Source organism: Poecile atricapillus, chromosome 17 (assembly GCF_030490865.1).
Source record: "Poecile atricapillus isolate bPoeAtr1 chromosome 17, bPoeAtr1.hap1, whole genome shotgun sequence".
In the NCBI taxonomy this organism is placed as follows: Eukaryota; Metazoa; Chordata; class Aves; order Passeriformes; family Paridae; genus Poecile; species Poecile atricapillus.
In genome coordinates, this window is record NC_081265.1 from 6,614,557 (window position 1) to 6,755,078 (window position 140,522).

Consider the following 140,522-nt stretch of genomic DNA (forward strand, 5'->3'; position numbering starts at 1 on the left):
ACAAACAGGCTGTTCTGACTTTTATAGACCAGGAGACAGGAAAACTCAAAACTAGCAGAGAAAAGGTCCAAACCAAAACTACCCATGAGTCTCACACTCAAGCAGATTCCTTTCCATACCGCCTGTGTTTCTGTGGTCACAAAGAAGAAATGACAAGATTTATAAAACTGACTTTGTAGGAAAGGCTATTCTACCTGGGACTTGTAATAACTGTCACTGACATTAAGAAATTAAACAATAAAATCAGTTGGCTGGGGTCACCCAGAGCTGCTTAAGCTCTGAAAGAGATCTGTAAAAGAGAACCAGATCCAACTATAGTGTGCCATCCCCCTTTCTTTAGTACAAAAGGACTTCTGCTTTCTTCCTACTCCCAATCCAGTCATCTGTCATTTTCAGCACAGCCTGGAATTGTCAGTTCCATTACTTCTCATTTTGGAGAAAAACAAAGCAGATGCTGCTTATTATGAAAAGGCAGAATCTCTCTCTTTTGAGAAATATCTCACTTATTTTTTATAGACACTGATTTACGTGCAAATCTCCTATTTATTAAGCAATACACAGGAGCTGGGAAGTAATGTAATTCAGCTAAAACAAAATACTATCTTCCCATCAGCTTTGGTAAAGGTGGTGGTCAACTCAACTACTCCTTTTAATTTTTAAGGCTGAGACAAGTTTTGTATCAATCTTCCCCTTTCAATTCCTTTTTCCACTACACACATTACAATTCTAGCAATTTCTTAGCATCTGTAATGAAATATGCAAAGGGGCGGGAGAATCAGACCAACAGCAACTGCCTGTTCTCAACAATGCAAAATTTTCTCACTGATTTAATGGTATTTAAATTATTTTGCACTGCTGTTCAGAAATTCTACTTGTCAAATACTGATTAAAATGCAACTTTGTCAGAGAGCTTAGCTAAAAAAAATAACAAAGAAAGGTTTGGGGTTGTTTTTTTTTGCATACAATACCTGCTTTAAAGTGGTCCTACTGAAATTCTCATGTCTGCTCTACCCGCAGCAGCCACCCTGGTCAGGACTGACTGAAAGGCACACGCAGGGAGGTCAAATAGTTCCTGTGGATCTGCCGGGCTCCACAAGCTCCTCCAGGCAGAAGCTCACAGCAGACTGAGCCCTGGCTCTGCCCATATGTTGTGGCCCCAGGAGGAGCCAGCAGATCCCTGTGCTGAGACTGAAGCACAGGAGCATGAAATGAAGCTTTTGCAGACTATCACATAGGTTTGGATTGTTTCTGTAAGCTCACTTCCCACCAAAATTATATAAGAGGCCTTTACATGGTGTAACAACTCCAAGAAATATAAGGATGCAGAGGAAAAAAAAGCACTCAAGGAATAGTTTTGATAACTATTTAGAAGCAAGTATGCAAATTGATCTGAATTTGCAAGCAAAACTGACTTATTTGTGGTTTCTCCATACCAAAATATTACACTGCTATAAACATCCAGAACTAACATTACCTTGTTTACCATTCACACACAATTCTGCAATATTAAAAAATAGAGAGGTTGATGACTTGAGCACTGTCCTGTAGATCAGGTCCAAAAATTACACCTGCTTAGTGCCTCTTGAGTTCTTCAGAGCATTTGCATCAAGTTTCCCTTGGTCACCCCCTCCTAAAATACATGGGAAAAGTCCTCTCTGGATACCTGTCCTATTTCTGAATCTGTAGCAACACTGGCCAATTCAAGGGTGTTTCTGGTCCTCCAATCTCCCCTGTAATAATGCATTTTAATGTTTTTCATTTATTCTCAGGGCTCTGCAAGCACGAGGTCCCTGAGGTGAGCAGCTAGATCAGATTTACCAAGGAGGAAGTAAAGGCACCAACAGGCTGTGCCAGCCCCTGTAAGTGCACATTTCATTGACAGAAATTCTATATACAGTGTACTTGTGAGTGAAAACAGGGTATATTAGGGGCTTGTTTAAGATCCACAGGGAATCCATGTCAGAGGCAGAATAACCCAGATTCCAGATCTCTGTTCAAGATACATCTTTACTCTGACCTTTTATTTAAAACCTTCAACTAATTAAGTAGCTTTTATTGGGGTAGAACAATCTAAAGAGGAACTAATGAGATGCTTGTGCAGCACTAAGCACAACTCAGGATTTTGTGTTACTGCAATTGAAGTAGGACATTTCTCTGCTTTCCTTGTACCATCTCTAAATTACACCATCAATTCCCCAGATCTGCCATTTTGTTTCCTTCAAGTCACCAAAACCACTTTCAGCATCAATCAGGTGTTGTGGGGGCTTTTGTTAACTGATTCTGGGGAACTCTTTTGAGTAACAAGCTCAGAAAATGCAGGAATTCTGTGGCTTTGATTCTCCGCTAAAATTTAAATTGTATTTAAAAGAGCTGAAATCACACCTGTAGAATCCTGCACTGTGTGTATCAAGACACTGTCAAAGTAAACTATCTCAAAGGAGTATGGAGAATCCTCCCAAAATGCTACATTCTCATAGTAAGCTGCATCTACAGGGAAAACAATGCAGAGCTTAAGCTCTTTGTACAAAATTGCAAACACCTGCACCAGGCTTTGGCATTTGTAGTTTAGCAAGCCAGTCAAGATGAGTTTTGTAACAAAACATCGCACATGGTAACTGTCACATCGGAACTCGGGATAATACAAGCTCTGCAATGAATTACAGGAGTAGGAAAGGGATTAAAATTGATGGACATACATATTTTCAATTTACCCAATTTACAACGAATTTTTAAGTCAAGCCCCAATGCCTGCAGGCAGAGGCACAGCAGTGAGGCATCGCTGTCTCACACCTCTGACTTCCTTTCCAGATTCTGCAGAGGCTTAGATTTCATGTTAAGATTACAGGCTATGTAGGTTCGTGTGTTCATCCCTACCACGGTTTCCTGTGCACCTGGCACCCTGCGTCTGCCTTCACCTCATGGCTCCCGGGACTGTCAGTCTGCCGGTTCTCTACTGCAACAGCAGCTTTTCAGAGGGAGATCTGCAGGTGTCACCCTCCCCTTGCAGCTGTCACCTCCTCCTATGGCACCGTAAAAGGGACTCACCTTGTCTCTCCCTTCCCTGGGGCACCCACCACGGCCTGCCATTAACGAGGGCATGGAGCCTCGGGCCACGAACCGCTCTCGGGCCCTCTCCATGCCCTCTCGCGTTCCCTTCACCCCAGAGTCACTTCATTGTCCCTCACCACCGTCCCCAGGACGTCTCCCCAGCTGCCTTGGGATGACCCTCGCCCTAGGTCTCCGCTCCATCTGCCGCCCCCTCAGCGCCGCCGCCCTTTCTCCCCGGCCTCCCCTCACAGCTGGCCCTGACCTGCCGCCAGGGCGGGCGCCCGGCTTCGCGCGCCACCCCTGCCCAGCCAATCAGTGCGCGTCATGCGGGCGGCCGGGCGGGCTCGCACCAACCAGACAGCGGCTTCTTGCGGCGGCCCCGAAGCGCCCCCGTGGGCCCCTGGTGCCGGGGCGTCCCGCCTGCCAGCGACCGAGATGGCGGCCCAGGCGGCGCGGCGGGCGAGGGGCCCCGCCGGCAGCGCCCGGCGCGGCGGGTGAGTACGGGCCGGGCGGCGGGGCAGGGCCGGGCTGTGACCCGCCGGGAAGCGCGGCCGGGGGTCCCCACCTCGGCTGGGGACTGCCCGCCACGAGGAGGGAGGCCCGAGGCAGAGCCCGCGGCGGTCCTGCAGCCCTGCGGCCCCATTGCCCGCAGCTCCCCGGAGCGTTACCCAGCGGCTTAGGGGAGAGAGAGGAAATTAGAAAAGGACGCACAAAAGGCAGTCCATACACGTCTTGGCAGCTCGGCGCCCCGGCGGGGCTTCCCCCGCAGCTGCCGGACCGGCTCCAGCTTGAAGCGCCACGGAGCATCCCCGGGCAGCGGGCTCGGAGCATCCCCGGGGCTCTGCGCTTGGAGCCGGGCCAGGGGGTGCCCATCAGCCGTGGCTGTGCTTGGGGGAGCTGCAGTTTCATACTCCGCATAAAGGTTTAGTGTCTGGCCCCAGATTCTGGCCTTTAGGAGGTTTTCCAGTCTCCTTCCAGCTGGGATAGCAGCCTTCCCTCAGCCAGTTCTTTCATATTGCTTCACGCCTGTGCCTACTTCATCGCAATGTTCTGATCAGAAGTTCGTGGCACACTTCGTTTTGTCTCAGACGTCCACGTGTTCTATTTTCAAAAGCTGTGATCCATACAGTTCTTTCTATTCGTCCGTGTGGGAGCTTTCCCCTGTCAGGATAACAGAAGCTGTTATTGATAAGGAAAAGCTTAACAAATCCCCTTTAAAAATGCCATTACATAAAGCACCAGAAGTTTGTCTTAGATTATATTATCTACCCAGAAGATAGAGAGGAAGGGAAAACCCATAGACAGGAGCAGAGAGTGTTTTAGTTACACATTTAACACTGAGTTTTCACAGGAAATCTTGTGCCATGGAAGACTTTCCTTAAGTTAGGCTTACCAGTCTTAAAAGTTGCCATGATAGTAGCGGAGACTATGAGCGCCCATCTATCTTCCTGAGGCAGCTACCAAGGTATAGATACTTTCGTGTTTTCTCGGGAAAGGAAGCTACTGAGGACTACTTCTTTAAAATCTTATCATTTCCTTCAGTAATTATAAAATAAACTTCCTAGCTGAACAGACAGCTCACACACAATGGGACACAATGGAATAGTAGCACATGATCTCTATGAAACACTTTAAGTTACTTAGAAATGCAGGTTTCTATGTAAACAAACTGTTACTCAACAGCTGCTGTAGTGCATTAATCTACAGGGCTTGCTCAGATATAGTAAAATTTGAATACCCTAGCAAGAGAACTAAATTTATTTTCCAAGATGCTTGCCTAATATAGGCATACATAGAAATAGCTCCATTATGCTGGTTTTATGCAAGATATGTTTTGTTCTTTAGAGAATTGGTTTATATTTTCTATCTTTTACTCAAGCTTATTGAAAAATATTTACATAATATTCTTCTTAACCATGACCTTTTAAACAAACACCTTGCCAACATTTTTTGTCTGATGAGAGGATTAAGATATTAGTGCTTCTAGCCTTGGTCACCAAACAAATCAATATTGGTGCTGCAGGTAGAAACAAGAAAACAAACCTTTGTCCTTTAATCTTAACATTACAGCTCTGTTTACATCTTGATCTGTTAGAACCCTACCCAAATTAGGTGCTGGAAACCACTGCAAACACTCAGGCCAACTTGGTCCAGGCAGAGACAACCATGAGAAGGTGTGGGTTGGGAGGGTTTATATCCATCCCCCTGTGGCTGGCTGGGACTGGCCAGGAGCAGAGCCAGCAGCCACGGCAGGTTGGCCAAAAGGCAAGTTCTCAGGATGGGTTGGCCAAAGAGAGTGACATGCTTGGGCAGCATTGTCCTGCACTTAGACCCATGGATTGGTTGGGTTCACATCTGTGATAAAGTATGTGTTTGAACACTAAATAGTTCACTTTGGATTTCTGGAATGCTCTGGAGGGAAGACTGGGGAGAGATTCTTCAGGGGCTGCAAAGAGCTGTTTTTCTTTCACAGTAGAGTGAGGCAGCTCACTGCCTTATTTGTAGACATGGCTCATCCTACATGTGTTCATCATAAAACTTTCATGGGGTTTGTGAGAATAGTAAAATACACAATCTGTGAGCTGCCTTTCCTAGGTAAGGGCTGTTCTGTGCTTGGGATGGGTGTTTGAGCTTGGTATGAATGGCCTTCAGGTGCTGAGTCTGCTCTGGGGAACTCCCAGAGAATACCTTCCCTTTGGCACAGTGTTTATCAAATATCTCCACATGGCAAACACTAGTGTAAGATTTATTTTTTTTTTTACCTTGATTTACTATAAACTATGAATACAACACCTTTATTTATAATCTAGAATTAAGAGGAAAAGCTGCTCTTTTGTTTCTGAGTCAGTGTATATCAGCAAAAATTGATATGTTAAAAGGTCCTATAAAAGCACAAGCTTTTTAAATTTTATTTTGGGCCATTTTCTTTCTGTGGTTTTCTAACATTTCAGTATTATTTCTTTTTAAATGGAGGTACTTATACAATCCTGGTTACCATAATAATTGATAGCATGATGATGAATGACAGCTGCCACTTCTGCAGTGAATTCTTCCATAGATGTGCTGTAAAAATTTCTGTTCAAGACATTATGCCACAATGTCTCATGTCTCTAAAGAAGCTGGAGGGGCCCTTCCACCTTTCAGAATTGTGCCTTTTGTTGCATTTTTTACTTTGACCCACTGTCTTTCTGTGGCAGGCACTACCTGAAGCAGAAAAAGTGAAGCAACCTTTTCATTCCCAAATTTTTAACCAAGTAAGGAAAAATGAACACAGCAAATACTTTTCAGATTTACAATACCTTAATTTGAAACCATATTAGCCCCTGTGGAAACCATAAGGTAGAGTATACTAGCTTTGTAATTCTTTAGATCATATTTTTTTTGATAATTGCTTCTCAGCTCACCAAAATGAAATTAAAAACAAAAATAAAGGTGTTTTTTCACTTGTGGAACATCTTGTTTTATCAATCTTAATCTCTTAAGTAAGCCAAAGGTCTTACTTTACAAGTGTGCCAAAGCAATTCCCTACTCCCCTTCTCCCTCTTTGTTGCTCAGGTTTCATTTTGAGCAATGACTCTCTTTTGAAACAGTCCAATGTTCAGGTCCTGAATGTGCTGGAGAAAGTAGGAAAGAGATTTTTTACTGGAAAACTCTCAGCAAGTAAGGTTTAAACAAAAAGTAATTTCACCTCCAAGAGGTACAGTTGTCAATGGATGACAATCTCTAAGTTCATTTCAAGTTCTCTTTGTGATTCAGTGCAGAATAGACCTCTCTCTGGTTCCTGTTATTTAGGAAGGGAAGCAGAGACTGTGTGAGATCAGCTCCTGATTCTTCACAGCCAGGCTCAAATGAGGTATTTGACCACTACTGAGTTGATAATACTTAGCACATATGCAACACTATTTCAGAGGAGCTCACTTTACAGATACTAATAAATTTACTTCACAGTCTCCCTCTGAAGCAGATATGCATATTCCTATCTACAATCTGGGGTTATTGAGGCAGAGAATATTTAGCTGGCCCAACTTCTGACAAATCTTTTTTCACAGGCAGATACTGAAGCCAAGAAGTGTGGCTGCCAGCTCCCTTGCTGTAATTATTCCATGATCTCAGTGGGTCTCAAAGCAATTGACAGTATCACTTGATGCACCTTTGGAAGGCCATATATCAGCAAATGTGCCCGTGTGGCAAATTACCAGGCAGACATCAGCTCCTCATGAGTAGGAAGACCATATGGTTCTGCTGATATCAAAACAATCAGCTCAAATCAAAGCCATTTTCTCTAAGGCAGATGCTTTTTTTGGTTATTATCTGTGCCCCCGTGTTTCTATTCTCAGTGACAGATCAGGCTTCTGTTCTTGAGGAATTCACTTTTGGCAGCAAGAAATGTTCACACTCCCCATCATTTTTCATAGACTAATCTGTGTTGGGAATTTTCAGTAAATAACATGGAAGCATCAGTGATTGAACACTTTAGGGAAAATAGTATCATTAGGTTGATTTATTTTTCTCCCTAAAGACAGCAGCTTCTGAAACACATTTTTTCTTTCCAGCTGTCTATAGGTTCTATAATTACCTGACCTTTCTTTTTGCTAGTTGTTTTATAAGTTTTGTAGGTAATATATCATTCTGTGTAGTTTTTTATTAAAATTCAACACTGCAATCTCATACTGATGGTTAAGTGATCTGAAATCCTTGGATTTCAAAGGAAAATCTGAGTCACAGTATTTTTACCTATATAAATACACTGGCTGCATGAGACATTGTTATTCAAGAGATGATCTGGTGAAGAAAAGGGTGAATGGACCCTTGCAAAGTTCTGCTACCCAGAGGGATGTTTCAAACACTTGTTGATACTCTGAGTTTACAAGACTTGCTCTTTGCTCAGGGCACGTCCAAACTGAAACAAGTTTTGGAGGGGGCATGTGGATATATTTTCCGACTTGAAAAGTGTATCAGAAACACATGGAAACCCAGGCACAGAACTCAGTCAGTCATGTAAAATAGAGATATTCTAGGGTGGGTTGCAGGCCTGTCCCCACAGCTGTGGGATAACCATTGGCTGGGTTTGGTATACAGGACTCCAGGCAGTTGGCTTGCTGTTAGCATTGGATGATTTGGTGAACCCTATCCCGGTTTTCACTCTTGCCCAACAATTTGGAAATATTTTTCAGGCTGAATGCAACATGATGACACTTGAACACTACATCTGGCCATTCCCAAGTTTCACAAACTGCATTAGGCTGGAAAATCCTGAGGAGAATGGAGTGTGCCGGGGAAGTGGAAGGGGTAAACTGGCTGTACTGGGAGCATGTGGTGTCTGATTAGAGCAGCCACAGCTTCAGGCATCTCTGATTGTCTGCAGCTGAGTATTTGACACCCTCCAACATGTCCCAGCAAAGCAGTCCCACTTCATTTCTGCCCTGCAGAGTGTAACATGTCGACGTGACTAATTGCCTGGGCAGACAGAAGAGAGATAAGAATGGGGAGGACAGAAAGAAGCAGATATTCCAGTGTGGAATAGCAGTGCACAAAACTAGGATGGGTCCAGGGTGTGGAGGGTCCCTGCATCAGAGTACAGATGAAGGTGGGAATTGCAGGAGTCCCTGAAACAGGAGTGTGGGAGGGGAGCACACAAGGACCTTGCAGGGTCAGGAGTGAGTGGATGCACAACTCTGCAGATTTGCAGGCTGCCTCCAGAATTTATTAAATTGCTGCAGCCTCAGTGTGTGAAGCTATTTCCTGAGTGTTTGCAACACCTCTGCAATGCATGTGAGGTGTTTTAGTTGGAATGATAAAATTCTTGCAGTTTTATTTCGATAGATTCTGTATTCAAAAGGAAGTGCACATATCATATCTTCTATGGCTCTGGTGCCAGTCCAGGTGCAGAAATTGAGGAAGGTTGGTTTCTCATCCTGGTCTGTCTTTGCTATTAGCTTCAGTTACCCCAGTACTAAGATAGCCTAACCTGTCTGGGGTTAGCTGTGTTTGGAATTTTTGGTTCTAAATGAAAACCCTTTTTAAACATTGGAAAATTAAACATTCTCCTTCTTCTTTGTATCTAGGTTGGCACAGGAAAGACTTGCCTTCTTGCTTTCTCTCAGTGAAATGTCTACAGTCTACCACTGCTGGTACCTTAAATTAGGGATGTGAGAAAAACTAAACTGCTGAGCTGGTCAGTGTGTTCAAATTTTAGAGAAGCCCTGAACATGTGCAATGATGAATCAGTGCTTTGTGCACCTCTGATTGTTTTTACAAACTCTTCTAATGTTGTCCATTATATCAGCTTTTGAATTTCTTTAAACAGAGAATATTCACTCTTTCCAACCAGTCCTTTGTATTTTTAACACCCTTGGTGTGTTTCCTGCTTCCTAGCACTGAAGGACTCCAGGGTGGTGTTCCTAAGCATGCAGATAATGTGCTTTGGACTTTAGGGAATGGCGTGTTTTGCATTCAGGATCACATTTCAGTTTGCTGCCAGAATCAGAATGTCACTGAGGGCAGTGCAGAAATCCTGCCTCCTGCTCAGCTCAGCACCCTGCCCTCCAGCCATAACACCCAGACGTGCTGGATCCTTTTGAAATCCAGATCCAGAGAGAAATTCAGGCATTTAGTTTTGTTTGAACAAGTGAGAGCATGGTACATAAGTCTTTCACTAGATCAACTAATAAATCTTATCTTGAGGGGACTAAAGAGAAGGATCATGGATTTATTTTAGTTCTTTTTTTGTTAGTGGCCAGTTTCTCCTTAAAATCATCTTGTCTTGCCTTCTCTTATGAAGTCATTCTCAAATTAAAGGCAAGATACTAAAGCTCTGAACTGCTGTGTGCAAACACACAAAACTACTTTTTCCTTCTTCCTAATGAAGCCATAAAATAGATAGCCTTCGAGAAATAATGGGTTAAAACATAGAATATGAAGGGAACATCTGGAAGTAATAAACACAACGACAGGAGGGAAAGAGAAGGATAAAAAAATCACCGGACTAAGCGTAATTTAAGCCGAAGCTAAAGCATGCCTAATGTCAATATGATAAGTTGGCCCTAGGAGGTTGGGAACTCGGCCAACTACACCGGGAAAGGACCAAATTTGGAAAGAAGTTCAAAAGTTTAAGGAGGAAGACTCCTCGGAGACCCTCGCCCACGATGAAGGCCGACCGGAACGACCCCCGAAAAGATCCTCAAAATAGAAGTTTCCGCCCACGCCCCGCCTACGGCACGCCCCATATGAATATGCATTGATATGATGTAATTCCAAACCTAAACTGTATAAAAGGCATGCTTTTGTTGTAAGACTTTGGAAAACTCCCTTTAGAGATTTCCCCAACGTGCACGTTGCTAATAAAATACCTCCTGTCTATCTGACTTAAACTGCGTCTCTTAGACAGTTATTCATCGCCTTTTGGGGCAAAATTCGGCATCAGTTCTGGCGACCCAGATGGGACGAAACAGGAGACTCAGACTTTGAGGGGTTCCCTCCGAAGAGCCGGTCCGGGGCCGGGACCCTCTGGGGCCCCTGACGGATTTTTGTCAGAAGAGACTCCCCTCCCGGACCAGCGCTCTTCGGCAGAGGAAGGATTCCCTGCATCTCCTGCTCCAATTAAGAGGTATTTTTAATTGTTTATTGGTTTTGGTTTAAAGCGCTTTATTGGGACACGGGGGTCAGACGTGACCACCGAAGGGTAAACCAGGGGACGCCCTGGTAAAAATCCCTAATTGGTACCATTTGTGTTCGATATCTCGGACATCATAGGTTTTGGTACTATTGGTGTTTGTCCCTAATTGGTACCATTTGTGTTCGATATCTCGGACATCATAGGTTTTGGTACCATTGGTGTTTGTATGTGTTTTGTGTGTTCGTTTTATGTGTTTGTTGCAAAGTTTTATAGGAGACATCTTGTCACTCTTTATGTAATAGATTGAAACGCGCATTGTGCTGTCTACGTGCCTTGAATTTGGGAAGCCGGTACTTCACAGTTTGAGGGCGACTTTTTTTATGACCAAACCTGGTAAAACAATTTTATTTTATAAGTGTGTGTTGTATGTGAGGGTGAGTGAGACGCAGCGTAGCTGCGAAGCGAGAGGGAGTCCTGCTCCGCATTTCCTGTTCTTCGCGAGAAGCCAGGTCGGAAACGGACGAAGCGATTGAGATTGTGTGCATGAAGTGTTAAAATATATCAGCATATCGTGGTTGCGAGAGAGGGACTGTTTCGGTTAACAGAAAACGCAGATACAGGGGATAGTCATGGGAGGTCAACAGAGTAAGGACGTAAATATGAAAACCCCCTTAGGGTGCATCCTAAAGCATTGGAAGGACCTGGGAGGGAGTCCGGGGTTGGAAGGAGGGCAGCCCATTAAAATCAGAGATTGACGGGAGAAAAAAACAGCCCTCAGGGACTAGATAGTCCACAGGGGTCAGGGAGCTACATGAATGCTGACAGCCCACCCACACTGGAGGTTGAGGGGGAGGAAGGCAGTGGGTCAGAAGCAGAGAGCCGAAGGGAGACACGTAGCATACCCGAGCTCAGTCCATATGGAGATAGCAACACCTCCAGAAATGGAGGCGTCTGTAGAATGGAAACCAGTACACCAAGGACTGGGGATAAAAGCAATTCACCGGGAGGCGACGTCCCTAAATTGAGATACAGCAAGAAGAATGATAATGAGGCATGCGAAAGGGAGGCAGAGAGTAACTCACAGAAACTGAACATAGTAATTCAGATAGAGGATAAGAGAAGTGGAGGGGGAGCAGAGGATGAGAGGAACCGCAGCCCGGGACAGGATAAGAGCTGGCAGATACAAAAGAGGCGACAGACGCAGGATGAGAATCGGATGGATTGTGTGATAGAGATAGGAGAGGAAAATGAAGAGCAAGAAGGGGGAAAGAAGAAAGAGAAGAGAAAGAATAGGGAAAGCATTGAGGCACAGGAAGAAAATCCCGGGGAGGGGACCAGTCACTCGTATTACACCAGATCTGTGGCACGGGGGGAAGCAAAGCAAGGGGAGAAAGGGAATCGCACGATAGCTCCTCTCCGACAAGTTATGCCAATAGTAGGGGAAAAGACTAGAGTAAAGGTGCCATTCTCGACGAGTGATTTGAACAATTGGAGGGATGAGGCAAGGAACTTCAGGAGGAATCCAGAGGGAGTAGCAAAGAGGTTTGAACTAATGGCAAAGAACTTAGATATTGATTGGGAGGATATAGAAGTGATGTTGTCAGAGTTGACAGATACGGAAAGGGAACTCGTATTGGAAACGGGGAGGCGACATGCCCAACTATTATCGGGGAGACTAGAAGATAATTTTCCCAGCAGTAAACCAGAGTGGGACCCGGGCAACGCGGAACACTATCAACGGCTAGTGCAGTATAGAGCTAGGGGAGGGTAAAAAGGAATTAGACTTTTTGATTGATACGGGAGCAACCTTTTCGGTTTTAAATCAAGAATTTGTACCTAAAAGTGATGAATTTGTGCAAGTTGTGGGAGCAACAGGCCAACCAGAAAAGGCTTACTTTTGAAACCCATTAAATACAAAATTGAGAAGCAAATGGGAATTCATCAGTTCCTGTATTTACCAAATTCACCAAAACCCCTACTAGGGAGAGACTTATTGGAGAACTTGGGGGCCGTAATAAAGTTTAACAAAGACCAATTGGAGTTTCAAGTAAATGAAGAACAACTGATTACAGCTCTAAGCCTAACGATCAGTTGTGTGGAGCCTAAACCTGAAAGCCACAATTTCGAGCAAATCCTGAGCAAGATGTACCCATTGGTGTGGGCTACTGATATACCTGGAAAATCAAAACAAGCAGCACCGATTGTCGTTGAACTTAAAGCTGGGACAAAACCGGTGAGAAAGAAACAATACCCTCTGAGGATAGAAGATAGGAAAGGGATTGAGCCCACAATCAGAAGGTTTATGGAACTGGGGTTATTGGTAGAATGCGAATCAGATTTTAATACACCAATCCTGCCAGTCAAGAAACCTAATGGAACCTATAGGTTAGTCCAGGATCTGAGAGCAGTAAATGAAATAACTAAGGCATTGCATCCGGTAGTTGCTAACCCATACACGCTTTTGACCAGACTGAAGGAGAATTTGGCCTGGTTCACCGTATTAGATTTAAAAGACGCGTTCTTTTGCCTCCCCTTAGCTCTCGAGAGTCAAAAGATTTTTGCCTTTGAGTGGGAATCTGTAGATAGTGGAAGAAAGACCCAACTCACCTGGACAGTGTTGCCCCAAGGGTGGTGCAATTCCCCTACGATTTTTGGGAATCAGTTAGCCAAGGAACTAGAACAGTGGGAAAGGCCGCTGGGAGATGGCACCCTTCTGCAGTACGTAGACGACCTCCTAATAGCAACAGCGACAGAGGAAGAATGCATTGAATGGACCATTTCCTTGCTGAATTTCCTGGGTTTAAATGGATATCGAGTCTCTCGACAGAAAGCACAGCTGGTACAGACACAAGTGGTGTACCTGGGATACGAAGTCTCCAGAGGACAGCGATCCCTGGGAGCAGCTAGGAAAGAGGCCATCTGCCAGATGCCCAAACCAGAGACGGTGAGAGATCTGCGCGCCTTTTTGGGGATGACAGGTTGGTGTCGGTTATGGATCTACCAGTACGGGATACTTGCTAAACCACTGTATGATTTGTTGAAGGAGGCTAAGAGCATCCTAGTTTGGACTCCCGAGGCAGAAGAAGCCTTCAAGAAGCTGAAGATGGAACTAATGAGAGCACCAGCCTTAGGTCTCCCAGATGTATCAAAACCATTCTGGCTGTTCTCCCACGAACGACAAGGGATGGCCTTAGGAGTCCTAGCACAGCAGCTGGGACCACACAAGAGAGCTGTGGCCTACTTCTCTAAGCGATTGGATGAAGTAAGCAAAGGATGGCCAGGCTGTCTGAGGGCAGTGGCCGCAGTGATAATTAACATAGAAGAGGCCAGGAAGCTCACGCTAGGCCAAAAGGTGACTGTACTAGTATCCCACACCGTGTCAGCTGTGCTGGAACAGAAAGGCAACCATTGGTTGTCGCCTTCCAGATTCCTAAAATACCAGGCCGTTCTGGCTGAATCAGATGACGTAACCATTCAGGTAACTAACATTGTGAACCCAGCTTCATTTCTAGAAGGAAGAGCCCCGGCAGAACCCATCGAACACGACTACCTGGAGACAATTGAAGCTGTCTATTCCAGTCGCCCGGACCTCAAAGAAGAGCCGTTCGAAGATGCGGACAACTGGTTCTCGGATGGCAGCAGCTTCGTGAAGCAAGGAGTAAGAATGGCTGGTTATGCGGTCACTACTACAGAAAGGGTAATTGAGTCGAACCCCTTACCCACAGGAACTTCAGCCCAGAAGGCAGAACTGATAGCTCTGACTCGAGCTCTGGAATTGGCAGAGAATATGCAAATCAATATATGGACAGACTCTAAATATGCCTTTTCTGTTGTACATGCTCATGGGGCCATCTGGAAAGAAAGAGGACTGTTGACTACACAAGGAAAAACAGTCAAACATGCAGAAGAGGTTCTGCGATTGCTAGAGGCGGTCCAACTCCCAGCTCAAGTGGCCATAATGCATTGTAAGGGACATCTGAAAGGCAATACTATTCCAGAAATAGGAAATAGAAAGGCAGATACAGAGGCCAAATTGGCTGCCACAAAGTCTAGGGAAGTGGGAATAATGGCCCTAATACCAGGAGACCTGGATATCAGTATCAAGCCAGATTACCAGGAATCAGACCATAAATGGATTCAAAGAAATAAGGGCAAAATATTAGAAAATGGTTAGGGTCAATTGGAAACAGGACAGTTAGTAGTACCAGGAAATGTGATGTGGCAGTTTGTAAAAGCAGAACATGAGAAGGCCCATTGGGGTTTGGATCCGCTTTACCAATATTTGCAAACCAGGATAGCAGGACCGAAATTATTTACTACTATAAAGCACGTAACATCCCAGTGCGAACGGTGCCTGAGAAATAACCCGAATACGAGAACCAAGATACACCAAGGAGCCATAAGTCGAGGTAAATTCCCAGGTGAAGTATGGCAAATTGATTTTTCTGAGCTCCCAAGAAAAGGGGGGCTTCGATATTTGTTGGTATTGACTGATACATTTTCTGGGTGGCCTGAAGCATTCCCTTGCAGGACAAACAAGGAAAGAGAAGTGACCGAAATACTGTTGAATGAAATCATTCCGCGGTTTGGGGTACCGAAGAGTATTTCCTCGGATAGGGGTACACACTTCTGTGCGAAAGTGGTGAGAGCAATAAGCAAAGCATTATGGTATCAAGCCTTGCCTATTGCTCTGCTGAGGCTGAGAGTCAAACCAAGGTCAAAAGAGAAGCTAAGCCCATTCGAAATCCTGTATGGTAGACCTTATGCTATGCAAGTTGTAAACGGGGATGCCATAGGCCAAATCGGTAACCAGTACATTTATGATTATGTAATTACAGTGGGGAAACAATTGGATAAGAATGCTACCGTGGTAATAGAGCACCAACCTAAACAACCTGATTGTAAATTGCATCCGTTTAACCCCGGTGATTGGGTGTATGTTAAGAATCTTTTAGGAAAACCCCTACAAGAGAAGTGGGAAGGACCTTTCCAAGTGCTGCTGACTACCTTCACCGCGGTCCGGATCAAGGAGCGACCTACGTGGATTCATTACTCGCGGGTCAAGAAAGCTCCAGAGAGTAAACAAGAGGAACGGACATCATGACCTTGACTTCACCTCAAGCCCTTTCAACCCGGATCATTGGACTCTCGATAAGTATAGTTCTTCCCCGAGACTCTGACCCGATAGATCCATGGTCTCACGCACACCAGTGTATCCACCCGGAATGGGGAGCGAAGGGACCCTATTTCGAGGTATATGCCCTACGTAACAATCAGCCATACGCAAGTAAATTATGGCATCAATCTTCCATGGTAGCATACAAGGGAGACCAAATCCAAATTGGGTGTCGAGAGCTTGACTCAGTGGAAGGAAGAACAAAGCAGCTAGTATTGACAATTCGATCCTTGGGGAAGTCAGCATCCGAACATAACTTAATTACCTTTAGTCCGGTAAAAATGGGTAAGCCCACTATTTGGAGGCAGCAAAAGGGCCCAATTTCATGTCGGTGGAGTGATTTCCGGGAAGATCCAACCGGATCACAGCCCCAAAGACTTGCCCCAAGAAACCACTCCACCAGCGGAATGCAAACAATGTTTGGGCCAGTTATGATTATATCAAAAATAAGTGGCAATCGGTTAGCACAGAAGCATGTATTCCTAGAGGACAGCTAGGTTATGTTTGCGAAAACGCTGTAGTAGAGGCAGAAGATTTATGCTTAGATGCTGAGAATAGAGTGTGCACCTTTGAAGTGCTTTTGCGTAATCGAACACAGTCACAAGTTTACTATATAGGGAATGGGTGTGCTTGCGTACGGACAGCCTGTGACAATGTCACTATAGATAATTGCCAAGAGGAAACTAACAATACTAACTTTTGTGTATGCAACTTTACCAAAATAGTGGGTTGCGATTTTCATTATACTGTCCCAATAACTACTCAACAGCTAATTAACACAGATTTTAACCTGTATCGAGAAATACCAGAATTGCAAATAGGGATGGATGTCAAAATTCTCAAAGCAATGCTCGCACACCCTAAAGTAAAGGAATTGGTGCAAAGAGTGAATCAAACAACTACACGGATGGTATGGCAGGTAGAACATGATTCAGAAAGAATAAAGAATGTCCTCACCGAAGTAGAACAAGTAGGCCAGCATCATTGGTGGGATATCTTCACAGGATTTTCCCCAACAGCCACACAGGTTTTCAATTACCTGGTGCCCCCAATGATATTGGTAGTTGGAGCCTTGTTGGTTTTAACTTTTACAAATATTTTTATGTGGTGGAAGCTAAGGATCATAATGAAAAGGACCCAAATGGTTTGGGCTATGGTACGAGCGCATCAGCGCTCTTAGGATTAGACATCAGCACTCTTAGGATCAGACCTTGACGAAAGAATTCGTAAGTCATAAGAAAAGGGGGGAATGAAGCCATAAAATAGATAGCCTTCGAGAAATAATGGGTTAAAACATAGAATATGAAGGGAACATCTGGAAGTAATAAACACAACGACAGGAGGGAAAGAGAAGGATAAAAAAATCACCGGACTAAGCGTAATTTAAGCCGAAGCTAAAGCATGCCTAATGTCAATATGATAAGTTGGCCCTAGGAGGTTGGGAACTCGGCCAACTACACCGGGAAAGGACCAAATTTGGAAAGAAGTTCAAAAGTTTAAGGAGGAAGACTCCTCGGAGACCCTCGCCCACGATGAAGGCCGACCGGAACGACCCCCGAAAAGATCCTCAAAATAGAAGTTTCCGCCCACGCCCCGCCTACGGCACGCCCCATATGAATATGCATTGATATGATGTAATTCCAAACCTAAACTGTATAAAAGGCATGCTTTTGTTGTAAGACTTTGGAAAACTCCCTTTAGAGATTTCCCCAACGTGCACGTTGCTAATAAAATACCTCCTGTCTATCTGACTTAAACTGCGTCTCTTAGACAGTTATTCATCGCCTTTTGGGGCAAAATTCGGCATCACTACTCCCTGCCCTCTGCTGGGTGCTGTTTGTCAGCTTCTCTCCAGTAATTTTGTCTGATCTTCTTTTTGCAGTTGCTAATTGGCCTGGCAGGGATTTGAAGTCACTGAAAATAACTTTATTCCCTCATTGTGTGCACATTGAAAGGGTCACAGGACAGAAAAGTAGGGCAGAGTCCAGACTGATGGCTCATGCCAACCAGCCTGGCAGCCAAAAATGGCACTTGCAGGTGCTGGTTGTGGTTTTGCAGGCAGGTGTTTGATAACCAGCACTCTGAATATTGAATGCCTGCTCCTTCCCCCCGGAATGCAGGTGCAGGATTACCTGCAGGAGAGGAAATGCTGAAATCTAACTCTGCAGAGTGGGACAGAGTGGGTTTCTGAGTAATCTTTTGGATGCCTTTTGTTTTCCTTTTATTTATGCAGCATTGTCAGAGATGTGCTGTAGGTGACTGCTACAAGGATGGGATCTCCAGACTCCTTCTTTGAAGAAGGCAGTGTTGTATAAACCAGGGTAGTAAATCCCAGCTGGCAAGGGCTGGTCCTGTTCTATCTAGGAGGTGTGTGGGTGGTTGGGGTTGATTTGCATATCTAGCTGCTTCCTTGTTTATTTGGATTTAGGAGAAGAATATGTCCAAGCCCTGTGCTTCTGTGTTATATTAAAAGGTAGAACCAGGAATTATTAACCAACAGAAAGACTTTCCCAAGAAAATCATAATCTTATAGTATCATGTTGTGCTTATATGTGAGAGAGTCCTCTGGAACAATGTACACAGATCCTTTCTTTTGACCAGAAAAGACATTTTGTGGAAGGAGAACAAATTTGTGCCATGGGAAGTAGAGGAGGGTGAGCTAGAGGAGGGGTGTGAGCTCCAGAGCTGCTTCCCCTCAATTCTGTTAGAGCCCCACTTTTGCTGAAAAGAGAAAAGGCCTGGATCCATGGTCATCTGGAAATGTTTTCAGGAGTTCTGGCCTACCTACTGGTCATCAGATCCATGCTCAGCCCAGCAGCACAGCCTTATCAAAGGTTGGATGTGATGTTCAGCAAATGGAGGAATCATTATTGCTGGCTCCATTAGAGATTAGCTGGACAAAGCTCCTGGTAGATAAGAGTAACAAGACAAATAGCCGTGGATGACAGCTTGCTCCAACACCTGGTGGAATCCAGGCTTTGTCAGCTATTTTTGGAGGTTTGCCCAAAAGCCTGTCAAGACTACAGTCATACTCTTAACTCTGTACTTCAGGGAATTTAATTCATCTGTGGATGCCAGATTTTGGGGAGAATTAAGCTAGCTTCTGAGTTACAGGGTGGGTTGATGCACTGTTAGAAGGACTTTCATCTCCCTAGTTCTTTTAAAGACCAATCCTGTAATTTGAATTTTGTGAATTTCATCACTTTCTTATCCTAAAGGAAGCAATGTGGGAGACTTGATTGCTTCCCCTTCTGTTTCTACAGATGGTGATGTGGTAAATGTAGCCAAGCTCTTCTCTACCTAGGAGACATTCTCCCCTGAGGAGCAGTCCCCTTTTGCTGGACATGCTTACAGAACTGCACAGCCATGGACCTCAAGGAGAAGTGTCAGGTAGGTTTGCTGATAACAGTCACGCCTAACTTAAGTGCTGAGTCCTTTAAAATGTCTTTATTATTTTGGGTCAAGATTCACCAGGTAACATTATAACATAGTGGTATAATACATGGTTAGTGTATCAAAGTTGAGAGTTCTGTCATCTTCACATCCCTGTGTTAGCAGGGAAATCCTTTGCAGGGTGGGACTGAGGCACCACAGTGGAACAGCACAGGTGGAGTATCCTCTGTCACACCTGCAGTGTGTCTCTTTTGAGCTCTAAGCTGAGGCTCCATTCCCATGGACACTCAGCTTGGCTTTACTTGAGAGGCTGAATTCACTGAAAATTTTTTTTAAATAAACCCGGGCAATGAAATAATCTGTGTCCAGTTTTGTTGATGGTAACTTGGGGTCTCAGCCAGTTCTGGTGAGAGAACACTCTTGACTTTTCTCTCTGGTGTCCCTTTCCCCACCACACCATGAGCTTTAATCTGCTGGCTGTCTCTGTCTTCTCTGTGCATCCCTTCCTTGCTGTTTTGTTTGCAGCAGCAAGAAATGGTTTTGTTCATTAGTGCAAAGCAAAGCACTAGACTGAAAGATACTACAGCAGTGTAAGTGACTTTTAAAGGTCAGTTTTTCACATCAGCTGTGGCACTGGCCAACTCAGCTGCTTCTTTGCTGGGTTTCTGCTCTGAGCTGTGCTAGACTAGGAAGGCCTGGGCTCACTGCTGCCTGAACCTCTTGGCTCTGGAATGCTCAGAGGAAGTGTTTGACCTATGTTGTTTTATATCAAATTGCTTTATTACTATAGAGTTAACATTCTGATGAGGACAATTATCTACTTGTTCTCTTGTTAATGACATCATGGGCTAATCTGGTATTGATCATTTTAAGAGATGATGCAATTACCACTGTGTGCAGGGGTGTGTTCTGTGTAGGATCTGAGAGCACCAAAGAGAGCAGGGCATAGCAGAGACACTTTCACTGTAAGTCACTATCTTTGGCTCACCTTTCTCGTTTGACATTCTCCACTGTGCAGTGCAGGAAGATCATATCAAATTGCTGGACAGGCAGCAGCATGGACAGTATTGTAATAGACCTTTAAAAGGCCTATTAGGCCTCCTGACAAGGAGGTTACAGGGGGAATCATGGTTTTCTCAAGAACCAACCTCCTCTCCTGACTTCCTGAAATTTTTTCTCCCTCCTTTCTGAATGGGAATTAGAAATGAAGGCAAGAGATGACCACAATCTTTTAAATAGGAATTTAATAACCCCACAGATACATAAAGCTGCATTTTACAACTTTGTTTGGATTCTGAGGAAAGACCATGATTTTATTTTTGTTAGCAATCCCAAGCAGGGGGCCTGGAACTAGATGATCTTTAAGGTCTCTTTCAATCCAAACCATTCTGTAATTATTGTTTGGTGCTAAGGAGTTTGCTCCTTTTTTTTTTTTCTTTTTTTAATCTACAGATCCTCCTTCCACCCCATTTAAGGTGGAATCCGTCTTCATTCCCAAAGTGAAGAACTTGGACACATATACACTGATAAGGGAACAAATTAACCTGCTTTGTAACCTCAGCAGTAAATTTAATGTGCTAGGTTTATTTTAAAATGCTAAAAATAAAATGAACCCACGTGAAAACATCAGTCCCAAATCTGGTTGAAAGCAATCTCTTCAAAATACGTGTGTGGTGGAAAGTTAGCACTCCTGGGCCAGGAGACGTGCTCAGAGCACTGCTGAAGCATGGACATCTGTCACTCAGATGAGAGACTTGTCCTCTGGCTCCAGTTGGCTAATAAGTTCCCTTGTCAGGAATGGCTGAGGATCAGAGTTTGTCAGGTGTAATGCAGGCTGCCTTCCAGTTTTTGCCAGAAGCCAGACACCACAGAGAAAGGCAGAGAGTATTTTAGGAGCAGAGCCAAAACCTTCTTAAATTAAATGTGCTGGTACCTTGTTCTTTCTCCTCCTCCTCTGACTTTTAAATTATCTTTGTATTTCTGAAGTGAATTTAATACTTGTGAAAGGTGCCTGAATCTCTGCTCCAAGACCACTCAGCACATACTGAGAGAGCAGCACTGATTGCCACAGGACAGTGGGAGGCTCCTGAGTGCGTTGCATTAGATGGAGGCTGGATTTGCAGCCACGCTAACAAAAATTATTGACATCATCCCTTCCACAGTTACCCATAACAACTGAGCTGTATTGTCCCAGTGTAATTGCTGCAGCCTGGATACAGCACCGTGCCTCCTGGCCAGAGCCTGGAAACGTGTTCAGGGAGCCTGTGCTGTGCTCCACATCGCTCCAGCTCCAGCACTGTTGGGCCTTGTTCCAGGTTGCCTAACAAGAGCTACAGTCCTACCTTTGAGCTGAAAAGTAGCCCAAGTCCTTTGCCACTTCTCATCCTGCCAGTGACTGTGTCTCTGTTTTTATTCCTGTTCTCTAAAAGCTGAGCTCTTCTTCCAAGGGCTTTTTCACCAACTGATCCTTTTTCCACAGGCGTCTCTCATTTATGCTGCAGATTTTGTGTGGGTCAGTCCCTGCCTTTATACTCAGCCCTCTGTTTCAGGTCCCAGTTTTATCTTCAAATCCCAAGTTTTTGTCTTCTGCTCTTTAATTCTATTATTTAATGCACAAATGCATATCCAGATGCAATTTCTGATACCAGTTGATATTAGAAGGAAGCTACATAGTACAAATTACTGCCCTACACAAAACACTTTAGAGCAAGGTCTCTCAGCAGTGGGGTAAACAAGAAGAAGCAATTCGATCCAATTCCATTTGTGTCCATGACCAAAGCTGGAGGTTTTGAGGTTGGGACCTCTTAACTGCATGAAGCACAAGGATTGTTCCTGGTATTGCACAAGCAAGTTATTTTATTCACTTTCATTCAAGTTTCCAAAAGGTACAGAGCTATGGGAAACAGATCAGCAACCACTGTGATAAAGAAGGGGTCTTACAGGTATGTTATGTGAGGGTTTATCCACTCTTACCCAGTCTTGTTGATCTTTTCTTTTTTCTCTCCTTTTTTCTTTGTGTTTAAAGGAGTAGATGAGTAGTTCCTTAGCAGGCAGGAAAGAAAAATTGTTCCATTAGGACATTTTCTTGTTTTCTGCAGTTTAAAATTGTTGTCTAGGAAACAAAATGCCCTGCAGAAGGATAAAGGATGTTTTGCCTCTTTCTCTCTTCTGCTTTCTCCTGAAGTTACATTAAATAAATACAAATTGTCTGCTACCCTTCAGCTTTGGCTCTGGGAGCTTTATGAGATTACACACCGATGTGTACGTCAGTGCCAACACACAGGTGATAACCAGACCCTGTGTTGGGTTTATTGTGAATATTGAGGCCACTTAATCTCTGCCCTTCTGGTTTAAAACACAGAGTATGGGCTAATGCCTAATGAAGCATTTGAACCTCAGAAAAGGAAAAGAAGTGAACAGCTTGTCCAGGCAGGGTAGGTGAGTCCTGACACCTGTACATGGTCTTCAGAGCTGCACAATATGCTGAGACTGGAAGCCTTGGCAGTGCCTGTCCTGCTTGGTACCAGCCAGCTGTAACCCTTGGCAAGCTATTGAGGTGGTGCCTGGCTGGGCCAGTTCTTTACCCCTTTCTGTGTGGAATGAAAGCAGTTGTTTTAGTGATTGCTCTGCAGAACTAGGAAGCCCCAGACAGAATTAGGACAGCGCTGAAGTAGGAGCTAAATAAGTACTCACTTATAAAGGTGCATCCCTCCAACAGTGAGAAAGAAAAATTCCAGCAAAAGATGAGAATGAGAGAGAAGGCTCATTCCTTCTTCACCTTTTTATCCCCCTGTTGTTGTTCTACCCAATCCTTCCCTGTCTACACTCATCCTTTGCCTCCTGTGTGTCATGCCCAGGTTAATGTGGAGCCCCAGGCATGGCTATGGTGAATTTATGTGCACCTTTTAGTTCAGATTGTGTGGCTCAGGATGAATAAGGGATGCTGTGAGGGGGTTTTGCTGCATTCTTTATCAACAAGAGCAGAGGGAGGGAACACTTCAGATGGGGCCTGTAACCATCTCAACTTGTTTAAATAGCAAACATTTATATTTTTTAATTGAACTTGAATCCAAAGCTGTGGAGTCATCTGTGAGGTAGTTAGTATTCCAGGGGCTCTTGGTCTCAATTTAGTCCTTTTCCATGTCTACTCAGGTGTTTCTTCCCCTGTAGTATGTTTTATAGCACTTTGTCCTACCTAATTTGCCATCTGCTTTTGCACAGACCCCTGTCTGTCAGCATCATTCCTTCCTGTGCATGCATATGCAGCTCTGCAGGCAGTGAGCCCAGGGATCTTCACTATGTCGGCTCCATCTGATGAATGAACCATTCTCACAGACATCTGGTGCTATCCTGGGCAAACTTTCTTCCCTCTCTGCTTTTTTCTCCCCCTCTTTCCATCCCTCATCCTCCCTCATCCCCCACCCCCATCCGCCGCCTCCTTGCTGGATCTGCAGCGTGACTGGAAACAGGCTGAATTAATCAGCAGACTGGTGCTTCACTCTGCTGCTTCTGTCTCATTCTCTGCGGCGCTGGGCTCTGCACGGTCTTGCTCTCTCTGCCTCTTTGCTCTCTCATTTTTGGAGAGCAGCAGCAGTGCAAGTTGCTGGGGAAGTGGTGCAGGAATGCTCTTCAAACAGGCTGATCTCTGGATCCCCCACCAAGGCAAATGTCGCAAAGTAAGTTCCTCTCCCTTAACATTTAATTTCAAAATGGCTTTCCTTGTCTCCCTCCCCAGTCTGCATCCTGCCTGATGTGATGGGGCATGAAGAGCTTTGATGTTTTGGGGGAAGGAGGGGCAGGACATGAAACACAGAGTGATGATTTTAGCTAGGGAATAGCATGTTTTTGGTGGTGACAGGAAAAGAAACTGTTTTAAACTTCAATTTTAATCCCAGGACCAATAGGAAGATCCACACAGGATTTTAGCTGCTGACTCCTGCTTTGCTGCCCCTCTGCCTCATGGCTTAAATTTGTCTGTTGCTTCTATAGGCTTTGCTCTGTAACTGTTGAACCTCCTTATCCCTGTGGGATCCAGCTGGCAGTGCACCTGCCAGGCTGGATCATCGTTTTAGTCCCCAAAGTCTTCAGCAGAAGAAGCAGGGATGGGAAGGAAACTCTCAAGGGGATGAAAGATGTACTGAAGTTTTGTGGATTTCTGAGCATTGCTGGCCTCTGGGAGGGGATTAGCATTCCCTGGAGGGAGCTCTGCACTGGCATAAAGCACTGCGTGTTGAAGCTAGGATAAATACAGACCCCTAACTCCTCTGTACTTGGAGGAGTAATGGCAGCTGGCTAAATTACAGTAATTAAAGCTTCATAATTGTGTAGTGCTTCAAAGCACTGCATAAACCCTGTCTCATCCTGCCAGCAGCCTGATGGGACAGGTAACTATGGTTGGGGATTTGCTGCTCCAAACAGGATCGAAGGGATGGACTGAGGAATGTACAATTCCAAATTGGGCTGTTTCCTGGGGAGCAGCTGCCTCTTTCTTTGCTGCTGTGCTGCTGCTGGGGAGAAGCAAAGTGCTGGGCTTTGCATTACCTGTATAGAAAGGTTGATTGTGCCTGTTGGCATCTTTACTCCATGCTTTATGGAGAGCATAAAATGTGGATGTTGTTGCATGGATTAAAATGGACCCTGTGCACAGCAAAGTGCAGCAGTGATTCAGGCTGGCGAGTGCTGCTTTGGCCACATCTCGGAGCTTGGTGCTCCTGCAGCTCTGTCTTTTTGCAGGGGGAATCTGCAGGCCCTGTTAGTGAGCCTCAAAAAGCATCCACACTGGAGCCCCTGCAGGCACCCAGTTACCCAACTGTGGGTTCTTTTGTCCAAAGGTAGTGGGAGGTCTGGGCTGCCTTTCATCCTGGGCTGCATGGAGTGTGGGAGTAGACAGTTGCTGCCTATTGCTCCGTCCATTAACTTGGGGACTGCTGTGCTGAAGACTCCGCTTGTTTCACTTGATTTGAGACAACCAACAGCTAAGCTGAGGCTGCCAAGCTCACATCAGGTGCATTCAAACCAAGTTTAATAGCTGTGTTCCTCCTGCTTTTCCCAGCATGTCCATGTTTAAAGGCAGTGTTTCCCACAGAGCCGTGGTCTGCTTGGTGAAGTTGCCTGAATTGTGCAGATACCAAGATACATTTCTTTTTCCTGAGCTTTCCAGTAGTTTTCAGGTGGGCTGGTGAATGTTATAATCTTCACAATTACAAAAGTTGGTGGGAAGTTGGTAACCCCATCAATAGAATGAGAAACTAAGGCACAGAGGAGTATACAATTTTCCCGTCATGCAGAAACCCATGGCAGAAGAAATTAGAGAATCCAGCTGTCCTGACAGTCCAGAGTCTAAATCAAAAGTTCATCCCATGGAGTAGGAATGTGTCAGGGGGATGATTGATGTGGCCTGGGTCACTAGAGAAACATTCTTGCCTGGACTTGGGGATCTGATCTCTTAGGAAAAGTAGCCAGGAGAGCACCAAGGTAGGCAGAAAGCAAGACTCAGACCAAGGATGGGGTAATAAAAAGAAGTCTGTGTCCAGACTGGCTGATACATTGGCCCTGCTGGTTCCATCTGTGTCACTCTGTAGCAGGGATGAGCCATTTCAGGCAGTCTGAGCACTAAATCAGCAGCTGCAGGTGTACAGGAGCTGTAGCATCCTGGTGGGTGATTTGCTTTAGAACAAGAATAAATCCTTCTCTAGCACTAGGCTGCTGTATGAAATGCTACCCCAATAAATTGTATGCTGTCACGTATTTGATGTCTGTCATCCTCTCTGATCAAAAAACCCAAACCCCCCACTTTATGCCATATTGTGACTTATCCTAAACAAGAATCCGACTTACAGTAATAAATGCAAATATATTTGGTGGAGTAACTCCTTATTGTGTGTTTTTGAACCTGTGAATAATGCTTACATTTCAGGAGGTGTAATCCCTGAAGTAGATTAATCCCCTGCAAAGTGTCATTGTTAAATTAAAAACTGCCTTCTTTTTCTGCTAAGGAATGCAAAATAGCTCTTAGGAAAAGGAAGAACATTCTGCTGCCCAGTTTCCCACCTCCAACTGTTCAGATCTGAAGAGCAATTGAGTAGAGGTGTTATAAAAGGAGCCTAGTGAATACAGCCTAGAAAGAGTGGAACAGTCTGACAACTGCCTTGCAGGGGTTTTCCACCACTCTGAATCAGAGGGGTGGATCTGCAGTCTGTGAGAATTGAAACTTGTAGCAAATATTTTGTATTCTGCTCATTTATTTGTTTAAACAGTCTTTGTAAAGGCAGTTACAATCAAAGTGTACAGCAGTCTTGGTGAGAACCCCTTATTCTGCAAGAGAATGAATCCACAGAGGATGGAGGATGATTCAACCCACTTTGCTCTGGAAAGTATGGAATATATTTGTGTTCCTGTTTTGTTAAAAAAATATTTGGCACATATTATATCAACATTTACTGGTACAACAAATAAATATGCTACTATGGATGTGTAATGGCTGTGAGAAAATAAGACAACTTAAATACACTAATATTTTATGTCCATTTCCCTGTACGCATTCTGGGCTCTACTTCTTTGTTCCTCTGGAAGGAAGTTTTAAGACCTCTGTCTTTCATCAGGTAGCAGAGGGTGTGAGATAGCTGATAAACTTCTAAGGTAATTTTAAACAGTTCAATGTGTAAAAGAACAAGATGTGAATTTTAGGAAGAGAGCTCAGTGGTGAATTTGTGTGAGGATGAAGGTGGGCTGCAGGAAGCAGACATGGGTAGGTGGTGTTGCTCGGGAACAACTTCACGTTGTGGGAGGAAAAAATCAGAAAATAACCACACTTTTCCTACCTATCAGCCTGAAAATGCTCCTGCAACCCCTGAGAAAGGCAAAGGGAACCTATTTGCCATAAGCCAGGCAAGGCTATGGATTTGAACAAGCTCCTGGGTATTTGACAGCTTATTTACCCCTGTCAAACTGTGGAGGGTCAACTGAAAGGACAAGGCAAAGAAAAGTCTATAGATTCTGTGACTCCTCATCTACTGCCTCTGAGCTGCTTCTTGTTTCCCTCCTGAGGAGCCAAACCAGCTCCTAACCCAGGGCATTTGCAGGATCTATCTCAGGTTTCCTTTCCCTAATGTTTTCTTGCAAGCTAAGTGGTAATTTAACATGTAGAATATTTACTATGAGTGGAGGAATTCACACATCTTTTCATGTTCCAATCCAGTCCACACCTCAGCACATTCATTGCCTCTAGAAAATAAAATCACATGCACAAAGGAAATGTCCTGCACAGTTTTCCCCCTAACAGCCATCCCAAAGATCCCAACTCCTGAGAGCCCTGATACCATCCCAAAGCAGAAGGATACAATCATCCCCTTTTTACCTGGCTCCAGCTGTGCCTCTCACACTGAGGCTGGGACCGCCAGGGCAGGGGGCAGCTCCAGAGGAGCCCTAAGTGCACTTAGAGGCTCCTGTGCTCTGCAGGGCAAAGGAGGAAGCAACTGCTCATTTTGTCCTTACGACGTTTTGCCTTTAGGCACAGGCGAAAGGAAAGTACAGCCTTTTAAATCACCTCCTGATACCCATTTGCTTTCACTATAACCTGGAATTTACTGTCTTCTCTTTCTTTTTTGTTCATCAGAGGAAGCCCTGTGCTAAGGCAGCAGGGTGAGAAGGTGTCCTGCTGTTTCTGTTTGCATTGGAAAATTGGCGGCTTTCTCTTTGAATGTAACTTTCCAAAGCAAAGATGTGAATGTTGAGGTTTTTTATTAATGAACTGACACCTCCTGTGAATGGCTTCTTCACCCTGGGGTGCTCAGTTCCTGGTTTGTGGCAGGAAGAGCACTTGCAGCTGATGAAAAGCTGGAAAGGTCCCTCTGGGACAGCTTCAAGAGCGCCTGGGTTTGCCAAAGGTTTACTTAAGGGCATTTGAAAAATGCCTCATTAGCAGTGGATGACTTAGCAGGGTGGCTTTTGTTGCAAAAACCTGGAGCTGCCCCTTGCCAGGAGCTCAGGGTGGCTCTTCTTGCCTGTCCCTTTCATTTGGGTCCCAGGCTCTTTCCCTTGATGCTCACCCCCAGCAGCCCTCACAGTATTAACAGTGTTTACCAGACTGGCTCTGCCTCCTTTCCCAAATACTCCATGATCTAAGTGTTAGGATGGGTGTTTAACAATCCCTGCCCTTCCTGCCCTTCACCTTCTCCAGCCCTGCCACACTGCACTTGTCCTTTGTCACCTGCTACAGCCACGTTCTTTTGTGGCTGCCCTTATCTTGACTGACACTATGCCAAACTGGTAACTCCTGTGTAAAGTCTGGAGCAGGTGTGCAAGTGTTTCAGGAACCCTTTTTGATTACCTCTGGATTTTGTGCTCACTGCCTGCTGTGCTGTGGCAGTTTCTCTTTCCAGGCACTGTTACTGTAGTAGATGTTGGCATCAAGTGCAGCTTTCCTCTCATTTCTTCTGTAGCTCCTGATGTGTCCATTGGAACCAGCTTGGTGTCTAAGCAGGCTTTGCTTTTCAGTTCAACTCCCTATTATTTTTGCTCTTTCATTCTGTAAAATTTCATTTTATTTATCTGTCTGCTTTCCCCATGTTGGAGAGGATTTATATTTCTGTGGGTGCCTTGCTCTGTCCCAGACAGGCAGCAGTCAGACAAGAGAGAGAAGCCTGATTTTCCCTTGCTTGGTGTTGTTCTCAGACACTCCTGTTTGCAGCACTCTGTGGTGCAGCAGCACGGCTGGTGCCAGCTCCACTGCCATCTGGGAGTCTTTGAGACACTCCTATGTTTAGTCCTGTGCTGATGTTACCTGGGCTGCTTCCAAAAACAACACAGAACTGCTTCCTCTATTCCTAAAACTGACACAGAGAATGAAAACTGCAGCAGGATTATTTTTAGTTGTGTAAAAGTGCAGCTAAAGCAGCATTGCTGGACTCTGCCTGGACAGAATTTGCTGTTTCAGGTTGTCCCTGATAGAGGGGAGAGTGTGTGTGTGTATGGTAGATGGTATTTGAAAGAGAATTTATGTTCTATTCCTCAACACTGCATTACAGTTTTGGATTGGACCATCCATGCAAGTGAGTCTAAAGTCCAAGATTAGTTTCCAGTAAATGTTCATCATGAAACTATGCATTTAAGGAACAGGAAGAACACATCAGAGCCAAGCTGCACTTGCAGAGCTGGGTGTGTGCAAGCAGCTCCTGAGGAGCAGAACTGCTGCAGTTTGAGGCCAAACGGTGGGTTTGGCAGGGCTGGAAAGAGCTACAAGAGCAGGAAGAGCTGCAGCTCCTGCCTGAGCTCTGGGCTGTGTCACACTGGTGGGGACAGGAGGGACAAACTTCCTGCCTGCTGGTGTTCAGTAGTTCTGTACTCTGGGCACAGTATGACACACGTGAACATTTCCAATATGCAGGATATCCTGTGTGCTGTACATGCTCAGTGTGTTTGTATTAAAACATGAAATGCCCATGAGAACTTTTATTTAGCAGTTCGCTGCTGAAGCCCTCTCATGGACACCTGCCTGCTCATCCTTGTTGATTTGCTGTCAGTGATCTGGTGCCCACAGTACCTCACTGCAGTCTGTGATTTGAAAGAAAGGAAAGTGCTCATGCTCCTGGCCCAGAAATGCAAGTGTTTATCCCCCTTTGTTGCTACCAGCATCTTACAGCAGTGTTTTCCATATGGCACACTCCTAAGATGTGTCCTTTGGGACTGCTGCCTCTTTGCTGAGCATTGAGGGAAGAGTGCTGTGAACTCTGTGCTTCCTGCAAGTCCAAGTGTCTCCCTTGCAGTTCAACACTTAAAACCCCAATGTTTGCTCTTGTAAAAGGAGAAGTTGATGGTGGGGTCACGTGTGGTCCTGAACTGATCCGTGGCCTAGCATTTAAATCTGGGAGCTTCTGCATCAAAGTAGCCACAGAGGCAGGACTTAAACAAAAATCTGTAGCAAGCAGTTGTGGAAGTTGGACTGCTGTTTTGAATTGCAGATATTCTACTACTTAGTTTTTACTGTTAGCAAAATTCATCCTGTATAATTAAAATTTTACCCTAACTGTGTTCTGCTGTCTCTACAAGCTGATACCAGTTCAAGCCTGCATAACCTCTGTTTGTATTGTCCTCAGCCTCTACTGAATAGATCTTGTTTCACAGAAACGACTTGGTATTGTGCTTTGATAAAGTATTTATCAGCACAGTCAGGACTGGTTTGTTTACCTGATACTATCTAATTGCTCTGATTCCAGCCAGCAGTCTAAAGTTCACAGGAGGGAAGATGATTTCAGGAAAATGAAGAATCAGGCTGGTGATGATGAGTGCAGGGCATTCACGGTCACATGTTTTGTCAGCCGCCAGGAAAAAGTCTAAAAGGAAAATTGGGAAGCACTAACCAGTGTATTTTTCTGGCACCTCAGGATGAGATGACCTCAAGTTTGGGCCTTACCACAAAGAAAGCCCTCATGATCCTGAGAGACCAATTGTCAGCACTGCTAGAGGGGCATCAGAAGGAACGGAAAAAAGGGACTTCATGGAAGGTGAGGCACCAAGCAGCACAGGTTGGGCACTTGGTCTCCTCTTCTCAAAGCAAAGATGAGGGCTAAACAGAAACTGGCTGCATTCCCCACCAAGAGTGTCCAGGTGTAGAATTGCTGAAGTCATTGCAAACAAAGCAAGAAATCTACCTGAGGGTGAGTTTCTGTCAGTACTTCTCTCCTGGATGCCAAAGCTCTGTGGGAAGATGCCTCTTGCCCTGTGAAAGATCTCTGTACTTCAAGAGCCACTAAGGGCAGTGAGCTGAGGGGCCATCTCAGGTGGAGATAAAGAGCTGTGAAGCTCAACAGTCTCCCCTTGTCCACTGTGTTTGCCTGGCATGTGTGTCAAATACAAAATACAGTGCTTAAAAGTGTTCCTTGGTTGGTCAATGACAGTGGGACAACCTAGCACAGAAGCCTTTTCATTCTTCCAGTCAGGAGAAAAGCAGAGTGTTCACCCAGACTCACCAGCTGAATATCCATTGTTGCTGAAGGATTCACACAATGGATCTGGGATGCTCTGTGTCATGTTCAGGGGTTTTGCAAAGTTCTCTTCTCCCTGGAGCACCAGCTGCTGTCTTCACCCTTTCTCAGTCTGCATTTCCAAACGTCTGGCTCTGTATTCCATGAGTGCTGACTGTCTGCTGCTCTCCCCTTGCAGGAGGTGTGGAGGAGCAGTTTCCTGTACCATGGTAACCGCTGCTCCTGCTTCCACTGGCCTGGTGCGTCTCTGATGCTGCTGGCAGTGCTGTTGCTGCTATGCTGCTATGGGAGCCAGCCACAGGGGAGGTGAGCAAAGCTTCCTGAGCTACTTAACTGAAGCAAGGTGGTGTTTTTATATCATCTTAGTACTGTGTGTGATTGACATAAGTGTTGTCCCTCATTCTGTCTAGATATCTAAATATCAGCATACTCACACTGGTAATTTCCTATCGATCCCTTTCACAGAACTTCAGCCAACTTAATTCTACTTCTAATAGACCCAGAGAGTGTCCTATGGAGAGACTGAGGAGTTTTTTTCCTACGGCATTCCTAGATCTTTAAAACTCCTAAGGCATTATCATAATTAGGAAGTATTTTGAAACTGGAGAAATTAGTGGTTCATGGGAGAAGTTAGTGTGCTATACATGCCTTGACCATATTTGTAAAGTATTTTTAATTGAGATGGGTCCTTTCAGACCTCTCTGGTGCCATTATCCTAAAGGAGAAGTGTAACCATGCATTTCTTTTTGAGCCATAAACCTGTGAGATGTGGGAATAAACAACCAGGCAGTTGTGTGTTTATCTCAGTGGGTGTCTGGCAGTGTATTCTGCTCGTTTACTCAAATGTCATCTGCATTCTGCTTCCTCCTGTTTTCTGTGTGAAGCCAAGGTGCTGAGATAGTCAATGCACTGGCACTCTTCCTCCTGCTCCTCTTGGATCTCCTCATGATTGGGCGTCAAGAGAGGCTGAAGTGCAGAGAGGTGGAGAGGAGGCTTCAGACCATTGTTGATAAGATAAACGGTGAGATCTCCTTCATCTGTCCCATTTGCACTTGTGTTTTCCTCCCATTGAATCTTTCCCCAAACCTGATCACATGAATTCCTAATAAAGCTTGCTAACCTTCCTCTGTGTTGCACAGAAACAGGCTGTGGGAAGTGTGTTCTCCTCATGCCTGTCCTGTAAAAATATTTAAAGTTATTTTGAGTTGTCATGTGGCCTTGTGCTTCTAAGCTGTGTGTTACCAGGTGGGCGTCTGTTATGGCTGTGCTTTGGAGTAATTCAGATCCTCATATCCTTATAAAAATATCTGCCTTGCAGCAGATGATGAGGGGAGAACACATGGGGTTGTACCACAACATGGAGCAGAAGGAAATAAATTGCTGTGCATGAGCATCGTCTCAATGGGGGCTTTGGGACCTTAGGGGGCAGTTTTAAGGGCAGCTTTTAGCTTTTCTGTTGTACAGCTTTTTAAATTACTGCTTGGTTGTTAATACTAGGTGGAGAGAGAAGGGAAAAGCCATCAAGGAGGAAGAGAGAGATGATAAAATATCTTGGGAATGGGCTGAGCTTAACATTGGAGGTCTTATAACCACTACAGGATGTAAATCCAGAATTGCTACCACTTCATTCTTTTGCACTTTGTGCTTTCAGATACACTTGGCAAAGAGGTGAAATGGCCAGACTCCATGTACCCTGACCTTCACATGCCTTATGCCCCATCCTGGTCCCTTCACTGGGCCTACAGGGATGGGCATCTTGTCAATCTGCCTGTGAGCCTCTTGGTAGAAGGAGATGTTGTTGCTCTGAGGCCAGGCCAGGAGTCATTTGCTTCTCTGAGAGGGATTAAGGTAACTTGCTTGTTTAATTTCCCTGGCCTGTAACAATATATTTCCCAGGTTTTTCTTGCTAATACTGATTCCCAGAGTACATAAAATTGTAGTGTTTGGTTTCTTTTGGCCTTGAAAATAGCTTGAAATTCCAGTTCAGTCAAGGATGGTGCACAGTTAGCCAAGCTGCATCTTCTCCAAGAACTCCCAAACCCACTAGGTACTAATGTTATATGAAATCACCATATTTCCTTCTCTCTCAGGTCAAGCAGAAAATGTAATGTGCTGCTAAATATAAGTGGAGTGAATCTATCCAGTAGGATAACATGACATACAAACCTCGTCCTTTATCCTGATTTTTATGTGCAGAAATAAAGTTTGTCTGCTTTGACCTTCTCTTTACTACTGATTTATTATAAAATAAGGTAATATAAAATACCTGGTGTAGAAGTAAATTAACTACTCACAAGTTCTCTGCAAAGATTTTACTGCTTGAAGAAGGTTGGAAAAAGTTTAAAGCTTGAAATTTACCTTTGGTGGTTTTAATTGCAACTTTCACTCCAAATGCCAATTTTCATGAAATAACCAGATACGCTTGAACACAAGCCCTTGGGCTCTCTGACCTTTCTTCTAGGATGATGAGCACATAGTTCTGGAGCCTGGAGATCTGTTTCCACCCTTCTCACCCCCACCCTCCCCAAGGGGAGAAGTGAAGAAGGGCCCTCAGAATCCTCAGCTCTATCGTCTCTTCCGTGTGTTGAAGACCCCAATAATTGATAATGTCAGGTGGGTTAAATGCAGGGCAGAGTGCTTACCCAGCTGACTGTGTCCTTGTTGCTGCCTTCCTGCTAAGCAGGTGAGGATACCTGAGCAGTTTGCTTGGCAACACTGCAAATTTACCCTGGCAAGTGCTGCACTCTTATTGTAGATGTTGGCTTCTCTTTTGGCAGCCCTTCTTCATAGCATAGGCTGAGCACAGTGTTCTAATCAGGTCTGCTAAAAGATTTATATTCAAGGAAGCTGAAGGGTTAGGGTCTTGGTTGCTGAAATTTCAAGCTGTTTTGTGTTTTTTAGGTGGTGCCTGGAAATGGCTCTGTCACGGCCTGTGACAGCCCTGGATAATGAGAGGTTCACTGTACAGTCAGTGATGCTGAAATACGCTGTCCCTATTGTGCTGGTAGGTCTCATTCCAAGCCTTTGTCATCCTTCACAATAGCCATGTTTTGTCAATAAATCTGAAGAATTTGCAGCCATCAACTGGAAGTTGTGGCCGTGCTTACTCATGCAGCTAACTCTGTGTGTAACTTGGGCAGTTCAGAGATGCTGAGCCACATAACCATGAGAGTGGAGGGAGGAACTGCACCAGCAGCAGATCAAAAATTTATTATTCATACTTCCCCCAGGGCTGAGAATGTTACAAGGCACTGGAAACACCTTCCCTGCAAGTGCCAGTAGTTAGGTGACAGTGTCATCTCTGAATTGCAGGCTGGATTCCTGATCACCAACGCCGTGCGTTTCATTTTCCAAGCTCCTGGAATTGCTTCCTGGCAGTACACTCTTCTTCAGCTGCAGGTAAAGGAGAGCTCTGAGCTTCACTACACCTCCTCCCCAGAGTACCATCAAGATGGATTCCCTCCCTCAGTGACTTTATTCATCCTATGACAGCCTCCTGTGCTTCCTGGATCTGGAAGCATGCTAGATCCAGGAACATTCAGTGGAGGAGGACACCAGAACTTCCCTGACCGTTCTGTACAGACTTACCTTTAAATATTTTGCTCTCTCATTTGCCATGTATGTGTTTATCTATATCTATTTATCTGTATTTATCTATATGGTATGCTTTGTGTTTAAACACCTTGGAGTTTCCTCCAAATTCAGCAGGAAAAACAGCTGCAAGTTGGTGTGATTGATTCATGGCCTCCTTCATTAAACCCCCATAATGTGTGCAGTGTTTGGCACTGCTTCCAGTCCCCTTCTTGTTCTGGCCTTTTGTCCTTATCCTCTCACTGTGGTGGAAAAGATGTTGTGTGAGAGGTTCTGACTTCTTGTTGCCTCTGTGCTTGTTGGTGATCACGGGTTGTTCTTTTCAGGTGAATGGTGTCTTACCCATCCTTCCATTGCTCTTTCCTGTCCTGTGGATTCTTGCTACAGCTTTTGGAGAAGCCAGAGTGTTGGCCCAGATGAGCAAAGCCTCATCCACCTCACTGGTAGGTTTCTCTCCACATCAAACCATTGCAGAAACAAGGGCAAGAGACAAAAATGCTCTGTGAAGTGAGCATACTGAATTCAGCAGAGGTATCCACATAATTGTAAAAACTTGTTGGATCTTTGTTTGTCCCAGCTGTGCCCTCTCCTTGGAGTACAATGTTCTTGAACAGATGCTTGAATTTTTCCAACCTCTCTGCAGGTACCCCGAGGTGATAGGAAGATACATACTATGTCAGATACATACTATTTGTCAGAGGGGTCAACATGGAGATAAATGCCCTGTGGTGGCTGTAACTAGGCAATGTGTAGCCACTGAGAAGAATGAGATACATCATATCCTCTGCAATGCCATGTGGGCTGAGCAAGTCCTTTCCTGAGGCTCTGGGGCTTTGTTTGCAGGCACGGCCTTTGAGTAGGTCAGGGAGTAGGAGCAGTTTCTGGTGGTTGTGTTGGTTTGGGGAGTGGAGTTTGTTGGTCTGATGGGATGTGATCCTGAGCTCCATGTGCTGTTGCACGTCCCTTCTTCTGTCCTGGTGGTAGTGCTGGTGAGATGCACTGAGCTATGTTTGTCTTCTGTGCTGATTTCTGTTACTTGGATAGAGTTTCTCTCTCCTTCATGTCCTTCCTTGGCCTCTGGCCCTGGGTCTGTATTTTCTATTATTTTCTTTCTAGTTAAACATATTTAAGCTGCCAGTGTCCTGGGAGGAAGGACACATTACATCCCTTAATAGCATTTGCACCTTTAGAATCTCTTCTCAGTGTTTTCACCATCTTACCTCTTGTACCTATTCTCAGCATCACTTGGTTTGTACTTTTGAAACCTCCCTCTTTCCCTTCACAATTTGTAATTCAGCTGGGAAATGCCAGAGCTCCTTGGCTTCCTGGCTTCACCATTCTCAACATTCCCATTTGCCATGTCACTCATACTTGCACCTTCCTTTTTTTTCCTTTCCTGTCTTCTTTTTCTTGTCCAGGCAGCTCTGTCTGTCCAGCCAGCTCTTTCTGTGGCATCTCAGACATGAGCCTCCATCCTTGCTGCTGTAGAACAGCTGCTGTGGTGTGCCTTGGTCACTCACCCCCTGAAAAGGGCAGTCACTTGGCCTCCCTATTTCCCTCCTTCCTTCTCTCTTCTCTGTTCAAAATGTAGCAGGTAAGACCCTTCTCCTCTCCAATCGCTTGGCCTACCTGGAGGCAACTTGGCCACTTCTCTGCCTTCTTCCCCTTCCTATCATGTTTAATTCCCGATTTTTCAAGGCCAGAGGTGACTCTTGTGACTGGTTGAAAGGACACAAACCAGTGCCCCCCTAAACAAGCACCTGTCTCAAGTTTCATTACTACAGTTGGACTACAGCAGCATTCCTTTTAGAAAGGAATTTGCTGTTGGTTTGAAAACATTTGTACTGCCTTCCATAGGTTGTCTCAGTAATTATTTACCTTCACTGCTAAAAATGGACATTCTGTGTTAGTGGAAATTTCTTCAGTATCTGATTTCCAGCCCTTGGAAAGCTTACATCTTTTGTCTTCTAGATTTAAGAGCAAAGAGCACGTCAATCAAAATTCTGGTCTTTTGTAGCTACTCACATTCCTTTTTATCATCTCTGGTTAAGTAAACAGTTCAAGCACCTTGAGGCACTATTAGCATATTTTCCAAACCTCTAATCTTTCTCTTGGCATTCCTCTTAGCTTTCTCCACTATTTCAGAATCACTGTAGGGTTGTGAATCTCAAACCCCACAAAATATTCCAGTAATAGTTGTGCTTTTGATAAACTTCAGAGTAATCTGGACTTTCTGCTCTGTGTTCCCTTGTTTCTACAACAAGTGATCCCATTAGATCTTTCAGCCACTGCTTTAAAAGGCCAGGCTTTGTTCAGCTGCAGTTACTGCTTTCTGAGAATCCTCATCCTGTAAGTCCAACCTTCCTTTTTGCACCTAAATATGCTCCTTTAGCTTTGTGCCTGTTGAGATACACGTTTTTGCACATTGCCCAAGCAGTCCATATTGTTCTGTGATAGTGGTCTCTCCTCTTGACATTGCACCCTGCCCTAAACTTTGTATCCTTTACAGTTTCTATCAGTAATGTGTTGTTTTTAGTTTTCTCTCAGGCTAACAAAATACCCAGGTTTGTCCCTGTTTGAGCTAGTAACACATTATTGCAAATAATTTCTGTTTCTGTTCCATTTAGAGATAGTCTATTTCTAATATATTTAACATGAGCCCTATTACTTTGGTATTTTCATTAGAAAACTAGTCAAGCATTTAGAATCAAGTCAAATTACCAAATGGTGTATATCAAAAGCAGTACTTTTATCAGTCAAATTTGTAATTTTGTCAAAAAAGATATTGCAATAGTTTGAAATAGTTTGAAAAAATAGATTTGCTGCTGATATAGTTGTGGTGTTTGGCACTGATTGTATTATTCCACTTTTAATTGAGTCTCATATTAGCTGCTCTTTTATTCTGTCTGGAATCAAAGTCTGTCTGGGGTCCTGTGGTAACTTGGATGGCTCTCCTTCCCTTTTTGGGCATTGGCACCACTTCCATTGAACTGGGACTTAATCCATAGTTCAAGCCTTCTACAAAATCAACAGTAACAGTCATTGTCCAGACCTGCTAATTTAAACATATTTACTTTCAGTAGCTGATGTTGGAATGGAAAATATTTCATAGTTATCATATGGTATGATTGTATCACTGAATAAGGAATAGCAATATTTGTTTAACACGTCTGCCTTGCCTACAATGTCATTTGCAATTTGACTGTCTTTAAAAGCAATTGTCTGGTTTTAATTACCTACTAGTATACTTTTCCTTATTTTTTATGTTAATTCTAACTTCTGTGTTCACTTTCATTCAAAACTGGTTTCTTATTTTCACTGTGGGATTGTTGCTTTTTAAAATTGTAACAAAATATTCTTAACCAGTTCCCAATTATCCTTCACAGTTGTCAGATTTCTCTTGGCTTTTTTTGGTTTTGTTAAACTGATCCTTTTTCAAGTGCCAGATATATGCATTATTATTTGGGCTATCATTTTATTTACATGTAAATATAATTGCCATATTCACTTATGAATAGACTTAAATTTAAACTTTTTCAAAATTATGTCTAGTGTGGAATATCTTTGTGCTGGATACAAAAATTCTGAGTTAGTGAATTTCTCAGTGTAATTCCAAGAGTGCTGTCGTGGTGCCCTGCTGTAATTTCTTTTCATTTCCTATCTGCATCCCATTCATATCACCTCATTCCTCTGTGTCCATTGTGTTCCAGGCACCTGCTTTTCCAGCCCCTCTTCCAGCTCCCTTCCTGTAACTGACCCATATAAGTTAAAATCAGATCACTCAATCCTAGCTTTTTCTGGCTAAAAATAACCACCCAGAAAGAGCCTCCTCTAGGTCTAATTGCTATTATTTTCTCTGTAGACTTTTAGGTAATGACTGTGTGTTCCTCTGTGATGTACAGCACCAAGCACTTTGCCTGTGCTTCACAAGTAGATAAAAAACAGAGCCCATTAAAGACTTAATTGCTTTGATGAGTTATCAATCTGCCTTGGTACAGCGATTCCCACAGAGCAGGACTCCTGCTTTCTCCTCCTTGAAGGCACATCCTGAGGGAAGGATGTTCCTCATGGCACATTTCTGAGCACAATTATAGTAACTGGTCTCTTCTCTTGCTGCAGCTTGCTAAGTTTTCAGAGGACACTCTCAGCAGCTACACAGAGATGGTATCTTCTCAGGTACTATTATTATGAATTGTTTTCCTCCATCTTCACTGCGGAACTTCATGATATCCTTTCCCTTCCTCTCTGATCTCCTGCTTGTTGCTAGATCCTTTTTACTTGTGTCAGTTGTCCATTGTCATTCATTTGTTACTTTAATTTGCTGTGCATGCAGGTTGCATGTCTTCCCCTTCCACCTCCCCATGTAAATACTGCTGTGCTGACCAGAGATTGAGGTGACCTCGATACTGAGTCCAGTTGTGCTTTTCTGAATATTGCAAATTATTTGAAATCAGTGTTTTCTGTCCTGGAGACAGTACCTCTTTCAAGTCCTGTTCCAGAAGTAAAACAAACTTTGTATGGTGTGTGTTTGAAAGAAGGGAAGTATTTTGCTTGTACCAGAAAAACCTTGTTCAGGTGAAAACTAACACCCAGAGGGAATGGTGGTGAGCACCCAGACCAAATTGCAGAGAGGACTGCAGAATGTTCAGGCTTTTTAAAAGTCTGATCCTGCTCCATAGGCTTCTTATCAGGCTTAAGCACATTACCAGTGCTTCCAAAGCTGGGGCAATTAAACATTCAGGAGCCCTTTTTCTGGGGAAGAAACTGCTCTGGCCTCTCTATAAATTGCATCATCCAGATTAAACAGGTGGGTAGAGGAAAGATACTTCTCTGTCTAATCTGATGCTTTTAAGATTCCTCTTTCTGTAAGGAGGCAGCTGGACTCCAGGAGTGATTAAAAATCCCTAGATGTAAGATATTCCTGTCTCTTTGCTCCAGTCACTCAGAGGAATGCACATGGATGCACATACGTTTTCTTTGCTAAATATTTTGTTGCCTTTCTGTGCCAGTTCATCATTTAGCTGAGGTGTTTTTCAGATATTAAATGGAAGTGATTTTAGATGACCTGCCTTATTCCAAAGATCTGTTTCTTTCCTTTTGTAAAATTTTTGCTTAGAAGAATCTGGTTTAAGTAAGAACTTTTTTTTTTTTTCTTGATGATAGCTCCAGATTGTTTTGCATTTGAGTTTACTGCTGTACTAGCCATTAGGATCCAGGGAACATGATTTGAGGAGCTTTGGGGGGAGTGCTCTGCAGTCAGAGTATTCCAGAATAACAGCTAAAAAGCAGTAAAATAACAACAGTAATTCAATCCTGGTTTTGCTGGCTTTAGGATTGCCAGAGGAAAACACACAGCTCTAGTGCTTGGATTGATTGCTGCCATCCAAACTCCCTCTGAAACATGTTGGTGTGGAAAACAAAGGGTGCCAACTGGACATTTTAATTTAGCAAATATCCCCTTCTTTCTGTTCCATTACAATTCCTCTGTAATGATGGAGTCGTCAGGACACCTTGGCTTTGTTTCCAATGTTGTCAGTGCCTCAGTAAGTAACCTTGGGCCAGTCACCTCACCACAGGGAGCCCATCCTTCACCCAATTTGCAGCACACTGGTGGGAAACCAAAGGCCTCAAACCCCACAGTCCAAGGGGTTGAGTTACTTCAGGATAAAAACACCAAGAGGTGACAACAGACTCACTCAAAATGAACTCACTCCAGAATTAATTTCTATGTTTTTGAGTGGACAAGAGGTAGTTTCAGTGAATTCTCAATTCAGCAGTCAGACTGACTGTTAGCAATCAGTGGAAAGGGGAAGAAATGCTTTTCCCTGGAGAACACCAGCACTGTATCGGGTAACAGGTTCCCACAGAGACTGATGTCTATCTTACAGTGTATCCCTGTGTTGAAAGTGAAAGAAGGTAATGTCATACTCCTGTTTTCCCTTCTCCCTTCTTCCACTGAAAGAGTCTCTAACTGGCTGATGTCCTCTGCTTCCCTCCTCAGGAAATGATACGTTGTATCTGGAGCCACTTCCTCTGTGTTTTAAAAGGCAAATCCCCTACTCTGAGCTTCACTTCCAGCTTGCTCCACAGTCTGGGATCTGTCACTGTGAGTATTGCTGGGTTGTCAGAAAGAGGAGCTCTGTGAGGATGTTTCATTTGCATCATTGATGTTATCCTTCCCTGAGCACAGACTGTTTGCAATCAGTTCACTGTGCTGGAATTAGAAACCCTTCAGGCACCTGTCTTTGTAGAAGAGTTTATAACTGTCTTGTCATATCCAAGCACATTCACATGCTAAAACAATGGTTTGAGATACTCTGTGACATCTGACAAGATGTCTGTATTTTCCAGCTCTGGTTCTGGTCAAATTACCCTCTTGATTCCTGTGCAAGAGCCAGCTGGTTTGGGTCCTGGGAAGGTACTAGCTGCTGAAATAGGTTGAATAGTTGCTTCCTTCCCTTGGTCTTCATGCCTAGTTTTGCAATATGCTGAAGTAAAATTAGTGTTAAACAACCCATAAATCTTGTTAAAGCAAGGAATTCTTGGATTTCTTGGAGTGTTATTAGGTGCAGTTTCTTAAGAGAGAAAGTTGGTGAAGGAGAGACTTGTCTGTCGTGCCATGTGTTTAATAAAGTCATGATATTTACAACTGCACTGAGATGTTTTCACTAAGATTTTTCTTTCTTGGGGGTGTTGTGGGATGTTCTAGGTGCTCTGCTGTGTAGACAAGCAGGGGATTCTTTCCTGGCCAAACCCCAGCCCAGAGACTGTTCTGTTCTTCAGTGGGAAGGTGGAACCACCTCATGACAGCCACGAAGACCTGACTGATGAGCTCTCCACACGGTCCTTCTGCCATCCTGAGATGGAAGATGAGGTGAGTGATCCTTAGTCAATAACGTAATGTGTTGGCTTCAATCATAGTTTGACTGAAACACAATGTGATATTCTAAAGGGGCCTTGTAGAGAAGTCCTGTAATTCTTTGCTTAAAGATGAAGAAGCAAGCAAGGATCCTTTTCTACAGAGTCCTGAATCAGCAGTGCCTTGTGTTCAACTGCTGAATCACCACCCTTGGCTCTCTTGGTCTCCCACAGCCCCATGAAAGAGATGCTTTGCTCTCTGGCCCCCTGGCAGACACAGTGCACATGGCCAGTGAACAAGAGAGGAACAACTGGTCTGGTGATGCTCCAAAGGCTCCTGAAGCCTCTGCCCACCGGAAGCCGAACAGCAGAAGCAAACATCCCTCTGGATCCAACGTGAGCTTTAGCAAGGACACGGAGGGTGGAGAGGAGGAGCATACTCAGGTAAGACTTACGTGAGTGGCACACAAGTGACACACTTACCTGAGGGGCACACAAGTAGGCTTTTGTGGAGCTGTAACACAAACTCAAACCCATAGAATCCCTACTGTTGGGGAATTTAACTGGGAATTCCCTGCAGGATTCTAGGCTCAAGCCATATTCACTGTAACCATCTACAATTTCTCTGCCTGTTGGACCAGGTTGTTGGGGACAACGAGGTGTTGGCTTGTGAGGCTGAAGACTTTGTGTGTGACTACCACTTGGAGATGCTCAGCCTGTCCCAAGACCAGCAGAACCCTTCCTGCATCCAGTTTGATGACTCCAACTGGCACATGCACCTGAATTCCCTCAAGCCTCTGGGCCTGAACGTGCTGCTCAACCTGTGCAACGCCAGCGTGACTGAGCGGCTGTGCCGCTTCTCCGACCACCTCTGCAATATCGCCCTGCAGGAGACTCACAATGCTGTGCTGCCTGTCCATGTGCCCTGGGGCCTCTGTGAGCTTGCCAGGCTGATAGGTGAGGAGGAACTGGATGAACAGACAAGGAGAAATCAGAGCTGTCAATAGGCACTTAATCCTTAGAGAACATGAGAATATTTCCCCAGTCCCATTTGCTGAGGAGGTGGAAATATAGAGCTGACTCTGTTGTTGTTTGGTTGCCAAAAGAGTTTATTAAAGAGATGGCTTTTGGCAAGTTATGACATTGTCAGTGCTATCCAAGGAACAAATGTCATCAAGGATAGTGCCAGCCAGCTCTGGCTAAGCTTCATATTCTTCTGGTGTGAGTCTGCCAGTCTTATCAGGAGACAAAGAATACCTGCTAATGAACAGATATCTGGCCTGTCTTTACAGTAGGGCTTTACAGGGAGTTTGGGGATAAATGATGTACCTCAGCTCATTTTACAGATGGGAAAATGGAAGTATAGGGGCAGTAAGAGGTTAGAGGTAACACTAGGATTAAAACCTGGAAACCTGAACTCACGTCCATGCTTGTCCTGTGATGTCACAGTTACTCTCATCAGTGAACAAGAGCAGGAACTCTGTAATTACTAATCTAATCATTTTGAGGATGTTTTTCATCCTAGATCTTGAGCCATATTTACATAGATGCACAGTGAGCACCTACCAATTGCTGGGGAGGTGTCAGAATGGGCACAGGCAAAGTGGGTGGCACAGAATAAGGAGAAAGGACTTTTTTCTTGCATTGATTAGAGCCTGATTTTCCTCCTCTTTGTGTTCATATTTCAGGTTTCACACCAGGTGCTAAAGATCTTTTCAAGCAGGAGAACTATTTGGCGTTGTACCGCTTGCCAAGTGATGAAATGGTTAAGGAAACCATCCTGGGGAAGCTTTCGTCCATCACCAAGAGGAGACCCCCCCTGAGCCACATGATTAACCTGTTTGTGAAGGACACCACTACCAGTAAGGCTGCCTCTTTTTCTGGGCATCCACTTGGCACAGGGGGAGCTTTTCCTCATAGAGCCCAGAAAATGTAAGGCTGGAAGAGCCTGGAGTTCCTGTGGGGTGATGCCACCACTCTGTCCATGGCCAGTGCAGATATGATTAACAAACCTCAGTGATCATCTGTGGTGTACTGAGGGGGGGAATTATTCCCAGCCTTGACTCGCTCCAGAATAATAAATATCTTTTAAAAAATATTGTAGATAACACATAGTAGATCTGTTTTCTGGGAGCAAACAGCATTGCAGAGCATGGTATGGGTTTATTGAGTTTTTAATAGACTTCATGATGGTAGTGAAGCTAATACTGCACAGGGTTGAATATCACTCTGGGTTTTAGTTAATAATTCTCATCCTTTCTGATAAATCATAAACTAATATTTTTTTGTGAGTTGTCTAGTGTATTACATTACACACTCCTATATTGCATACTAATAAGAAATCACAAAACTTCCATGCAAACTGACAGTGACCATGAATATAGAACTGAAGCCATACAGACTTCTCCACTCTTTCTACTCCTTCCTACTCTCATAGGAATGGGCTGGGATGGAAAGGATGTACAGCCGGTTGAGGTCTTAAAGCACCTCAGAAAGATTTAACAGCTTGCCTGTCAGAGCTTTTAGTCTCTTTGTAATTCCTTAAATTGACTGAACTTGGCTCTCTAGAGTTGACATATGTTCAGTATTGAATCTGAAATATGATCATTGTGCTGGCCAGAGTTTTACCAGGTTAACTGTCTTCTCTCACCCAGTTCTTCTTAAATTTTTATCTTCATCTGGGAAGGAGCTTTTTCATTTGTTCTGATTGCTGCTATCTTGCCTTTGTAAGTAGGAATTATTTTGATGCTGAGATTTTTAGTGTAGAGAAAAAACCTTTAATGTTGCCTCGTTTCAACTCCTTATCCTCACTTTTAAACGGTTTAGGTTAGAGCCTGGAGCTCAGACAAATAGGTGTGACCTGGATTATGCTGTCTAGAGTAAATTCTTAGAGGAATTTTGCCAGTTGGGTTTAGTTAACCATTGGAACACCTCTCACACAATAGTCTTGTCCCTTGAAATTTCCTAAAAGGCTGCCATTTTAGAACCAGAAATACTGGATTGTGTAGATAACATTGGGTGAAGTCAAATGGCTCTGTTTATGCAGAAGTCAGACCATATGATCATAATTTACCTCTCTCCACACATTATTTGTGAATAAATCTATGAATCCTCCCACTCCCATGACATGCTGCAGTCAAAGCAAGATACATAAATTCTACAGCTATAGCAGAAATAGGAGGCAGATTATCTGTGTGTTCCCTTACTATTCCATTGAAATACATGTCTCACCATCTGGCAGTGTTCATCCCAGATCCATAGTAACAGCATGGAAATGAGGTGCTCTCTGGCATCTTCCGCAGAGTAAAACGGCTTGATACCATCTCTGTCTTTCTCTGCTGGAACTGCACTGCTCTGTTCCTTTTGATCTGTCTCCTTGGTTCAGATGGAGCAGTTTGGTTCTTCCCAATGAGTCCCAGCAGCCATGAATGGCTGATCATACCCCCTGACCTATTCATTTGTTTTTTCCCTTTTTGCTAGAGCAATCCTGGCCTGAGAGTTCATGATTTGGGAAAGGCTGAGCTCATTTTACTGTCAAGGACAGCTCAGTGAACTTCTTGAAGTTTATGGTGTCTGCAGTCACTGCCACTTTCTCCTTAGCAGGGCTGTGGTGTGGGATTCTGGTGGGAATGAATGGGAAATGGATTGCAGTTGCTATCAGGCATGAACGTGGGTACATCTGTGCATGTGATTATTACAAGCTCTTGCTCTGTGTCCAGGACATAGGTTTTGCATGGATAAACATCTTTTGTTCCCTCTTTCTGAGCAAGGACTATCTGACTTTAGGAGCAAGGTGGGAAGGATTAGGTGTTTATACAATAAAATTAAACAGAGCTGTGCACAAGTGCTCCTTTGTGTCCCTGAGACAGACTCCTTCTTTCACACACAGCTCTTATTCGTCTTGGAGGTTTGTTATGCTGATAAACTTGGCTTGTGATGACTATTTATAGCAAAAGCAGAGAGCTGCTATGTTTTGGAAAATCCTCCAGTATTCCTGAAGGTCCCTGCCTGGTTTGTGTTGAGGGGATATTCTTGGCTCTGGATTTCACCAGCCAGTCAGCAGTCAGGAACAATGCCTGCAAGAAGCCTTTGGGCTCATTTTTCTTGGCAGTGGTGGTTTTTTTTTGGTTTTTTCGTGGTTTTGGTTTTTGTTTTTTTCATTAGCTCAGCTTTGAAGCTGTTGGGGGCAAAGAGAGCAGCTGGAGGAGGGAAAGGAGACTTTACGTGCAGGAAATGTTAATGGGTTGATACAAATGAGAAGGAGCAGGAGGTGTGGAGTGGAGGCAGCCCCACATCCCTAAACTTGTGTCCTGTCACTGCGACCTGCATCAGGGATGTCACACACCTCTGAGAAAAACTTTTTAACACCTCTGACTACAAGAGGGAATAAGAGATTTTGAGTCTGTATTAAAAACTAAAATAGGGGGAGAAAGAAAAACAGGACAAACTGTGGTGTCCATTGATTTTTCAGTTCTTCCCTAAAGACAACACAAGTTACTTTTTTAGAGTTTCTTATTGAACTTTTGAGTCTCTTGAACTTTTGACCCATCCTGATTTAACAGATTTTCAGGGTGAAAATGTGAAACAGGCTGTTATCTGGCAGGTCACACCGTCAAATTGTCTTCTGCTACTTGAATGAAAAGTATTCAAGAATAGCTCTTACCCTTTAGTTCCATGTCTGGCCTAAAAATGAATGCACTTTGCAGTGTAGGCAGACTTTGATCCCCGTAGGCTCATCACTGCTGCTTGTACTTTCATGACAAGAGGCACAAAGGAATTTCTCTTCTTCTGCTCTGTGGGATTCAGGAGCAAGGCATTATCCCACCTTTATAAGAGCAGGATTGATACACAGGGTAAGGGGAGAATAGGAAGGGACTACATGGCTTACATTTTATCACTGCCTTGTTTGAAGCCACAGTTAGACAAAGGGCAGCTGCAGGTGCATCATCAATCCTGAACAATTTCTTGATAGAGACTGAAGACTTTCAGCAGGGGAAAAGGGAATATCTGGAATGCATCAAAGCATTTTGTGGGAACACTCATGTTTTAACAAACAAGGGAGCAGCTGGTGTGATATCCCCTTCCTGGGAGCTGTATGTGTGATACTGACTCATTGTTCTCCTACACTTCAGGCACTGAGCAGATGTTTTCTCATGGGACAGCTGACATCATCCTTGAGGCCTGCACTGACTTTTGGGATGGTACCGATATCTACCCCCTCTCTGGCTCTGACAGGTGGGCAGTTTTCTCATTTGGGGCATTCAGGAGCTGCAGGTGAAATGCAGAGGGAACCTGGTCTCTCTGTTAAAATTCTTTTCGTGATGCTTGTTAAGCTTTTTAAGGGCTTCAAGTAGGTTATGAACATGAACCATCTCTACTTGTAATTAATTGTTATCATAGCAATGTAAGAGATTAGACAGCAACAAGCATTCAGTTAGACTGGAAGAGCAAGCCACTTCTTACTGTATCTATTGGGATATTGTCCTCTTTTAAGTGGATTCTGACTGTACTGTGTAGTAGGACTAAATTATAATCAGGTCATGCTGGTGGCAGCAAATTTTTTGTTGTTTTTCAAGAAAAATGTGTTGTCTTACATGAAATGCAAAATGATCAGTTGTGCCTGAACCAGTCCACACAATGCATCACACCCTTGGACTCCTGCTGCAATATCTGACAGTTTGTGCTGTATTTTCATCTACAGGCTGAATTGCTGTTCGTATTGGCACAGCAGACCAGTAATATTTAGTTTCAATGACTTTTCACATTGCTCTTCTAAATCTGCTTATCCTCAGGTGTGAAAAAACTGCCACTGATCCTTTTTGGAATATTGATCATGTTACAAGCAAATTATTTTTTTTTTTAAAAATATATCTGATGCGTAGTCTAATTTGTTACCTCTTGTGAATTCAGCTTAGAGAAGGAACTTTACCTTATTTCAGTGACTGAATATTGACTAAATACAGCTTCCAGGACCCAGATTCTGAAAGGGGACAGGAGAAAAGTCTGCTCCTGCAACTATCTCTGCCATAGATCCTCTTGTCAGAGTTGTCAGTTCCCTCTTTGGTGTTTATCTCCCTACAGATAAATTATGTCTGATAAATTAAGCTTCTGCTGTCATGCAATAAATTTCTTTGGAGTCATCTGGCAGCCATATTAAGCATATTATATTAATAAGTGTATTTGAAGAGCTCTGTTCATGCCCATCAATCTGATGAGCAAACAGAAACATTCACCACTGCCTCTGCTGGAATATATGTTCTTGTTGCCCTGCAGCTTGGAGAATGCAGAAACAGTAGGGAAAGGCTTCTTCAGACTTTCCAACCACTCTTTATGGGAGACATTTTTCCAAATACATGGAACTACAGCATTGCTGTATTGTCAGAAACATGGCACATTTTTGCTAGCTTTGTCTGTTTTTTTTCTCTTCCACATAGGAAGAAGGTGCTGGATTTCTACCAGCGAGCCTGCCTGTCAGGATACTGCTCTGCCTTTGCATACAAGCCAATGCACTGTGCCTTGTCCTCCCAGCTCAATGGCAAGTGCATAGAGCTGGTGCAGGTGCCAGGGCAGAGCGCGATCTTCACGTGCTGTGACCTCCCTGGGACCACTCCCATCAAACAGAGCAGCCGGAGGAACAGCTGGAGCTCAGATGGTATGTGTGTCTGCAGTCCTGGCTGCAACCAGGTCTGCTGCTGGCCCAGGGGCTGGATCTGATCAGTCTAGAGCTGTAAGAACATTGTTGTTCAAAGCAGCAGATGGAAACTTGGAAGGAAGAGCTTCTGAAGTAGATGCATTTTCAGAGGAAGTAATGATGTGGCAGCTGGTAGGGGTATTTCTAGCTAAGTTATTGAAGCTTACAGAGAAATTCTTCTTGTAGGAAGTCTGTTTTTAAAGCAGGCTACAGAGAGTCAAGACTCCTGGGTATTTCAGTACTTGGTTTGCTATTTGTCTGATTTTATGGAAATCCCATGTGATGGGCTTTTCAAAGGATTGAAATGTATAGTGCTATGCAACTGTTATTCCTTGATGGATTTTGTTGCTGTACTGAAGGAACTGATTCCCACTAGATGAACTGTACATCTCCTTCAGAACAGCAATGGAGACTAAGAAGCACATACCATTAGCATAAATCCAGGAGGCTCTTTTGGAAAACCAGTCTTAACCTCTTTCTCTCTTGGTCTCCCATTCTGTAAAATGTGACTAGTGGGGTTTCCAACAGCTAGGAACAGTTATAACTGTTTTCAGAATACTTTTGAGTCCCACCTGTGGCAAGCCTTGCAACTGTGTGAAGTGTTTTATTATTTTCTTCTCCATGCTGCATCCAGCCCCCATCCACCACAGGCTGATGTGATGGTGAAGGAACCCTGTCAAAGAGCCTTTGCAGGCTTTTTGGAGTGTTTGCAGAGAACATGATTCAGTTCCTTTGCATCAGCCCCTTGTGGTATGATGCCACTGTGCCTCAGCTAGACTCACCATGTTGTTTTGGCACAGTAGGATGTGTTTAAAAGAAAATGTACATGTGAACATTATGCAGTACACATCCTTGACCTTTCTACCTAAATTCCTTGTGACTGATCCCTGCCTTCTGTTTTATCTTTTTCCTTGCTTGCTGTTTCCCACTTGTGTTCTTGGTCTCCTATGTGGGGATGTCCTGAAACCACTTCTGTGACTGGGTATGCTGGGACAAATGTATGTCTCTTCATCTTTCCTCCTGTGTTTGTGTTCCTGCACATTTCTGTGTCTGGCTGCTGTGTCCTTGGGTATCACCTTGGTGGCCTCCCCACCACATGTCCTTTGTGTGATGTGGCCCCTCATGTCTCAATGTGACTGCGTGTTGTTTGCATGCCTGAAGAAGGGATTGGGGAAGTGATGGAGAAGGAAGACTGTATCCAGGCTCTGAGTGGACAGATCTTCATGGGAATGGTCTCATCTCAGTATCAGGCCCGCCTTGACATTGTCCGCCTCATTGATGGATTGGTCAATGCCTGCATTCGTTTTGTCTACTTCTCCCTGGAAGATGAGCTCAAAAGCAAGGTAAGCTGTCTTTGCTGACCCCCCTGACCTTGCATGGCCCCTGGTTGTCTGACTGGAGAGTTTAGCTCCAGTGCAATCTAAGGTTAATCTCATTCAGCCCACTAATGAGTCCAGAAGGTTCCTGTGCTCCCAGTATGGCATCAGTCTGCAGTGCTCTGGCCTGGGCAGCCACTCTAAAACCCTTTGTCTGCTCACCCACAGGTGTTTGCTGAGAAAATGGGTCTGGAGACTGGCTGGAATTGCCACATATCCTTAACTCCCAATGGTGATGTGCCTGGCTCAGAGATCCCCCCCTCCAGCCCCAGCCATGCTGGCTCCCTGCACGATGACCTCCATCAGGGTGAGAACTGTGCCTTGGTCACTCTGAATGCCATGTGTTTCCTGGGGGGTTCTTTTAAAGCCATTCATTCCTGTGTCCACACCAGACACTTGATCTGTCTGAGCTTTGAGCACACAGCTGGATGGCCCTCAGGTGTGTGTGTGTAAGTGACATCACTTCACATTTATAGCCTTTCTAGCCAGCCAGTACCAAGTTTTTGGAAACAGACATCCTTCTGTGCACCAGCTGCCATGAATTTATGTGCTCATGAATGCTTGTGTCTCTTTCTGGGAGTCAAGCCACTGAAGGTCCCTTGCCTGTGCATTACTCTTTTTCTCTTACTTCTGGTGGGATTTCTTTATTCTCTTCCCCTAGAAGGACAGCAGAACAGATAAAGTATCATGTCTCAAAAGAGCAGAGACTAGGCTCACATATCTACCTCTGAACAGATTAGTAATCTAAAAATACTGCATTTTAGATGACTGAGTGGGAGATCTGAGTGTTGCTAACCCAGAAAATCAGGCTTCACGTTTCCTGGCTTCTGCAGTGCCACGTGCATGTTCCACGTGGGTGACACAGAGGTGGCAGAGGCAGGTTTGTGATTGTTGTTTATGCTGCTTCTCTCTGTTCCAGTTTCTCGAGATGATGTGGAGGGGCTTCTGCTGATGGAAGAGGAAGGGCACTCGGATCTCATCAGCTTTCAGCCAACAGACAGTGATATCCCCAGCTTCCTGGAGGACTGTAACAGGGTGAGGGCCCCTTTCCCTGTACACCTTCTACTGCTGTCATGGTCAGGAGTGTCACCTCATTACTCCCAGAGGAAATTTCTCATTGAAGGAGATTGGTTTATATTGGAACCCCTGATTTCCCTCACCCTCCTTCAGCTTGGTATCTAGAGCCTGGGATCTTCTCAGTTACTTTCTTAGTTACTTTTGCTGAACAGCTCTTTGCTTTGGAGTTCAGGAGTGGAGGTTACCAAGCACAGGGTAACCTTGAGAGCTGCATCTCAGTTCCTCTGGGTCCCATGGGCTGGGCAGGGAGTGGGAACATCCCCACTTTCCATGCAGACAGAAGAAACACTCTCTCCTCCAACTGTGAGCCACAGACTGGTGCTGCCCTGTGGTCAGAATGTGAGACAAGCCCTTCCTGCTTCATAAAGACTTCACATGCTCAGCAGACATTACAGGCATATCAGAGATACAGATTAAAAAAAATCTTTTAGGCCTGGTTTTAGAAGGCAAGACCCCTTCTTGCCTTGCAGATGTGGCTGCAACTGAAATAGATTCAGTTGCTGGAAGACAGCAGATGTGTCTGACTAGACTCTTCACACAGGCAAAAAGTCCTTAGAAATCCTTGGGCACAGGTTTGTCACACCAACCTTACAAACTCTGAGGGCAGCTTGGGAGATCAGTGTAGAACTTTGTCAGAAAACTTCTGACAGTGGCTTGGGAAAGCCAGTTCTATCTGCAGGAACATGAATTTGTATCTGATCTTGAAGTTGCATAGTTCTAGGAGTCATCATTCTCATTTCAGCAATTACCTCTGAAATGCCTCTCTCTCACACTCCCTGCTTAATCTGTCCTTTCTCTTCTTCAGGCCAAACTTCCCCGGGGGATCCACCAGGTGAGGCCTCACCTGCAGAATATTGACAACGTGCCTTTGCTGGTGCCCCTGTTCACAGACTGCACCCCAGAGAGTAAGTGGCCTTTCCTACTCCTGTCCATGAATTCCTTTCCCAGCTCCTTGGTCTGGCTCATCCAAGTGTGGACATGGGTGAAGGGAAGGAGATACATTCCAGAAATCTAGAAGGACATATTGATATTAATTATCTTCTGTTGCTACCTGTGGGGAGCCAGGTGTTAACTGAATTTTCATGCAGCTGTTGCCCAGCTGCTGAATTGGGCTGAGAACCACTCCTTTCAATTTGCATTCATAAGAGACACAAAAGCAAACATACAAAATGTTACTGCCTTTCATTAAATAAGTGTTATCAACGTACCAGGAGACTCTGATCTCTGCTCACAGCTCTTACATAACTCGGAAATCACTTCCCAGAAGAATTTTCCCCTGGCAGTTACTGTTAACAACTTCTGCTGCTTTACAGTTTTTGATTGCAGGAAACAGAAAGCACAAAATTTCTCTCTGTCTCTCTGAGGTATTACTTAAAGAAAGGGGCTGAGTGCTCAACTGGCAAATACCTGCCAAGTCTCCAGTAAGTGTGGAGCATAATTATGATTTGCCATTTTAGTACCTCTGGCCACAGTTTCCAGTGTGTCAATCACAGTCCAGTCTGCTTTCACACGTAGTTCCCAAATTTCCTCTCTCTCTTTGACAGAAGTGGCAGCTCCCCACATCTCCCAACCCCTCACTGTGCTGCAGGTCTTTGTGCACCAGGCATTTAGTGAAGGTGTTTACAGGGGAATCTGCAGAGGGGAGCCTTGAGGTTTTTTGCCTGGAGCATTCTAGAAAATCCATATATACACAGAGCACTGTGCATGGAGCTACAGAACTGAAATCAAATCAAACAGTAGCTTGGACATAGATCTATCTATCTAATGTATAAGATATTATATAATAATTATATTATTATATAATAATACCCTTATTGATAAAGGGTTGAGGTGGTGGTGGGTGGGAGTGCAGGAACAGGGACTGGCTCTGAGTATGGCTAAGTGTGGCACTGCTTTTGGAGTGGTTTGTTACATTCCCTCCCTTCCTTTAGACTTGCAACAACACTAGTGATGTGCTGCTGAGCAGAGTTTGAAACACTGTATTTATTTTCAGTTTGAATTATTTAGGTTTATTTCATTTCTTCTGTTTTCTAACAAGACCATTTGATGCTTAAGCTGTTTTATTCAGCCAGGCTATGCCTACAGCTCTGGTCTGAGAGAGGTGTGCTGGAGATGCACACCTGGGTCATAGTTCTGTGAACCACAGATCAATTCCTGCAGTGACAGGTATATAGAGCACCTGGTCTGCAGTTAATTAACTATCTAATTGTGTGTTTTGGCTGTGGATCTCAATGTACACAAGTGCATTTGTACACAAGGGGCAGTTTTAATCTGCTTGTTATCCAGATTAGAAAGGGTGTGAAACATAGTATTTTTGTGTACATAATGACATAACACACTATTGCTCCTTCTGTCCCTGTGCAGCCATGTGTGAGATGATCAAGATCATGCAGGAGTACGGGGAGGTGACCTGCTGTCTGGGAAGCTCTGCCAACCTTCGGAACAGTTGCCTCTTCCTGCAGAGCGATATCAGGTGGGGCAAGGTCTATTCCTCCTTCAGCTGCCTTTGCATTGATCTTACCAAGTACCCAGCCATGGGTCACACCACACCTGGGGATTGTGCAGGGAGGTGCTCACAACTGCTCTGTCTGTTTTTAGCTGCATTTATCTTCAAGAGGGAGATTTGTGGGGATAGGATGGGGATGTCTAAGGGCCTTGATACACAGCTGTATTTCTGTGTCTGAAAGGAAGATACTCTCTTGCACGCTGGACTGTTGTGCCCCAACTACCATTACTGATGCTTCCCACTGGGTGGAAGAGTGGAAGTACCCCATGGATTAGCCAATTTGTTGACCTTGTGCCACAAACCCAAATATGTTCATTATTTCTCTGTGAATAACTGAAAGTCTAGGGAGACTGATCCTAATTTCATGTTATAGCTCAGGCTTCTCTACCTTAGCAAGGTATACAGAGCATGACACAGCACAGTGTGACTTCCCAAGCTGGACTGCAGTGAGACAGTTTCCTTTCTGGGATGAGGCCTTTCATCAACACCTCTGTGTTGTCCTTGCAGTATAGCCCTGGACCCTCTCTACCCATCCCGCTGCTCCTGGGAGACCTTTGGCTATGCCACCAGCACCACCCTGACCAATGGCTCTGAGGAGCTCACCCCGCTGCAGCTCTCAGGGCAGCTCAACAGCCTGCCCTGCTCCATGTCCTTCTGCCAAGAAGAGAGCACCAGCATCATCAGGCTCATAGAGCAGGTGAGCCAAGCAATCCCCTCTCCCTAGTGAAAGGAGCAGAGCCAAGAGCTCACATGAGCATTCTCCTTGAGGTGCCCATAATGTTGGCAGCAGGAGCTTTGCCTGTGTCTCCTGACCTTTGTCCAGGTAGCACAAGAGGGGCCTAGCCCTCCTGGTCCAAGGTGTAGGGAATGGTTTGGAAATGCTGCCATGGGGCAACAGAACATGAATATTGTTCATCTGGATGGAGTATACTCTTGCAGAGATCCCTAGCCAGATAACACTGCAGTGTTAAGGAGAAGTGTAACTCCAAAAAAGCCAGTAGTTTAAACAAACTTACCCCTTGGCTAAATCCTGCCTTTCCTTCAGAACCTCTCCATGTAGGCAAGAGACCTTCCCTTTTTGCTTTCAGTGTGTCCAGATCCTCTCCCCTCCCACTTCCCCTGCCAGGTTACATGCTCTGCCCCTGCCTGCCATAACTGCTCTTGGCTGGCAGCTGCTCCCAGCAGGGTTCTGAGGGCTTGTGCTTCCTTCCAGGCCAGGCATGCGACGTATGGGATCCGCAAGTGTTTCCTCTTCCTGCTGCAGTGCCAGCTGACCTTGGTTGTCATTCAGGTGAGTCCTGACCTGGCTGGAGACAGCATGTAGCCCAGAGGACAGGAGGGCTCGCATGGATATGGGTGGCTGCAGTGGGGCAGCCTCAAGAGAGGAAGGTGGCCTTCGGTCAGATTTACACAGTGTGGGGAAGTTAGAGATGGAGACTTTGTGATCTCAGCCTGTGCTGCTCCTTCTCCCTGATCCTCATACATTTACTTTCAAACCCCTTTTCCCTGGACAAAAGCATCCCCTGCAGCTCCTGCCACAGGAACATGTGAAGGGGCTGTGCAGTGGCAGCCCAGTTACCAGCTCATCCCAGCATTTCAGGGGAAGACAGCAGCATTTTGGGTAACAAGTCTGTCCTAGCTCATGCTCTTCACTCTGGGTTGTTTCTGTCCAGTTCCTCTCCTGCCTGGTGCAGCTGCCCCCCATCCTCAGTACCACAGACATCGTGTGGCTCTCCTGTTTCTGCTACCCACTGCTCAGGTGAGTCTGTCAGGGTGGAATCTCCTTCTACTCTCCACAGGATGCACAGACTCACTGTGTCCATGCTAAAATAAAGCTGACTTCACCCACAGCATGCTAAGAAGGCTGCAAGGATTATTCCAAGCACCTGCTTTGACAGGGTGCTTGGGAACAGTGACAGGAACATTTGTGTGCTGCTGTATTTACTCCTGCCTTGTGTGATGGAAAGTCTGAGGTGTCAGGTGGAGGCCAAGGTACCACAGGTGGTATTTTCCTCACTCATACATTTGGAGGTCACTTTTCTCTCTGTCTGCACCTGCCATGAATAACACCTTTTATGGCATATGTAAAGATAAGTGCCAGTGCTTCAAGCAGTCTGAGTAGGTTATTTGAGTTCAAATGTTAGATAAAAGCACAATAGCTCTTGTGCCTGACCACATTACTGAGACACTTAACTTACCTTTCTCCAGTATCTCGCTCCTGGGCAAGCCTCCCCACAGCTCCATCATGACCATGGCAACAGGAAAAAACTTGACTTCCATTCCCAAGAAGGTAGGTGGCCCCTCAGATTTAAATTGTCCACACATTTATCTCTCAGTTTTGTCCCAGTGTTGATGCATAGCTGAGGCTCTGTGCATTCCTACTGTGCTCAGTAAATTGATCCATGGCACGAGCCAGGGAGGGAATCCTGCATGCCCAGAGGGCAGATTCTCAGTGCAGCCTCTCATCTGTACTACAGCTTGTCTTTTGCAGCCACTGATGGTCCATGGGGAGGAGGTTGTACCAATGACATGCCCATGTCATCCTCCTTCCTTTCCCTTATTCACAGACTCAGCACTACTTCCTGCTCTGCTTCCTGCTGAAATTCAGCCTGACCATCTGCTCCTGCCTCATCTGCTTCGGGTTCACCCTGCATGAGTCCTGCAAAGGGGTGAACACCACCAGCCTCAACCTCACAGCCTGCTCCTCCATCATGCTGCACAGGTGAGGAACTGGGCCTGGCACACACATCCCTACTGCTCCTGGACTGATTCCACTCCTCTAACAAGCTTCAGCCTCTTCCATGAGCCACCAGGGCTGTAGCCTTGACAGCTACATCATTGCCCACTGTCACCTCCTGGTACCAGGGCAGCCTGAGCTCACACACAGATCCCTCAGCTGTTAAAGGAGGACATGGCTCTGGTGGGAACAGGTCAGGCAGTAAAGTGCCCACTGCTGACTTTCCTGTGTCCTCTCATTCACTAGCAATGCTTATGGTGCTCCTGACTGGTTTGGGACGTTTTCCAATGCTCTCCTGGTAGCCCAGAAGCTCACAGCTGGCCTGATTGTTTTACACACAGGTAAGTCCCTGTTCCCAGAACTCCATTCCCTGCTCTGGGGGAAAATGGGCATTCTCTGTCTCTTTCTTTGCTCCCTATGCCCAAGCACAAACTCGCTGATAAAAGCAGACACTGCAGTGGCCTCACAGCATAGGCACAACTCCCCCTTTCTCACTAAACAGTGTCCTGGCAGATTAAAGACAATACCCTCAGAACTGATTCTGCTTCCTACCAGCCTGGTGAAGTGCTGGTTCTGACCAGTCTCATCAGATGAGCCAAATCTCATTTACCTTCTTGAAAGTTAGTAGCAGCAGCTGTTGCTCTCCAGAAATATTCCCTGCTTCAAAAGTGTTTATATCCCTGCTGCTATTCTGTGAAGTACCCCATTGCCTTCCACAAAGGGCACTGGCATAGCTGTGACTCTTTGAGAGCTGGAAGCCTTTTTAAACCCTCTAGAGGGGTGTGGAGCCAGCTCCTGGCTGACCCTCATCACTTGCACCCATTGCCTGGCAGAGTGGGTTCAGCTGCTCCCTGACAATGCAAAAGTGTCTCAGCTCCCTGTCCTTTTTGTCCCATGGTGCTGGGCAGAGCACTGTGTCTTGAGATGTGTCCAGTCCTACAAAAATGTTTCCTGATTTGATGTCCAGCTTTGGAGAGAATGGGTTGCAGTAGCTGGAGTCCCTCAGACCACCAAGGCAAGGCAGGGGTGCTTTGCCAGGCAGCTGTTTGGAAGAGCCTGAGTGAAAGCTGGGCAGATGCTCAGTGCTGTACAGACAGCCCTGGGTCTCTGGCTGAATCTCTCTCTGGGCAGGAGCTTCCATCTCTTGCAGCCCTGGAACAAGGGTACACCCACCCCTGTCCCATTCCCCAGACCTGGGCCTTTGCCTGCTCTGTTTTAGCTCCCAGGCTGTGAACCAACCTCACAGTGAATAATTGTGTGCAGTACAACCACTGCACTGCCCCACCTGCATTCCAGGGACTTGGAATTGAGGTGAGGAGCCTGGTCTGAAAGAGCCTTGAATGGTAGGCTGGTTCCAGGGACATGAACCCCAGATCCCTTAGGAGTAACAGGTGTTGGTGTACCTTGTAAAGTGCTGTGTCTGTGTGTGATGCTAAATAATCCCCTTTTCCCTGCAGTGTTCATATCCATCACCCACGTCCATCGCACCAAGCCCCTGTGGAAGAAGAGCCCCCTCTCTAACCGTTGGTGGACGCTCACTGTGGCTGTTGTGTGAGTACCCCCAGGCCCTGGGGAGGTCCAGGATGCTGGAGAAAGGAGGGCCCCAGACCTGCTCCAGCCCCAGTTTGCTGGTGCTGAGGAGAATCAAGTACATAGCAATTGATCTCCACTGCTGAACTGGTGAAGGGTCTTTATTGTGAGCATTTCATCTGGGCCTGAATCCTGATGTGCAGATCCTGGGAGATTTATCAAGTCTGCTGAGATTTGCTGTGTCTGTTTTTAATCTTAGAGTGCTGGGGCAAGTGGCACAGACTGTGCTGGACCTGAAACTCTGGGAAAACCTCAACTCTTCTTTGACCTTTAACCACGTCTCCATCTCTCCGGTCTCATGGCTCCTGGGTTTTCTTTCCTTGGTCCTTGTGGTTATCATCAATGAGATTGTCAAGCTGCATGAAATCAGGTATGGGGGTTGTAGGGAGGATGGGGAGAAAGGGCTGAAGCTTCCCTCCAGCGTGGCCTTGAGCTGTACAAAATAATGATGCCCAGGGAACAGGCTGGGGAACAAAAAGGAAAAGCTGATTGCATTGTGTGAATCACCTGGCTATTGTGTGCAGGCCTACATTCCACCTCCCAGAGAGGAAGCACAGGGGAGGAAGGAGGGTCAGAGAAGGGCAGTGGCAGTGATTGGGAGCAGGAAGGGAGAACAAAATTTCTTTATCTCGAACCAAAGGGAAGGAGACAGTCAAGGTCTATGCAACACCAGTATGGAATTGGGGAGGGCTGTTCTCTCCATCTTGTCCCAAGAGGGCAGAAGCATTGAATCAGGAGAGGAAATGTGCCTTCACACAGGGCCTGGACTGTGGGACTCGTTTTCACAGGAAGTGGCTGAAGCCAAGAGTGAGTAGCAGGCAAAGTCACTGGCTGTTCTTCCCAGCACAGGGAGCAGCCAGAGCTGGGAGTCAACGCTAATGAACATTAATTCAGGAAATGGGCTGGGGAGGAAAAGCAGCAGGGAACCCTGATGGGGATAGAGACACCATCTCTGTTCCTGTGAAAGGTTTCTGAACCTTTCTGTGCTGTGTCTGGTGTCCCTGGAGATGGGATTTAGCTGGATGGGGTAGGATGGAGACCATGGGCTGCTCTCTGGATTTGATTCCCCTTCCAGGCTACCGCAGGGCCCAGGCCAGGGGCTTCCCTGCTTCTTGGGGCTAGCAGCTCAGGAATGGCCGTGGGGCAGTCTTACCTTTCACCCCTCTGCATACCAACTCTCTTTCTTCTTCTCCAGGGTCCGTGTCCGTTACCAAAAGAGGCAGAAGTTGCAGTTTGAAACCAAGCTGGGGATGAATTCACCATTTTAAAAGCACCCAAGCTCAAGTTCCCTGGAGCCAGGGCCAAACAGCCACTGGGAGAGTGGCTGCACCAAAGGCTCGGGGAGTTTTCTGTCTCACATGCAAACCAGACAGCCTTCTGGCAAAACTACATCTGCACCTTCCCAGGGCCCCAGGCAGGGATCCCTCCACAGGTATTCAGCCCCTTCCCAGGCTGCCAGGTACCCTCACAGGAACCTGCAAGCTCTGGTGCTTGTTCAGGCTGCTCTTCCTTTATTTATTTATTACTAGAGGTATTTGTTAGTATCATGGTGATGCTAAAACGAAGCGGCTCCTTTCCTCTTTGTGAGCAGATGGGTTTCCTGGGCCTGGCAGGAGAATCTGGGACCAGTAGGGCTGCTGAAGAAGGAGATCTCTATTGAAACCAGTTTTGGTTTTCCATCTCTGCCTGCTCTCCGTGTGTGCGTGCCTGTGCATGCCCTCCCCACCTCCCTGCCCTGTGTCCCGCGGCAAAGGAGCCATCCCTCTTGCAGTCCCAGGAGTGCTGGGAGCTCACATTCCCGAGGGGACAGTAGGAAGGGTCTCTGGACAGCTGGGCTAGGCCAGCCCTGCCCTCTAGTGTCGTTGTCACATCCATGTGCTGGCTGTGTCAGAAGAGGGATGGGATGAGACAGGGCTTTGGGAAAAGCTGCCTGTGATCCTCTGGTCTGGTGTAGAGGGAGGGCAGCTCTGCCTGCCTGCAGGGAGCCAGCATGGCTCAGCTTCCTGCAGCCTTGTTGAACCAGCTTTTGTCTTCTTTAACAACCCCCAGAGAGGTTTTATAGCTCTTCTCCTTTTTGTGATCCAAACTGCTGTTCTGCTTCAGTAATGTGCCTGCTTGAGAAAACCACAGCTCGAGATAAAGCCTGAGCCCTGACTATCCTGCCCTAGAGGGAGGGGATGTCTTTCCAGGCAGGATATCTGCAACTTGCAGTTGTGACTAATACAGAGCTGGTCAATGGCTTCTTTCCCAATCCCAGGATTGTGCTGCCTCCAGTTCTTGCTCCCCAAGGCACAGGGAACCACCCCCCCCCAATCATGTCTATCTGTGGTAGTGCTGGGAAGTCTCTCCCCTCTGTGCTAATGCCTTCACACAGAACCACAGAATGGTTTGGGTTGGAAGGGGCCTTAAAGCTTATCTTGTTCCACCCCCTGCCATGGGCACCCTGCCATGGGCAGGGATACCTTCCTCTATCCCAGGGTGCTCCAAGCCCTGTCCAACTTCCAGGGCTGAAATTCCAGGGATGAGGCAGCCACAACCTCCCTGGGCAACATCTGCTCAGTGTTTTTCTACAGGTCTCTTCATTTGCCTAGGGGACCTCTCCCCTGAGGGCTGCAGCAAACCATGATCTGTCCCAGTGCAATGCACAAGCTCCTGAGCTCTGACCAGACCCCATCTGTACTGGGAGCACTGGTCCTGTTGTGGGCTGACAGCCAAGGGCCACATAGGAGCACACAGGCTTGGCTACCAGAATATTTGCAGCTCGTGGAGATGTTGACTCTAGTTCTAAACACTAAAGCTGGGAAATCCTGGCCCTGTTTTTGGTCCCAACATTAACACTACAGTGTTTGGCTGTTACCTCCTCTTTGGTACCAGAGATTAACAAGTGGCAGCTGGTCCCTCCTGGGCAGGCAGGGAGCTGGCTGGAACCCCCAAGCTCTGCCCTGCTGCTCCACCTTGTCTTCCTCACTTTTCAGCATAACCAGAGAGCACGGACACAGCTGAGTGTCTCTAAGCAATACCCTCACCCTGCTGTGGAGCTGGTAGACGAGCAGAGCTGTCCCCAACCCCTGAGCTCTGGGGACACACTGAGGATGCTGCAGGAGGGCAGCTGGGGGTGTTCCATGCCCTGGACTCAGTTCCTCAGGTGGGGGATGTGGAGATCCCATGCTGTCAGGATTGCATGGGTTAGGGAGCCAGAAGCTCCCTGGGGAAGCACAGGGCTCCTCCCCTGCACCACGGCAGACAGGCTGGACTGTGCCCTCGCTCTTGGGCACCTGCAGGGAGAACAAGCTGCACCTTTCTCAGCCTCAGTTCACTAAATGCCACCTCTAGCTCTGTGACACCTGGCCCCTGAGAAATCAGCTTTCCTTCCTGATGCCAGGGTCAGGTCACAGGTGGGATAGCATCTCCTCCATGGCTGGGCTGAGCTGCAGAGGCAGCACAGAGCTGCTCACTGCTGTCCCAGCTTTCCCCCCACCCAGACCTTGGCTCTTGCCCTGTGCCATGAACTGTTGTAGGTGTTAAAAGGCAGCAGATTCCAGGGCTTCCTGCTGGCCACACCTTCCTCTGGAGGAGGCACCGTCAAGGTTTCCTCCTCTGGTTGATCACAAATGTTTATTTTCCTGCATCCTCCTTCCCCAGCTAGACTTGGAGGGAGCTAAAGTGTATGAATGGAGCCTTTAGGATGGTATTGCCAGTGCCACCCTTCCCTCAGCCATTGAAGTGTCTGAGGGTCAGAGTGCATGGCTTCAGAAGGAAATTTCCTACATCAAGATGTTTTTAAATGCTGTATATTTTATATTAAATTTTTTGGGATGTATGTAAAAATATTTCATTTGTATTAAAACTTGTAAATTGTATAAAAAAGAAAAAAAAAAAAAAAGAAACAAACCCAGACCCACAAGCATCCAGTATATGAATGGCAATAAATGATTGTCTTGGATAACACACCCAAGAGTTGGGAACAAGTTTGCACCCAGCAAAGGAAGGAGGTAAAAATGTCTGGCTGCTGGGGTCACAGGGTGTGATTTTCCTGTTGTAGGGACACAGCCTGAGAGCTTGATGCTCCTGGGATCCAGTTTTGGCCTTTTTCCCAGTTTCTGCTCAGCTTTGGGCAAATCTGTCCATCTCTGAAAGCTTCTTCCTCCAGCGTAAGTTTGCTTACCTGGTGGTTTCCTGCTTCAATCAAGGCTGGTGGCACGGTTTGAATCCCTCTGGTTGGGTGAAAGGTTGGGATGAGCTGGAAGAAGCACTGGGAGCACTGGAGACAAACAGTGGTGGGATAAAGAGGCCTGGGCTGCTTGTCCTGAGCAAAGCAGGCACTGGGGTGACAGCAGCCACACTAAACAGGCAGGAGGAAGGAGGAATGCTCTGCCTGGCACATGGGGACAGTGGAGGTGGCACATGGGCAGAGCTGGGCACAGGGACACTGGGACACTAGTGGTGTCACCAGAGACTCAACATTTACCTTACTGAAGGTGACTGGGACTCACCAGGGGAGATTATCAGAACCCTGGAGCACTAAAGCTGATCCTCCATGGACTTCAAGCAGTAGGAGACAAGCTAGTGCCATTTGACACAAAGGACACAACTAGGCAAAACTATCAAAAGGGTGAAATATGCCCCACTGTTTAATAGAATTTAGTCTTAATGGATGTTAGTGGAAAACAAAACACATGATTAACACAAACAGAGCAGATGGTTTAAAATCTGTTGTCAGTCTGGTGATTACATGGGCTATTTTTTTCCCTCACTGTCTCGCTGCACAGAGCAGGTGCAGCTGGGGTCAGTTATTCCCAATTGCAGTGTACATAACTTACACACCATACAGTAGCTTCAAAATAGAGATCTAGAGCTCAAAAAATAGGCATTCTTCTGCAAAATCAAATGTTTAGTTCCCTTATTGACAAAGAGAGAGCAGCATTGTGCTGCCCTCAGGTGGCTCAGACATCGGCAGCTCCACCCCAGTGTCCTCTTATCCCTGACCCAAGACTCGCAGTTCTGGTTAGTAAATATATAGAATAAATCACATTTAAAATATATACATTGGCCTTTAAAAAAAAACATTTACAGTTTATCAACATTGGAAAAAAAAATAACTGGGCTTGTCCCAGGTTGACTCATGAGAGTAAAAAATCAGTTTTAAAAGGTTTCTGTGAACCTCTTTATAAAGTGCCACTGGTTGTAGCTATTTGAAAACACCATGTCCATGACGTGGCACTCAGACACAGGCAGTGGATACACTCAGTGTGGGACAGAAATCAGAGCCAGGGAAGAAGTGTCTTACCCGCCTCACACTGACCTCAAGTCCCGGACAATGATGGAATTTTAGTTTTTTTCAGGGCCTTTTGTCTTTGCTTTTCAGCCCAGAAACCAGGCTGGCACATCTTGCCTGCTCAGCCCATGGCATAGCTGCCCTCAGGAGCAGAGACCCTCAGGAATGTTCAGGTGGACTTTGCTCCCCTTCCCATACAAGGGGCTGCAAACGAGCCCAATCCAGCTGCAAACTCCCAAGAGGATTGGGAAGCAACTGCCTTCTCAGCCACCTTCTCCCTCTCCAGTTTGGTTTTACATTGGTGAATCTTTTTTTTTTTTTTTTTTAAAAAAAGGGAAATATGTGGAATTTTCTTTCCCTTTGTTTGGAATTTTTGTAGCAAATGGCACTTCAGCACAATCTTCAGTTCCCTTCTGGTGCTCCGATGCTTTCATTTGCTTGGCATGCCGAACGCCAGCCAAGTTCGGGGCTCTTGGACATATTTAGCCATGCACTGCTGAGCAGATCCTGCGAGAGAAAGCTGTCTCGGAGCGCTGCAGAGAGCTCTCCCTGCCGTTCCCCGCTGCAGCCACGGGCTGTGGCCGCATCCAGCGCGGGAGCTGCTCCCGAGCCCAATTCCCGGTGCATCCGGGGTCAGCTCCCCCGCCGGGCTGCGGAGCCGCGGGGAAGGATCGCGTCTCTAACGCTGCTACTGTTGAACAATGCTCACGGCCGGGTTTGTGCCAGCAGCTCACTGCAGGGAGGGGCACTGGGAAATGGGATTTTTCTCCCAAAAAAAAGGGATAAGGGAGAGGAGAAAAAAATTTAAAAGCATGAATCATGCTGCTGCTGCACTCTGGAAGGACCAGGGTGGGGGTTTGCATAGGCACGATGTTGGCAGAGGGCAAACTCCATTGAGCAGCATGATCCAGACGGACTGGCCCAAATTCCCAGGTTTTTGGCACTGCCATCACCATCCTCATCACTCTGGGAAGGGGCAGGAAGGCTCCCATGTCCGGCAGGGCCGTGGCAGAGCATCCGCTGCCCTGCAGACTGTGCCAGCCCCATCTCGAGGGGTCTGCAGGTCCCACTGGAGGGATTTCGATCCACTTGGATTTCACGCTGCCCGACGCTGACGCGTTTGGAAAAGCGGCAAATAAAGCAGAAAGGTTTCTTCTCGCTCTGCAAGCTGCCAAATTGCAACAAGCCCTGTCGTCTTTTAGCTGCTGTCAGGCCTGGCCGGGGCTGCGGCTGCACAGTGAATCGCCAGCTCGGTGGTGGCTGCCCGGGGAGGTCTCTCCTGTGACACATTGTTGGCAGGGGATAAATAATAAGAGGCAGGATTTGACAATGCAGTGGGGAAAGAGAAGGGTCCCTTGTGGAGGCTCCTCAGCTCTGTGCAAGGGAGCAAGGGCTTCTCTGTGGCCTCCAGGACTGCATGTGCAGCCCCTCTGGGCTCTCCTCCTGCAGCCAGTCTGGTGGGAAATGCATGACCCCCTCGGAAACCGGCCCAAGGCCTCGCTGTCACATGTGACACAGAGCCAGGGGTGGCCAAGGAGGGCAGCTTTGTTCCCAGCCACAGTGCAAAGTGTGGGGAGGGAGGTGGCTGGAGGGACCTGCAGGCACTGCTCGGTGCCAGATCCACTCTTCCCCCATCACGAGAGGCACTGGTGGAGCAGCTGGAGGTGGGGAGGGAAGGAGGGAGCAAGCCTCAGTCCAGCATTGCATCCAGCTGGTCGGCCAGGTCGTCAAACATGTTGCTGATGTCTTCCAAGATGTTCTTGGCCGAGTGCACAGTCCCAGGGTGGCTGGGGAGGAAAGGGAGAGAGTCAAAGCACTGCTCCAAGGCTGCAGGTGCTGATGGGGAAGTTTGGCCAGGCTCGACCCAACCCAGCAGCAGGAGCTCAGCACAGAGCTGGGCTTGAGCATGTGTGACCTGTGTGGTGCAGGCATGACGTGCCCATGCAGAGCCCTTCTCCTGCCCTCCCTGGTACCTTCCCAACCCCATCTCGAGGGGCCCAGCCCCAGCATTTCCCTCACCTCTCCGCCTCCTCCACTGTGATCTTCTTCTCAGCTGCCTGCAGTGTGGCAGCCAGGCTGGAGTTGGTCTGCTCCAGCCGCTGCTGGGCCAGGGTGGCACCTGGGGCAGCTGCCAAAGGCTTTGCTGTCACCTTGCTGCTCGTTTCCAGCATCAGTGAGCCAGGGCTGGGCAGGGACCCGATCACATCCGGCACTGCCTCCGTGGCTGCCCATGGAGCAACAGTGTGGCGGGACGGCTGCAGCACCTGCTGGTAGATGGTCTTGGGTCCAGAGAAGACGAGCTTGGTGGATGCCACGGAGGTGTGCTTGGCAGGGACATCTGCAAAGGAAGGCGCCTTATGGTAGGTGGTGGCACAGGTCTTCCTCACCTCCCACACCAACACAGAGGGAGCCCCACCACCACCTTGGAGACGGCTCCACAAGCCCCCATACCTGGAGTGGGTGTCCTCACCACAGCCGTGCCAACCAGCTCTGTGGGGCTGGGGGCTTTGGTGGGGCTTGGGGCCTTCTTCATCCCTTTTTCCAGCGACAAGATGCTTTTCTCTATCTCAGCAATCCTGAACTCCACGCTGTCATCGTCAAAGGCATCCCCGGCCAGCGTGGGCCGTGGTGCCGGTGCCTGGGCAGGGGGGCCTGCGATGCTCACCGCTTGGGCCTGGGCATACTGGGGTGTGGAGGTGCCCCCCACCTCCGCCTGCCCTGCCATGCTGAACGCCTTCAGCACCGCCTGCAGCGGCTCCCGCTCCCTGAAGCGCGGCCGGCGCTTCACCGTGTCCGACTCAGTGAGGTTGAACTCCAGCACAGGCGGCTCCTTGATCACAGCGGGGGCTGCTGGCTCCTTCCCAGTGGAGCCCTGGGGCTCTGCCTGCTGGGAACCAAGCTCCGTGTCCGGCACAGCCGTGTCAGCCTTGGAATGCCCGCTGGGCTTTGGCCGCTGTTTGATGGTTAAATTGCCTTCTTCTGCAAAGGGGATGCACTCACTGGAGCTGTTCTGGGATGATGAAGAGGAGACCCCTGGCTTGGCCTCCTCATCTGTGTCTGAGCAGGCGTCCTCCTGCTCACCCTGTGCAGCCACCTCTGTCATAGGAGCGCTGGGCTCACTCACTGTCCGTCTCCGTGGCTTGCCACTCTCAAAGGGGTCCCTGCTGCCATCGGAAAGTGTGGCACTGCTGGCATCACCACCATCGTGGGACCCCTCACCCACACCCGCCCGGGGGTGACAGTCCTGAGTCAGGTGCAACGGCTTTGGGGCCAGGAGGGGCTTGGATGGACCTGGTGTTCCTTGCAGTGCAGCCGCCAGACTCTTCACTGTCCTGCCACGGCTGGCATCACTGGGGGCAGCACCCGCATCAACCACATCCTGAGGGGCTGTGGGCTGCCGCTCCGGGCTGGGGGGCCGCTCGCCGTCTGCCTCAGCAGCGAGGGCACTGGACACGGAACTGAGGCGCTTGGGAGGCGGCGGCGGAGGGCCCTTGCGCTTGGCCCGGATGGCAAAGGACTGGCTGCGGGTCACCTTGGCATCCGTCTGCAGACAGGCCCGCGGCATCTGGCTGCGGCCTGGCCGCCGCGTCAGCGTGGCGTAGGAGCCCAGGGTGCTGCTGGGGACCCCCTCCTCCTCCTCATGCTCCCCATCTGACAGCGCATAGCGGTTCAGGCTGTGAGAGCGCTTCTTGTGTTTCAAGCCTTCGCCCCCGTTGTGCTGCTCCCCGGCCTTGGGGGCTGTGGTGGGTGGCTCCGTGGGGCCACACTGGCTGTGCAGGTAGGAGAAGCCTTTTTGGGCTGATGTCTGCAGGCTGCTCTTCTGCCCAGGGGAGATGGAGGGGTATGGGTGTGCCAGGGCCTTGGGCTGCTCTGCCCCCAGCATGGACGGGGCCGTTGAGGATTTCAGGGAGACGTGTGGGTACATGAAGACGTAGGGGGCTGTTCCCTTGCTGGGAGTCTGGGGAGGAGTACAGGAAGTGACTGCTGGAGTCCCAGCTGCTTTCTGAGCCACAGGCCAGGTGTACTGATCCGTGCCTTCAGGCAGGTTCCTCTCCTTGAGAGGGCTGCCCCCGCCGTTGGCAAAGCCATTCAGCCCCTCAGGGGACACGAGCTTTCCATAGGGCTCAGGGCTGGGCCGGCCTGGCAGGCTGGCCGGGCTCTCCTTGCTGCGGGGGGGAGCACAGGACTGCCCACTGCTGCTGCTGCTCTCGCCACTGCCCAGGCTGTCCTGCGAGGGGCTGGAGAGGCGCCTGGACAGCACATTGTCCTGCGAGTGCCCTGAGCCTCGCGACCGCACCCCGATGCTCTCCTGGCTCCGTGACATTCCCTGGCTGCTCTTGATGCCGAGTGTGTCGTGGCAGCTGTTGGACATGGCTGTCTGGAGCTCGTAGCTGAGCTCACTGTCCTGGAAGGTTGTCATTTTGGGCGTGTGTGGGGACTGACACTCCCCGTTCTCCAGTGACTCAATGGTGACAATGTCCAGGGAACCGGGGACTTTGCGTCTCGCCAGAGTTGCTTCTGCTTGGTTGAGGCTTTTGCGGAGGTCTCTGAGCTTCTTGACAGCCAACATGATCTTCTTCTGGTGGCCTGCAGGAAGGAAAGGGACATTGGGTCAGCTCCAGCCCCCAAGGCCTTTTTCCAGGCCAAGAAGAGTAGTAGTTACGTCACACACTGGGGCAATGGCCTTAGGGTTATCTAAACCCTGCTGATGGGAGGAGACAAACTACTGCTGGCATCTACCTAGCTGGGCCCAGCTCCAGCTGGCCAAGGAGAGTTCTTAGGGACAGCCAGGAACTGCCCTTTCTGGGTGCTCAGGACATGCCTGCACTTCCCAGCCTGAGGGAGAATGGGGTGTGGGGACCTGGGTTGGAAACTTGGCTGCCCTGGGCCACCCCAGCATGGCAGGAGGGACTCACCCAGCTTGTTGATGCCAATCTCTTGCAGATCCTCCCACGTCAGGTCCGTCACGATGGTGATAGAATCATAGCCGTTGTTCACCAGCTTTTTGTGGTACTGGGGCAACCCAATGGCACTGAGCCAGTCCATCAGGTCAGCCTGGAAAGAGCATGGAGCCGCTGCCATGAGCATCAAGGAATGGGCAGCACCTTCAGCATCCCCTCCCTGCCCAGGAAATGGTTTTTAGGGTGTCTCTGACTGCTTTAATGCAGTCAAAGCTATTCACTTACAGACCCCATCCTATCCTATCCTGGTTAGAGAGCTCTGAGTAAAAAGACCTGAAGAAAGGGTGTGACCAAAGCTTTGGTGCCAGGAACTCACCGGGATGTAGTTGGGCAGCCACTCAGCAATGCTGAGCTGTCCAATTTCTGTGGAGATCTTTTTCCTGTGGCCTGGTTTGGTCACACCAATTGCTGTCAGATCCTAAGGGGAGCAGAGTGGGGCCGTGGTCAGCAGTGGATCAGGCTGCTCAGGGCAGTGTGTACCCACTGCTGGCAGCTCTGGCTGGGGAAAGACCTGCCTCACCTCCGGGGTCATGCGGCTGATGGTGGGGACGTCGTAGCCAGCATTGAGGAAGTTGACAGTGTACGACTCCAGCTGGAACTCACGCAGCCAGTTGTAAATGGCTTCTGCATCCTGGGGAGAGGACAGGACACAGAACAGCCCATGACAGTGGCTGCAGGGGCTGGAAGAACCTGACTGCACCAGGCAAGATAACAGGATCTCTCTGGGCGAGACCCACTTGAGTCCTGAAGACTCAGTTCCCTGTGTCCCTGGTGCAGTGAGAGCTGGGCTGAGTGCCCCAAACATGGCCCCCTCACCCAGCACACTATTCCCCAGTTGTTCCAGTTACCTTTCCCTCAAGGAGCTGCTCAGGACGCACGAACTGGTGGGAGAAGACCCTGTCTCCAGGGGGGCAGCTGCCTGGGGTCTGGAGGCCCTGTGGCCCTGTCAGAAAGAAGAGTGGAGAACTGTCCCAAGGGCACTTGAACAGTGAACAGCCTCTAGGACTGCAGGGACAGCTGTCCCCAAGGCCCCATGGAGTTGGGACAGCCCTCACCTGCTGGGGAGGTCCCATTGTGTGGCTCTGATCCCAAAAGGTGTTGCTGGAGGTTGTCACCAGTGGAGGGAAGAGGCTGAGAAAGAGGAGGAGTGAGTGGAGGAAGAACACAACTCTGGAGACTGGCTTTGTCACACCCCCAGGAGCAGAGTGGGGGTCCCCATGCTGGGCTGCTGGTCACAGCTTCACCCAGCAACAGGCTGGCCTCCAGCAAGAGTTCTGGGCAGGATTTGGCTCAGGGCCTTTTATTATCCTCTCTGGTAACACAGGACATGATGGAGATGCTATGTGATGCCAACCACAGCCTCCAGCTCCACTCACAAAGGCCAGCTGTGCTTTGGGGAACAACTGGGATCCCCCCAGGAGCATCTCTCTGCTGAGTCTTGGCAACAAGTAGGTGTTTGGTGTAGGATACTCAACTCCTTTACTAGGAGGGGGTATGGAAGGGGATGGGGCTCCATCTCCAGCTCGAGCCAGCACACGGGAGCAGCACAGGGGAACAGGGGCAGGTGCCTACCCTGGCATTCTCGATGAGGATGCTGGTGCTCTGCCCATTGGTGCCCTCGGTGCTCTGGCCACTGCCAGCACTGCGGATGCTTCCAATGCTGCCCTCACTGCCCACGCTGTTCCTGTCTCCTGCTGCTTGGGGCAAGTAAGGAGCCCGTCAGCAGCTGCCCGGGACTGGGGGTGACACAGGGCACAGAGATCCCCAGCAAGGACCCCGAGTGCCAACACAATGATCCCACTGATCTCCCGCAAAATCCCTCCAGCCACAGACAATGCATCAGTTCCCTCCTGCCTCCCAGCATGCACAACACAGACAGATGACCTGGGCTGGCAAGGGACACACAGAGGGCTGAGACACAAGGAGAGAAGGGGCTATTCTAAGGGCTCCCCAAAACTCCCTTTTTCTGCATCTGCTCCCTCTCATCTGGCTGCTTCCCCATGGAGAAGGGCTGGGAACAGGGGAAGGTCCCCAGCCCCTCTCCCTCCCTAGGTGCCCCCCTGACCTGAGCTGTCAGGGCCTGGGGCCGTCCGGGTTAGGGTGAGGTGACCGAAGGCCGCTGGGCCGCTCGGGGCTGCCGGGTGCGGACACTCGTCGGGGAGGTGCTGCAGCCCCCCAGGGGGGGCTGGGAGGGCCCCGGGGGGACCCTGGCGCTGCTGTGCAGGTGCCACACGGGGGACAACCATGCCTGCATTCAAAGACAAAACACGCGTGGTCAGAGCTCATGCAGGAGGCAGGGACAGGGACAGAGCTGAGCCACAACCCCCAAAGTAGTATCCCAACCACAGTGACACGCCCTTAGTCCTTCTCTTCCCCCCTAGCTAGTCAGGGCTGCAGGGCCTGTCCGACAGGAGGTGCTGGGAAGGCTGGGAAGGTTTTGCACAGGGGACTGTCCCCATCCTGCCCAGGATGGCCACTGACCTGTCCGCTTGCTGATGACTTCAGCAATGGAGGGGGGGAAGTACCCGACCCGGTCAGTGCCTTTCTGAGCGTCGTGGATGTGCCCCTTCCATCGGCCATCTGGATGCTGCTCCAGGACCTGCCATGGGACAAGAGGGATGGGGCTGGTTACTCAGGGCCATGGTGGGGCAGGGGGATGGGGAGCAGAGAGCAGCCTCACCGTGATAACGTCTCCTGCTCGGACATTGAGAGCAGTTGGGTCATGGAGGTTCCAAAAATCCTTCAAAGCTCGGACCTTCAGGATTCCTGATGCCTCTGAAGGCAAGGGACAGAGGAAGAAAGAAGGTGCCAAAGCGTAAGGAGGAAAGAGAGGAGTCCAGGAAGGGCAGAAGGAGAAAGCAAGAGCAAGGAGAGGAGAGAAGAAAACATTAATACTGCAGAAAGGACTCAATCCCCAGACACTGCCCCACATGTAGGATAGGGGCACAAGTGAGAGGGGACTGGGATGCTGGCATTGATTTAGGCTGTTCAGAAGGAGTACTGGGAGCCCAAGCAGGGGGAAGAAGCCCCTCTCAATGCCATCCCCACCTCACCTCTCAACAGCTGCTTGATGTCCTTGCTGGCGTGTGAGGTGGTGAACTGGTTGACGATGTCCAGTGCTGTCTGGTTGTAGGTGTTCCTGATGTTCACGTCGACACCGCCCTGCCCAGGAGGAGACATGGTCAAGGCCAGATCCCTCCCTGCCACCAGACCCAAGGGAGGCAAGGTACCAAAGGGAAGAGGTGCTGGCTGACCACCAGGGGCTGTCTCCCCACGCAGCCCCGTCCCCACTGCGCTCACCTCCAGCAGGAGCCGCACCACCTCTGTTTTGCCGTAGAGCGCGGCCTCGTGCAGGGCTGTGCCTGTCTTTGTCTGCTTGTTGATCTCGATCCCAGCCTTCAGCAGCTGCCTGGTAGGAAGGAGGGAGAAGCATAAACAGCAGGACATGGACATCAAGGCCAGCCACTTGGCTGCTTTACAATGGGAAGGTAACAACACAAACACCTGCTTTGGGGACAAGGGGCTGAAGCCTGCAGGAGGAAGGTGTGTTTGGGGGGAAGCAGGACTGAAGCCATGATGGGTTTTTCCAGCATAAGGCAGGGAGTTACCTGATGATCTCCTTGTGCCCGTTCTTGGCTGCCAGGTGCAGCGGAGTGGTGTAGTTGGGATCAGTGGCATCCTTGGATTGTCCCTCCAGCAGGGCAACACACAGATGGCTGTTCAGCAGCAGCTGGGCCACCTGCATGAGACACTGGTAAGCAACGGGGTGCAGGTACCCCCACCTGCAGCCTCCCAGTGAGGGGCTCATCCCTGGGGCCAGCCCCCCCACTCCCCATCCTGCCGCTCACTTCCATCCACAGCCCCAGGCTTGGCTGGAGCTGGACAGTGCTTGGCATGGCCACACTGTTGTGAGGGGCTGTAAAAGGTCACAACAGACAGAAATAGTCTTCCCATAACTGGGTTTTTCAGATCAAGCCCTAAAAACCTCCAGTCTCTCCAGCCCAGAGCGACTCTCAGCATCTTGGGGCAACCCAGAGGCATGGTGGAGTTATTTTTACTGCCCTTTTTATAGCTGCAGACATTATAGATACTCCAAAAATGGAAGTATCCCCCTGGTCCCCTCCCAGTGGGACACAGAACAGTCTGGTTGGCCATGCTCCAGCCCAACCCAGTGGTGCTGGCTGGGCCAGGGTCTCCCAGAGCATGGTGTAGCCCTGTCCCCAAGAACTGTGCTGGGGACCTGGAGCAGGGCTGGATGCTCAGAGCTTGCTGGGATTAGCCAGCTCAGTCTATCTGTGCTTAACCATGAGCAAAGATGAGGTGGGTGGGGGAAGGCTGTGGAGAACCAGCAGCAACAACTCCTGGCTTCACTCCCAGTCTGATGCTGCCCTGCTGTGAGGGCAGAGGCAAAACCCACGGCTCCCAGGTTCAGGATCCAGCTGTGTCTGGCCACCAGAGGAGGCAGGTGCTGCCTGCCAGGCTCTCTGTCTTCTCGTGGAGAGAGAGCAGCTGTGGCCAGATGCCAAACTTTCCTCTTGGAGGAGCCAGTGGGCTCCAGAGCTGCCCCTGGAGAAACCCTTGGCACAGGGCACAGCCCACAGCACCCACCTTCAGTCGCCCAAACTCGCAGGCCAAGTCCAGCGGGGTTTTCTTCGCCTTGTTGATGAGGCATGGGTTGGACTGGTGCTGGAGCAGCATCTCCGACTGCAGGGGAGCAATGTGGTGCAGGGGCTCAGCATCACCCTGCAGCCTCCCTCCTACCTGGCATGGCGGGGTTTGCCCCCACCCAGTACCCCAGAGAGCCCCAGGGAGGGCACACGGGTGGCTCTGCGCTCTCACTTACCACCTCATAGTGGCCATACTGCGCCGAGAGGTGCAGCGGGATCTGCCCGTCCAGCGAGGCCATGTTGACGGAGGCGGCGGCGCGAAGCAGCACCCGCACGGGCTCCACACGGCCCTGCCACGCCGCGTAGTGCAGGGGCCGCATCCCTGTGGGCAGCGGGGCTCAGCAGGGCTGGACACGGCTCCTGGCCTGGCGCAGGGGGCAGGGGCCGTGCCTGGGGGTCACCCCTTACCGTTGCTGTCCTTGATGTCGACGGTGGCCTGTGCCTCCAGCAGCAGCGAGATGAGGTCCAGGCTGCCACCCAGGGCTGCGTGGTGCAGTGCTGAGAACCTGTGGCACAAGGTAGGGCTCAGCCCGGCCCCCAGCCCCTCTGTGCTGTCCCCACAGAGCTCCCTGCACGGGAACATGGGCTGAGGGCTGGGATTGTCACCGGCTGCTCATGGCTACATCTTCCCTGATTCCCCACTCCCAGTGCCTCTGATTCCCCATTGCAAAACATTGATAAATCCCTCCAAGCTGTCTGTGCCCCAGGGCTCAGTGAGGGATGCAGGCACAATATGTACCTTGGGAAACTCCAGGGAGAGGAGTCCCTCACTCCATACACTCTGTTGGGGTGAACAGGCAGGATGCAGAGAGATGCATATCCCCTCTCCACAGAGCAGCCAGGCAGCCCCAACACTGCTCATAGCATCTGGCAAACACATCAGCCCCGTGGCCACTCCTGTGCCCTCTGCCAGCTGCCCCCTCCCATGCCAGCAGGGCTGCCAGGAGCCCATGGCAGAGCGTGGGAGGCTGCTGGTAATGAATGAGCCCAGTGTCTTGGGGCTGTGAAAGGGGCCTGTCTGCCTGGCACTCCCCCTAAGCTATCACGTGAAGGGCCAAGGCCAAGCGAGGGGTCCCTGTGCCACTGGGGATTAGCCCATGAACTGCTCCACGGGACATGGGGGGCTCCTGACAGCACCAGCGTGGAGCTCCAATGGGCTCTGCAGTGTCCAAACCCAATGCCAGGGATGCAGCTCGTTCAGCATGGCTCTCCTCATGATCTGCAGTCCCAGAGCATCCCCAAATCCCTGTGTGAGTCTCAACATTGCAGGAGGGACATTAGCCCCAGCAGAGGAGGCTCCTCCCTCCTCCAGTACACCCACCATGTCCCTGAGCCACAGCAAAACCTCTGCCTCCAAGTGTGAATGTGGGGGGTACGACATCCCCCCAAACCAACCCTGTGGGTTCACATTCTGCCCAGGGGTGGCTGCATAAACCCACACTTGCCCACCCCATCCTCTCCAAGCCCTGAGCAAGGTGATGCCAAGGACATCATCAACCATGGCTCTCCCAGGACACACACTGCCATCCCCATGCTTGTATCTCACCTCCCCATCATCCCCTTCCTGTGCCCCAGCAAAACCCAACACAGTGCCCATGTCCCTCAGGCAGGGAACACACCCTTCACCCCAGTTCTCACCATCAGCCCTCCTGGAGCTGCCCAAGCACAAACCCTGTGCCTTATCAGAATCAGATCATTGTTTCTATTATTAAATTCTTTTTCTATTAAGCTCCATCTGTACAGTATTATTTTAAGACAGAGCAGTCCTGCACATTCCCAACCCCCTGCTGGCCTGTTAGGACTCATCATGGACACCTCTTCCTACAGAGTCCTCCAAAAGAAAACATGTAGAAATTAGGTACAACAACAGCACATAAAAACAATGCTAATGACTGACAGGTCAGAGTTAATTCAATAAGAATAATGTGCTTATTTATTTTATGGGCCTTTGTGGTTTCTTTAACTCTCAGTACCCAGCTTATTAAGTACTTGGATTTTGGAAGTGATGAGCTACACAAATATGCTGTGGTCACTTGGCAACCTCATATTTTCTTTCTCTAACTCCCCCCAAAACAATGGGATTTGGCTTTTGGGATATTAAACAGAGGCACAAACACGTGCAGACACTGAGGCCAGCCGGGTGCTCCTCTGGGCTTCAGCCAGGGGGACACGGGGCACTGGCTGGACACGCTGCCATCCCTATTCAACCCCATCCCTACAGAGGGGCACACAGAAGGGATTCATGAAGGATCTTCAGGGGGGATTGAGCACAGCCCTCAGCTTAGATCCAGGCAGGCATTGGCTCTGCCTGTGCAGGGCTTGTCCTGGCTCTGGGGTGTCGATGTGTTCTCCCTGGAAAGCTGTATGATAGATACCCTGAGCTGCAGGACTGACTAGATACTGGGGAGAGGAGGTCCCCAGGCTGTCAGCAGCACCCAGCACCCTCCAGGGGAGCACTCACCCGTCCGCATCCTGGTAGTTCACATTCAGGCGCTTGGCAGATCCCAGGAGCTCTGCAGAGACAAGAGGTGAAGGTCAGGGCAGGAGGCAGAGCCTGCAGGCCCCCAAGCCCCCACATGAACCTCATCCCACAGCCACACCCACCTCCCAGCGCGCAGAACAGTGCCTGGCCCATCCCAGGGGTCTCTCCTCTCCTCTCCTCTGCCTCCACTTTCACCTCCACAAACCCTCAATGGCCTGACCCAGCTCGAGCTTAGCACTTTCCTCTCTCCATTTCTCCTGCCCCATCCATGTGTGCCCCTGGGATGGGCTGGACCCTGCAGCTCCTTCCACCCTGGCTTGGCAGAACAGCGAGCACTTCCCTCCCCTTTATAGGCACTGACACCCCAAAACTGCTGAGTGGGGCCATTTTGCCCCCCACTCGCTCCCTGTGCCCACCACTGCCACCGAGGCCTGGCCCACAGACCACATGGTTGGCATTTTTATGGCCAGGGCAGAGGCTGAAGTTTTCAGCTGTGAATGCAAGGATTGTGCTACCCCATCCCCTTGTCCAGCCCTCCCTCCCCTTCAGGGACCCAAGGATTGTGCCACCTCGGATATCCCTATCCCCCTGCCCATCCCTCCCTCTCCTTTGGGGACCACTGGGCAGAAGAGAGTGCTCAGCCCACCCTCAGCACAGCCTCACGTGCATCCCCAGCTCCCTGCTCCTTCCCACAATTAATTCAAATGGATTTCTTCCTCCTACACAGAGAGGACATTTTATTCTTCACCGACGGGTTGAGAGCGGATTAACATCTCTGGAATTCATCCGCCAAGTCAAAAGGGAAAGAAAGGGGAAGGTGGGGGGGTGGGGGCAAGAAATACCACCGCTCCTCCTCTGCCTTTCCAGGCAGCCCCATCACCAAGCCAGGGAGGATTAAATGCTTTGAATGGTTTCTGTGCTTTTTCCTACAAAAAATCAAAGTCTGAGTGCCAGGCTCTGAGCCTGGGGTGAAACAGCTGCTCAAACCCCACCCTACTGTGGTGGGGTCTTGGGGAAGGAGCCCCTTCCTTGCAATCAGGTAGATCTCCAGGGCTGAAGATGCCTCTCCTTTTCCTTCATCTCCTCCTCAATTCCCTTCTCTTCTCCCTCTCTCCCAAGGTCTCTGCCCACCTTGCATGGCAGATCCCATAAAAAGCCATACTGTGCTGTGACCCCTCTGCTGGAAAAGAAGAGCTGAAGAGAGGCTGGCTCATTCATCATGCAAATGGGTAATTAAAGGAAACCAAGGACTGGAGTGTTTATTACTGCAATTTACAGTGTTTTGTAAACAGCCTAATTAACACAAAATGGGCTTGGAGTGGCTGCTGGTGAAGGACTCGTGACTCCTCACAGCTGAGGGGATCAGGACAGGATCACCCTAATTACCTCTTCCAGGGACTGTTTGTCTTTGAGCCTCAGCCACTAATCCAAAGAAACTGGCTCCCAAAGCCATCACTCAGCAGAGCTCCCACTTCCCCCTCCCAGCCCCAAAAGCCCAGGATCCGGGGTCTTCATCAAGGACAAGCCGCCTCCCTTGACCTCAGCAGCCAGGAAAAAATAACATTTCACTTGCAAATTGGCCACTTCTGATCTGAGTCCTGGAGAACTGTAACCAGTGGGATTGCTCCCACCATCTACAGCTGAAAACTGTCACTGGAAAAGGGTCGGGAAGGGGAGGAGGAAGAAGAAGAAGTGGGGTCCTTACTCAGGGCAGGAAGGGCAGACCCTCGATGACCACTGTGAGCACAATGCTGGAAAAAGTGGGGCTGGATGGAGATGCCCAATGAGCATCAGTACCTCCAAAAGAGGCAGAAACATTCCAGAGCCCCTGGGGGCTGGTCCTAGAGTTGAGCAACGCCCAGTATTTGAAGGAGAGCTCACCCCAAAATCCCATCCCTAACTCCACCTTCAAGGGGACTGAGCTGGCCAGTGGGGTCCAGTAAGCAGGGCTGGGATGTCCCAGGACATGGTGGGTGTCCCTGCCTGCTTCCAGGCAGCTGTCAGCATCCACATCTCCCTGAGCAACATTCCTCAAATTCATTCCCTGCTCCAGCAGCCCAGCCAGGCCAGGCCACAGGGCAAGGCCACACAGACATGGTGCAGGTGGCTGAGAAAGCAGCAGGTCACAAATAGCAGAGGCAGGAGCAGTATTCCTTCTGGGGCCTTCCTAAATGTTTGGATCCAATTGGGGAGGGAGGGAAAGAGTTCATCCCTGGTTTGCAGCTGGGTAAATCGCTGCTTGGAGAGCTGGAGGGTTTGCAGCAAGGCTGGAAGGTGAAGTGTGGATGGGAAAGTGTCTGGGTACCCCAGCATAAAGGCATGGGAAAGGAGATGGATGGCGGGGAAGCAGGGAACAGCCAGGCAGCTGGGACACCTCCACCACTGTCATTCTGCAGCACAGCCTCAAACTCCAGGGACCTGGTGACAGGCAGGCAGCTGATGGGACATTTCCCCACATCCTCCTTCCTCATTCCATCCATGAGCTGCCTTTGACCAATTCCCCAGGTTTTCCCTGCATTTCTTCAGCCCCCTCTCTCCCTGTTGGTGTCCAGGCTACCCATCCTTTTCCACACAGATGTCCTGGAGCTCAGCAGAGGCTGGGCCAAGCTGTTCCCAATCCCACAGCCCTCCCAGACTGGCCCGCTCAGCTTTGGCCGGGGGGCTGCAGAGCTGGGCTGGGAAAGGGCTGCAGGGTTAACCCAGCCTCAGCACTGGGACGGTGTGGCCAGATCCTTCCCAGCCACATCGTTACCTCCAGTGCTGGGTTTGCACTGGGGCAGGGGCACTGTCGGGCCTGATCACAACTCCCATTCCCCACCAGGAGCACGCTCAGATCCTGGGAGAATACACCCAGACTGAGCACCGAAACACAAAACACCCTGAAGGGGTTATTTATTTCCAGGGAAAACACAGCTTGGTGCACCGCAAGGGTTAAATCCAGCCATGGGTTCCCCCTGTCCGTCCCTGCTCCCCTGAGGGCTCCCGCCGGGCTCCCAGCGCGCTCTTACCCGGCCCCGCCGCGTTCCCCGGCGCCTGCCCGGACAGGACGAGGCTCTGCAGCGCAGGGCCAGGCCCGAGCGAGGCCTCGAGGGAGCCAGCGAGCTTCTGTGCGGCGTCTGGCTGCCAAGCGGCAGCGGGAAGCACCTCCGGAACGCTCCGGCAAATTGCTTACAAATGTCGGGCAGGCCGCCGGCCGTGGCGAAGGCAGTGCGGCCGCCCAGCACCAGACGGGGCCGGGACGCTCATCCCTGGCACAGCCTGGCTCCGGTACCTCGGCCCTTGGATCCTTCACTGCGTACCGTGCATTCCCGAGCAGCCCCCTTCGCCCGTGCCTCAGTTTCCCCGCGGGCCGCACTGCCATGGTGGGGATGCCAGGCTGGGCTGGGCTCCTCACCCAGGCTGGGGTGCGGGGGGCACCTCACCCGCCGTGCTGGCAGCCGGCCCGGCACAATCCCGGATTTACCCCCCGGGCACTCGCCTGGCGCCGGCTGTGCCGGCTGCGTGGAGCCAGGCGTGCCCTCGCCCGGGCCGGCAGCCCTGTGCCAGCACAGCGGGCACCATGAGCCAGCCCTGCCCTCCAACGGGGAGCTCGATCCTGCGGGGACACCCGTGAGCTTCACCCCGAGCTCCTGCAGACGGACACAATCCCTCCGAAGCGCTCCTTGGGAAGCAGTGACACGTGCTCGCCCGGGTTTGGCTGCGGAAGGAAATGCCCAAATATCCCGTGGAGTCCTGCCCTGTGGAGACTCCTGCCCTGGCTCGCACACAGGAGTCAGGCTCCAGAAGGGTTTATTTTTATTTTTTTTGCTGTGAACCTCCCCGCCGGTTTTGTCCACCCAGGGCAGCCACAGCAGAGCTCCACCATTTTCAAGGCTTTGTTGGTGTGGAGGATAACGCACAGATCCGTGTGGAGATCCACATCCTTGCCAGAGACACTTGGAAGAACACCCCTTTCTGCTGTTCCTGTGTCACAGACCCTCATTCCATCCCCTCGTCCTGGGAAGTCACATCCCTACGCTGCTGCCTGCAAGTACCCCTGTGCCTTGAGCTTCCCTGTGCTGCAGGTCTGAGTGTCCCAGTGTCATGAACATCCCTGTGCTTCCAGCCACAACATCAACCCTGAGTGTCCCTGTACCATAAGCATCCCTGAACATCCAGTCCTGAGCACCCCTTCACTGCCTGCTACAAGTAGCCTGCATGCAGAAAAGCCCTGCAAGGGCAGTGCAGGAACACAATCCAGCTTCCCTGGGCAGTGGGAGAGGGACAGTGTGCATTGAACACACCAAATACATGCACATACCCTCCTGGGAAAATGAAATCCACCTGGGGACTATCACCACTAAGCCAATAAACCAGATGGCGGAGCTAATCAGCTGCTATCCTGCAGAGCACCAGCCATCTCTGGTGGTGGTGGCAGCCTCTAGAGCTGGAGGCGGAGGTGGCAGGAGGTGGCAGCTTCACCCAACCTGCCCTATGATGGCCTGGGGTGGCCCTGCCTCAGCATATGGTGCGTTCATGCCAGGGCTCAGGACAGACTCACAGACTCTTTTGTCTTGGCCAAAATCAAGACCCAAAGAGGTGATGTCCATCCCTCTTCCGCAGGAATCACCCTTCCCTGTCGCCTCTCTGTCCACAGGCACGTCCGCTGTGGCCACCCACACCTGGCTCCTCCCGGCAGGAGACTGCCTGCTTCAGGAGCAGTTTCTCAATAGGTTCAGAAGATTCACCCACCTCGATAGGGAAGGAGTTCAGCCACAGAGATATTAAGAAACTCAACCAAAGCTGCCCAGCCAGCTCAGAACAGAGGCTAGGTGAGAGCCAAGGGCTCCTGACCCCAGCTCTCTACTGCAGCCACCAGCTGAACCGCAAACACTGAGCCCAGTGCTGTGCCCAGCTCCCCAAACAGGGGCTCCCCTAATTCCCCCGTGGTGATGGTCGGTGAATTTGGCTGCCAAGGTGCTGCTGCCCAGGATACCTGGCTGAGCACCCATCCCTGTGCCCAAATGCCATGGCTGTCCAAATGCCAGGGGTGCCTTCCTGCCCACAAAGAGACTGTTCTGGGCTTGAGGCTTTGCAGCATCACTGAGGATGGGCTCCCCACCAATGCTGACAAACAAGCCCCTTGCCAAGCCAGGCACTATGGGGTAGGTGTGACTAGAGCAAAGCCACTGGGCTAACTGGCAGGGATGTGGAAACTGCAATCAAGGAGGTGGATTCTCATCAGCAGAGGGCAAATGGCAGTGACATAAGAGCAGCTGGGAGCCCCTTACTGTCCCTACACCAACATCTGGCAACTCCTCAAGAGTAACTGAGAAACCCACCAAACCCTGGGCCAGACCAGGGCCCTGCCTGCTCTGACACTGCCCAGGCTGCAGGACAGCTGTCACACCAGGCCCTGCTCCTGGTTTCAGCAGCCTGGAATAACCCCAGCAGGTGCAATAACCTTCCAGGAGCTGAACTCTGGGCAGCTCCTCACAGCATCCCTGTGATGTGAGTATCCCTGCACATAATGCTCATTTCTTTTCATAACCTCAACACAAATCACTGTTCACCCCCGGCTAGAGCCCCAAATCTTAGGGCTTACAGCCACGCAGAGCCCAAGCTGTTCTTGCCACCAATTTGTCAGCTGATGGCATGTCTGAATCTCCTTGGCATCCCTCCTCATCTCCTTCTTTAAGCAATACTGGCCTGCAACATGTTCAGATACGATGGTGGATGATGGTGAATGCAGGTGATGGCAAAGGCAGCGGAGTTTGAGAGCTCCAAGGATCTGCCTTCCACCCTAGGCTGAGCTGGAGACCCACAGCAGGCAAAGAGGGATAGGGCAACAGGACCATGGAGTCACCTGGGAGCCTTTTTCCTTCTTTGGAAAATGCTGTGAATATTTTTTCCAGGGGAAATCAAACTTTAAAGGTTTTTTAAGAGGCTGGTAGCAGGTGAGACATTGGGCAGCATCTACACACAGTACAGACACTGATCACTCACCCCCAGCCCAGCCACTCCAGGACCCCCATCCAAACCCCCAATTCACCCCTGCTGCTTCCCCTCACAAGCAAAGCAGGAAAAAACAGGCAGTTTGTTCAAAGTGAAGGCTCCCAGAACAATGAAAGGAAAAGCAGAATCGGAAGCCCCGTCTCCATCCACACAGCTGGGAAGAAGGTGCAGCTCTCGGCTCTCGACCCCAAGGTTTGATGGCCACAGGGGACAGAAGGGACAAACACCAAGCAGGGAAAAGATCATCACAAGGATCCTTTGGAGCTGAATTCACCCCTTGCAAAAGCCAAACACATGCTCCTGCTCTGAGTTTCAGGTCCCCAGAAGGATTTCAGCTGGGGTGAGATGTATGGTGCTTGCTCCCCCTCTCCACAATAATTCGTGGGTTTGTAGTGGCTGCCTACCCAAAGCGATGCAGCCCAGCCCAGCTCCCCTGGCCAGGAGAATTGGTAACACCCCTTCCCTTCAGAGCCAAAATTGCATCCCCCAGCCCCATCCAGGATGGAAACAGCAGGGAAAGGCTTTGGGTGGGGGAAACCAGGCAGCTCCTTCAGAGATACAAGGGCTCCTTTCCCAGCTGGCCAGGGAAATGCGTTACCGGGAGGTGAAGTCACCGTCCCTGCTGGGACCTGGCTATTCCGCTCTCCAGGATATGAACTCAGAGGAGCTGTATTTGCCCAGGGAAGAGGTGGAGCCTTTTCCATTTCCCCCATCCTTCCGAAAGGACAGGACGCCTCCCGAGCGGGAAGAGATGGGCTGATAGCGGTGGGGGCCAACAGCCAAGTGCGAGCACTGCCTGAACCTGCAGCGGGCACTCCGTGGGGCCAAGGAGCCCTGGGCTGTGGGACACAGGCACCAGCAGAGCATCGGCTCCAGCATTAACAGTGCACCTTAGCTCATGTCCAGCTGGCTCCCTGGGAGCCAAGGAAGGGCTATCCCAGATACCCTGGCAAAGGGGCTGCACCTACAGACGCTCTCAGTGTTGTCATTAATACCATACCCAGCAAATGGTGCATTAAAATAATCTGTGGTGGATGTGCTACAGATTGACAAGCGCAGAAATAACACAAAAAGGACTTAGAGAGATTAGGAGAATAAACCCAGGCAGATTCAACCTGGGAAAAATGCGGATTGCAGCATCTGGGGAGAAATAATCCAACCGGCAGCAGGTCAATGGGAGGAAGAAAGAGGGGAAGCAGGATGTGGGGGGACGGTGAGAGGAGCAGTTTGAGTGTGTGTGGGCACAGAGGGAGCTGCTGGTCATGAAAGCAGCCTCAGCAGCCCTGCATGGGGCTTCCAAGGGAACCATCTCCCACCATGTGTTCTGTTGCTTCTGGGGGTACCATCCTCCATCACATACCCAGGGCTGTGAACATGAGAGAGGCTCACAGAGGATGTGAGGGATGAGTGACAGAAGCCAGCAGTGAAGCGCTGGCCTTGCATGGGAAGATTAGGGCAGGTCAGTAAGTCTGGATTAGCTGAGCAACAGTTAATTAGGGAGGGCGGGCAGGGACACAGAACTGAGCAACCCACCTACACCTGGAGGGGTTTGACGCTCCAAGAGCAGCACGTACCTATTTATTTTATGGTTCTAACAATGAGCCCCAGATCAAAATTAGAGCCGCCAACAGTGGCCAGCAAAACCCTGTGGGCTCAAGGGAGCAAAACAAGGATCCAGCCCCTACATTGTAGCTTGGAGGTTGCAGCAACCGTGCAGCTCCCAGGGGAAGCAGGGCAAGGCTGAGGCTGGGGGACAGCCACAGCCCTGTGGCACCATGTCACCCTCAGTGCCAGCCCCATGCCCGCACATGGCAGCTTGGCACCCAGGAGCTGCTCCAGCCGGTGGAGCCAGTACTCAAAGCACACAGCGATGCGGAGGCTGGAAACCCTGTGACATCCTCCTCCTTTGGCCCCAGGGAAGCTGCCGTGCACCTGGAGCAGGCGCTGCCAGAGCGGACGGAGCGGCTGTCCCCACCCTGGCTGTGCTAATCTGGGCAAGGCACACAAAGGATGGGAGGGGAGGCAGCAGGAGGTGAAGCTGTTCGTTCGAGGTCACCCAGAAGGTCGATGGTTCAAGTGCCGCCACTCCTTCCCGAGGCCGACACGGCTGGGAACTGAATTTTATTCCAAACTCCCCCCTCTCGCCAGCAGCCCGTTGGCAATCAGCTGTCGGCAGCCCGGGACTAACCTCAGACGGCTGCTGGCAGCCAGAGTTCGGAGTCACACGGTTAAAAATACCTTGCGGATGCCTTTCTCCAACTCTGACCCTGCAAGCTGGTGCTGCCGCCAGCCCCGCTCGGGACGTGCCCGCCGGGGTCTCCTGGGACAGTCACAGCCTGGGCTGTGCAGGGACATGGCAGCTGCTGCCTGGGGACTGGGTTTTCCTAAAAACCAAGGATTTCCATTTCTGGGGGGCTGCTGACTATATTCTCTACTGCCAAACTGAAACAAAGCACTCAGCTTCCTAAAGCTTCCTTCCAGCAAGCAATGCCTGCACTGTCCGGCTCCCTCTGAGCTGCAGCCTGGATTCAGCAGCTTCAGCAAAACACCTCCTTCCCTCCAGGACAGAGCTAAAACATGGCCCCTGCTTCCTGCCAGTTTCAAGGGATGCTCAGTGACTGCTCCTGCAGATTCCGTGATGCTGCAGCCATTCGTGGCATCTGCATTGGGACAGAGTGTAAGGATCTCACCCAGCAGTGGCTGCTCAGCTCCCAATGATGGACAGGAGGGATCCCCCTCCAAATCCCTTCTCCAGTGATGGTGAGGGTGCATAGGACACCTTGCTGTTCCCATTCCCTGTGCAAAGGTCACCTACCAAAACACATGAGAACTGACTGGCTGCTCCATGCTGCTGGCAAGTGGGAAGGGGAGAGGGATGGGCCCATCCCCAGCAGGCACAGGCCAAGCTCTGTCCAGCCTGGGACAAGCAGCCTGAGAGGGGTCATTCCATTGCCACTCTCTCCTTTCCCTCCCAAGACAGGGAAAGGTGGTGTCCTTTCAGCAGCACCGTGGCATGGTGTTGTCCATGGCCAGAGCGAGAGCTCTTTCCCAGATGGATCAGACCCTCCAACTGCCTGCCTGTGTTTCTGGCTGGACAATGCCAAAGCGGGAAAGCCATTGCCCAAATGCTGCCTTAGCTGGATTGGGATATTTTCATGCAGACGTGACAGTGAAGGATTTGCCTGGGATCCTGCTCTACAATGGGGTTCCATATGCAGTGGACAGCAGAGGGACATGACAGCTTCATGACCAGGATGTCCTGCACCACCCTGCATGTCCGCACATGGAAGCAGCAATCACTTAGGAGCTGGTGACAGTCTGTGTCCTGGGGAGAGGCATCACCCTGTCCTGGAAGCAGGAACCCAGGACCCCACACCCACCTTTCCATCCCTTCAGGACCCTTGGTGACTGCTGAGTTATTCTGGGCACTGCATTCCTGACTCCCTCCCCTCGTCCCAGCTGCTCCAGGGCCGGCAGGGAGGGCAGCGGGTTCCTCCCATTGCCCAGCCCGGACGCCAGAGTCGGGCAGCAGCTGCTTGGGGACCAGCTGGGGACAAAGGCGACACAGAGCAGCCCCATCCCCCCATATACCTTGGAAGGGACAAGGGCTGAGTTACAGCAAGGTCAAAGGCATCACAATACAACTCCAATAGAAAAGAAGGAGCTGGATCTGAGGACCCTCAGTCCACTGGCTGAGCTCTGGCCAGCAGCTCCCCATAAAGGAATCAGGAAGGGGTTTGGGGGCAGCACATCAACACCTCCCATCCCCCAAAGAACAGACCCACCTCAGCACCAGAGGTAAACAGAGGCAGAGGCAACATCCTTGGCTCCTTGCCAAACCAATGTCATGCCCAGCTTCCCACAGGGACTCCTCTGCCAGGTCAGACCCCTCCATCCCAGCCCTGCCTGGGTGCTCCCCACACCCCATCTCGATGGAGCAGTGGTGGGACACAAGCCAAGACCTGCCCACTCCCTGGACCCCTGCCGGGAACCCGATCTGTTTACGCCTTCCTAGCGTGGCGGGTGCGTGTCAGGAACGGCCCCGGCAAGCCCGACTTGGCGCAGGCAGGACGTGGGAGCGAGCCCTGAAACCCCCACCTGCTGCCCCGCAGCATCCCAGGGAGCGTGCAGGGAGAAAGTGAGGGAGCACAGGGAAAAATGGGACCCCCCTGCCTCCATCTACTCCTTCTTGTGGGAAAAGGCACCACTTCTTGCTCTGTGCTACCCCTTCTGTGGCACCCAATGCCCCCCACCCTGGCCACAGGATGATGGCAGGTTGCTCCATCCCCAGGCCTGGCAGGGAATGGCTTTCTGAGCAGTGGCAATCCTTCTGGGAAAGCATTGGCAGAGCCAACCAGCCCCAGAAGCCTCATGTCCCTTCCTGGAAAATGAGTTACTGATTTTGCAAACACATGGCTGGCAACATGTGTGGGTGCAGGGGGTTAATGACCAGCCACATGCTGGTCCCTGTCCCAGAGTTTGGGACTGAGGAGAGGCGCCCACCTTCACTGTTCCTGGGAGAAGATGTTCATCCAGGACCACTCACCTGCTGTGAATTCAGTCCCACAAAGCCATAGGCATTTGGAGCAGGCTGCAGTGGGATAGAGTAGAGCCATGACTTTGGGGACTCAGAACTGGACACCTGCACATCCACACCAGGTTTGGGGTGAAAGCAACAGAGAAGCAGCTCCAGGATATCCATGTGCTGCTAAATATAACCAGTGGGACAGGTGCTCCAAGACAGGGAGTTGCCTGCGCCTCAACACTGTTGAGGAGGAAACTGAGGGCTCTCCCAATGCTTAAGTAGCTCTTGAGGTTTGTCGACACAGAGCAGGGTCAGAGGCAGCACCTCATTCTGTGCAGGAGCCTCCTTCCCTCTAAGGAGGAGGAGGAGGAGGAGTGTCTCCCTTCTTTTTAAGCCAGCAGGATTAGCAGGTACTGGTTCAGGGAAGCCAGGAGGGCTGATGAAGCCCTTCCCATGTGTGTCAGCCGCACAAAACCAAACCAGAGCTGCTTCAGACCAATCAGAGCAGCCTGGGCTGCAGCCCAAAACAATCCCTGGGTCATGGTTGTGTTGGACCCCACACTGCTGGCCAGACTCACCGTGTCCCCATGTCCCCCACGTAGGCAATGATTAGCCAGCCACCAGGGAGGACTCTGGCCCCTTTTGGAGGCCACTGAGGCAAGTGGTTCACACGTGGCCTTGCCATGGTGGGGACACATCCCAGGGCCCTGAGGGGCTGCACAGGCTGTGAGTTGGGACAGGACACCCATGGAAGGGGAAGATGGGTGGGGTTCCATCTTGCTATTCTCCATCTTGCTATTTGCACCCAGTTCACCTCCAGCTGGAAACTCCCTTCAGGCTTATCCACGCCTGTCCTGGCAAAGAAACAAGGTGATGCCTCACAAGGGGCTGCTGGAGGGGGAAAGTGAGACAGGCAGCCCCTGAGATAGATGCTCCATGGAGGCAAGAGGCACCTGCAGAGTGGGTGGCAGAGGCTGAGCCAACCTCGCTGCTGGGGCCACCTCGGTGACAGGCACCAGATGCCCTTGCCATGCTCGCCACCTCTTCCAACCAGACAGGGCCTTACACAATCAGTTGTGCCCCGGATTATGAAATCCCAGGACTTTTCACCCCTCCCAGTACAGCTGCCCACCTCGGGTGGCCAAGCCAGACCCAGCTCCTGGGATGGCACCGGGGAGGACGGGGCAGGGGTCTGGGCATGGCAGTAATGCCGGGAGCCACGCGCTCCCTGCGCAGCCTTGGCTGGGGCCCGCAGGGAGCGGCGCTGGCAGGGCTTGGCGGAAGCGCAGCCGGACGTGTTGCACCAGGCCTGGGATGCTGCGGGAGCTGCATACCTGCCTCACGCAGGTTCTCCCTGCTCCCTTATCTCGCCATCGCAGCCCTGCTCGTTTGCAGCTCCGGCCTTTCTCCCTGGGGTTGCAAACGGCTCGGGGTGGCTTCGCACCTACCCCGGGCAGCATCCCAGGGATGGGCCAGAGTATCCAGCCCTTCCCTGGGAGGGTAGAGATCATACCGACAGAGCCATTTCCAAGCAGTTTGGGCATCTCCAGACAGGCCTGTGACTCACCAGGACACCTCGGCAAGGCTTGGGTGATATTACAGCCCTAAGGTTCAAACAGATCCCTCCCTCTCCATCCAGGAGTGAGCTTTTAGGGAAGCCAGGATGGGATTTAGGGGGAGCTGGAATGCTCGCAGCTCCTCCCCACCCTCTCGCTTGCTAGAGCAGCCAGAAAAAAAAAAAAAGGTGGTTTATTGTTATTTAGTTTCTTGCCCCTTTCATACTCCTTTGCCGGAGTTTTTGCCAGCGGCAGGCCCCGGGTCTGGCAGGGATCCAGGACAGCCGAGGCGCTTTTAAAAACAAAGCAGGGCGCGTGCATGCACACATACACGCACGGCATCCAACCCCGCTTTTAACTCTTGCCGGAGCAATGCTGGTGGAAGCATCCATTTCCAGCAGGAAACCATCTTACACGCGGTCCATCGCCATCGGGATCCAGCAATTCACCTTCCACCTTCCCACAAAAACCTCTTTGCGGCACTGGGATACTGCCAGGGAGGTGGCAGAAGTGATGCTGGTCGTTGTCGTTGTCCACCAGCTCCCTCCTGGAACCAGCCAAGCCAGAGGACAGAATGCCTGTGCTGGCAGTGTCCTTGCCACGTCCTGTTCTCTGCAGCCCTGGGGAGCACCGTCCTGGTTACCATGCCCATGTGTTGCTGGCAGCCGGGCACACGGCGTCCCAGGACTCGGGACTGCCCTCCCTGTCTGCCTTCAAGCTGTCCTCATCTGAATTGTCGCGTGTTTCTGGGTCAGACAGCCAAAACGGCCTCTGTGGCCCTTGGGAAGGGACAGCTGAGCCCCCTGGTCTGAGCTGAGTCACCAGGAAATGCCCAAGGGATGGAAATTCCCCTCCTGTCCCAAACCTCAGCCTCCTGCCTGTGACACTGGGGACGGATGCCAGCCTGCCTCCATCCGTGGCCTCTAGGGACCTCCACATTTCCAGGAGATCCCAGATTCCCTGGGATACGCCAGTGCTGTCTGGCCATCTCCAAAGGACAGCAGCATGGCCTGGAGCAGGCTCAGTAGTCCCCACATTCATCCCCTTCTCCAGAATTAGCCTGGTTTCCCCCCAGTCTTTTACAGAAACAAGAAAAAGTCAGCTGCAGTGTCCCAGGCTGACAGCAGGCACCACAGGCTGCCCTGCCAAGGCTGGGGACAGAAATACAGACCTGGGACAGGGGGAGATGTGGAGCTTTGAACACAGGGAAATGGGGTGCAGAGGGGCAGGGGCTAGGCCAGTCAGTGCCCAGCACAGGCTCCTCCATCTCCCAGTGTGATGCTGTTTGCTCACGCCTTATCTCCTGCTCTCGGCACAGCGACTCTTTCCCTGGCTCCGGGCGCTCTGGTGGCAGCCGGGCCCCTTTCCAAACACAGCACCCGTTGGAGCACAGCTTTGGAAACCAACTGTCCCTTCTTTCCTTCCCCTGCCTGTGCTGAGCTTTTCCTTCCCAGCGAGAGAGGTGGGAACGCCAGGATGTGGATGGGAAAACCCACCCAGCAAACATCAGGCTACCAGAGGAGACCTCCTTCAGGGAGGTTGGGAACCACAGGTGGAGGAAAGAAAGGATTGACCCCAGTTTGCCACGGAGCTGCAGCCCCACCACCATCCAGCCCCGTGGCTGCTGCACTCTCCAGAGCCTTTGAAGCCTCTTTTCTCCCACCCCCACCACCCACCCACCGCAGGCTGGTTCAGGAGCAGGTCTGGGCACGCTGTGGGGTGCTGGGGTCCCCGGCACGGGGCCGCCGCCAGCCCGGCTCCCCGGGCACGGTGCCTCGCCCTGCTCCTGGCTCAGTCCTGGAGGAAGAGGGAGTTTTGCCCGTTTCGGCAGAGTTTCTCAGCGTCTCTCCGCAGGCGTGCCCACAGCCCTTCCAAGTCAGAGCGCGGCTGCGGAGCCGGTCCAGCCCGTCAGACCTACAGCGTGCGGGGAGAGGAGGGGAGGACACGGCCAAGGACGCTTTGGGAACTCGTCCTCGAAACCTGGGCTTCAAGAGACATGGCCAGGGCCACACTTGTGCTTGGTGCCAGAGCCAGGTCCAACCGCCTGCACTGCCTGGGGCAGGAGTGGAGCAGGAAAGGTGCCCGGGCACCCCTGCACCACTGCCACCGGGGAAAGCCATCGGGTGTAACAGAGCCTGACATGATAAGGATCCTGCCCAAGGCCAGTCTGGGCTCTGTCCTGCTGCCAGACCAGGAATAGCACCTGGAGTACCCGAGGGTTTGAGACAAGCCTCACCCCAAAGAAGAGGATGGTCTGCCTCTGTAAGGGGGATGGCACCCTGAGCTTTCTGTCTGGCACAAAGGCACATCCAACACCATTACAAAATAACTCCCAGATTGCAAAAAGGAGCAACTTCTCCCCCTAACAACTACAGACCTGCTGCTGTTGGGAGAAGCAGAAATCCCAGCAGGTCATGAAAGGAGGGTGGATGTTTCTGCAGAGGACAGAGACACAGAGCGCCGGTGGCAAAGGCTAACAAATCACAGGAGAGATATTAAACCTCACGCTTTGAGGCTTAAGCTGATACAGCTACTAGGGATTAGGAGGATATTCAAGGGGGAGATGAGTGAGTTATCCCACATCTGCCTGCTACAGTCTCACAGCAGTGAGCAGAGTGCAGAGCAGCACTGTCCTTCTCCTGCCAAACTGGATGGTGGCAGCAGCATCTGAGGGCTGGCACAGATCTTGAGAAAACCTTAACATGCTTTGTGCTGCTGGGACGCAGCAGTGAGAGGCTCCAACACAGGCATGGCGATAAAGCCAAGACCCCTCTGCAAGCTTTGCTAGCATTTAACAACTTGCTAGGTCATGGCCCAAACACAGCCATGTCCCAGGAGCCCAGCCCAGTCCTTAATATTGAAGCTCTGGAAAGCACCAACATAGCTGCTTAAATGGGGCAAGTGGCTGACAGAACCTCCTCAAAGCAGCAGCTGAACCTCAGCAGGGCTTTGCTCCCTGTCCTTGAGAGTTTCACACCAGTTTGCTCAGCTGCTGCCCTTTCTTTGCACTTCGCACACGTTTAAACAAAAACCTTCACCACTCCCTTGAGGAAGGCAAACAGTGAGTCCAGCTCCCATCACCTTCCACAGCTCCTCCAGGCCCTGGTTATCACAGGGGCACCCCCATCCCCATCCCCTATCCCTTGATCCTGCATCCACGGATGGGGACACCCAAACTTTGCTGGGCACTGTCCAGCTCCAGGAGCTGTTGCCCCTGAGATCCCTGGCCAGAGGGGCTCTGCCTCTCTCCTCTCCTGGGAGCCCCAGCCCCTCGGTGCTGGCCCTGGCCGGGCCAACTGGTGCATTGTTGGTGAGGGCAGCAGCCCAGGGACGTGATTGATCACGGGGGAGAGAGGCCAAAGCCGTGATGGGTCGTTTAACAATTTCAATTAAACTCTGCAGCGCTCCCGAGGCAGAGGGGAGGGGAGAGGGAGAAAGAAAATAAAAAGCGGGATGTTTCCATTGCCAGGGAACCTCAGCAAAGCACGGCTGGCCTGGCAGGAGCAGCCTGGCTCTCCCAGACCAGAACCCCCTCCCTGTCTGCAGGAGTGACCACGGCGTCACGCTGACGTCCCCTTCCCACAGGCAGGACAACTGCCCTCGCCTGCCCTTTCCCTCCTGGCTCCTGCCCCCAAAAATCTTGTCCCTGCCCACCCCAGCACCTTGGAATGAGAGGTGCTGTGACCCACTTGTGTGGCGGCGCTTGCGCACCGAGAATATTAAACAACGTGTCCCTGAAGTTCCCGCTGCTGGGACTGGCGCTTGGATTTTGCTTACGTGCGGTGACTTTTTTAGGCACAGGAAGCCCCAGAGGGCTGATCACAGCGATCGAGCTCCCAATCCACTGAGACAGCAGAAGGACTCTTAGAGGGATTTAAAAAAATATATTTGAAAAAAAAATTTAAAAAAAAATCAGCATCTCAGCCTGTCATATGGAAAAGGCACTTTAATGAGCAGCAAAGGCAGCAAATGCTTGGCTCACACGCCATCGGTGAGAAGAGGGAGAGGGAACCATAAGGGAAGGGGAGCAGTGGTGCCCTCCATGCCACAGATGAGCCTCCAGGACCAGGCAAGCCCTCCAGCAGGTCAAGCATAGGAGCCCCACTGAGGGCTTGCAGCAGTGGCCTTGGAGGGGTCAGGGTTTTTTGGCCCCTCCTTATAAAGGAATAAAATAAAAATAAGCCAAGGGAGCTGCTGATGCTGCTGCAGTGGGGGAGTTAAACACACATGTTCACGTGGGTGCCCCACAGCTGCAGGGAGGGGAAGACTCCAGAGAGAAAACAGACGGGATTGAACTGGGAGAGAGTTACCGGAGGGTACGGGAGAAAACAAGTGTGACTTCACCCCTCTGGCTGTGCAGGAGGAAGAGAGCCATGAGCACCCCAGCCTGCACACACTGCTAGGCCATGGGACACCAGCTCAGGGGACAGGGCTGTGTCAGCCAGCAGGACACTCATGTCCTGACATTGCCTTGGGGATGTCCTTCAACCCACCCATATGCTCTTGTCCTGCTCAGGGACCCTGTACAGGCACAGTCCCTGAGCAGCAGAGGCAATGACACCCAGTACCTTCACCCAGGGAAGGGGCACCAGATGCCCCTGTTCTGGGGAGGAGGCAGCTCCCAGCCCTTCTGAAAGCCCAGCAGTTGAGATTTACAAAGTTCTGGCCCCAGTCAAATCTTTCCAGTAGATGACCCAGGGGAGCTGATCCCCTCCTCACGTTTTATAATCCTCAGCCTAACTCAGGTTTCTCCGCGCCAGCCTCTCTGCTCTGAGCTGCTCCTAAGAAGCCTTAAAGCTTCCCTGCCTGAGTTTCCCCTCTCCCTCCTCCAGACAGCTTATTCCCCTTCAGCTTTCCCACACACTCCCACGAGACCCCCCACGATGAGCAGCCTTGGCAGGGGTATCCACGCTCCCACAGCCCAGGGAGCCAGGGCACACCTTCCCCCAGCCAGCCAGACAACGGGGTGATAATATAATAGGGCATCGAGAGCCCTTTTATTTACTTTTCCCAGTTTCCTTCTCTTGGTCTGTCAGAAGAAATGACCAGGAGCTGAGCTCTATGCAAGGGCTCTGTGGCACTGGCCACAATCTCATCCACCTTTCCACCCTCCCTGTCTCCTCCTGATGCCATGCAGCATCTGCAGGAACCCAGTGCCCTTGGGGACCCCTCCCGAGCTCTCTGTTCGCCCCAAGCTCTGCTTGCTGCTGACCTTTCTGAGAGCACAGGCAAGAAAACAGCCCTGCTGAAGGGTTAAACATTACCAGACTGAAATTCAAGGCTTGACGATTGGTTCCAGTCGACTGGCCGGGCTGATAATTTTTCACAAGATAAATAAGGCTGGGAGTGAGCAGTAACCACTAAAGACCCTTTGTAGCAGCGTCCCCCCCAAAGCGGTTCACTTCCCCCCACCATGGCTGCTTCCCTTCACCCATCCTGCTCCGTGGCCCACACTCCAGGACCCTGGCCCAGAGCCCAAGGGGAACCCCAGCTCAGCTGTAGGATTGCTTACAGCCCGCTCATTCATCCGCACGGGCTGTGCTCACACTCCCGCATCCGGCCGCAGCGTAACTCGTGTGCCGGGGGTCAGAGCCAGCACCCTGGCTTGGCCAGCACTGACACCTGCACCCCAGGACTGGCAGGAGTGCCCAGCCAGGGGGAGGGAGCCCACGGCTCTCTGCCCAGGTACTCACTGCTCTTGGACGCCTTGATCTTGGCCACCAGTTTCTGCACGCCAGGTATGTCCCCGTTCTTCACGGCCTGGATCAGCTCCTGCTCACGCCCCATCGCAGGCAGGTGGGAGCAGCGGCAACGTAAAAACACTCAGATTCCAGAGGTTTATAAAGCCATGGAAATAAGCCCCTAATTCCTCAAAACACACTTTGATGAGAGATGAAATCCAGGAAGAAAGACACTTTACAATCCCACAGGGCATAAAAACCAGAAGGAAGAAGTCTTTCTGTTAAGGGCTGAAGTCCCTTTCTGCATCAGGAGGAGCAGGACACTGATGGGGTTTGGTTGGAGAACATGCAATCATTTAAAACAAAAAATACTTCAGTGCTTGGGGACAAGCTCGTGGCAGCACCAGAGCTCCACGAGATAGAACCAGGCAGCTCGGGGCAGGATGTCCAGCGCTGGCAGCATTGGGATGCCCTCAGCCTCTCACAGCACTCCTGGAGCCAGAGGTGTCATGCTTTGCTCCCTTCAGCAGGCTCTGCTGCATTGATGAGTCCCTAATTCTTCCCAAAGGGATTATGGGCTCGTTGCCATCTGGAAGTTATAGATCCTCCCTCTCTGGTGCTCATTAGCCCCTTCGTTTTGGCATTCCTCTCGGTGACGGCACTGCAGGCACGCTGGGGAGCCCCGAGCACAGCCGAGCCCCGGCACGGCAGCCTGGGACCTGCGGAGGGAAGAGCAGAGTCAGCCCCCAAAGGCCATTTACCTCCCGGCTCCGTTGCGACAGCTTTTGTATCCATGCCGGAGAACGAATACTTTGACTATATTTAGTCCTGGAGGGACTTGGCTCATCCTTATGTTAAATGGAGAGGGAAGAACCTGTGGAGGAAACCTCCTGAGGGTGCTGCCCCTGGAGCAGGACAGGGGCACAGCTCCTTCCCTGCCCTCCTGCGGCCACACACACCACATCCTCCCTAAAGGCAGCACACAGGGCTTGGGGCACATGACATCTCCCCCTCTCCTTTTCTCGTGGCAGCACACAAGGGATGGAGCTGGGAAGGTTTAGCCAAAGCCCTCTCCAGCCCATGGGAGGGTCAGCCTGCCTCACACTCTTCTCCTGTGCAAGGATAAACCCTCACCCTCCAAACTTCCCGGGATGCTCAATGCTCTGGCACCCAAGACACTTCTCCACCAGTTGAGGAGCTCTCTCTGGCCCCAGTGAGGACTTGGGTGTAATTCAGCAGGACAACTGTGCACAGAACAGGATCAAGGCCATATCCTGCCCAGCCAGGGTACCCTGGAGAGGGCACAGGGTCCTACAGAAGCAGTTCACATGTCCCAGCCTGTGCTCCCACACTGCATCTGGGCTGCCCAAACTGTGTGGCAAGAAAATCCCTCCTGGTTCAGGGCCATGCATCTGGCAGGCTGCTCTGACACCGGGGAGGAGTGTGCGTGCAGGAGAGCAGGGAGCACACACCGTGCCAGCTGCAAGGCCATGGCCAGATCACCCCACAACTTCTCCTCTGCCCATCCAGGACAGATGGGCAGCTCTGGTTCCCCCAGTCATGGCTCAGTGGAGTCTCCCTTCCCAGAGCGCTCACCCTCCACAGTTTATATAACAGTGGGTGTCGCTTCCTCCGAGCAATCGAGGTCACTGTTCGGAGCATGGAAATCACAGGGGAGACAAGGCAACAGTGACAGGTCCTGTTGGGGTGGGGGCAAAACCAGGAGAATCCTGTGGCATAGCATTGCTCAGCCAGGAGCTGCAGCTGCCCATAAACACGGCTCATGACTTGCCCGTGTTCCAGCGCTCCCCAGGGTGCAGCAGCACAGGGCAGATGAAAAGATGATCCTCAGGTACTGCCTTAGCTGGTGCCCGTCGGGGTCAGCTGCCACCTCCCCTCGTCCTGGGGAAGTTTACCTACCTCACAACAAAGTTTCAGCCACTTGACTCAGACTAACCTCTCGCCGCAAACAAATCCCCTCCCGAAATGCCCCTGCGTGCTACCGTCTTCAGAACTATTTCGTTTAACCCTGTGCACTGCATCCAACTCTGCGCTGCTCCTCAAGAGCGCTCACAAGAAGCGAACGTGAGGCGGTGAGACGACTTCATATTTGAAAAGTCTGTCCGGCCTCACTCGGGAAACGGCCCCGGTGCTGCTGCCTCGGCTCCCGGAACATGCGGGGTTCAGCGAGCAACCCGGGGGGACCCGGAGCTCCCAATGCCGACCCGCACCTCCTCAGCCTTTCCAGAGAGGAGCAGCGAAGGTAAAAATCGAGAAACGCACAAAGCTGGAAAAGCGACAGCAAAACATCCCTCCCACACGAGCAGAGATGAGCCTCCAGCCCAGGAATTCACCTGGAGAACCAAACTATCCCAAACATTCCCGCAGCCAACGGCAGCGCCGGGGAAGAAAAAAGGAGGGCGAGGAGGAGAAAAACCCCCCAAACAAACCCACACCAGTTACGTAAGTGGCGGAGGAAAGATGCAAAGGAGCTGAAGGCACCCAGCCGAGTCCCGAGGGGCGGCGGGGGCAGCTCGGTTCCCCCGGGCGGCTCCGGGCGGGCAGCGAGGGGGGCCCCGGCCGCGCCCCCGCCCCGAGACCCCCGGGCGGGGCGGCTCCTTCCTCCGGGCGCCCTCGGGGGGATTTTCGCCCCCACCGAGGCGAGTTGTTCCGCGGCTCCTGGGGCGAGTTGTTCCGCCGGCCCCACTCACCTGGCGGCGCTCCCAGCCCGCCGCACCGGGGCGAACCGAACCGCGCCGGGGCGAACCGACGGCACCGGACCGGAGCCGCTCCGGAGCGCGGAGCACCGAGCACTGCCGAGCCCGGCCCGGCCGCAACTTCCCGAGCCGCGCGGGGCGGGAGCGGGGCCGGTACCGGAGCGGAGCCGCGGGTCCCGGCTGGCAGCGGCGCGGCACTCGGCAAAGTCCCGCTCGGGCCGGCCCCGTCCCGGCAGGAAATCCCTCCCCGGCCCGGCCTGATTGGAAAAGCCCGGCGGGTTGTGCGGCGGGGCCGGGCCGGGGCTGCTGTCACTCACCGTGATGCGGCGTCGAGCGGGGCAGGGAGCGCTCCGCCCCCGGCCGGGGCTGCCCCGGGCTCCCGGGCATCGGCTCGCTTGGAGCGGGGTCCGGCTGGACACACAGCGCGGCCCGGGACCGGCGGCGGGGAGCGGCACCGCCGTGCTACGGCACCGACGCGATGCTCCGGGACCGGCGGGGTTCGGGACCGAGCTGGTGGGAGGTTCCCCATTCTCCATCCAGGACTGAGACAGTGGTTCGGGACCGGCTCCCTTGCGAATCCTCCATCCTCCTCTATCCAGCTCCGAGCCGGTGGTCTGGGACTGGCGTCGTACGGGACCGAGCCAGTGCTTGATGCGGGATTGGTCCGGTGCTACAGGACCGGCCTCGGAGAGAGGTTTCCCGTCATGGATTCAGGAGCAGCACGGTGGTCTGGGAATCAGCCCTCCACCCCCAGCCTCCTTGGCAGAGGGGCTGCATAATGCCACTGATGGCACCCGTGGGACCAAAATCCACTGATCCCCAGCTGTCCAAGCCCCAAATTAATCCTACTGTCACAAAGCACTAAAACTACCAAAAATCACCCATTTCTGCCAATCTTCAGCAGAAACAGCAGAGGCAAGTGCTCCCTCGAGCACAGTTCTTTTAAAACAAGAGATTGCCTAATAAAGCTGGACAGTTTTGTTGCATGATACCACTGGATTATCATCAACTAATCAGATTAAAAACACATGGAGGCTTGGTTTTATTCACTAAACGGCCAGCCTGCAGCTCCCTGGGGGAGTTACAAAGATCCCACACCTCTTCAAACCAGGCCTGATTCATTTCACCAAATGATGGTTTCATGAGCAATCCCAATGAGGGGGATCCTCAGCAAGGAGGAGGGACTGACATGTCCAGACACACCCTGTCTTTTCATATCGGGAATAAAGAGATTATTATGCATATCTAATTATAAATGTCAACATTTTATGGCTGCTATGCTGAAGCACGAAGCTCTAAGAAGCCCGGCTAGAAAGGGCTGTGAAGTGAAAGGTCTTGTTATTCCCCCTCTGAGTTTTTCCAGAGCTTGTAAAGCGCAGTGACATTTATAATAATCCCCTGAATTTATGCAGCACCTTTTGTCCTTTTAAGGATCTTAATTAAGCTTTGCAGTTCCCTGAGCACAGACTAAACCCACTTTGCAAAAGAGGAGCCCAGGTCCTGCTTTGTACAAAATGTGTGTCCCATTTCAGGCAGGGGAAGGACTTTTTCACCCCAGCAACCTCTAGCACATGCTGTTAAACCACAGTAAGGGCACAGCACCCTGACATCCCCAGCGAAAGGTTGTGCTGCTGCAGCCACACTCGTGTGGCTAAAGCTGGGTAATTCAAACTTCGATCTCCAGTGTCACACAAACCTTTTAAATGGAGGGTGCCACTGGAGAAGTTTACTAAAAATCAACAATTTCTAGTGCAGCCTTCAAACCTTTTACCATATAGTGTCAGTCCTGACACTGCACTGAAGCCCAGCGCCTTTCCCTTGATGGCCCTGCTTACAGGGAGTGGAGCTGGAAGGAGCAGGCAGCAGCCCCCATTTCCCTCCATGAATCCCACTTTTCCAGCCATTCTTGAACAGCTGGTTGGTGACACCAGCACAAACAGCTGCCAGTGGCTTCGACTGTGTCCACCTTGCAGAGCTGACACATCCTCCCCATGACATTTATTCCACTGTGCCTGCAGAGCAGGTGCTGAGAGCATCGACTGAGTTTTCTCTGCAGAGTAAGTTCTTTAGCAATTCACCCCCTTCCATGCACCAGTACGAGATGTTTTAGAGTCTAGGGGGTTTCAAGGTGCAGGCACAGTTGTGTGGCCAGCTCTGCCCTCAGCCTCTGCAGAAAGGTGCCCAAGGCAGCACTGACTTGTGTTCCCCACTTTGGGTGAGGACCCTGGGGGCTCCAGCTGCTTCGGGCTGCTCAGTTCTGCAGGACCCCGGTTCCTGCTTGCAGCTCCTCAGGTCGATGTTGCCATCTAGAGGTCCCTGCTACAGCGATCGTCTCCTTGTAAAGTATTGGGAAGGAGGTTGTTGTTTTGGTTTTTTTTTTTTTTAAATTCAATGCAACAGTTCAAAGCAGTCTTTTTAGGTTAGCACATGTCTTGAGTGGCTGCAGCTCATCTTGGCTTGTCTCACAGCCCCTGCAGCTGTGTAAACCCCTCCTCTCTAATCTGACATTATTTTGAGATGAATTTGCTGTCCAGCATGGAAGCAGCCACAGGGGCAGAAGCAATACACACAGTGACATCCACAGCAGCTTCATGGCCAGTGCTGGCTCCAGGTGAGGATGGGACAGACATGGCTCCAAATTTTGGACTGCAAGACTCCCACCCCCAGATCTCACCCATGAAAACCAAACTTAGAAGTTCATGGCTGTTTCATCCCCACTGAGTGGGCAGGAGGTCTGCGAAGGCCCATACCAGACATCCAAAATATTTTAAGTATGTTATGAACCAGCTGGATGGAAATACACTTCTCTCCTTTCAGCTGTGGCTCAGGCTTCTCTTTCACTGCTGTTTTTTTAAAGTGTGGTCAGCTCAACTCAAAGCCTTGCTGCAATCCCAGGGCTGCATCTCAGACCTGGGCAGGAGGAGGCTCAGGCAAACAAGGGAGCAAGGGCAGTTTGATGCCGATGGCAGACAGGGTTGATTCCCTGGATGGGTGTGCAGACACCACTGCCCAAACACTCCCAGATCAGGGTCAGCAAAGGGCTGATGTCTGGCACCTGCACAAGGGCAGCACCACTGTGGCAGAGGCAGTGCTGGACCACAGGATCTGTCCCGCAGGGAGGAGAGTGCCGGCTGAGAATGTAGCAGGGTGAGGAAGAGCCTCTCCTGCACTGAATCAGGCCATGCCAGAAAGCAGGTTATTGCCCAGATTTAAAGCCACCCACAGGAGCCCTTCCTGCAGCTCCTGACATCGATTCACACATCACCTGGCTCCCTGAGCACTGAGGGGTGATGGGTGCCCCACTGCTGGGCTTTGCTCTTGTCCTTAAGCAACCCAGCAGGTCTGTGATCCTCAGAAGTCACATCCTGCCCCCATGGAGCCTTTCCTGTACAGGCATCAATCTCCTGCCACATTTCATCCAGGCCAGGCATTTCCCACCCTGCTCAGCACCAGTGTCAAGGGCAAAGGGAGAGCACCATGGAGGATTTGGGCACAAAGGTGCTTACACAGGTATTTACTCCATTGCTTCTTGCACACCCTCCTGGTAATAGCTGCTGCTGGAAGCAGTCCAAGGAGATGAATTAGGGGGCTTGATCAAGAGAGATGCACTGCCCACAAGGAGGAGAAGGGGGAGGATCACAGCTCACTGGCAGACAAAGGTTTGGGCTGGTTTGGCCCCAGATATCTCCTATCATACCACAGCACAGCTGATGCCTGCAGCTGGCCACTGCCACCAGATGGGCTTCAGTGCTGGGATACATCCCAGCCCCAAGCCAGAACCTGGACACAGCTCCATGAACTCATGACCTGTGAAGCTGAACATCAGCCATAGTATGAAATGCAGCAGTGACTTCCCTTATCAGAGCTGGTGGGACCTGCTGCTGGCAAACAGCTACAGAAACCCATCCAGAGTCTGCTCTCAGACAGGTAGCAGGGCTTGGTGGTGTAGGAAGCTCTGCTCTGGTAGTATCTTTTGCAACAAATAGTTTCCCCTCACAAAAGTAATCAGGTAACCAACCCTTTGCTATGTTATTCCACGGCAGTTCAGCTCTGAGCTCCCCTGAAAAGCATCTCCACAGCCCCAGATCAAAAGCCAGGAGTTACAACCCACACCAGCCCCTGTCCCAGCACAGCAAACCCAAACCCTTCCCCTGAATCCCTGTGGGAACTTGGGCAGGTTCTGGCACAGGGCTCCTTCCCATGTGCCAGCTCCTGGCTCCCGCTGGACTCACCTCTCCAGGCACATGTGAGCTGCGGCTCGCACTGTCCTCCTCACTCTGCCTTCCTCCTCCTCCTCCTCCCTGTGCTGACAGTCACTTCTTTCTGGTCTTGTGCCTTTCTTTTCTCTCTGTCTCCCTTGCTTAGTCCCTCACTCAGGAAATTAAAGATAATCCTCCCTTTTTTTGCAGCCGGATTCCCTGTTTAACATTCGCTGCATGTGCTTGCACTGATTCAAAACGGGATTAGACTTTCTGTTGCTTTGATGTCAGCTGGGCTTTGCACTTAAGGCAGAGGGGGGAAAGAAAATGTCTCTTAACAAACCTCTTGGATTCCACCCATCCACTTGCATCCATCCTGGAAATGAAGGTCAGGCACATTTACCTGCCGAAACTGAGCCCCCTTCCAGGACTGATGTGGGAGGAATAAACCAACTCACAACTGCAGCATGCACTCCTTATTCTCTGGAAACACCCAAATTTCGCTCTGGCTCCGCTATCATCCAGCTGCGTGGAGGATGAATGGGTCCCATGAGGAGGGAGGTGTCATTAATCATCAGAAAACCACAACTTGTTGGCTGTCAGTGGATATTGCAGCTCCAGCTGCCGTGCAGCAGGGAGCACGTGGGCCACCGGCATCGCTCCAACAGACCAGGGCTCAGGGCTGCCCGCTGGGAATGCCCTGAGCTGCTCATTTCTAAGGGGGAAGCAGGTGCTGCAGGGTGGCAGTGCTGGAAATCCATATCCTGCTCCCTGGGGTGTGACATTTGTGCAGTGGCACAGTCCAAAACTTTCCTGGGCATTTCCCTCTGCTTCCTCAGGCCTGAACTTCTGCCCCTTTGGAAGATGAGGTTTTGGGGTCACTGTTGGTCCTTCCAAAACCAGTACTAAGCAGATGAAGAATATTTTTCTCATGTTGCCTGAAAACATCTTGCTTTGCTTCCAAGACACCACTCCTTCAGTCTACGATGTCCAAAGCAGCACAGTTCAGAGCTGGAACAGGATCTCACACAAGAAAAGAGCCTTTTACAAGGGATTCTGCAGAGCCATGGCCAGGGCTGGGATGTGACAGTGGATCCTATTCCTGCTTATCCAGGACAGCCCTTTTCCACAGTCTCCAGAGCCTCACAGGTGGCTTCTGCTGCCTGATGCTCCTTCTTCCAGTCCCACCAGGGTTTCCTTTCACAGGCAGCTGGGCCTCCTCTGGGGGCTGCATAACTGGAGATGTTCCAATGTCCCTGAAACCATCCCAGGACCTTCTGCAGGTTGTTTAGAAGGGCAGCTCCATGGATAAGCACAATCCAGCCGTGACCAGAAGGCACCTCACCCAGCCCTGAGCCCCTGGGGAGGCACAGCCAGCACCAGCAGAGCAGAAGTGGGGACACACCTAAGCAATCCTGGGGTTCTGGCATCTGTAATCCCTGTCACCCACACCACATCGCTGTGCTGCAGCCCTGACTGGCACTGCCACCACGTCGGGCTTCCTCCAGGACTGCCCAGGGACTGGGGACGTGCCTCTGCCAAGAGCACAGTGTCTAATCCATTTTGCCTGGTGCACACTCACAGACTTGATTAATGTCTGCAATGAGCTCCATCCATCATCGGGGAGTAAAGGAGATTAACTCTGCAGCACGCCTGCCTTGCGTTGATCCCATTCTCCAGGCCCCCTGATTAATGGCGAGGCCGCCTTATCTGCCAGGCCAGGAAACACCAATATCCGGCTTGCCTGTGGATGAAGGGAAGCTGTGAGAGCTCTGGAGCAGACGGGACACTGCTGGCACAGCCACAGCACCCTCTGCCACTGGGGCCATGCTGCTGCACCTCTGCTCTCCATCCCTACTGATGCCTCCATTCCCATTGCTCCCTCCCTCCCTTCCTGGCCCATCACAGCCACGCTAACGGGGATGGCTGGAAGGAGAGCAGCAATTGGAGCACTGATGCATCCATGCAGGAATGCACGGAAACCAAAGTCTGGGGCTCCATTTTCCCTCAATGGGTCAGCAGCGAGGATGTCATTCCCCATCCATAGAGGGAATTCGGATGAGTTGATTTGGAAGCCTGGAATAACCCAGGCAAATCCCCTCCTGGGGGTGGGGGCGAGGCTGCAGCTGACCGGTGCTGCGGAGAGCGGCTGCTCGGCCGAGCTCTTCCCGGGAGGACACGCGTCTAAAGTGGATGCAGGGAATTAGCGGTGCCATCTGGATGGGCTCCAGCTCCTGCCCCTGGCTCGCTGCTGATGCTTCATTAACAGTTCCCTCCTTTCAGCTCCGTCTCCTCGGCTTCTGTTGCGATCAGCTGGGCTGGAGTTTTGTTGTCTTGGGTTTTTTCCAAATGGAAATTATTTCTCATTTCTTTTAACAATCAGGACAGAGGGAAAGAGACAGGAGAGGAAGGAGTTTCTAGGAGATGAAAGGGCAGGATTAAGGACACAGCTTTCACTTTGTTATCCCTCCAGTGTGGGTAAGAAATTCCTTTCAGAAGAAGGCTTTAATTAACTATGATTTCTGATGAAAATAAATCCTGGACCTAGAGATAGGTCTGGCTTCTTGGGTCTGCTGACAACCCCAGCTGCAACCTCAGCAGCCCAGATTCGTACACACACATGGTCTAATACAAAACTTAGCACATTTTAAATGGCTTTGCAAAGGCACTGACTGTCACCCCAGTCTGGAAAATAAGGATCAGAGAAAAAAACCCAGGCATTAGGAGGCCACTGTGCACGGTGCCAGTGGAAAGATGATCTGAGTGTGCTGAGCCACGGTGCTATGGTGGCTCAAGATGTGGGAAGGGGCCTTTTGCACAGACTAATAACCCAGGGCAGGAGGCAGTAGAAATATCTCTGTTGCCTTCTGGACCAACAGCCCTCCTCACACAGCAGGAAAAATCAGGGGGAGAGGAGAGAAAGATGCCCAATGGCAAACTGGGACATTTAGGAAGCATTGCAGTGATGTATCCACATCTTCCAGTGCCACAAAACCCTCCAGGAACTGAATCAAAAATAACATTTGGGGCTGATTTTTATCCAGATGAACTCTCTTTAAATATTTTAAGGCAACCAGCAAAATGGCCAGCTTCTGCTTGTTTAACCCTTCTGGAACCTGCACTGATTCTGAAAGAAAGCACCATTGGAGACACCATCTTTTCTGTGAGCTTGACCTGCAAAACTGAACATCTCCAGCATCACCTTGGTCACCTCTCTGTGCCCTAACTCTGTTCTGACTCACTCAGTGTTTCTGCAGCTCAACTTTCTGTGTAGATCTGGACTTGAAAGGTGAAGAATCCACACAGGTTTCCAGAGGAAGCCTCGGCCCCGGTTTACACAACAGTAACTCCTGCCAGGGAAACATCACAGCAGGTCCCTCTGAGAATCACATTTACCTTTTTCTGAGCCATGTTAAACAGGGAGCTCACACTGAACCCACATCTTGCTCCTCTCCCATCTCTCCAACTAATGAACTCCCAGCTGATAACAAATGCTGGCTCCTGTTGCTGGAGCATCTGCCTCTGCTCTCAGTGCTTAACAGCCCAAGAGGCAAAGCGATTTACTGATTATTGTTTTCATAAGTGAGCATCATTTTACTTTTTCATTATCATTTTAAAAGGTTCCCACCTCTTCCACTGCCCTGAGCCACTGCCTCCAACCCCAGCAGATGCCTCTGTGCCTTGCAGTGGCACAGGGAGCATATGGTTGGTTTCTCTGGGGGGAATTGGAGAGGAAAGGAACATCTGCCTGCTCCAGAGACCCAGCTGCTGAGGTGAGCAGAGCTTTTCCTGCAGGTTTGTGTCAGGAGGGTTTCCTATCCCATGCTAACACTACTAACAGACCCCTCGTTGGTCCCACTTGTGATTTAATTCCTTATTGATTTTACAGATTTTGTGCTTGTTCACATCTTCTGCAAACTAAAAATTTCCTGTGACACGCTGTATCAAATGTTTTACAGGACTTCAAGTAGATTAAAAAAATCAACTATTGCTGCTTTCTTCCCCCCACCCCTTCTCAGAACTAGGCAGCAGGATTGCAGTCTCTGGTTATAAAACACCACTTTTTTTATTAGTTCTGTCATAAATCCTTACACTTGGATTTGCAATTTCATGTGACAGCTCTTTCCAGACACCAAATGGAGTTTATCTCGTTTCCCTGACTTGAACCTCTCAGGATTTTCCCTTTTGCTTCATCTTGGATCTGTAATTTCCATTTCCAAGGTAACAACATCCTAATTCTCATTGAAAAGAAGGATGGCATAGCACTCATTTTGGGTTAGGCAGACACCAATTCTTGGTCATCAGCCCTCCACATCAACCCTCCTGCTCTGTCTCCTCGAGTTCCATGAACAGCTATCCACAAGCCACAAAACTTTTTTCCCCCCTCTATTCAGACTCAGGAGGAATTCAGGTTACAGCTGCCTTCTCCTTGAGCTAATGCCTGTTCTTGTAAAAGGGAATCAGTGATTAACAACAAATACATACCCTGAGGCAGGATTTGTCTCCCTGAGGGCACCTGGCTGTTCCTGTCCAACGATGTGCTGGCAGTTTCTTATCTCAGACAAGAACGGGATCTGCCAGTTTCACCAAGCACACATCCACATCCCTGACCTCAGCACATCACTGTCCCAGCCCTGGAGCCCACCAGCCTCTCACAGAGCAAGTCCTGCTTAGCCCCTTGTTATTTTTGGCTGTGCCTTTGTCTCTGGGATCCTCTAACTTTTAGCAATGAAAACAAAATGACAGAAGGTGCTGCCCTGGCCTTTGGCTCACTGAGAGCAGTGGGATGGGCAAAGGCTGAGGTATTAAACCTCAAATTAGCAGTGTGGGACTGGAATGAGCCAGGCACCTCAGACCTGTCATTTCAAGGGCAGGAACTTGCAGGGAGAGGGGAGGTAATAATCTAGTTTCAAATAAATGCCCACTTTGTGTTAATTAATTAGAAATCCAGCACAGATAACAGAAGAGCTTAGATGACCATTTAGCTGAAGAATTCCTGTAAAGCCACACGTGGCTATTGAGCAGCTGAGACAGGAAATTCACCTGCTGCTTTCATTAGAGATGCTCATGTCTAAGAGAAAGCAGAGCCTGGGAGTTGGGAAACCAGGAGTTTGCTCATGGCTCAGGCTCATTGCTCGTTAATACCAGCTCAGGGCAGAACTGGATCACGCAGTAGCACCGACCTGAATCAAGTTAGGCACCAACACAACATCTGCTTCTTTCCAGCCTGCCAGGCCATACATACAGCTGTGCACATCTGGATCAATGACAGCAGCACCTGAGCCACCACCAAGCTGCCTTCACAAACCTACTCCTCCAAAAATTTGAGTTTTCTGTATTTAATTTTTTAATCAGGTCATTACATTCAGTACACATCCCTCTGTGAAGATACAAATGTGCTGAGATAGACATTGCAGGAAGATGGATAAAATGCTGCCTAAGTCAGGGTGGTTGTAGAGAGAATTGCTGTCAATTTTTGACCTCAAACTCAGCATATGGCATTAGGGAAATTATTTAAGTTTGCTATCACTTTTCATCTACAGAGAAGGAAAATGTGGCAAAGACACACTTTCCAGAATCAAAGGAGATAAAATGGAACAGCAGTTGGAGACCACTTTACCAATCTTGCCTGGAAAGGAGGGAGGCTGATGTGCAGCTATCAAAGACAGCACTCAGCCAGCATGGACGGTTGATGCACCATGTCTAACACACCCTGAGTGAGATCATCCCTATCCCTAAGGCCACTACAAGGACAAAACTTCACCCATTAGGCTATTTGATCAATATAATCACAGTCAAAGAGCTAAGCAATAAAAATGCAGAGTTCCATTCTCTAAGTCTGGAGTGGTGAGTAAGGAGAGCAGTGGGTTTGAGGGGAGGATTTGCAACTTGGCTCTTAGTGGAGGCTCCTCTCTCCAGAATGGAAATCAGAGCAACAGCCAGGTGCTAAATAAATATTTAGCAAATGAGAAAGTCTCCATTTAATGAGAAATTATTTGGTGAAACCAGCTAGGGAAATGGTTTCAGTAGCACAGTAACAGAAGCCGGCGCTGCTCTCTGCCCCACGGGATGCTGCGGTTCCACTTGCATTGCGTAAGTCAGGATCTCCAGCTGGGACAGGCACAGGAAATATAACTCATTACTGAAATGCAAGAGCCTTTCAGGGTTAAACTGCTGTTAGACCAGCCAGATTCATTCCCTGGTTGCAGAATTTGCCTAGCAGCAGCTTTGGATGATTACTATCTTTCTTCATAACAGCGACTTTGCAGACAGGATGGTCTAAGTGTAGTAGTGATGCCAAGTTTGAAGGAAGAAGTAATTTTTCTTTCTTTTATGTGCAAGGGCTGAACTCCATTTCCTCACTTTTATCTACATCATTAGGCTATTGAGATGGCAGTTCCCTGCTTAAATGTTAATTACTATATCTCTCTTTTAAGAGGTGTTTTCAAGGGGTTAGTGCCTCAATCTTCCTTGTAATTACATGCAGTGGTTAGTACAACTCATCGGCTATATCCCAAGGTCTCCTGAGAGCTCATCCCTGCTGCAGTTTCCAGTAGATGAACACTCACAGAACCAGTCCTTCAGAGACCTGCTGTCTTCAAGTGTTCAGGCAGATAATGAGTCGATTATCGTGCCTGCTCCTGCTGCTGGCGGCGAGCTCTGGGCACAGAGAGGCTGCACATCACCAGTTGCTGCAGTTAATATTCCTCCCTTCTCTCTATCCCTTCAACTTGGCAAAACTCTGTAAAACCAGTCCCTCCCTGGGGCAAGAACTTCCAGATTATTGACAGAGCATAAAAACATTGTCAAAGCCTGAATATAAAAGCCCAGTAATAAAACAGTGACACAGAAATGGTGGTGAGGCAGATCCCAGATGCTAAACATGGCTTTGTCATGTCAGGGACAGAGCTGCTGTGGGTTTTCATGCCTCTTCTCGGCCTCTACAGCTGAGAAGAAGGAATTACAGCTTCCTCATGTGTGAGGCTTTTCTAAGTGAATAGCAATAGCTGAGATTGCAAAGTAAAACCAAAGTGCTCTGGAACAACTGCTATATTTAAGTGCCAGATTATTCGAAAGCTATAAGATACCACATTCCTCTCCAGGGAAAGTGAGTAGGATCTTGTCAACGCAGGGAAAATGTTTGGAATAGCAACTGCCTACCAGTTTCCCATGCAAACACTCCTAATCCATACTTCAAGCCTGGATAAAACTAAATTATCTGAAGGCACTCTCTGCAGAGGACAGCACCCTGTTCACAGCACTCCAACACCCACACACAAACCACTGCTTGCTTTGCAGCAGTAACCCCACACAGATGAACACTAACATTCACCCAAGATGTGAAGGAAAGAGTTTTTAAAGAAAATATTAACTGAGAAGCACCATATTTTCCCAAGTTGTATGTATTCAAAACTTAGATACCACAGATACTTGCCATGGAAAAAACTCACAGGCAAATCACTGACTGAGGCAACTCCAGGGACTCAACAAAAACCTTACAGCAGAGCAGTCAAACTGGCCTCAGCCTGTCTCTGATTTCTAAGAGCATCAATGCCAGGGCAAAATATGCACCAGGTTTCTGTCTGCTGCTGGTCCACTAGAGGACAACCTAATAATGATGAACTCCTTTGGGTTACACAAAAATGGCCCATACTGAAAATGCTGCTGCCAAATCTGGCTGACAGCCCATGCTGGGATTGCTGCTCTGTGTGTGCAGGGCCTCCCTTCTATGGCACAGATTGATGCCTACAGACTTATGAAGCTCCAAAAAACATCTCCTGCAGTTGCTGCCAGCCTTTGCAACTACAGAAAGAAAGGGACAGAAGTATGGGAGCTTGCCAGACAGACATATGTCCTTTTTATAAAGCAAACCAAACCCCCTGCGCTGTGCTCTGTCACAGAGAAAACCCTGCCTGTTGCTGTCGGGTTTCTCACAGGCTTCTGACATGGTATCATGTTTTTTTTTTCAGTGCAGGAAGTGCTCCGAGGTACAGAACGATCTGTTTGCCTTGGTAACATGTGATTTATCAAACCCTAATGGAGGAATCCATCTCAAGTATAAACAGTGGCCAGGAGCACAACACAATCATCAGCTCAAAGCCACAGAAAAGCACAGGCTACTGCTCTGGCAAGGCAAAGAAAAAGAGTAAAACAGCTTCTCAAAACCCAAGGGAGTCCTTGCCTAGTATTTTTAAGGTAAATAGAAGACAAATATAATGTGAGCTAACAACAGAGCAAATTTCTGGAGCTAGGAAGCAAATGAGCTGTGGCAAGAGGCAGAACAGCAGAAAACAGCAGAGAATTAATTACAAGTGAAGTGTCTCAGGTTAGAATTGAAGTTAGAGGCGTTAGAGGACCAAAAAGACCCCAGTTTTCAGTGGGTAATTTTCTTCCTTAACATCATTCAGCCCCACTGGGGCTGTGCCTCTGACTCGGGGATGAAAAGTGCCTGTGTCCGTAATGAGAAAAACACACACCGAAGGCAGATCAGAGCTACTTAAAAGGCAAAAATCTGATACTCGTCCTGCCGCCGGGGAGGGCAGGCTGGCCGTGAGAGGGAGGGAGCAGATCCCAGCCATCCCCTCGGGGTGTGATGTGAGGGGCACTGCCCAGCCCCACCGCCTTCCCTCCCACCGCCGGCCAGGGATGCTCGCCCCCGGCTGCCTGCCCGAGTCAGCTGCTCCTTGATGTCAGAACCTGCTCGGGGCTCGGCGGGGCTGGAGCGGAACCGAGCGCAGCCGAGCCTCAGCCGCTGCTCGCCCGCTGTGGGAGGGCTCCTTCCTCCCGCATCCCGCCGGGAGCCAGCCCATCCCATCCCACCCCAGCCCATCCCACCCCATCCCATCCCATCCCATCCCATCCCACCCCAGCCCATCCTATTCCACCCCAGCCCATCCTATTCCACCCCAGCCGAGCCGCCAGGGGAACTTGCCCAACTTTCTCGTCCCCGGCCCCGGCACTCGCTGCCATGGCCCCCGGCAACTCTTCCCGCAACTTCTCGGCGCTGGAGGCTCAGAACGGCTCAGGTGAGCGGGGCTGGGAGGGCCGGGGCTCAGGTGAGCGGGGCTGGGAGGGCCGGGGCTCAGGTGAGCGGGGCTGGGAGGGCCGGGGCTCAGGTGAGCGGGGCTGGGAGGGCCGGGGCTCAGGTGAGCTGGGGGCGATGGATGGGGCTGGGGCTGGGGCCGGGACCCCCGCACCCCCCGGGCCGCGTTCAGCACCCGCGGGCGGACAGCGCCGGGCGGGCGGGGCACGGGCTGAGCCCCCGGGGCTGCGGGACCCTCCCGGCACCGCCGCTGCCACCGCGGCTCCGAGCCAGCCGATACCTGTTGGCTGCCAGGCTCCAAACTCCAGCAGCCCGCAGGTCCTGGCTGCCGGGAAGGGAGGAAGCAGCTCGGCTAGACAGGGAAGGGAGCACAGAGAAGGTGAGAGGGATGCAGAGATCGTCACCAGTCTCCCGTTTTCTCTATCCCACCTTGTTTTAAAATCAATAGTTTAGGGTCAGGCAATGGTTCAGTTCTCAGTGGTTCAAGTTGGTGAAACTCTTCAGCAGAAAGTGGTTTGTACATGGTCTTTGACTCTCTCTGCACCAGCACAGTCCTTTAGAAACCAAAAGTGTGCCTTAGGTACTTCTGAAATGCAGTGAAGATGAAGTCTCTTACATATCAGAGTATGGCTTAGAATGACAACCACCTTAGAGGGGAAAAAAGAATAAGCCCAGTCCTCATGCAGTTCACACAGTGCAGCCCCTTTGGTACTTCAAGAAAAACTACCAGGGCAGCCACAAAAAAGGACAAATCAATGCTTGAAGTAGCTGCTTAAATACAAAATATATTCACTTGGATATGCACAAAAGCAGCACTGAAAATTCAGATTCAATGATGTCTCAAGATGAAAGAGACTTTAGAAAAGATAGAACTTTTGAGTATTTGAGAGATGTGCTCTTCTGACTCCAGTCTATAAAACACACATGAACTACAGCTTCAAATCAGTGCAGCTAATAATTCTGGCAAGTCCTGCTTGTATGGACACCATCAGCAGGACAGATGCTACAGCACCTCTCACACAAAGCTTTTGGGTGTGCACACATCCTGCTTTGAGGCTGGCTGAGCTCACTCCAAATGTTACAGAATCACCTGATCACTGTATCAGTTATACAGAAGGAAAGGGACATTTTGTCCCGATTTCCAGCTAACCATGTGGCATTTATGTTTCACTCAAACAATCCTTTCCCACCCCACTCATAAAGTTTGTGGTTGAAAGAAAGGAGATCAGAACTCACAGCAGCTACATGCAGAGCAGCAGGACCAGAATCATCATCTTCCAGTTTCTAGTCCTCCATCTTCCAGCATTAAGGAGGCTTGAGATGTCTTTGGATGCTCAAGAGTGTCAGGTTTAAGAGGGTGCTGATGGCTGTAGGATATCTACTAAAAATCATATAACAGGGCATTTCCTTGCATTAATGGGTCACCAGGAGGAGCAGGGACCACTTAAACCCCTACAAATGTTCTGGACAAGGATTTTTTGTCTTATCAGCCAAGCCTGGCTTCCACCTTCAGGCCCCTGCTAGTTCTCCTGTGCCTCACTGGCTGCTTTCCGACACCTGCAGAAAGGCTTCCCAATAAAATGGTGCAGGAACTGTTTTATTGTGTTCTGGCATTGGCCTTGAACTTGTTCATGCCTAAGCTGGCTGCTTCCTAATGCCAGAAGGACTGAGCCAGTGGCAGTTCATCAGGGCCCACTTCTAAGAGCACTGAAATATGGCACACACACATTTCCAGCCACAGGCCACCAGTGTAGCCCCAGTTATCTTGCCAATTCTGTCAAACTTCTCTGTCACACCAAAGTAAATGTGGAGAAGTTTGTCCTCAAGAATTCCAGAGGTCAAAATCAGCCAATACCACTTCAGCAAACAGACACCACTTTGGCAAAGACTACACATCTAAGTATCTGTTATTCCACTTAATCTCATTTTCAAGATTTCCCTAGGTTCTGTTGGAAGAGGCTTCCCCACTTCTGCTGCTATGGAGATGGAACAGTTCAGTGACTGAAAGCATTTCCAATTAACAGCACATTGAATCATCTGCAATTCAATGAAAGGCAGCCCAGGCTGAGGGGCTGTCACACACAGTCCCTGTAACAGACACATAAATAACTCACACAAAACCATTTCCTAGAAAAAAAACCCACCAGGTCCCATAGGAGAGGAATAATGAGACAAAATGAGATTTGCCTCAGCTAAGAAGGGCTATTTTAGATTTCAGCACACGGGAACCCTGCAGAACAGAGAGCACCACCACCACTGCCTTCAACGCCACCTCTGGTGCCCAAGCACTTGTGCCTTCAAAAAGTGATTTTACACCCAGATGAGGGACAAGGCCAATGTGAATTTCATTGTTGGGGGTCCCACCCCAAAGAGAAACAGTCAAGCATTGGCATAGACAAGCTAAGTGTTATCAGGCAAGAATTTTGCCTTGGAAATCCACCTTGGAAATCCAGATCTCAAAGACAGCAGCTTTAAGCTGATTTTCTTCTAGGACAATCCCTGTTGAAGGGCCCTTCTGAAACATACTCCCAATCCTTATCTGGCCACATACTTGGATTTCCTTGTAGGAAAGAAACTAGAGAAAGGGAAAGAGGCAGGGAAGGAAGACAGAAAGGAGAATGTTCGCTGGCCCAATCTTGATAAGAGAACAGGGACACAGCGAGGGTACAGTCCCAGATCTCACCATACAGATAAGTATGAGCTGTCTGCCTGCATGGTCAATGAACTCTCTGTCTCATACCATACAATGGATAAACTACCCAACAGATCAGCTGAAGCTTTCTGACAGCAGCTTGAGCATTGACTTTGTCCAGATTTTGGCACCCACAGAAAGGCTTTACTTCTCTAGTGGGTGAAGCACAAGCTGCCTCACCCATTCCCCTCAAAAACAGCTAAAAACACTTCACTCCATGGAATAAAAGTTACTCTCAACTCTGTTGGGTGCTGGTGAATGCAGAGACACACCAGCCAGAGGTTAGTACCTCAGAAAAGGGCTGGGGAGTTGCAGAACAGGACAGAAGCACACCAGGAGCGCTGAGGAAAGCTGCCTACACATAGCCAGGTTTGGGTGGCATGCTGCACGTACTGAGAGGCAGAGAAGGAAGTGCCAAATCCCCAGCTAAGCCTTTCCAATGCTAGGAAAGGTGTCTCTGATGGGGATGGGTCCATCTGCAGGACAGGGCAAGCACATTGAGCTGTGAAGGGGTTTCATTCACTGCTTTGGTTTGTTTTTGCAGTAGCAGAGAAGCCAGCACCACACACCAATGTGATCATGCCCAGTCTCTTCAGCATCATCTGCTTCCTGGGCATCATGGGGAACCTCATTGTGATCTACACGATCGTCAAGAAGAAGAAGCTGAAATGCAAACAGACCGTGCCCGATATTTTCATCTTCAACCTCTCCATCGTGGACCTCCTCTTCCTCTTGGGCATGCCCTTCCTCATCCACCAGCTCTTGGGCGACGGCTCGTGGTACTTTGGAGCTCCCCTGTGCACCATCATCACCGCCCTGGACACAAACAGCCAGATCACCAGCACCAACATCCTCACGGTGATGACGCTGGACCGTTACCTGGCCACCGTCTACCCCCTCAAATCCACCTACGTCCGGACGCCGTGCGTTGCGGCTCTGGTCATCTGCCTGGTGTGGCTCCTGTCCTTCCTGACCATCATTCCCGTGTGGATGTACGCAGGCCTCATGCCCCTGGAGGATGGCACCGTGCGCTGCGCTCTCCTGCTCCCCAACCCAGAGACTGACATCTACTGGTTCACCCTCTACCAGTTCATGCTGGCCTTTGCTGTGCCCTTGGTCATCATCTGCGTGGTCTATTTTAAGATCCTGCAGCACATGGCCACCACCGTGGTCCCGCTGCCCCAGAGGAGTCTCCGGGTGCGTACAAAGAAGGTCACCCGAATGGCAGTCGCCATCTGTTCTGCCTTCTTTATTTGCTGGGCTCCCTTCTACATCCTCCAGCTGGTTCACCTGGGCATCGACACCCCATCCATGGCCTTTTTTTACGCCTACAACTTTGCCATTAGCTTGGGCTACGCCAACAGCTGCCTCAACCCCTTCCTCTACATTGCCCTCAGCGAGACCTTCAAGCGCCAGTTCCTGGTGGCCATTCGCCCCGCCAAAGAGCCCTCTCACAACAGCAGCTCTGCCAACAACAACAGCATGACAGAGGCCAGTGTGTGCCTGAAGCTGGCGCCAGAATCCACCCAGCAGACTCAGTTTCTGGAGGACTTTCCCCCACGCTCACTGCCGGTGACTGTGGCTGTTCACTAGGGCACTCCGAAGGGAGGGCAGCAGAAAGCCTCTGGATCTGTGAGTTGACAGAGGAGCAGCAGCTTCAGGCAGGTCTTGGAGAAGCCTTTGGACTACAAACCTCCACCTCCAAAATGCAGGTGCCTCTCCTTTCCATTGCTCTGATCCTGCACTGCTCCCAGCCTGTGAGATGCAGTGTGCTGCTGCTTTTCATCCTGCACAGGAGGACTCTGCCACCACTGGGCCCCAAAGAGGATGAATGGACAGAAGAAGGATTTCCAGAGGGAATATTCACCCTACAAGAGTAAAACCCCTATCAACACTGCCCAATGATGCCTCACCTCTTGGCCTGACCAGGGCTCCTAAGCAGCTTGTCAACATAGAGCTTCTTCATTCAAAACTTGAACCTTTGAACCGCAATGTCATAAACATTATTATTTTTATAAGTAATCTGCAGACTTTGCTGGTTGTGCTGATATCCTAGAAGCACTCAGCAGAGAGAACTTGGGGACAGAAGTCTCACCCAGCTCTGTTGCTTGGCTTTTCAGTCCAGCCCCATCTGCCTCCAGTGGGCTGTATTTTCTGGCAACCAAAACATTTCAAGAACTGGCTCATTTTGATGCTAATCCCAAATATTTCAAGCAAAATCAGATGCATAATAATCACGCTGCTTCAAGGGATTGCAAAGAATTCTCAAAGCTACTGCTGCTAACACCAGCTTTGTGGCTTTTCATGCCAATGAGCAGATTTTCACAGTGCTAGTTCTTCATGCTGCTCTTGTGCCTCACAGTCTACGTGGCCATTGGGGAGCCCCCAGCAGAGGGTTTTAAACAGGACTAAAAATCACAATGTGCAGAGATCTGTGGAGCGAGAAGCTGTGAAAAAGCAGCTCAGGGGAAGCAGAGTTGCTTATGCAGCTTCCTCAAAAATAACAAATGCTTTACACAAAGTTAAAAGAGGGAAAATTAAATGTCTGTGTGTTGTATATGCGGCTTTAACAGTCGGAGGTTAGGAAGTAACTCTGCTCATTATGAAGTAGAGAAAAGACAGCAGAGATCAGCTCAAAGCAGGGATTACACCAACAGCCTGTGCTGGGCTCCACAGGGACCACGCAGGCATTGTTCAACACTTTGTCAGACATGGAGGGACTGGTTACTGTAGATGGATTTAATTTAAAGAATTAAAAACATCAAACAGTCCAAAGGAATTTGTTATATCACACTTATGGCTTCACACTGCCAGCCACCCACAATATGCCCAGAACAGAATTTCACCCTACTCACCTCCAGAGTAAAACTGCCACCTGCACAGGGTGTCCTAAGCCACACACACACACACACAAGTGCACCTAATGCACCCACATCACACTTGAAAGCTCATTTAAGTACAGCCAGTGCTTCAGCCTACACCTTGTAGAGAGCACACAGCCATTCACTCACCTCCAGCAATCAAAGCAGTCAGGTGTGCAACACCAGCACCTTTGACACCATCAGACGCAGCACGTTGCTTTCTGAGTCACTGAACAAACCTCAGGACAGGGTCTTTCTGTATTTTCTTCCAGGCTCTGTCAAAACCAGCATATCCAGACTGTGACTGAGAGTATCTTGGAGATTTTTCGCCTGTGTTTCCCCAGCCAACAACACCAGACACCTGCAGAACGTTCAAGCTTTATGGCTCAAAAGTCTTTGCTCCATTTTAACTGCCAGGAATGCTCACCTGCTGTTTTTCATGGAGCTGCTTTGCTCTTTGGTCAGTACTTGCCCTGCAGGGCTTGGATGGAGCGAAGGTCGAGGAGGATGTGTGGTGTGCCAGCCAGACTTGCCCTCGGGACAAGGGAAACTATTGTGTTACCTTTCTCCCATGAGGCAGGGATGGGAATAACTGGCACACTGTTCTGGGAAAGGAGGTGGTAATGACTGGGTGGGTGTTTCTCTTCCTCCAGTGCCAGCCATAAGGAAAATATGAGAAGTGAAAACAGACTGAGTTATCAGGGCTCTCTGGAGGGCAGTACATTGAAGATATTATCTTGCTTACACAGTAAAGGTGTTTATGGTTGAAGGAGTCTGTTCCCATCTGAAGTGAGTTGAACTGACCAGTGTGGCCAAGCCATGTGCTCAAAACCACAGAGGCAAGTGTGCTATCCAGGCAGGGAGGCCACCCCAGCACCAACTGGTGCAGCACTCAAGAGGGGTTTTGTGGGGCAGACCTTTTCCAGATCTCATCACACTGAAGTCATCACACGAGTCCAACACTGACCACAACATGAGCACACTCCCAGCTTGAAGTCCTGTAGATCTCATCTGTGTGAGGTGGAAAGCCATGCTGGAGAGGCTGGTCCCAACACCATGGACAAGGCTTCCATTTAGCCAGTGTCCCAGGAGAAGCATGTACCCCTTCCCACCACCCTGCAAAGGCTCATGGTTTCCATTCCCTCATCGTTCTCCTGCCTGTCCTGAAGGGATTTCCTAGTCCAAAAGTTTAAATACTGGCTGTGGGGTCCTTCCCTTTCCAGGTACATCCATAGAAGTGTGACAAATACTCCTTGGGAAGACTTGGACACCTGTGTATGTATTGAAAGGCTGGGAAGAGAGGCACAGACAGGAAGCGAACTAGCAAAGAACACAGCCAGCATATAATTTTTGCCAGCCTCCTGAAATCACCCCAAAGCACAGAGTGAGATGAACAAAAGCCTGTCTTTAGGAGCAAACCAATTGATCAAATGCCTCCAGAAGTGTCACCCTACCTAGACGATAAGGCAAGGCCTTCCAGGAGCTAAACAGTCTCTGTGCACCTTGGTGTGACCTCCTCCAAACATCCTATCCCCTTTCCCAACTTTTTCAGAGCTGGCTTTATTCAGTCAGAGAGTTCCATTGACATTCTGGTTTGTGTTCAGCTTTACCTCTTTGTCTCTCTGCTCTTTGTATTTATTATGTGATCTCCTGTCTCAGTGCCTTGGTTACCAGGGGCAGAGCCTGAATAAAGGGAATTGCAAAGTAGGGAAGGGCACAGCTACTCGTGCAGGGATGGGGAGCCCGGAGTGCTGCGAGGGCTGCCCGAGAGGCACCGTGAGAAGGGCACGGAGATAAGGCAGCTCATTTCCCAGCACTCCTGCTTCCCATACACAGCCCATTTTCTATCTTGAGAGAAATCAAAGGGAAATCCAGCTGAAAAACCAGGGCAAAACCACCCCCAAAGCCAAAGGGTGACAGAAAAACTATTCAATCTGTTTTTTCAGATCAACAGCCTACTACGCTCGAGGAAACAAATTTCCTCTGCTCATTTTGCCAGCACTTATCCCATGTGTTTGTGAGCTGCCTTGTCAGACAGCAGGGTGACAGATGGGTTCACTCTCCAGCCCCTCCTCTTCCCCTCATTGTCCTCAGAGGTGCAAGAGAAGCCACATGTCACAGCTCTGCTCTTGATAAACTCCCACAAAAGGGCAGATGGTCCAGTTCCTTTTACTCCTACTTTCCCTCCTAGTGACAAAGCCATCCTTGGCTGGTCGTGGCAGGATTCAGTCCCCAGCTTACCCTTCTCAGTTGTCTCTGTTCCACTCTCCACCTCCCTGTGTCCCCACAGGAAGCAAAACAAACCCCTGCCTTCCCCCAGTCACAGCTCTGCCAAGCCATCCCTGGAGCTGAGGTCCCTGGAGCCCAGCTGGTGACATCCTTCCCTGGACACCCTTCTTCACCTGAAGTCTCTGCACAGCTAAACCTGTCCAGGAGAAAACCTCGGCTGTGATGGAGCACAGGGATGAAGGCTGCAGGGTGGGGAGGAGGGAAAGGTGGGGTGACTCACTGGCCCCTGGGACGCAGCCAGAACCTGACTAATCCTGTTTCCTCAGCCCTCCTGGGCTGCTAATTGAACACATTTCATTCAGCAGACTCACCGGTGGGAGAGGAGCCACGTGGCAGGTACAGATACGTTCCCAGCCCACTCGCTTCTCCTAAATCCTCCTGCCAGATGCAGGGACCACACAGCAATGCCCTTCCCTGCTCACCCCCCGTTAGCAAAGCAGCACAGCCAAACCCCTGCAGCCCTTCTGCTGGCTCCATCCCCGCTGTGGGGCTGGGGAGGGGCAGCAAAAAGGAAACACAACCACAAGGAGACAATTAAAGGGGGAAGGATGTCTCATCTACAGCCCCCATCTCTCAGTGAAGGGCTCCTCCAGCACATGAGGGCCCTCCAGTCTCCAGAGTCTGCATTTACAGGGCAGCATTTGAACAGGGAACTCGCTGCACCACTGGGGGGATAAACTTTGCTAGGAGATCTAGACCACAATCACAGAAGGGCATGGGAGAGGACAGCAACTCTGAGAGCCTTTGTCCCTATCCATATCCCCTTTGGGAAACAGATCCTGTGATCCTACAGGACACAATAATCATTCCTCTCACATCTTTCTAGGGGCTGCCTTGGCTATGGAAAGCACCACTCCTGCTGTCCCAGTCTGGCTCAGGGAGAGCAGCAGCTCTGGTTCCTCCCAAAGGCTGGAGCTGGGCTTCACCAGCTGCAAAGTCACCCTTGAGAAGCGGCTTCAGTGTGAGATATGGCAGTGCACAGAGCGGTGCTTCCAGAGGCACTTCAGGAGTGCTGAGGACAAACATATCAGAAAAGCCATCAGGGTGTCACCTCAGTACCTCTCTAAACACTGCTGGAGTCAGCTCCATGCTCCCTGGGGTCCAGCCTTTGCAGGAAGCCCTCCCTCCTCTGCTCCTCCAAAGCCAAGTCACTGCGTCAGCCTCGCCCTCCCCACACAGCAGCTGAACAGCACAAGCACCACTGAAGGCTCAGGGCCTCGTCCTGCAGGTCCACACAGGGTCAGTCCTTCAGAAATGAGAGCCAGGCTCTGCCCATCACACCAGGGGTGAGCTGACACCACAGCAGTGAGGGGGGTTTTAGCACACCAGGGAGCAGATCCTACCCCAGGTACCAACAGCATCATCATCCAGCACTGCATTGCAATAGGATCTGCAGGGTCTGGATCCACAGAAATGCATTTGGGGCAATGATTTTTCTAAGCTTCAGTTAAACCAAAACTGGCACATCCCTGTTTCAGCTTTAAACCTTATTTCTTCCACACAAAACTGAGTTAACAGATGAGTCAGCCCTTACCTCCAACCCATGCTCTCGTGTCCCCTGCAGGTTTCCACTCACAGGGTAGGCAGCTTGAGAGTCAGTGACATCATTTTAATTATTCTGATGTTTAGTTACTATTCAGTTGCCTTTGCTAAGCCTAGAGGAGCTCTTACAATTATCTTCCTACACATGCTGCTGTAAGCACAGCAGCTTGCAAACACCAGGCTGCCGTTCCCTGCTCCCTCAGACACTTCAGGGGAGAGAGCAGAGCTCTCCTGGGGCAGCCACTGCAAGGAAGACTCGTGCCTCATCCAGGAGCACGACATCTCACACCCACATCCTACTCCAGGCTCCAATCTATCCTGCTTCTCCCATGGGGCTTGAACAGAGAAAGCCAATTCTAATATTTTCATACACATTTTGGCACAGAGGATTCAATAGGGATAAACAGAGGGATGAGAACAGTGGGTGAAGTTATGACTGATGAGAGTTTCTAAAAGTTTATTGACTTCCTCCCTTAGGAACTTTGCTCTTGGAGGTGCACCTTCTCCAGCAGCCAGGTCCCTCCCACCATGAAACTGAAACAGATTGTGAAAGGACCAGACTGTTCCCATCAGGGCTCCCTGTCCTCTTTCCTCTCTGCTCATGAAATAAGAAATAAATTTCAACTTGCACAAAACATTTTTGGGACTTAACTCCCTCCCACTTTTGTTTTTCTTAAAGGTCAACTCATTACAACCACCTAGATCCCAGCTAGGACTTCAGCTTAGACCTTCAAGTGTTCTGGACTTGTATATTTGTCATGTTATCAACCCAGAAACTATTTGAGAAGAAAAAGAAAAGAGTAAAACGTCACCTCTCAGAGTGAGAACAAGTCCTTTGCTTTCATTCAGATCCAGATATTTTTCCTCAGCCAACTGCTGCCGCTGAAGAAAGCACATGAACATTTACTCCCAGGCTGTGCCAGCCACAGCCCCCAGTCACTACTGGGGGGCTCAGGTCTAAGAACAAACACTGGCAGCTCAGTAAGAAGGGGCTCATTTGCTGTAATTAATATTCAGCCTTTCTGCAGCATGGGAAACATCGATTGTTCTGTGAGAAATAAATCATGTGTCTTTCTTGGGAGGATTTTAATGAAACACCACCACCCCCCCACCCCCCCTTTCTCCTGAGACTCTCAGGCTCAGGGTAAAAGGAAAAACAACATTCCAGCATCTCCCTATCAACCCTCAATCCTGTAGTGGCCCAATCAGGCTAATTAAGATGTCTCCTGTGTGCTGAGGGAGGCTTTACCCAGCAAACCCAGCCCCACTGTTCATTATATTTCCACAGCACAGCTAATTACTCCTGGCTTTAGCGGGAGGAGGAGCAGACCAGCTTTGTGTGCAGTTGGGAAAAGGGCTGTGCTGAGTACAGGTTCTGCCTTCCCCTTTGGTCCTGCCAGCTCTCCTGATGCTCTGAAGGCTGTGGGATGGAAGCACAGGCTGAGCTGGGTAGTTATCTTTCAGAAGAATATCATAAAGATCTAAACATGCTGGAGACCCCTTTATTTTATCTCCAAACTCACCCTCACACCTCCAACAACAGCTAACCAGGGAACCTGCCCTGAACATGCCCTGGGACCAAACCACCCCTCCCAAGGGCTGTGGGTACCTGTTCCAAAATGGGATGGCAGCACTGCCCTGTCCACAGCGGCACAAGGAAATGGGCCAGGGCCACATGCAGCCTCAGACCCCTCTGACCCCTTGGACACATGGGGAAATCCAGAGCCTCCTCTCACTCACCACTTCTTCCTCAGAAATTTATGACGTGGGATTAGAGAAAAGCCAAGCAAAACAAGGTCTGAGTCATGCCAAAAGCTCCTTTCTGGCTGCCTAAGAATGGAGCTCGACATCTCAGGGCTCTGATTTCACCACCAAAATGAGCTGCTGAGAAGGAAAGCTGACATGTTGCTGTCCTCTAGTTCCTGAGTCTAAAAAGTTCAGATGTTTTACAAGTATTTATGACCCAAACCTCAGATGAGGGCTGAAGACAGAAGAATAATGAGGGCCATTTTATCCTTGGAAAGTGTAGGCTGCTGTCTCAGATAAAATCTACAGTACTGCTGAGAAAAGCAACTTCTTATCTTGACTCTCCTTTAGCAAAGGAAACCAGGAGAGAGCAGTGGGTGGCTCAAGAAAAGACAAAGCCAGCAGTGACAGAACAAAGTTGCTGAGGAGTTGCACACCAGGGACGAGGCAGAGCAGCTGAGCCTTGACACATTAAAGACAGCACATAACCTCCATCCCTTTAATCCCCCCAAATCACCTCACGGTCCTAATTCTTTAAAATATGCTTATTTCAAAAGTTGCAAAGATTTCAGATACATGCCATGGACTGGGAGAGATGGCCCAGCAGTGAGTGTTGCTGCAGGTGAGTACAAAACAGGGTGACAAGCAGCTGATGTACAGAACTGCTCACAGAAAACAGATTCCAGCAGCCAGTGAGGAGCTGGGATACCTCGATCTGCCAGCTGTGTTCTCCCTTCTTTAAAGAGGAGTGGGATAACTTCTGAGGATATCAAGTTTCAGGCAAATTCCATAGTTCCTTTAGTCTGCTTCTTCCTCCTATCTTGATGATGAGCTAGAAAAGGGCTGTGTTACTCAAACTGGGCTTGACTTGTGAATCCTACACAGGAGGAATCTCTGACAGCAGTGAGGGGACAAGAGCTGGAACCTGGCTATGTCACCTGGAAAAAGCTGGACAGTTTAAACATACAGACAAATAACAGGGAGAGAGATCTTTAAACAAGATCCATGACCAAGAGTGATGATACAGGTAGTGGGAAGAAAAACAGATCTAAGGACTTGGCAGAGATCAGTCAGCACTGTTTGTGCCACTAGGGGAGTGGAAATAGTCAAGAGAAGTGAGCAGCACCCCTGGGAGGATTGTTCTCAGCTCCAGAAGGAGCAATGGGGACTGGACACTCAGAGAACAAGAAAATTTCAGCACTGAGAGGAGAGTAGCCAAAGGGAAACAATCTTCTTGTTCTTTATGAAAGAAGATTTTGTTGGGTTTCTTACTTTTAAGTATACCACCTCCAGAAATTAGCTCCTGCTACTTTCTCTTAGGAAAGAAAATTTTAAAAACCTCACAGTCAATTTGAAGCCCTTCAAGCACACTCTGAGAATAGAGTTATTGAGCTGTTTAAAACCACAGGCAAGTTTTACAAAAATCTATTGCACTCTGATTGCCTTGATTGGCTCTGTCAGGACAGTTGATTTTGGCTGTTTATAATTCTTCAGTGCAGCTGGCACTGGGGTTTCAGCATCTGTCCAGGCTCTGCCCCCCAGGCATTCCCTGCCCTTACTGCTGCCAAAACACCCCACACAGCAAAGTAAACCCAACAAAACACAAAGTGTCAGCAAGGGGATGCTGGCAACAAAACCATCTAGCATAGGAGTGGAGCATCCTTCCTGAGCCTGGAAGAGTTTCTGGTCTGCACATTTTCATTTCCTCCCTGACAGACAAAAAAGCTTTAACTGGTCAGAGTGAAGCTGGTGCTTAGAGCATCTCTGCTGAGATACTGCAGAAATTGGGTGCTTGAACTGAATGAACACTTCATTCTCTGTCCTGGACTGAGGAAAGGTCCCTGCCCTCATGCACATCTACCTAAAAGCAGCTGCCAGCCTTTTTTGGGCTGAACCTGGAAGGGACATCTGCATCCCCTGAGGACTGGCACACACCTGGCTGTGCCTCCAGCTTCCCACAGGGTTATTTCTATAACCATCTATAACCACCTTTCAGGGTCAAGCAGGAACATTATTTCAGCAAAGCTTCCTTTTCTTCTGGGGATTTATTATTGACGTTTCTATGGTTCCCATCTTCAGCTCAGGCCTCAAAAGTAAGCAGCACTGCAGTGTGCAAATTGAGGGAATTTTCCAATTGCAAACCCATAGCTCAAAATTACTCTGGCTCTATATATAAAAACATACCTTGTTTTTATTTATTATATTTGTGTGAAGGGAGAAATTCTCATTGTGCTATACAGTCCTCAAATCATCAGCACTTAAAACACACCAGTCAATAAACTTCTTTTTTTTTTAATTTAAAATCTGAATGAATTTCTGCTTGACAAATGACTTGTACAGCTTTTTCCCCTATTACAACATTAGTTTTTAAAAAATCAACTCCCACATTTGATTTCCTGTGAAGTCAAAAACAGATTTCAGCCTGTTCTGGTGTGCAGTAACAGATCCAGAATGGAGCAAACCTTTTGAATAGATTTACCTGCAGCTGTGCTCACACCTTTATTTACTTCCTCTAAAACTCTGGATTTATTTACTTTGCTTGAATAAGCTGAAGCCTGGGCTTATTCTTCTAGGTGTGGACATAAGAACTGTCCCTGCTGTTCATGCACAGTTGGGTCAATAGAAGAGAAGGATTAAATATGATGTTTTATTATGAGCACAACTGTGCACACACCAGCCCATCACACACTGGCATGGAGTATTTAGCAAACCTGAAATGTATGTGAAACTGCTCTAAATGCAGTGATTATTCAGATAGTCACAGAGAGAACATCCACACAGGGGAGGCAGATCTGAATAGCTACAGCACAATTACAACCCTCCCATTACTCTGGATAATTTCCTAGCAGACACGCCAGACTCCCCCAGCACACAACACAGCCTTAGAGCCAGAGATCCATAAGCCAATTTACATGGAAAATTAGGAGGTGTCAAAAGAGGCAGAACTAGACAGGTCTCAAGGATATTAATTCCTGCTGCCTTAGCCTTGAGCTTTCAACATATCATTAACTTGAGATCGTTGATGTTATGCTGTCGTCGATGCTGTGACAAGGGGGAATACTTCACTCATGCTGTGCTTGGTGAAGATAAAACCAGCTCCAGAACCAGCCTGCATGTGCAGGTCAAAGCACTCCCAGCCCAGGCACTGTGAGACCCTCGGTCCCACAGGGAACAGTGATCAATCCCAGCTCCCAGAGCTCACCCCATCACCACAGACCCCAGTGCAGCAAAAAGAGATGACAAACTGCACCAAGATACTTCCACAAAGAGCTGTTCATTTCAAAGCTTAGCCAGCATCACACTCTTCCTATTTTTCCTTCCTCTCAGGCTCCCTGAGCAAGGCTGTAGGCACCCAGGGCCGGGATAACTTTGCTCTGGAGCACACCTCCCTCCCAGCACTGTCAGTCAGTTTGATGTAGAGTGGTGTAGAGCACACCCAGCACCACCCCAGTCTACTTCACTGCCTTTGAAATTATGATACATCTGCAAGCAATTTGCTCTGGGACAATGAAGTGCCAATTAATTTGCAGCTGGCTGCAGTTACATCAATAACAAAGTGGGCAAGGGATGCAAACTGGTAGTGCCTGCACAGAGCATATTAACCATCCTTTGAGGCTGAGCAGCAAGCAGCAATGGCTACACCAGTGAGTCATTACAGGAGAGAATAGAGCCCCTTTTGGATGCTGTTATCAATTTTTAGCTCTTCCCAGAAGCTGAGGCTTCACACAAAGCTAGGGCAGCAAAGGGCCATTTCTGTTGGATTTTACAAACACAGCTGTGAGATGCTGGGGTTTGGTCACACTGCTTCCCACACCTCCAGCCCACAGCTGAAGTGTTCCAGCTTGGCTCTGGATCCCCTGCCAGTGACACCCTCTGTGCTCCCACACAGCGAGCCAGGGCTCTTCCCTGACTGGGAGGCTCAGCCCCACAAGAAGGGCTGTGCAAGCTCAGCTCAGTGCCAAGGGCTCCCACCCTGCCCAAGAAGCAGCCTCTGCACATTTGCTGCTTTTAATACAGACACCTGAGGTTTGTTTTCTCCCTCTCCTCCTTTTCCCAAACAGCAAAGGCTGGGAGCCCAGAGGATCATTATATTTTACTGGTGTGTCAGCCACATCAATTCCCATCCTGGATCCCCCGTTCTGGCCTTTTGGGCACAATTACAGTATCAATACATGACTTTTTCCAGTTAATGCTTGCAGTGCTGCAGACCCTGAGGACTCAGGAACATCAGCCTTGACACCAATAACACCGGGAGCATCCTTCCTCCTGCACAGCTCTCCCCCACAGTGTGGGAAATCAGCCTTTCAGGGGTTGCAAGGATAAATATCAGCAGGTTCCCAGCTCTCCAGATCCCTGGAGAGTGTCTGTGGGGTCTCTCCCACACATTCACCACCCCACAACCACCAGTGATTTTGGGCTCTTTTTCTTGACTCTTGGTGCTGGTGTGATGGGATTTTAACCCTCTGAAAACTCGACTCTGCCATAACAGGTTCAGCATCGCTGGGGTATGTGCTGGGCATGACAAATCTCTCCCCAGGATCTGATCTAATTTCCTCCACCTCGAGAGGGAAGCTGCCTCTAAAGAACAAGGCAGCAACAGCTAAAAATCAAACCAGACAGCTAGAGCAGGACTAGGACCACATGGCCACGCACGCTGCTGCTGGAGGCAGTGCTGCTTGAGTGCCTTCACACTGAATTCACACCCACCTTGTTAATAAGACCTTTTGAGACAGGCCATGAAATTGCATTAAATTAAATACCAAGACAGACTACCACAGCAGAGGCTTTTCCTCCCAGGAGCCTGAATGCATCTTAACTCAAAATTAAGAGGACAGGTGAGGGGAAATGTTGTATTTTCCCATTAGCATTTCTCCACTTCTCAGAAGAAACAGCAAGCAACAGCTCCAGAAATTAATTTCTCTTGTGAGTTAAAGTGGGGAAGGAAAAGCAGCCTGGCAGTGCTGCTGCAGACCAGCGCAGGAGGGAGATGGCCTCAGCAGCTATTTCAGCCTTCCAGCTGAAATGAAAACCCTGCTCAGCCATAGCTCCTCATCCAATTTTAACCTTGCAAGAAGGCAACAAGCTCTGATCTCTCTGTAGACACCCCAAACCCCAGCCTGCCAAACCAGCTGTCCCTGCAGCAAGGCACTTCATCCTCCCAAACCTCTACTTCAACCTGCAACTTCTTCAAGAGACTTAAATTCACTTAAAGGCACAATTAAAGCTCAACCTTTCATGTTCTTTATCCTTAAAGAGCTGCAAAACCGGAAAGTCCTTCACAGCTGAGCAGGACCAGGTCATCCTGCTTTAAAGATTGGGCAGCAGAGCTGCATTTGTGTAGTGGTTAAAGCTAAATATTAATTAGCCCAGGCCAGCCCCTAGTTTGCTGAACAGCCACACAAGAAGGATACTGGATATCTTTCAGCAGCACCTGCTGAGACCTCTGTGGAAGGATGCCTACGTGATTTAAAATTTAAAGTTCAATTCAGCCCTCTCCCCAAGCTCCAAATGGGGGAAACACTTCCCTGCAGCCTGGAGCCTCATGACTCAGGTGTGTGTCACCAGCCAGCCCCTGGCACCAAGCCTTGCACATGAACCTGTATCGAGGCACTCTGGCAGTCCACAGCTCCTCCATTCACGTCTGGGTCATAGGGACACGGGTATTTTTAGTGCAGCCAGGGGTTTCTAAACCAGAAATGGCACTTTGCCCCTGGTTTGCTGGCCGTGGTTGCAGAGGAGGGGCTGTTGCCTCAAGCAGTGATGAGGAGCAGGAGCAAGATGCAGAGTCCAAAGGGATGAATCAGGCAGAGCAGTGAGGCTTGGAGGAGCTTTAGCCTCCAGCTGGCAGAGCAATGCACAACTTTGGGGATGCCTTTTGCTGCTGAGGCCAGCCCAGGCCCATGGCTGCATCCTCCAGAAGGGACCCTGCTCTGGGTGCTCACAACAGCTCCCTTTCCCATCCAGATCAAGCTGGAGAGGCTCACTCCTGCCTACAGAGAACTCAAGTGGCAAAAAGCAAACCCAGGAAGTTTTGGGTAAGGAAGAAGCCAGCAGTGCTCTTCCCAGCAGCTGTGCAGGCAGGCAGTGGCTCATCACCCCTCTGGAGGGTCACAGTGGCTGTGTCACCACGGAGTGGTGACTCTCCAGCACATCACTGACAGCGATGTGGGACAGGGGTCTGGAGGTCTTCCCTCTCTGGCACTGTGCTAGACAAACTGTTCCCAGACTGGCAGGCAAAATTATCCAGATTTCCAACTGGAGGATGAAGGCAGTGAAGGACTGCCAGCACTGAGTAACAGGATCCCTTATCCTATTAAGCAAGCTACATCCTAGGGAAGTAACAGCACTATTTCACTTGGACAGGATGAAGGTAAAATGGGCTCATCCAAAGCAGACTCCTGAGCTCACTTTGCAAGATTTAATTCATTATATTGCCCTCCAGAAACTGATACTAGCTAAACCCTGTCAGTCACACAGTAAACAATTCCAGCTTTGTAGGTCGATCAAGAGCAGTTTTGTGAGCAGATGACATGTGAGATGGAGTATGTTTTAGTTATTTTCGCTAAGTGCAAGATATCATTTGGCCAAAAGAATTTTTATTTCGAAAGGCAGATAAGCAGTTTTCAGAGTTCATTACTCTCACAATCTTTTCTTTCAGGAAATGTAGCCTATTCAAGATGGAAAAGAAATTCCATGTATGAGACAGGGAGAAGCCATTCAAGGATCTGCTCACTTTAAACTGAGGTACTTCAGAATGCAGCAACCACTTCCAGAGCACCTCAACATCTCTGTCAATTGGGAAACATTTTAAGGATACTTAATGGTCTGTAGGAGCTAAATAAGGTGTTCACATCCAACCTGGGAGGACTTATTCCATTCCACTTCCACAACAGAATCATTCCACTTTCTCCAAGGAAAAAAAAAACAAAAACAACAGCCTCCACTCACACACAGGCAACAAAGCAAGTTCCCCAAACCTTGTCCCGCCACGCCAGGAGCCTGACTCAGTTCCCTGCCCCCAGGGAGCCATATCCTCACCACAGAGCAGGAGCTTTGGGCTCACAGTCATCCTTACTCAGGTCACAGCAGCTCACCTGGCTCAGGAAAACCCTGCTCAGTCATGGACACACACTGGGACCCAGCCCAGCTGTGATGGGAAGCTGGGCAGGCTGAGCTCCAGTGTCTCTTATTTGGAGTTAAATTTGCTCCTCCAGCAAAGTTACAGGCAGAGCTTGTGATTTCCATAAGGACAAGTCTAAGAGAAGGGATCAGAGGGAAGGAGGCAGCAGACAGAGAGATGCCACTGCCATCTTCTCCTCACAGGAATCCAATAAGCCTCTCCCATGCCTCTAGGAGGGAAGCAGCTTCTTGGGTTTGGATCCTGGTCCCTCCAGAGCTGTCAGGGCTCCCACACAGTCAGGAGAAGGGTCATTGTCCCGGCAGGAAAATTTGCAATCACATGGACGCAGAGCCCAGCACCTCCCCTGAGCACAGGCTGGAACAAACATCACAGCAGGAGCCACACAATATCTTCACAGCCTTCAGAAAAACCCAAACTCATCAGCAAATCTCTTTGCTTTAATCATGTGCACCAGAGGCCAGAGCAGCACAGAGGTGTCTCATTAAAACTGACCTATCTGCCCTGGAAAATCCATCTCATCCCCTTCAGCGCGGGAGGCGCAGGGACAGAGTGATACAAAAGGAAGAGGGATGGGTTCCCTGCTTTGTCCTTGCCCAGCACCGAGGCTTACACTCCATTTAGGAAGACCTCAGCGTCATCTCCACACAGGCAAACCTCAAAGCAAGCAAAGTATTTAAATGGACCAGCTTTTATTTCCAAAGAGAAGATGAATTTCTATTTGTTTTCAGGATTGCAGTTTTCTCCCCACGCTGCAGAGGATGTGAACAAACGAAGAGGGAATGAAAGGGATTAATGAATGAATGGGTGGGAGCTGAGCTCCCAGCTGCAGGGAGAAGGGGGGACACCCACCACAGTGGGACTGCTGGAGGGGAGAGAACCAGTGTGGCCAGTGCTCAGCATCACAGACATCCCTGGGACCCCCTGCTCACATGTGGATGGATTAACAGTCACCTCTGAAAGGATTCATTTAAGGGGAAATCAAACAAAAGGAAAGGTAGGAAGGGTTTAAAGTTTAGATCAACCACACATGGCATAGGAAGGGCTGTTTCTGCAGAAACACTGAACTTCCAGCTGCTGAAACTGCTCAGTTCCCAGCAGCTTTTGTCCTCTTTAAATGATGGACCCACCCACGTGACAGTAGTTTCCTTCCTAAGTCTTGAAAGATGCAGAAAACCAAAAAGGCATTTGGTATTTACTGAGGAATTTGTACCAAGCATTGCTCATTTGAGACCTATTGACTCTCCCAGCTGGATCAGAGAGATGCAGCCCTCTGGAAGCAGCAAAACAAGGAAAATTTAAATCTTCTTTTTCCCTTATTCTCAAGCTATTTTAGTTAAAGTCCAACATCAGAGGATTAGAGACAAAGTTTGGGATTAGGATTAGTTTTCTGCCTGGTGTATGAGCTGCTCTGCTTCACGTGGCAAGTTGGTTTCTGGTGCTGATGGCTCCTAATAAATTGAATGAACTCACCCTTTGCTCTCAGTGATCCAAGATTAATCCTTGCTTTGGCTTCCCAGTACTTGGGGATGATGGGACACATGAAAGCCACATTAAAGCCACCATGGTTTGTTTTGGTGGGAGAAGTGACACTGCCTTCTAAATTCAAGGAGCTGGCATTTACCCATCATGCTACTATAATCTATGGCTTAATTTAAAGGCAAGCTCAATTTGCAGATTAATTATTATAGCCTGTGACTGGTTGAGCTTGTAATAAATCACCTGGGTGAGAAATTGCACAGCAATTAACTGATTGTACATTGTCCATGTAAATGCTGGCAAAGAGGTGTCACCTAATGGAGACTGATGTTGGGGAACTGCAGGCTGCAGCCAGAAGTCAGTCACAGTGCAAAGCAGGTCAGGGGAGTGGGTGGCAAACAAAACCAGAGGCCAAAAAGCTTAAAAACATTCAAATCAGCCTTCAGGAACACATGCAAAACCAATGCAGGATTTTCAGGGACTGGCAAATTATGGTGGAAGCTGGGATTTCTAGCAGGTAGTGCTGGGACAGCAGATCTGGGAGATGAGCCACTGGTCAGGACAGCTCCAGCCCCACCAGTGAGAATCATCATGGACAGATCTCAAGATGATCAACCTTCAAACCACAGGGAAGCTGCAGAAGATGAAGCTCTGGATGCTGCAAGCCTGGATTTCAGAAGCATCCCTTCTCAGCCAGTCCTGCCAAGCCATTCCCTCCCGACAGCTCTTCCATTGCAGCATCCTTTGGATGCAGATCTCATTGGCCTGCTGACCCCAGGCCTGGGGCTGGGTGAGTGCCAGAGATTCCCCAGCTGAGCCCCAGCCCTGGCCAGGGAGCAGCTGGGTCCTCTCATGAGCACTGACACACCGTGCCCCTCTCACCCTCAGCAGGGAGGGTCTGAACCTGCCTCTTGCCACCACAGAGCCTGCCCCAGGCGGCTCCTTTCTGATAGAGGCAGAGCAGTGACAGGTGAGTTTCTGACCTCAGTGTAATTCTCACAAACCCATGGAGAAACTCCACTTTGCTTTTGGAAGCTTCACTGCCCAGCAGTGCCAGGTTTTGGTTCTGTTTGGGCACCACCCTTCAGAGGAACCAGATTTTCAGCTTAATTATTAAAGTCCAAAGCTGTGGGGCAGCCAAGGCTAGAAGTGGCTTTAGAATAGCAAGCCCAAGTGTGTTATATTTCCTAAGACAGGACAAATGGGAAACAAGGTAAGTTTAGAAGCTATTTTTTCACTGTAGAAGGGCTCAAGCCTTGGAGAGCAGTTTGTCACCCTCGGGGCCCACCTGTGGGATGCCCTGGTGACCTCTCCCCCTCCACAGCACCAGCACTCCCACCCCAGGACACTCTTCCTTGGCAGCCCAAGGACTCCCTGTCAGCACAGCACCAGCACTGCTGGGACAGGCAGTCCAACAGGCAGAGGGAGGAAAAGCTTCTCACCTCCTTGGACATGATCCCAAAATGGGCTGAGCAAAGGTGGCACCATCCTGCAGAGCTGAAGGAAGCTGGGAGATAGCAGAGCACCTCAGCCCATCAGTGTTAACAGCTCTCACAGACTCCAAGGTGAGATTCAATTTGCCAAAGGATCTGGGATTTATTACCATGACCAAAGCACTAGGAACAAATGCAAACACTGCTGGGTGGAATCTGTGAACACTACAGCGCTGTGAACACCCATCCAGGGCTCAAGTTAAGACAAGTGGCCAAATCAGGCTGCAGTCTGCATCCAGGGCCAGGACCTTGAGCAGAGCCAGCAAATGTGGATCCTTCCCTAATTCACACCCCCTCCTTCACTGCCAGCTGCCCATGGAGTTGCTCAGCAACACAAGGGCTGATGCTGCCAATTTAACCAGGGTGAGCCTTTGGGCTCCCAGGAGGAGATGCTCTTACCTGACACTGTGCTCCCTGTGCACTCAGCCATGCAGAGCTGCCAGGGAAAACCAGGATCCCTGGCACCCCAAGGTAAGGGAGGGATCCCCCACAGGGCTGTACCCCTGCCTGCATGGGAGGCACCAAGAAAAAGCAGCACATTTTCCTGGCACAGGTGCCTGCAGCCCCCTTTTACACATCCTATCCCAGCAAACAGCACCCTGGCAGCAAACCTCACTTGTCCAAAGTTGCAGTAGGGTTAGATCCATCACTCTCCACAGTTTCCCACTAAGTTCTGAGACAAACCTTGCAGGCAGGCAGAGGAAGCACAGAGCTGCAGCTGTCTTTGACAACAAATTCAGAGGCACATCAGGATCACCAAGATCCTTCTCCAGGATGAAAACAGGCCAACATCAAAGTCCTGCAGCCACTGCAGCCCACAACTGCAGGATTTCCATCACATTCTTTCCCTTTAACTCCCAAATGCAGCTTTTTGTCAGCAGCAGGCCCCTGAAGCACTGGAGACTCCTGGAAGAGGATTTGCTGTGTACATGGTCTCTCCACCAGAGAATCAGGATTTGTCCAAAACCCCATAGCAGCCCCTGACAGCATCCAGTGGTCTCAATTTCTCCTTAACCCAAAGGGCCCTACCCCAGCAAACCAGCAAAAACCCCAAATGCAAAAACCAAAAAGGAAATGTGGGAAGCTCAAATTCATATTTATGATTCTTGATTATCTGCATTATCAGGAATTTAACAGTGCAGTTGGGGGAGCAGAGATAAAACTGTTCCTCCAGCCCCAGAAAGCCCCGTAAGCCACACCTGGAAGGACTGAAGGCAGAATGAAAAAAGTTCATTCTTCACTGAGAAAGAAAACTTTCCTGAGGAATGAAAAGATGACAAAATCTGCTTTGCTGTGGCAGAGCTTCCAGGGAAATGGGGCCAATTACAAAACCTGCTTGGGATTTAGCAGGCAGCTGCTGGGAAACGTGTTGGTTTGTATAGAAAAAGAAATTAGGTTGGAGAATTATTAGAGCTAAAAGAGAGGAGCTTTCCATGCTCCACACCCAAAGTCAATGTGTCTGTAGCACTTAATCCTTATCAACATCAGGTTGCACAGCTGGACCTACAAGCCCATCACCCTGGGGATCACAGAAACTGCCCAGGGTTCCAGCCAGGCTCTCCATCCTGCTGCGGGGAGCTTCAACCTCACATTGCAACACTGGAGCCTTTGGCTCTTCCCCCTGTGGCTCTGTGTGAGGTTTCTTGCTCTTTAACACCACCTGCTGTGTGTGGGTATGGTCTGATTTTCAGTTTCACACAAGTTTTCACAAGTAGGATCAAGACAGTCCCACATGCTGTGCAAAAGGAACAGCTCAGCAGCACCAGGACCCAGCAACACTCAAAGCTGAACACATGGTGAGGTGCCAGTCCTGCAATCCTGCTCCTGGGCCTCCAACACCTCTTGGAGACATCTCTGCTCTCCCCCAGGAATTATTTACCCTTTGGGCTGACACATCCAGTTTATTTACCTGCTTGCCTGGGAGCTGGTTACTTTGCTGCTAGATGGGCTGTTCCCCACAAAACCCAATTGCATCTTTGGTGTCCCTAAGCAGCAAGAGCACCTCTGGAAGGGTCTGGACCTTCATTAGTCTCCAAGCAGTTTTCCATGCAGAAGGGAGAGGTTTCATTAATTACAGGGCAAGCCATTCTCCCAGCAAGGCAGCAGCTAACAAAGGAAATTACTCACTGGCCTCCCAACAGCTACAGCTTAATGAAATGAGGATCCTTTCTCAAAGGCATCATGAGATTTCTGGAGCCTTGCTAGAGCTGAAAGAGGAACCAAGCAGCCTTCAGCCCCAGGGCTGCCTTTGCAGGTAGAATTTCCAATGCCAGAGAAAGGCACTCCATTTTCTTGCAAATGGATCTCATCAAGAGCAATGCTTCCCTGGAGGTTTTCCATCCCAGAGGGTGCCACAGCTCAGTGCTACATCATCCCATCTCACTCCTACACACAGGGCTGGGATCTGGTGTCTCTCCAGCATCAGGGCAAGCACAGGGGGAGCAGCATTTCAGGTGGACTCTTCCACACTCCTGTATCCTCCTTGGAGTCCCTGTTACCTCCTTGCAGCAGAAGAGCTCCTTGACCCACAAAACTTTCCAGCCCATAAAGAAAAGACAAAAACTTACAGGTGTTCTAAGCCTGGTGCTCAATTTCTCTCTACACCACTAGGCAGATCCACCAGGAGCTTTTCCATGTGCAGATACATCATTTAAATGGAATTATGCCAGCAGCAGGGATCATGCTGTTCCTACTCTATAGCCATGCTTTGGAAACGGATGCAGATTTATTTAATATCAAATTCTGACTTTTCTCAGATCTGTCAGGACAGCTCCCTTGGCTTCAGCATAGCTGAAATGCTGAGTGAAACTGAAAGCAAGATCCAGCACACAGCACTCTGGAGTTATTAGCAGTGCATGAATAATTTGGATACAATGTCCTTCTAATGCAAACAGCAGCATTAAAAGTGCAAGAACAGAGCGAGAAGAAGCAATTTCTCTGCTCTCATATGAGCACAGGCTGCTTTCCACCCGCTGCCTCCAGCAAGCTCTGCACCAGGGAACACCAGGTCTGCCTCTGGCTCACTGAACACGCTCTGGACACCAGTTTGTGGATGTTGAGACCAAGGCAGGACCATCATCCCACTTATCTGCACAACTGCTTTGTTACAGCCAGTACAAAGATAATGGCCAGGTGTCCAAAACCCCAGAATTTGGACCCTGCAGCCTCACAGTGCTGAAAACAGAGCCCACTGCCCTCATTCCATGAAGAATGTATGTGAAACACCTCCCTTCTCACCTGCACACTCCAATGACTGTCTTTTTCAGACAAATGAGGTGCTTGGTTTAGTCAATATGCAAGACAAGTCTGGCCAATTGTGCCATCCCACCAGGAGACAGAATTTTTCCCTTTGTGGTGGAAGTCATTAGCAGATTGAACAGTATTTCTAGTTGCAATTGGTCTGATTTTATCCTTCAGACAGGCTCTCACTGTGCCTTTTTTTTTCACAATTAAAGTGCTCTTTGCTATCTGGAAAAGTACTTAAGTGTAATTAAGTCACCCAGTCCTTCATTTGATAAGGACTAAGCAGACTGAGTTCTTGCATTCCTTCCCTCCAAGGCATTTCCCTCCCCATGCCTTCCAAGCTTTCAGTATCCTTTTAAAAACCCCTCATACCAAAGTTGTAGGAGTCATTCTAGCATTTCTGACTCAAAGGGGGGAACAGATCACCTCCTTGCCCTTGCCTTGCACCCTGAAACCAATCCTCCTTCCCACCCAGCAGCAAAAGGCAGGGAGACTTTCCCATCCTCCACTCCCTGGATTTCACCCATTCGATAGCAGGGCTGCACTCCGGCACCATCAGCCAGGGCAGGCATCCTGTTACAGCACTGCACTCTGATAACAGAAGGGTTTCTGTATCCAGGGTTACCTCTGCATGTGTAGGTGTAGCCAAAGGGCTTAACCTTGCCTGCTCCCACCCCAAATCCTTCTGGGCTGCTGGGATCTTTGCTCACACACATTGCAGACCAGTTCTAACTAAACTCCATCCTCATGCTGTCCCCTGCATGCAGGGCAGCTTGCTGCCAGGTATTTCAGCATAAATTCCATCTCCTTTCAGGAGTGTACCAAGGGAAAATAAAAAAAGTTTCTCCAATTGCATTAGTATAAAGTTATGCCTGGCTCGACTTGACACTGTGCAGCCATTTCTGCTGGAACAGCTTCTTCCTTAAATCTGCCCATCCCTACAGCTGCTGACAGCTCCCAGCAATGCCTGAAAAAAAGGAAAATGAGGCTTTCAGGAGAAAGGAGCATGGCTGCTCACTTCAGTGGCATCACCCTCACTTTTCCAAGTCATTGTTCAGAGCACTACATGCAAAGATTGCATCCCAACCTATCCCCAAGTTCAGCCTGAACACACCTTTTAAAACCTCATAGATGGACATTGAGAGATTCCTGACACCAGTTCTCTGTGCTCCTAACCGAAATCAATTAAATAAAAATATTAATTTAGCTGCACACCAATGAGAGCTGTTCTGAAGCTCATGAAGAGTATGTGAAGCACAGCTCAAGCGTGCAGAGGTTTGCAGGGAGAGGCACAGCCCTTGTGAAGTTCATTGCTCCAGGATGACCAACAGCAGCAGCTGCCAGGACATAAACTGCTCCCCAAAACAGCCAGGAGCTCTACAAACCTCTGAGGCAAGCACAGGCAGTAGGGCCCAGCATGGATACCAGTTTTCAAATTAGTTCAATTTTTAGCAACAATTTTATGAGAGAAACAGGGGAAAGCAGCTTGGCTATTGGGAAAGATTTATGGGACAGTCCCTACACGTGTGGCAGGAGCTGCCACATGCAATATTTATCCAAATGTCCCAGGGCTGCTGCACACACAGACTGGACTCCATACCTCCCCCAAGTGCCCCATCTAACATACCTCCTGCCAATGTGGTTTTAGAGGACTAAAAAAAAAAATACCTTTGCTGTGTCAGGTGAAAATTACTCTATCCTTCAGCATAAAGGCTTGTTGAAGAGCAAAAAGCAGACAACTGCCTTTACAATCTGCACCCAGACCCAAATGTGAGTGGCAGAAAGATAACAGCCCTCAGGCACTGAGTGATTTTCAATTTACACAGTTCTTTCAGTGCAGAAATGCACCGCTCATACAAACCTGCCTTTTTACTCCAGATGGAATCCAATCACACAAAATACCGTGCACACATTTGAGAGAAAATTCTCAGGTTATAATTTTAAAACAAAAGGGAGTTACAGCCACAAAATAGCCTTGGTGTGGGCTCTGAAAGTTGTGTACAGCTTCAAATGCAAGAAGCAGCACTTGGCTGGGAAGTGTCAAATCAAGGCCAGTCCTATGCAGGGGTCTGAGTCTTTAATACCTATTTAATGGCCCCAAAGACAGGGCACTATCCCACAGGCAGTGGGACACTTGGGACCAAAGACCTTCTGAGCATCACATCAACCCCACCACACTTCAGCTTGGCTCCTGAAGCCACACACCCAGGAGGGAGGGAGACCAAAGAGAATATTAAGGGGGTTATTAAGTGTCATATAGTGGCAAACTTTCTCCCAGCATTGAAGAGCTGCTGTGGAGTGAAAGCTGGTGGAGAAAGAGCAGAAGCATCACACAAAGGAGTCAACAATCATCACATGAAGCCTCCTCCCACCTTCCTCCTCAGGGCAGGGCATGCGAGCTTCTCCAGCCCACCCCACAAGGGCTGCCATGGGCCAGCTTTCAAGCAGCAGCCCAGTTTTCAAATAGCACAAAGCATAATCAAAACCAGCCTTTCTTCCCACCCCTCAGTGCCTGTTTCACACCAGCTGCCAGCTGGAGACTCATCCCTTCCCACTCCATCCAATAACTGCTGGCAGTTTGCTTCCCCATAGGAAAAGGAAGAGAGCAACATCCTCTTTAGCCCTGTGTACCAAGAACAAATCAACCTGCTGTAGTGCTGTGACTGAAGCTGCCTCAACCTGTCACAGTGCTGTAGATGGCACTCGGTGTTCACAAGGCTGAATTGTTTGTTGGAACTGTTAAAATACCATAATTATTCTAAACTCTAAAATACCATCATTATTCTAAACTCTTACTGTAGCACTTGAATTAAACTCAAGAGCCCAGAGAGGCACACACCAGCATTCCAAATAAACTAAGCAGAGACCTTTGAAACAGCGACACAGAAGAGTTCAGTGGTCCTGGGACTGCTGGTGCAGACATTGAACAGCCTTTCACCCTCTCTGAGCACACAGTTAGCTGCTGCTCCACATCTCATCCTGCTTATGGACTCAGCCACACAAGCATGGCATGAATTGTTTGTTCCATTTGGTTTAAAGTCTGGCATGCACAGAACTGGTAAGGAATAGCCTGAAGCCTCACAAGCTAATGAGACACTGCAGAGCAGATCCTTAATCTCCCAATTCCTTGCCTTAAACAATATTTCCTCCCTCAGTCTTCAGCACTAGCCAAAGGCACCCTAGGTGTCCTGACTCAGTCACTTGTCTCCAACCTGAAGGCATTTCCCTGCCAGGCATCTCCTTTCATGGAATACCCAGCAAGAACCAGCAGGACTTTGAGTGCTTCTCCAGACCAGAGCCAGGGAAGACATTTCCAACTACCTGGTGAGCCCAAACACATGGCAGAAATTATGAAACTTGAGCAAGGAGCATAATCTGTAGCCTCAAACTCTGCACAGTGAGGCTCTTTCACCCCAGGCAGGCACACCAGCGTCAGTCTGTCCAGCTGAACCATGAGCAGGATGCCAAGGCAAATTGGGGAAATGAGGAAAGTTTCAGCTATTCTCTCCAGACAGAAATAACTCAGCATTTCTCCCAACCCAGCCCAGTGCAACACTGAGGTAAGAAAGGCTCTGAACTATTTCAATCAATCTTGCTGGGCTCAGTCCATGCTTCCTTGGTTTTCACATGTAATTAACAAAGTGCAGTTTCCAGTAAGTGATTGCAAATAAATCCTTAGATGCCTAACACACAGCAGCTCCAGTGGCATTTAAAAGCTCAGATTTAGATCAGTACTGGGGGTTCCAGTAGCTGATTGTGCACCACAGCCCCGCATAACGAAACTAACTCTGTTTTCCTGCCACCAAGCAGAGCCACAAGAATTGTCCTGCAGTACAGAAAGTTACACAAAAGGCAATTTCTACCACAAATTTAGAAGAAGACAGAGAAATTTAAGCTCTTTCCATTTCTCAGCCATCAGAAGGCAGTGGTAGATGTCAGCAAATGAGAGCACATGGTGGTTTATGGAAAGATATTAACTGCCTAATCCCCAAAGTCCTGTTCTCAAAGACATGTTTGTTTGGTTTGGTTTTTTCTTAAAAATCTCCTTCTATCTTCCAAGCTCAACCCTGATGAGTGACAACAGAGGTTTAGCCCAGAAATCCTCCTCAGTAATCTCCTGTTTGGAAAAAAGTCTCTTTCCATTGCCCTGCCCAAACTCCTGGCTGTAAAACACTGTGGGAATGATCACAGACATCCTAAAGCAATAAGGAATTTGCCAAAAGACTCCCAGGTGAGGCTAGAAAACAGACAGATCCCACACCTCCCAGACAAGCTGTAACACCTGACACCATTACCTGCTTTGCATCCAAACCCAAATACTTCAGTGTATGTTCAAGGTCTGCCAAATCCTCTTGGAACAGGCTGCCAAACAACCCCTTCTCATGGTCTACTGTAAGAAGTTTAAGTTGTCTAAATGATGCTCTGAATTGAGATGTTTCCACTAGAATATAATTAAACGTAATAAAAATCAGACAGCTGATTGCTGAGCTACAGCTAAGCCACGACTGCAGGTTTTTTTGGGCAGTCACGATGTGGGCATGGCTCAGAGCAACTGTGATAACACTGCAGCTATTGCAGCACACACGAGAATTGAAGCACTTGCCAGTTTTAGGGAGTTTCATACAATCATAGAATGGTTTGAGTTGGAAATGACCTTAAGGCTCATATCTTTCCAGGCCCCTGCCTTGAGCAGGAACACCTCCCACCAGACCAGGTGGCTCAAAGCCCCATTCAACTTGGCCTTGAACATTTGTAATATCCTTTTCTGTCCCAAATCACACAAAGCATCTACACACAAATCCTCCTCGTAGCAGAACATACTCCATGGGTTGCAACAAAGGCAAGAGGATGGGCCATGTTATCCATCTCAGATATTGTTTTCCAAGTGTTGCCATTTGTAAAGTCTGAGGCACAGCTGGTTTTTGCAGAATTACTAAAATATTTCCAAACACCCTGCCAGGAACTGCAGGAGTTGTTAACACAAGGATTAAAGCAGGTAGCTGTACCTGGCAGAGCTGCTCTGCTCCAGCACAGAGCATATAATTCCCACCTCACTGTGCTACATGAAACTAGACAAACAATCCCAAGGCCAAACCTTATCCTGTTTTTTCAAAAAACACTGCATCTATTTACACCAAGTTCATCCAGGAGTTAACCACAAGGAACTTGTGGCTACAGGGACTGCACAAACACAATTTCAGCACAGCAGAAAAGGACTAGAAGGACTCAAACCCATCCTTACACACCCCAGCTCTGCTCCCCACTGGAATAGAGTCAGAAGCAAGAGGGAGAACCAGGAGCAAGCTCCCCTGTTCAGAAGAGTCAGCCAGCCCCTGGTTTTAATCCTAATGGTCTTTTTACATGTTTTTAACATTTTTCCCAAATCAGGAAAAAAAAAAAAAAACAAACAACAAAAAGCACCACAGCAAAGTGGGCAAATGCACCACACTCACCTGCTCCAAGAGCCCACATGCACTGCTCTGGCTTACTCAGTGTGGGGTCTCTCCAGTCAAATCAAGCCCTTTCTCAACTGGGATGCTGGCAGTGTCCCACAAGGGAGTCAGGAACAGCTTTGGCCTCCACCATCAGCTTCCTCCATGGCTTCCCCTGCCACCCTAACAGCAAGGGCTGGATCCTGCTCTGCTCCCTGGTGCCACACACCCACACTCTTCCTCCCTGGCAGCCTCCAAGCTCACAGTCCCACATCCATCATTATTTGAGCTCCCAGAGCAGACCATTCACTCACAATGCCAGGTTTCACCACTGCTCAGCTCAGTGATCATTATTTTAGCTTCTTTTCACGAGCCTGTCTAGAGAACCCAGGAGAGTCAAGCTCCACTCAAAACACATTCAGGTTTCACTCTAAGCAAAGGTAAAAAGTCCCCAAATTTAAGGAAGGAAACCCATTAAAAAAAACCCCACCATAAGCACCACAGCTGTTGTTTCAAAGCAGCTGGACAGAAACCTAATGCTAAAAATTCTAACTCAAACCCAGCATATCTAAAGGGCAAAAGGAGATGCCCCTCACCCTCCATTTGTAAGTGAAGAATAGGAAGTGCAGCCCCCAGGACCACCCACACCCAACTGATGACACTCAGAATTAGGGCTGATAAGAAGATTGAGCTGGGGAGAACACTAGTCCCATCCTGACAAGGCTCTGCTGGTGCCCCTGAGAGGAACAGGACATCCCCCCACCACATGACAGCTAAAATCCCAGTATTGAAAAGAAACATGAACTGAGATTAGTCTTGACATTTCTGGGTCTTGTAATCACAGTAGGTGACAAAAGCAAATTCTGGATCAGAGCTTTTCCCTGAGCAATTTAAACACAGCTATTTTAAGGGAAGACTGAGCTAAACAAAGGGGTGACAGCCTGAAAGTTGAAAGCCACAGGATGTGGAGCCCTGGGATTATGTGATAATCAGGCAATACAAGCAGTCTCCAAACTGCATATATTTTTTGGAAATCAGGGTGAAAAAGCACTGCCCCTGCACAGCCTTCTGCCCCTTGCCCCATCCATGAGTTCTTGACCCCCCACATGCCATGGAGAGGCACTGCTGGCCAAAATCACTTGACCCTCTCACAAGGTGAAGGCTCAATTCAGGAGGCAGGAAGCAAAAATTAAATAATTTCAGTGGAAAATGGAAGGGAATGGTTTTTACATTCATCTCCCTATGCTGGCATCTTGTCAAAGGGCTTTTATTGGGAAACCACAGTTGGAACCAGAGATTCTGGGGGGGAGAAAAGCTATGTTTTTCCTACTTGGGGCTCAGTGCCCCCTGTGAGATATCCCACAGCAACAGGAGACGGGTTTGAGGTGAAACTTGAACTTTTGGTGTGTTTCCCCATCAGATCTGTCCATGCCTTCCCTGGCAGCCAGTCCAGCCGTGTTGGCAGAGGTGTGAGCCTGTGGTGCAGGGGGATTTCGTGTTTTCCAGCCCCACTGGATCGCTGCACACTCCAAGCAGTCGATGGCACCAGCCACTGCTGGAGCCTGAGCCAGGAGAAACAGTGACACCACTGAAGGGACAATCATCCTGCCCCAGTGGGCAGGACACAGCCACCTCCAGACACTTCTGGATGGTTCCACGTGCTTCTGACAGCCCTGTGTCAGGGCACAGCTGAGCCTCTCAGTGATGCTGGGGAAATATACTGAAGAATTTATTGAATTGATAAGATTTTAAGGATTTATGAGAATTTAAGAATTATTTATATAACAATTATTAAGAATTTATTATTTAAAAATTTATTTTCTTTTGAGGAAATGTATTTAAGAAAGGGCAAAATACAGTGAGGAGAG

General features: G+C 49.6%; 3 protein-coding genes across 8 annotated transcripts; 2 read left to right on the plus strand and 1 right to left on the minus strand.

Moving 5' to 3' along the window:
* The first annotated feature begins 3,409 nt into the window (after positions 1-3,409).
* TMEM94 (transmembrane protein 94) lies at positions 3,410-76,839 on the plus strand. 4 transcript variants are annotated; one of them, XR_009279068.1, is made up of 33 exons: positions 3,410-3,542; positions 19,103-19,229; positions 30,614-30,733; positions 31,392-31,519; positions 32,098-32,234; positions 32,865-33,061; positions 33,675-33,826; positions 34,115-34,217; positions 34,526-34,612; positions 35,131-35,247; positions 38,924-38,980; positions 40,806-40,910; positions 41,514-41,678; positions 41,897-42,106; positions 42,304-42,619; positions 43,351-43,524; positions 46,795-46,897; positions 48,097-48,314; positions 49,515-49,696; positions 49,898-50,036; positions 50,649-50,764; positions 51,612-51,711; positions 53,171-53,279; positions 53,820-54,009; positions 54,526-54,603; positions 54,986-55,071; positions 55,521-55,602; positions 55,880-56,034; positions 56,296-56,390; positions 57,507-57,600; positions 57,839-58,009; positions 58,835-59,071; positions 76,144-76,839. XR_009279068.1 is itself a non-coding variant. In XM_058852693.1 (32 exons), the coding sequence occupies exons 2-32, from the start codon at positions 19,206-19,208 to the stop codon at positions 58,905-58,907; spliced, it is 4,083 nt and encodes a 1,360-aa protein (XP_058708676.1). In that variant the 5' UTR covers positions 3,410-3,542; positions 19,103-19,205; the 3' UTR covers positions 58,908-62,689. The 4 variants fall into 4 exon arrangements, 2 of the variants coding, with proteins under 2 accessions (XP_058708676.1, XP_058708677.1); XM_058852693.1 differs by lacking the exon at positions 76,144-76,839 and having other exon boundaries at positions 58,835-62,689; XM_058852694.1 differs by lacking the exons at positions 38,924-38,980; positions 76,144-76,839 and having other exon boundaries at positions 58,835-62,689.
* Positions 62,242-95,741, minus strand: CASKIN2 (CASK interacting protein 2). 3 transcript variants are annotated; one of them, XM_058852691.1, is made up of 21 exons: positions 95,492-95,741; positions 92,793-93,499; positions 75,004-75,055; positions 72,951-73,048; positions 72,719-72,864; positions 72,484-72,579; positions 71,484-71,614; positions 71,176-71,284; positions 70,929-71,037; positions 70,556-70,641; positions 70,357-70,474; positions 69,941-70,123; positions 69,448-69,569; positions 68,931-69,006; positions 68,724-68,818; positions 68,396-68,506; positions 68,192-68,293; positions 67,831-67,969; positions 65,366-67,501; positions 64,934-65,252; positions 62,242-64,701 (listed from the first exon to the last, which is right to left on the minus strand). In XM_058852691.1, exons 2-21 carry the CDS (start codon positions 92,884-92,886, stop codon positions 64,605-64,607), a joined length of 4,419 nt encoding a protein of 1,472 aa, XP_058708674.1. In that variant the 5' UTR covers positions 92,887-93,499; positions 95,492-95,741; the 3' UTR covers positions 62,242-64,604. The 3 variants fall into 3 exon arrangements, with proteins under 3 accessions (XP_058708674.1, XP_058708673.1, XP_058708675.1); XM_058852690.1 differs by having other exon boundaries at positions 70,556-70,650; XM_058852692.1 differs by lacking the exon at positions 69,941-70,123 and having other exon boundaries at positions 70,556-70,650; positions 95,492-95,740.
* A 12,920-nt stretch (positions 95,742-108,661) lies between these two features.
* LOC131585926 (melanin-concentrating hormone receptor 1-like) lies at positions 108,662-113,025 on the plus strand. Its single transcript, XM_058852585.1, has 2 exons — positions 108,662-108,722; positions 111,976-113,025. Exons 1-2 carry the CDS (start codon positions 108,665-108,667, stop codon positions 113,022-113,024), a joined length of 1,107 nt encoding a protein of 368 aa, XP_058708568.1. The 5' UTR covers positions 108,662-108,664; the 3' UTR covers position 113,025.
* The last annotated feature ends 27,497 nt before the right edge of the window (positions 113,026-140,522 follow it).

What these genes read in the sequence shown, in the direction of transcription:
- CASKIN2 (XM_058852690.1), bottom strand. Translation starts at nt 92,886, where the DNA reads ATGGGGCGTGAGCAGGAGCTGATCCAGGCCGTGAAGAACGGGGACATA. An exon ending in TGGTGCGGCTCCTGCTGGAG is followed by an intron (nt 71,038 to 71,175) that starts GTGAGCGCAGTG and finishes CCTCCTGGGCAG; the next exon opens with GGCGGTGTCGACGTGAACAT. An exon ending in GAGCAGGAGACGTTATCACG is followed by an intron (nt 70,475 to 70,555) that starts GTGAGGCTGCTC and finishes GTCCCATGGCAG; the next exon opens with GTCCTGGAGCAGCATCCAGA.
- LOC131585926 (XM_058852585.1), top strand. Translation starts at nt 108,665, where the DNA reads ATGGCCCCCGGCAACTCTTCCCGCAACTTCTCGGCGCTGGAGGCTCAG. An exon ending in GGAGGCTCAGAACGGCTCAG is followed by an intron (nt 108,723 to 111,975) that starts GTGAGCGGGGCT and finishes TTGTTTTTGCAG; the next exon opens with TAGCAGAGAAGCCAGCACCA.
- TMEM94 (XM_058852693.1), top strand. Translation starts at nt 19,206, where the DNA reads ATGGACCTCAAGGAGAAGTGTCAG. An exon ending in ACAGTCTGGGATCTGTCACT is followed by an intron (nt 40,911 to 41,513) that starts GTGAGTATTGCT and finishes GGGATGTTCTAG; the next exon opens with GTGCTCTGCTGTGTAGACAA. An exon ending in ATCCTGAGATGGAAGATGAG is followed by an intron (nt 41,679 to 41,896) that starts GTGAGTGATCCT and finishes GGTCTCCCACAG; the next exon opens with CCCCATGAAAGAGATGCTTT.